This window comes from Chlamydotis macqueenii, chromosome 1 (assembly GCF_036417535.1).
Source record: "Chlamydotis macqueenii isolate bChlMac1 chromosome 1, bChlMac1.mat, whole genome shotgun sequence".
Taxonomy (NCBI): domain Eukaryota; kingdom Metazoa; phylum Chordata; class Aves; order Otidiformes; family Otididae; genus Chlamydotis; species Chlamydotis macqueenii.
The window spans coordinates 197,378,309-197,522,487 of NC_141556.1; the positions used below are offsets into that span (position 1 = coordinate 197,378,309).

Genomic DNA, 144,179 nt, shown 5'->3' on the forward strand with positions numbered 1-144,179 from the left:
AGCTGAGAGCCGTGCAGGCAGACCGCTTGTGCTGTTACGCGAGGAAGAGACTCACAATGTGGTTTCTGGCCAAGGTGAGTCTTTGGGACAGCAGCATGTAACATTTGCACTCCTGCACACCACAGAAAAAAGCATGCTGGCTATTTCTGAATGGTCACAAGCCCACAGCACGAAGGTCCTGGGTAGCACTGTCACCTTGTCTTTTGTTTAGGTTGATAGCTAGGGAGCATCTCCCCTACAGAGAAGAACAGGCAGGATCTGCCCAGCTTTCTGAAAAGCCTCCTGGGGAGCAGCTGATACGTGTGTCCCATCAGCTCAATCCACCGTAATAATTTCTGTGGGGTGCTGGCTTTGATCGCAGTTTCTTTTTACTCATGGTTTTTGAATCTGTTCAAGTTTTTCAATCCATAAATGCAACTTTCAGTCGGGAGTCTGGATGCTGCGCTAAGGATGCGTGCTCAAAGTTGAACTGAACTATTGCAGCACTCATTGGCTAGAGGGACTGATATTCTTTACTATGTTTGGTATCATTTCACTGTTTAAAATTACATAGGTGTCTGCTACAGCTATTAGGTGATGTGTCCTTGGAGACACTGAAGACTAAACCAGGTACACCAGCAAGCTGTATACTGCAGAAGTAATCATGCTGTGGAAGGGGACAGGAGACCACCTAGCAGATTTCCTCCCACGAGGTCACTGTGCTCTCTCCCTGAAAGTTTCATTACAGCTCAGACAAACCTGCAGGAAAGGACCCTCACTCTGCTGCCGCTCGTGGCGGTTTCAGTGGGTGTAGGGTTTTGCTTGTCCTCTTTGAGAGCTGTTCTGGATTCAGTCTGGACCTCCACTTCTTTGCCCGACTTCCGTCACAGGTCCTGACCTCCATGCCGTCCTCCAAGCACTTTCCTTTTCAATATCCCTGTTTTGGTGAGGAGTTAACGTCATTTGAGAGGTGGGAACACAGATCCTGTATCATTTGTTCAAGACACTGAAAAATCTCTCATGGAGTAGGGAACTGTTGTAGTTCAGCCCCGATCGGACCAGACTACGCAGTCTCTCTCTCACTCCCCCCACACTCCAAGAGAATAGGGAGAGAAAATATAAGGAAAAACGGCTCAGGGTTTGAGATAAGGACAGGGAGAAATCCTTAAAGTTACCGTCATGGGCAAAACAGACTCGACTTGGGGAAAACTATTCATTTATTACTACAAACAGCAGGATAATGAGACAGAGAACAAGATAACCTCCATCCACCCCTCCCTCTTCCCAAGCTTAACATTATCTCTACTACCTTCCCCCCCCGAGCGGCACAGGGGGGAAGAGGGAATGGGGGTTGCAGTCAGTTCATCATATGTCGTTTTATGCTGCTGCTTCATGGTCGGGGGAAGAACTCCTCACATTCCTCCCCTGCTCCATTGTGGGGTCCCTCCCACGGGCCACAGTCCTTTGTGGAACTGCTCCGGCGTGGGTGATCTCTTCCACGGAGTTCAGTCTCTCCAGAACAGCTGTCCCAGCGGGCCCTCCACGGGCCACAGCTGCCTTCAGGCATCCACCTCCCCCGGTGCGGGGTCCTTCACGGGCTCCAAGTGGATCTCTGCTCCTCCGTGGACCTCCATGGGCTGCAGGGGGACAACCTGCTCCACCATGGTCGTCACCACAGGCTGCAGGGGAATCTTGGCCAGGAGCCGCATTACTCCTCCCCCTCCTTCTGAACTGACCTTGGTGTCTGCAGCCGTTCCTCACAACAGGCTGGTAGGTGTCTCTCAGGATCTTTTTTACATCTCATTCACTTCTCATCTCCTCTCCACTTCTTGCAGCCGGGCTGGACCGAGTCGGGCCCAGTCGGCTGCCTGGCGAGAGGCCAGAGGGTGAGGCCTGCAAGGCCCATGAGGCCTGCGCCTCCCCCTCTGCGCCTCTGCCCCCGCTCAGCTTCTTCACATCTTCTCTTCTCTCTCTTTTTTTTCTATTTTCCCATTCTTAAATACGTTATCGCAGAGGCGTTATCACGAGACATTCTGCTACCAATCGGCTCGGCCTTGGCCAGCAGTGGGTCCGCCCTAGGCCTGGCCAAGTCCCCTGAACAAAGGGGAGCGACTTCTAGCAGTTTCCTACAGAAGCTACCACCTTAGGCCCCCCCTACTAAACAAAACCACAACAGGAACTGAGTGCAGGTAAATCCTGAATCATTGGACCCTTCTTCTCGTAGCTTTGGGTCAGTGCTCAGCAATGAGACTTCTGCAAACTCAGTGGGAAAAGGCATTAGCCATGGGCTTCACTGAAGTCACTAGGAGCCTTATTTAAGATTTCAGTGGAACCATGGCCTTATCCAGCAAGATCAGTAATAACCAGTACCTCTGCACGTAACGGATCCTAAAGCATGGTTAGACATATCATCTACAGTTATTGCACCATTTTCTTAATTTTTGTTGGATTTCTAAGGCACAACTGGATTTGTGAAAATAAATTCCAACACGGTCTCTACACTGGACGGTACAATGTGGGGTGGCACTGCTGATCCTGCAGCATATCCGTGTAACCTAGTTAACCTTATAACGTATCTCTCCAATTACGTCACATGCCATGCCAGAACCCTGTCTTACTGTTCCACCTCAAAAACATTGCTGTTTCGTTACCAGGATGTTGAATGATCAAATAAATTCGACAGATAGCAGATAGTCTTTTTGACAGATGCAAAACTAGTTGCATGTGTCCTCTCTCCACAAAGTGTGGCTCATCTTACAAATAAAAAAGTAAGTAGATTATTTTTATCCCACATTTTTAAAAATCCTTGTAATCTTTCCTACCCTGAACTGCTAAACTATAAGGTACAATGAACAGAAAATTTAATTTGGGGAGCAGAGGGCATGAGCTGCTCCCCTGGTGCTGGACTGAGCCCCGGTGGTTTTCAGGACAGCTTTCCTGGTTGTTCTTTCATGCATGTTTTGAGCTGTAAATTCTGATTTGGTGATTGTATGCTGGAAAGTTTCAGCCTGAGCCCTGAAGATACTGCACCAAAAATCTTTTCTTCTCTCTGATTTTCAAAATTGATGTCATCCGGATCCCTCCTAATTAATCTGATCACTTGTGCTGTGCTACTGCTTTCGCAGTTATGCCTATAACCGCTATTAAAAGTGTGATGAATCATTTGTCTTTTCCTGGAAATGTACTTGAATCTTCCGCAGAATTGTCTCCAGTCCATCTTCTCCCTTCCTGTCCAAAAACCAGCATATGCCTCTGCTGTGCTCCCTGGCTGGAAAGCGTTACTGAGTTCAGGACTGAGCTTCTCTGAGCATAAATTCTCAGAGCTGTTATAACAAGATGTTCTTTTGAAAAATAATAATTTCCCCCACTTCCTCTGAAAAGACATGCAGTGATAACAGGAGAAATGCGAGCTCCTTGCTCAGGGTGTTTGTCCTGCAGGAGCATTTCAGCAAGGCGGACTGAGGGCCCATTGCAGCAGGTATTGCATAAGCACGGCGCAGATGGTCCTAATCCAAAGTGCTTACAAGCTAATTGCCATGTCTCTGTACTCATTAGCGTGCGGGCACTTTTCCCAGTCCATGGTGCAGGGCTGTATGTACGTCTGGCCAGCCGATACAGCTAATCACACTGGTACGTCTCCGCTCTGCTTTCTCATTGCAACCGCTAGCGATGCTGGCCTCAAGCCGCCAAGCTCCAGACTTGTCATCATAGCCTCTCCATCATCCCAGGGACGCCTCCCACACAGGGACCTGTGAAGCCACCACACAGAGCTTCTCCACCCCTAACTTCTGCCATGATATTCTTCAAACCGATCTTCCTGGGCCCACGGAGGCAGGTGGCCACAAGGATGGACTCTGCTGCGCTTGTTTGAGCCTGTTATCAACAGCAAGAGACACTTCAGGATTTTAACCTCAACTTAAAGTTAAGTCCTAACACTCTAATGGCATGCAGACTAGCCAGGGAAATGGTGTCTCCTGTTACTGCCCCTAAAGACATGCAGGTTACTGTAAGCAGTGGTAGCAGTAGATAATAAATGAGCATGTGTTTACCTAAAAGGCCAGTTCTTTGCTCATTTGAGAAGGCGAATAGTTTCTCAAGACTCACTTTTCCTCCTTTTGTGGCTTCCTCCTGCTATGAGGTCTGCCTTGTTTATCTCTTGGTTTTTTTCATACTTCTAATTTACTTTCTCTGAAAAATATCTGCAAGTAGTTAAACGGTGCTAATATATCTCCACCAAGGGATGCTGTAAAGTTTTTAAATGGTGATTGGGTGTTTGGCAGGCAGAAGGCAAATTGCTCTGTCTTTCCATGATCTCACACATAACATAAGGGTGAACAAGGGATTTTTCTGAACTGCAAAGTCCCAGTGCTGCTGTCATTCGGGAAATGCTGGAGCCATACGTTGAACAGCTCCTATTTTTATTGGAAATATTTCACTACGGTAAAAAAAAAGGTTGAAAACCAGAATGCCATCCAGTTTCTCTGCCATAGAGGAGGTATTCTCCAGGTCAGGGTTGGGCAGCCCTGGAGGATGCTACGGTTGGAGAAGTTTGCACTGCTGTGCTGGGTGGATGAAATTCACCCCTAAACACAGGGTTTAGTTAGGATACAATCAGCACCGAGGTCTTGTATTTTCCCTTTTTACTGAGCTGTGTTCCACCCTGCCAGGACAGAAGATATCATTCTTCAGTGTCTTCATTTTGGTAATTTAAGAAAAAAAAATCCCATTAATAATACATATAATACATATAAATAAATAACCTCTCTGTGTTGCACGGACCAGAGAGATACTGCCACACAGATGTCCTTGCTGTCACCTGTGCTACTGAGCATCACACACACTCAAGCATCCCCAGGATCAATAAACAGGAAGATGCGATACATGGCAGTCTTTCACACGCTTTCTGGTTTTAGCTGCTTCTATGCAGAGTGATTTCTCTTCCTTTTTAACCTGCACTGAAATACACTACAAGGAGTGGGGGCTGAGTGGCTGTATTTCAGCGGTTGCGGCTGGAATAGCTTTATGTTGATGCTGTGTGTGTGTTCACATTAATCATAATGACACATAAGACTCCTTCCAATGAAGAATCACATCCAGATTAGTCCCATGCATACAAAGCCACAGGAATTACTCATTGTGCATAGAGTTAAACATGCACATATCTGTGCAGAAGCTGGACTTTGGCTGGTGCGTTGCAGTGGCAAGCTGCATGGTGATGCTGAAACAGCGCATCCTGTTCCTCTGCAGGCCCCGATGGAGCTCCTCTGATGTGGTTTTGCTGGACAGACAGCAGCCTGCTCCAAGAGCCTCGGCACGGGTTTCACATCCAGCATCACGTGAGTGACAGCCCAGCCCGGTTGCTCTTCCACCGGAGAGGGTTGCATCCCAGGGAGTGCAAAGCCAACGGAGAGCTTTCTATTGCCAAAGCCAATGCAGAGCTTCCTACTGCTTCCAAAAAGCCCTGTCTTGGGAGCACACCCAGTAGCCAATTTGCTACAGGTTTATTATCCTCACGGAGTTACACCTGCTTCCCCAGTTTCTGAGCTGGAGCTGTACGGAGGAGCAGCCTGGGCTGCTGAGAAACCTTTGCTTGCTGCAGAGGGGAGAGGGTGAGAAGGGGGAACATCAGATCAGATGTTAATTCCTGAGCTCTGCCTAAAAGTGATTTCTCAGAAGGAGGGGAAAAGAAGAACTTGTTTTGTCTCTTCTTTTTTTTTTTTTTTTTTTTTGAAATGTAATCTGGTACATAATGTTCCACGTTACCAGCATCTCATATTGTCTGTTGCTTCATCCACTCTAAATATCATCTCTTTCTGCAGTCTGGCTTGACATATTCCTCTTAGACTATCTCATTTTGCTGTGTACAAATGCATCTGTGGCTTTACTCAAAATTGCACAGGAAATATAATTAACATTGGTTATTCAAGTCAGAGCAACCAGAAACTAAAGTTTTTCTTTTGAGTATAAACACCAATTTCCCCATGAGTACCTTTGGTACTAGAAATCCCATTTATTCAAGTTAAATATTAAATGTGGGTCACGATTCATTAAAAAACATTCTCAGCTTTCAGTGCATGGCTATTCCTATAGAAGTCTAGTGAAATACATTAAGATATGCCAAAACCCTGTTGAAAGCATCCACAATTTGGACCTAAGTGCCTTTTGTGCCTTTCCTACTTGAGTCTGAAGTAAGGAAATGTAGATCACAGCTTTTAGCTGTGAAAATCGGTTGCTGCATAGATACCTTTAGCAGGCAGGGGACAGAAAGCCTTGAAAGACTGGATGCACAGTTGCAGTGGACAGCAGCTATAGTAGTCCCACGCCACACAGTCTGTAGTATCACCGGCACATACTGCCAAACCCCACGCTGCAGTGTTTCCAAGGAGATACTACATCACTCTGGTGTCTTGTAGGAGTTTGAAACCTGCTCCATCTGACTTGTTATTTAATATTTCCATTAATAGAGCTTTCTGGTCAAACTTCCCTCAGGTCAGAGACCAATAACTACCTTTGCACATGGGTGAGAGTTTTGGTGTGTACATGTTAAAGGATGCCAAAAAACCTGGCAGAAAGTGGAGGAGAGCTTCAAAATGCTTCGAGGGTAGAGAGGCAACTTGTAGCGAGAGTCTTGAGCCAACTCCTTGGTTTTGCGAAGGGCAGGAATGAGAGCAGTGACAGTCAGAAAAATCAGGGGAAAGAATTGTTATCCAAGAACTTGTGTTAAAAATGTGTTATCCAAGAACTTGTGTCCGTGAAATGTGGAAATGTTTTGTGAAGGCAGCCTCATACATTTTAGAGGGAAAATGGATAAAAGGTGGACTTTGGCTGTATGAAATTCAGTTTTTTCTTTCTCAACGGTGACATCACATTGAATAGTGATGAGCACAGAATACACAAGGTACTTGCCCAGGGCAGGTGAGAGAAGCAAACTCCTCTCCTGAACCCATGGGAGAAAGACAAGAGAGCAGCAGCACTCACCTTCACGTGCTGAGGTGCTCATTCATTTTCCTGCCTGTCCTCATCCTCACATCCAATGTGATGGTGTTGATAACAGTTTCACTAGTAAGGCAGTAATGAAATCCTTACTTTGGCCTGGATTTTGACCACAAACCCCTATAAAATACCCATGAACACTCAGAGCTCCTCCTATCCATTGTTACATTACCCCTCTAGGGATCAGTCTGGCACACAAGAGGTAATTAGCTAAATTTGCAGCCAGAGACATTTAATTTTAAAACTTCCTAATTATAAGGATAATTAAAGATTTTTTTTTTAAGACAAGGTCAGAGAAACATCCGTCGAGGCCGGTCTGGATGTCTTACAGCCTGCTTTCACGCCTTCTGGCTCAGTCGGATGGCTGCAGCTGGCCCAGCTCTGGATGCAGTGCTCTGCCCCACCAGCTGTGCTGTGTGAGGCTTTGTCTGACGGGGAAGGTGGGAGGCTTTCCAGGTGCAAGAACATTAAAAGCAAATATAATCTCACATTGTAAAAGACAGAGCCGAACCTCTTCTCACCCATGCCTAAACCACTGGCATGCCACCCCACTGATTTTAATTTTACCTTACTTCATGCTGGAAAGCAGGACTGGGTCATGGATGATGATTGCAGAACTCGACCGCCTCTAGAAAAGTCTTTGGGCTGCACACTTGTGTCTTCCAGCCTCGCGAGAGGCTCTCATGTGAATTACTATCGTGCTCCAATGAGCAATGTAGGTCATACCTGATAAATTTGCTCACTGGATTAGTGGACCAGGGGGAACCGGTAGGCACGGTTCATCCAGCTGTCAGGGGTGCACTTAATACCGCACTGCACGACAGATTGATTTGCAAGGTCAGAAAGCATGGCATAGAATAGGCAGAAAAATACCAAAAGAGATTTTAAATGGCTTAAGGGCAGAGAAAAGGCAATGTCATTAATGGGGAAAATTTTAAGCGCGTTATCTTTATTATTGGACTCCTTTTTTTTTCTCACAGTCCCCTTGAGGGAGGTGCTGGAAAAATAATGAAGGGGGAGAATGGTCTCACCTGGGCAGATGGCAAAGGATGCAAACACAGAGCTAAGGTGCCTTCATGCAGCTCCTCTCTGTGCTAAGCACCAGTTTACATCAGATACTGATTTGACCCAGAAAGCAGAAGTTTATGAGCAGAGGAGTCAATCTCCTTCTGCGGGATCCTGGGGTCCTGCTTGCACACAGGGAGCCATGGAAGAACAGAGGTTTTCCCCTTCACTCTCTTATCTTCTTCCTGGGCTTCCGTGCTGTTTGAAAAAGGTATATAAGCCCTCGGTTTCAATTCACCCAATAAATAATTCTTTCTTCCATCAATGTCCAAGGGCTTGCCTTTTCCACCTGCATGGCCAGGCCAGGCAGCGCTGAAGTGCAGAGCAGTTAGGGAAGACCCTACAGAAGGAGCCTGCAAGCTCCAACTCCCATTCTTTGTAAATGTCTTTGAAAAATTGGTTATCATCTGTCACTTTGAACATACCAAGGCTGTAGCCCTCTTTGAGGAGTTCTGAGACCTTGGCTCGAGAAAAAACACAGGCAAAAATGTGAAAATGTAGGTTCCCCGCGGTGCCATCTTGCCTCATTACTACCTTTCCTGACACCACCTTCAAATAAACTTCTGCATGAAATGATTAGGAGGCCTAACGTGGCTGAGACAGCATTGCTTTTGGAAACTTAGGCTTTTTTTTTTTTTTTTCCTGCTTCTTCCTGGCTTTTAGATTTAACACATTTTCTTTTTTTCAGCTATACACTAAGTAACATCAAACTGTAATGAGAGAGAATAATTTTAAAAAATAACTTAAACCAGCCAAGAGTTATAAAAATAACAAATCCTGTGGGTAGCATCCAAAAGACTTTCTATCATGCTGACTGATTAGAAGGCTCATTTAATTGTCTGTATGCAAATTTTGTGTCACCAATTCCTGACATTCAGAAATCTTGAGAATTTAAAATTAACAGGTTCACATCACTTTTTTTTTTTTTTTTTTTTGCCTTTTGGCTCATTTTGGGACCTGCAGGCTCCTTTGTTTCAATGTAAGAATTTTCTTTTTCTGAAAAGTTGAGGAAAAGAAACTTCTTTAGTTCTTAAAAGCAAGCTGAGATTTGCTCATGTTCACTGGGTTTCAAGAACTGTGGTCTTAAAATATTGCAAGTGTTGGGCATGCCACACAGGCTATAAGGAACTGTAGGAGTAATTTGTTTTCAAAATAAAGAAAACACTTAGATTTCATTTTCAAAACCTCCCTTTGTCAGTATTAACACATTTTCACCAGGAACTGGACTGACTGGCTGCTGTTGGGCTCTCATTTGGCCAGTGGTGTAGACAGCCTGGCAGGAAAAACAGGCCACATAGCATGATTTTTTAAGGGCTGCATCCTGGAGGTTTTAAAATCTTGATTTCACAGTCTCCTGAAATACCTGGAAAGGGTCTCATTGCCCTTCCTTAATTCAGGGATGCCCATCACTGCTTGTCAAACACACTGGGAAAGTGGCCCATTTCTTTACAAAAGACTTTTAGGTACTCAAAGGGCATTGCTGCTTCCATCCCTGTCCATGTCTCCTGTGAGCATTACCTGCAAGCTTGGGCCAGACTCTCCAGGCTGCCAGCCAGATGGGTTCCCTGGGGAGAATGACCTGAGACACGCGGTGCCACAGCGTGGGAGCTGGACCCCATCACAGCCTTCCCGATAGAGACGCGCGAGTTCCCGGGGCAGAGCTCTGTGTGGCTGTTGTCTTTGGGGTAAGGGATATCAGGGGCACTGGTGCTGCAGCACACATTTCTGGAGACTGGATCTGCCCATGTTTCTGCTAACTGCAACCGATATCTCAGGTACTGAGCAGAACTGGGAGCCAACTAGTTTACCTCCCCATTTTTTCCCTCGTAGCTGAAGACAGGTGTGTTAGCCCGTGGTGAAGAGTGGTTTCCAGAAGCAGTCCCAGTAGCAGTTAAATTGTCCATAGCCAAACTTTCTTTAAAAGTTCATCATCCCGATTTCAGAGGGTTTACCTAAGGCAGGGTCCCTCTTGACCAGACAGGCAGTGTCTGAAAGCTCGAGAGCTACATAAAAGTGATGGAAGAGGGACAGAGCTGCGTTATCAGCCCTGGTACCAAACATGGCCCTGGCCACAACTGAGTTGTGTGTATACCAGCATTGTTTAAAAACTGCGCTCAGGCCAGTATCCCCTCGATTGCGAGCAGCCAGACGGACATTATAAATCAGTTGGAAAACCCTGGGCCAAATTCCACGCTCAGTCTGATTCAAACAGCTCCATTTAATGTCACAAATGGGATTTGTGCAAATGGAGCCGAGAGCAGAATTTGGCCTTTCATGTTTGTTTAGATTAAGAAATTTGGACAGCAAAAGCCTGCTTATATTCTGGCTAGCAGGCTGGGTATTACAGCACTCCTATAGTGGGAAGCCCAGACAGATGGTTACATGAATCACAGTGAGGCAGGTCTGATTATCTTGATATTTTCCATGTGATGAAGTGGAGGGACGTGGTGCCATATGGTGGAACACAGCTGAAGGACCCTTGGCAGCTGGGCAGGATGTGAGTGCTCTCCAAGACAAGTGGTAGAGTGCAGCTCCAGTGATGAGAGGGACGGATGAGGAAGGGTTGGCTTTCTGGGACAGACAGAGATGCTGAGCCACAGGAGCAGGAGCGCCCTGATGGGAGGATGGGAGAATAAAACGGGACAGGTTGGTCAGGTCCCCCAGTGCAAAAGCACCTCAGAATGCAGGGAAACAGGGAGGTCGAAGGTAAATGTGTGAGGATGAAGAAAGACAGAGGAAAGAGGTTTTGCATGGAGGAGGATGGAAGCCAGCAGCTTCTGTGGGGCTGAGTTTCTACAGAAAGTGCAAAGGGAACAGGAAAGGGGTGCTGCCAATAGGGAACACGTCTGCTTTCTGTTTCCAAAGGCTGTTGTTGTTTTGCTGGACCTCACACTTGTTTCTTACATGCAACCTTGGAATAGAAACAGCCTACGGTTTGCCACTCCATCTTATCTTGAGGGCTGCAGAAAAAAGGAACTTACATAAAAGGAGTGGATTTCCACAGATGTCTAAGAGCTATTTTTCAAAGTGAACTTGTGCACAGAGATCATTTAGAGCCACTTCGCTTTTGTAACCTGTTGGCTAGGGTTGCTACTCCGAGGCTTTCCATTTTGTGTGTGGCAAATCTATTTGCAGAATATCACAGTTCTTGAAAAAGATGCTACCTAAAAGCAAGGAAATTTACTTTTCTAAGGTAATCAAAGGGTAAAGTGGATTTATTCTTTTGAACCCAAAGGACAATTGCTCTCCAGCAGACAGTGCCCAGGGCCAGCAGTGCACCAGGGCAGTGGATGCCGATCGTGTGGAGAGCATCAAAAAGATGCCACAGTGCTGCAGGACCCACCAGAAGTAGCTCTGTCTTCACATCAGCAGTGAATCCAGAGCACAGCACTAGAAACCACATTCAGCAGTTTAAAAAGATTTTAGCAGCAACTCCTTAGTTAACCAAGGGAGTAAGGGGCTGGTCTCCATGTGCTGTGTGCCCAAGAGGGGTGGTGGGGGCATGCGGTGCAGAGAGATGGGCAGTGCTGCATCACAGCTTGACCAGCATTTGCCAGAGAGGATGGATTGGGGTTTGGTTTTTTGTTTTTTTTTTTTTTGCAGGGGCTGGCAGGAAAATCTCACATGTTTAAATTGAGGAAGTGTTGTAGATGTTGTTTGGGTCTGGTCAGGGAAATGAGGAATGAGTTTTCTTTTGTTTGGGTTCTGTGGTTTGCTTGCTGAAGCCTATGGCTGGCTGTATATTTAGCAGACCTCAAAAATAAGGTTAGATACATCAGTGAGCAAGTGGAAAAGTACTGGGGAGAAAGCATGCAAGGGCTGTTGGAGCGATATCATGCGGGCTGGCTGGACCACAGAGCTGGGGCAGCGAAGCTCATGCCCCATGGTGCTGGGTCTGGCAAGGGACACAAACCCCACGGGATGGAGCATGCAATCCGCGGTGATGCTGTGTCAGTGGCTTTCCACCATGGGGACCACAGTGCTGGGGCTGCTGGCAGCCAGCCCAGCCTGGCAGGGCAAACTGGAGCAGCAGCATTGGAAACCACTTTAAGGGGCAATGTATCAATAACTTGAGCTGTAAGGAAACAGCAGAGTAGCTAACTCTAGCTGGAAGTAACTGGGACAAACAGCTTCAGACAAGGTGCCTAACTGTACACAGTCATGTGTAATCTGCCATGCAGGTAGCCGCGTGGATTTATTACCATTAACTGATGTTCAGCAGCACAATTCCAGAGGGAAGTCATAATTTTCACCTTTTTTTTATAATTGTAAGACTCTGTAAAGTCTGCTGGGAGTAAACGTGCAGTCAGTGCAGTGACAATTTTTAATATTTTCAGAGTGGAGTTATATGTTGCTGTTTCATTCTAAGAACAGGAGAGGACTGCACCTTATTGCTGTAAAATCATTACCCCATAAAAGAGCTGATTGCCTTCTGTGTGCTGAAGAAACAGCAAGTGTCTCTTTTTTTGCCGTTAGAAGATCAGATGGACAGATTGCACAACAGAGGAACTGGGTCCTTTGCATGGAGAAATAGCTGCATGCAGTAAGCGTGATGGACTTCTGAGCCAGCAGACGGCTTCGTCAAGAAATATAGAAATATGGGGTACATCTGCAGGGACGTAAAAGTGCCAGCACCTGGCTAACCTCTTTCCAGGGGTAATTAAAAAGACAGGCTCAAGAGAAGGGAACTGGTGAGGAGCAACCTTGTTATGGTCCTGAGGTGTGGATCATGTCATGGCACACGGTGTGAAAGGTAGGAATGATTAACTGTGGTTGTCAAAAAAAGAGCAGGATTTAGAGTGAGAAAAGGGAATTGATACCAGATTTAGTGTCTGAGGCACTTCATAGAATAACTCTGGCAATTTGTTAGCCAGATCATCATGTGATTTCTTACTTAGAGAGGAAATGTTAATCTCTGCTCAACATGCCAACGTGGGGATGGATGTTAGTGGAGACAAGAAAAAGGACTGGTTTGCCTCACCTGGCCTCCTTCTGCAAATGTCTTCACTCTTGGTAGTTTATAACTTCCATCTTCTCCACATAATTCAGAAATATCTCCAGAAATACCCATAATTCAGAGGCCAAGCCACAAAATCATGTGCCGACAGTGACCCAGCACACAGTAGAGCCGGGAAGCAGTGGCCAGTTCTCTGCTGCTGCCATCGCCAGCAAGATGCAGCGAGAGGCAGAGGTCTTCTCCCAAGTCTCCTCTAAGCTCTGGGGACAGGCCTTCAAGGGATTTTGACACACTCCCAGCCGATGGGGTCTTCGTGCAAACCAGCTGCCTGGATGGGCTATGCAAAGCTGAGCTTCCCGGCTGGAAGCAAAGACCACGTGTTTGGCTCCTGCTGCAGCTGCCCATGGCTCAGTCGAGCAGGAGGAACATGTGAGGGCTTGCCATGAGAGCGGGCTGGGAGATCTGCTGCCCTCGCAGGCGGCCAGAGCCTTCGGCTCAAAACCGGAGCAGGCGGTGGGAAGGAAAGTAATAAAACCATCTAGGCAGGTATCTGTGCACACAAGGGGCTGAGGAAGGTGCAGAGCCAGAAACGGACATGAGCAAACCTTCCAGGACATGCACAAGAGACTTTGTGCCTTTGACTTATCCTAAAGGGGACTTTCCCGTTATGTCACTGCGAAACAAAATACGTTGTTACTGTTTTGAGGTGATCAAGGTAAAAATTTGTCGATCTGCCACTGTAATGATCCCAAAACCCTGAGCTGGTATAGCATGATACTGAATTTTGACAGATGAAGAGAGGCAAGACGAGAAATGCACGAACACACTGCGCTGAGGAGCACTCACACCTGGAAAGGACAACGGAAGTGGTTCCGTCTTTTCTCATGGTGGAAAGTGGGAAGCGGGAAGCTCACTACAGACAAGCACAGGCAGAGACATCACTTGCAATCAGCTTACCCATGGATGACAACAACCATAAAGACCTGGAAAATATGTATTTCTTTAGTCTTGCACACAAATATTGTTGATTTTCTTTTCTGTATTTGCATATTCATGCACTCTCCTTTCTTTCACAATTTCAGCACATAGGAAAGAAACACTCCCCCCAAATTAGGCCCCACTGTCAAAACTCTTTGTTTTTACATAAGAAGCTAGACAGTCAATAATACAATAATAATCATCTTCTCAAAGCCATTTTAAGCAGCAGAAAGCTTATGGAAGGGGGCTGAATTTGCTTTTTTTTTTGTTTGAGACACAGTCTTGTCTAATAAAAGCGAGTTTCTAGAGGACCAGTTTTATAGAAATATGTTTTGGTTGTTACCTTGTGAGATTATTTCCCCCAACAGCTGTCACGGAGCCAGGAAGGGGCTGACCCACAGCAGCCTTTGTCTGGGCTGGTCCTGCAGGTCTCTGGGGATGGTGACCACAGCGTTGCTGGGAAGAGTGCAAAGTGACAATTAAGAGTCCTGTCTATTGCGACACTTCTGTGATACTTTACCAGAATACTGATGTTTTGGTTCTTTCTGAAGATTGGCCAAGACAAGTCATCAGAAGGTGCATGGATTTTTGCAACTTCTACCTGCACAGCTGAATTTTGTGAATTAAACTGTATTTTAGCAAGTTTCTTAACTAAAGTGGTCTTCAGAATCCAAAACATTTTAAACTTTGGCCTGCTTGGGCTGGTTATTTTTTGTTTTTAATAAGGGGCTTAGTAAGACAGATTTCCCTCAGACTTGAGCCTGATTCTCCCCAATTATTTTCCCTTCCCTGGACATCATCTCTTCATTTTCAGCTGGGTACCGCTGTTCCCCGTTCTTCTGCTTCTGACTGTACCGCTGTGAGCTGAACTCCTTTATCTGAGTGTTACAATTTCAGAACAGAAAACAGTTTTGAGATAATTTAATGGCTGACTCAGCAGTTTTCCCCAGGATAACTTAATTTAGGGACAGGATCTGAATTCCCCATCCTTGAGGTACTGAAAATTCACAACCCTCTCAGAGGTGGCTCACTTCACGTCTCAGCAAAGCCCGAAGTCTGCCCATAATGGCACGTGGGATGGTGACTTGTAGGAAATTCAGTCTCTCTGCAAGTACAGGTGACTCAGTTGAGAATATTTCTGGGCCAAACTTACAAAAGTGATGAATTGCAGACAACTGCTGTCCTTGCCTGCAGGATGACTGGCGTAAAATATTGGTTTAGCATGGACTTGTCTGGAGTGAAAATCCCACAATGAGAAGAAACAAACTGTTTCTGTCTCGATGTTTGGTGTGACTATTGCTGTGGTGCTGTACAGCAGCGGCTCTCGCCTCTCCTTGCCAGGTGGATGCCACAAACTCTAAATCGAGTAACATGCCTGACATCTTGGCTACTATAGTACCAGATCAAAAGATTTATATCTTGCTCAACATGAAGTAGTTACAGCTTGTCTCTGATGAGGAAAAAGTCACAAGTGGAATTTTATGTCATTAAAAATATTTCTTTCTCCTTAAATCAAACCCTGTTCATTATGGGGATTTAATTCAACCTATCTCCTGTCCTTACCACCAGCCACTCAGAGATACCTACTCAGCTTTCAGCTTGTAAAATAAACCTCTCTAGCAAGTCCCACCAGTGTTTTCATGTTATCAAGGCAAAAATAGAGACTCTATTTGAAGAATTCAACTTCAGACATATCAGAAATATGAGCCACCCCCTTCCAAACAACCAGTTCATTTTTGCATTACATACTGAATATACATCTTTCATCTCCTCAATCAAACATGCTTGTAAGATTTCCAAGGACAAAACATGTATACGTATATACACCCCCTGAGGCTCATAGACATGTGAAACTCTAATGTATTTACTCATCCCTGTCAGTTCTCTATTATGTATATATGAGTTGATTTCCAAGTCCACTCTCCTTGCAGTCAGTAGTAAACTATGCAGTACACCCAAAGTGATAAAAAATTCTGCAGAGGGAAAATTATTGAGTGGAAATCATATACTTAAACCCCAGAAAACTCCATGCTTATGCAGTCTGCATTTTCAGAAATTTATATACACCTAAAACAGGGTCAGAGGGGTATAAAGGTTAAGGTCGGAAATATAATTGATGAATTTGGACTAGGCTTTTCTGATTTGTCAACATGCAAAGGTTTCCTGATTGTCACTCTTTTTCTCCTTGCTGGCAATCTGTGATAACAATTTAAAAAATTGAAGTAAATAGAAAAGCTGAAAGAAACCAGGGCAGCAAATCTCTCCCAAATCTTCCCCCCTGCCCAAGCACTGTGTTTACAAATTGGCGAAGACTTGGTTTACTGATTAAAAGCTATGGCTCTCCGCTAAATTGTGGTAAGCTGCGGCATGGTGGTAAACCACAGCTCTGCGTATAGAAAGCTCTTGAAACCATTACTGCGTTGGCATTGCTCGTGCATTTTACAAGTATTAGGTCTGTGATGCAAGTTATGAGGGAAATCTTTTAGATTTGAGAAAGTAATAAACATCTGGGGGAAAGGATGACCTTCTCATGGAGAATTAATGATAAAATAAACAAACAACAGCCTAAATCACATGGAAAAATAACATAGCTCCCTTGCATATGTGCTCTGCACTATAGGACATGTGTAAATGTATAAAAAATTATTGGTTGTGTATGAAACAAATGTGCCCCCTCCCTTCTCTCCACATTAATGCAACATTAAGATTGAAAATATAATCATGAAACATCAAGAGGGCAGCGGAATTATGTGCAATAAGCCACATGTGTTTCTAAATAAAAGATCTTGCCAGACAGTCTTGATTACCTTTTATGATGGAGTTTTACCATTGCTGGAGAAAGGCAATGACGTAAAGGAAATATTCTGGGATTTTAGTAAAGCAAATGATAGGGTATCTCACACCAAAGAACAATAATCAAAATTAGCCTGGAAATGAACATTGTCACATGGATTTAAAACTGGCTGGAGAGCTACAAACAAAGTGCTATGAAGGATAACAAAACATCTAGCAGAGAAGCCTCATGAGGGACCAGGGAGACCGGCCTTTGATTCATTCTTACAGAAAAACTGGGTCTAACAGCCAAGACCGGGGATAGCCAACCTGCAGATTGGGGCAATATACTGCCCAGAATGAAGTATTTGGCCTACAGCCTCCTTTCTGCTGCCAGCTATCCTCAAAGTCCCCCAGGCACAGGCAGGACGTGAGCACCACTGAGAACAAATGACTAATGCTAGCAGCTATTCAGAAAGATGAACAAACAATGAATTGGGATGAAACAAGGGAAAATACGCTTTTTTATGCCTGGGAAAATATTATTCACTGTAGGTAACTGTAGAAAGCAAAGAGGAGGAAGAGATTATGCAAAAAGAAAACTTTAACTTTGAAATCAAGTAAAAGCAAAACTCGGAGGTTTCTGGATACCACCATCCCTGTCATCCCTCATGCAGGGCAGCTAAGACATGAATGACTTCATATCAGCCACAATTATTCTACTGAGCTGCACTTCATTTCTTATTTCATATTTATCACTGCCTGTGACATTTTCTAGACTACAGTGAGAATATGAGCTCTTACTCCAATAACCCCTTGGCACCACTCAGAAATGAACACTGCTACTTTAGTGGTCAATATGAAAATGTGGACTGTAGCTGATATAATGCTATAGTCTCAGATCTGTAAATGTATAATGCCTTACAAAGTGAGCTAAGTGCCTTTTGATCCAAGAAAGCTCCTGGTTGGAATCATTCTTACTCGACAACTACAACAACCAGTAGACAAAATTATACCCACCCCACATTGATCAATATATAGACCAGAAAGAAAATCAGTTTTATGATGGAAATCCTTCCATTATGTCATTTAGGTATTAATTTAGCAGCAGGATACTGTTATTCCTTAACATGGCATTTATTTTACTGCCACACTTTATTATATTTAAAGCTGTGAGTAAAAGAAGTAGTTTTTGGTAATCAGCCCCCTCTGATTGCTAGACTTTTGGTGCAACTCTCTGGAAGAGTAAATCATTGTTATCGCCATTGCTATGCACATAATTCATTAGTTTATGCTCATATGGCAATTCCATATCAATACATATATATGCCAATTAAGCAAGAAAGCAATCAAAGCCACAGCCTGGCAAGTCAAGCTCACCTTCGTTCCTACAGTCGGTAAGACATGGAGGTTAAAGAAATGCCTTTTTGGGTTGGGCTAGGCAGCAGATGAAGGCATAACTGAAGACACTTGTCCCCCTCACTGAGTGCAGTTTGGTCTATAGTGAGGAGTGACTGCTCTGAGACCCAGGGTGGCCACCTCAAATTAGAGGGGATGGATGCAAGGTGAGATGGGGATGGGGCATGCTGGCATTGTGAGGTGGCTGGGGATGAGACACCACCAGCAGCTCTCTGTTCTCAGAGGGTTTGAAACGGGGGAGAGACAGGCACAGGCTGCAATACTCCGGCATATCTTGGTTATTCAGTAGGTTAACAAGTCTGCAAGTGACCTTGCTGGATGGTGAGGAGCTGGGGTTTAAGAAATGGGCTTTTATGTCACAGCTTGAAGAGCTGACATTAATCCTTCAGGTCAAGACTTGCAACGCACAGGAGCAGCTCCTATGCCCTGCAAACCACCACATCACCTAGCAAAGCACCTGTCAAATTTCCCTGCAAAGGCCTGCAAGGCCTCAGCAGGGCTTTGCATCTGCAGTCCAGCCTCCTCCCGCTCACCCAGCACTGGAAAGGGGTCTCAAACGAAAGGCATCTTTCATGTGAGGTAAGGAGCCTCTCGCGCCGCTGGAGTGGTCCGAGGGTTTGGCAGCAGATGGGAAGCAGCACGGCTGCTGTGTTTTGGGACCCGTGCGGTGGAGCAGCCAGGGCTCTGGAATTTGCAGCGTAAACTATTCACGAGATGCGATGGGGGATTTTTATTATCCTGCCAATAGAAACTTTAGAACTGAAGAGAACGGGAAAGATCTTGCACTGATGTAATTAAGAGGGTTCCCACTGATAACACTGGAGGTATGCAACCATACCTCAACCCCCTTTCTGGCGCCCGTTCCTTCTCAAACATAGTGTTACCCTAGAGTCTTCGTTAGCATCAGATTGTGAACCCTTGTTAAATAAATCTGATTTATGAGCATCTCGTGCATGAATGCAGTGGTGAAGGTTTCCTGGACCATTTTTAACCAGTTTGCATTCAGGTGGAGGAGAAGGAAAGGCAAGCTAGGAAAGGCCTGGGCTGCTGAGGACCCCGTGTATGAAATAAGCTTTGTCTGGCAGATTTTTACTTTTCCTCATTGATTCAGTGAGGTAACTGTAAAATTATGGCATCCAAATAATATTGTAAAGCATTAAATAAAGCACAAGGCCAGAATATACTGTCAAATAAGTGGATAATGTGACTTCAGTGTCAGCTCAACCTTTTGAAACCAGCAGAAATGTTCTGAGGACATAAAAAATATGTGCCATTATGTCATACACTAAAGCACTAAAAATCCTGCAAAACCTAGTCTGTACATTCCTATGTATTTTAATTTCAGTTCCTTGAAATGGATTTTTTGCTACCTTGGTTACTGAAATTGGCCTGGTGAGCACATGACTTGGCCAAAACCCATAATTCACTCTTTTTTCTTGACAGGCCTCTCAGGATCAACAGTTTCCACTGACCTGTAAGTCTTCGAGCCAACAGCAAACCTCTTTAGTGAAGAATTAAGCCGTGAACCTTGAATGGCAGCAGAATCAACATGATAGTCCTGTGATTACTATTTCAGGTTTCTTTTTAATAAATGCACAGGCTGACACTAATTTTAGCCTGTTTTGTTTTTCTTTTTAATTTTTGTGGCTGAGTACATATCCCTACAGCCAACTATGTTTTGACACTGCAAACACATAAGATGTGAAGCTGGTAAGCTTGCATGTTGTCCCAAGAAGATGGTACCAGGGCATCTAACAGCAATTATCTATGCTATATTTTTTATTTCTCCTCAGGCCTGCCATTAGCTTATATCCCAGTTACATTAAAATAATTGTAAGGTGTTCTTTTATTCAGCTTGTGTGCAAAGTATTGTAATGTGTGGTAACGCTATATTGCTGATGCTATACTTTATGGTGACCAGCTATCCAACCCCATGCCTGAGAGACCTCCAGAGAGAAAGCCTCCCTGAGAATGCAATTGTCTAAGTGCAAGATTTAAAAGCATCTGGGAAAAAAAGAAATGTTCCTTTAAGAAAAAAGCATGACTTTCGGTGAAGCCATTTGAACATGCCTCACATTAATTAGGGTTTTTTCCACACTCCACCCTTGTAACAGTTATAATTAATGCGTACACAATATTTATGTTGCTATTTTTAGGTTGAGGGAAGATCCAGTTCCTTTGCCAAGCTGCCGCTGCTCCCTGCTCACCAGGGTGGGCAGGCAAAGCAGCACGGAGATGTCCTGTCCTCCCTGACCAGGCCATCGACCCTCTGCGTGCCCACAACCATCTCTGTGACAGCAACCCAGCAACGCCCACGCTGCTGACAAGAACACTCAGGACTCTGCCTGCGAGGCCCCTGCAGCCTCCTTGTCCTCTCTTGCTGCACGTGGATTTCTTGACTCAGCAGCACTGGGGCTGCCAGCTCTGCATCGCCTCTGCCCCCACATCTCCCTCCCACCCCTTCTCTCGCTTCAGGTCCTCTCCTGCTGCTCCTCTGCCCAAAATGCTGAGCATTTATGGCAGTGAACATTTTCACTCTTCCAGCATCCTGAAGGAATTTTTTTTTCCAAACAGGTTAACTTTTTTTTTCCCAGATTTTTTTTTTCCCTGCTTTGTGATCTAAAAAAGTTTAATTTTTAACAAACTTTACAAAACAGTTTTTGTTTTGAAGGATCTGGGAGTTATTGAACCTAAAATAGTTCAAGCCCTAAGATAATTCAAACAACTATCCTACAGCTTAGGTTGCCATCCAAATGTATGCACTTCAGTAGTGATCACCTTTCTGTTCATTTAAAAGCAATAACCATTTAGCTTTGCTCAATAACCCGGGCCTATATCCTGCTGATTCATGAGAAGTGCTGGGTCACAGCTTTCATATTAAGAAATAACTGTGACAGGAATATCTGCTGGAATCTTATCTAAACGTACACTATCCAAATATTTTAATAGCTTTATGTATATTTTCTGGCTTCAACAGTTATAATGACACTTAGGAAACGTGAAACTACTGCATTTTTCCTTGCTAAATGGCTTTCTGCATCATGGGGAATAACAAATGTTTTTGTAAAATATTAAGGATGGACCGCCAACCTCCCCATACCCCTCCTCATGGCTACCTTTATTCAGTTAATAAAAAGCCAGAGAAACATTTGTTTTGGAGGTGGAGTGTGAAAGGAAGAGAAACATGTGCACATCACCCTTGCAAACAAAATGTATCCTGCTTTGGAAATTGTGATTTAGAAAGGAAATGTACTGAATGGGAAGAATTCAGAGAACAAGACTGATCGGAGGACCAGGAATCATCAACTGCAAGGAAAAAGCTAAAGGATTTGGTATTGTTTAGTCTAGAAAAGAGGATTGTTGGGACATAGTGTCCAAATATGTAGAAGGTAGCTCTAAGGAGGAAGGAATAAACTCTTTTCATATCCCCCGGGCTTAGGACAAGTTGTCATAGGCTTAACTGAGGAAGAGGCAGTTTCAGTCAGGCATCAGGGAAAATAGCTCCCAATTGTGGGGATAATGCAGAGACAGGCTCATGAGGGAGGCTGCACATCCTCATCACTGCTCATTTTAAAGAACAAATTATCCAGGAGGCCTTAAGGAAAGACAGAGGTAATGTTGCTTGATGACGAGGTTAGGTGATCTTCTGAAGTCCTTCCTAGATCTGCTTCTTACAACTAGGATGCTGGAGTCAGGAACAGCTTGGATATGCTACCAAACCATCTCTTAAAATGTTGGGATGCTGGAAGTAGCACTTGAGAGGTAGAGGGGTGGTGGTGGGAGCCTAGCAGGGACCGCGGGCACTCCTCTGCCCAGTTCTTGCTAGCTGTCCCTTTCCAGCAATTAAATCCTCTTGCAAAAAGTCAAACTCCATTTGGAGGTCGACATTTTTCATTGTCTGCATCAGCCAGAAGATCCAGGAATTTCAGCCCTCATATAACAGACCATTTAATCTGTAAACAGCTAGCCGTGCGGTTGGAGGCTGAGACAGCCAGGAGAGCCAAGTCCTTGCTCGATGGAGTGCAGTGAAGTTTGGGCTTCCACCTTGGCTTACAGAAGCTGAAGATATGTACATCAGGTTATATTGAGTAATTCAATACTGTGTGCAAGAAAAATAGAGCTGTTTTCTCTCAGAGTCCCAGTCAGCGGGAGGACGTCTAGCTCATTTTTTATTCATCTGAGTCAGTTTTGAAAGCATCCCACTCTTGCACTGAAAAATTTTGCAGTGTGTTATGAAAGGACAACTAAAAATCTTGCCCATAATTTTTTTTAATGTCTGTCATTCACAGTTTGACAGCCCCACAAGTTGTTAGGAAGAGAAAGTTCTGTATGGTGAATGGAAAATAGTAAATCCAGGGAGGGATCAGAAGTGCAATACAATCCATCAGTGTGTTAAAAACACAAACTGACAAAAAATATGGCCCTCTGGGTTCTTAAACACACTCACAGTAAAAACTGTCTAGGTTGTGAACTAGAGACAGACAAAGCGCCTGAAATGAATCCAGAGTGAAGATGATAATATGATAACTTTATGGATGAGTGCATGTTACACTCCAAAGGGTCTCCTGTTCATGGGACCTTCCTTCGTGTTTCCTAAAGAGCCAATGTCAACAGTCCACTTTCTGCTTGCAATAAATTTAAGTCCCATCAGCCACAAAACAAAGATGCTCTATTCTTAACACAACCCAAATAACTTCCCATTCTGGTTACTATAAAAGTTCCCGTTATGAATGCATAATTCTCACTGGGCACGTATATGCCAACCTGACTCATGTTACCTAATTCATCACTCTGTGCCTCAACCCACTGAAATGGGAATTCGGCTGTCTACGTGGCCAGTGCTTTGTGGAGCTCCAGGGACCCTGTCAGTAACACCTGGCTATACCACAAAAAATAGTACAGGTTATTTATGATCTGTATGCTGATAAGCATACTTCTCAACCATAATTTTGGGAGAAGCATTTGAAAACACCCCCTCATCAAATTTTAGGTGATAGAATGTCTTTTCTCAATAATATATTGATGAATAGAAACCGATCCTGGTGCTGAGCATCGCTGAGAGTGCTGTGGACTGTGGGTTTTCCAGGAGTCAAGTAGCATGATGGGTACAGTGACAGCCAAGAAAGTTCAAGCTTGTATGGAAGAGATGTATGTCCTGCATACATCTGAACACTTAGGTGGCATTTCCTAAAGTCAGCTTCCCTTCTCTTAATGGCACCTGCATTTTGTACTCAGGGTTTCATTGCAGATTCAGTTCTGTGTATTTCCGTCACTACCCACCTAGCTAAGAGCAAAGTTAAAACAGCTCCAGGTTCAAGTGCTCAGATTTAGTTCAGAAATATTGCTCACAAAAGGAAGAGATTAGGCCTTATCTTAAATGAAATGCTATCCTTTAATGTCTAAGACTTAGCTTCTATGCGAAGTCTCTCATGGATGAATATCCAGTTACTGACTTTCAACTTTGCCTCACAATTTGCAATTGAAAGGTTGAACTCTGGAGAAACCAAAAATAAACAATCTTATGAGCGTATTAATGTGACCAAAAGAAATAATGCATAAGAATTGGAAGTAAGACATAGGAAAAAACAGGGAAAATGTGAATGGCAGGAAAATCCGAATGTCACTCGCTTACGGGCGGTGTTGATATCAGGCCATACGCATGCTGCAGTGCTTATGCCAGCCATATTTGCTCACAAGAATCGCACTGGTTTAACTGCAGTGACTATAAAATCAAGTTTAATTAAAACAGAGCAATGTTTGCATGCAGGAAGCACGCAGCCGTTCAAAGGCAAACTTCCTTTTGATGTGCTGGACTGAATTTCACACAGCATATGTAATAAGGCCAGAAGGGATATTAAGAATCGGTAGGGTCGTTGGTAGGTCCCTCTGTAAGGCTGGGTCGTGATAGCCTTTCCTCATATCTGGGCAGCAGAGGTGGCCGTGGGAGGATGGCTGCAAACCTAACACAGTACTAAGGGCTCTCCACAGAGCATTGTGGGAAGGGAAATACATGCACACAGCGGTGATACGATGCGGAGCACCCAACGCTCAGACTTGCACTGTCTCCATCTCTACAGCTGACTTGTCAACTGGGGTCTGCATTCAATGTGCGTACTTGTTCCTGCTGCTGGAAACACGCCACGTGCTGCAAGCTCAGAGTCTGCATTCACACGGGTCCACCCTGTATTTCTGGGATAGACAGAGTGGGTAGTTCTTTGTTTATTTGACAGACTTTGGCAAAACTACCCAAGCAAGGTGTTTCTCAGCACTTACGGAGTCTCTGAGGCAGAGCATCTGGCACAGCAGGCCCTCCAAACTTCAGAGCATGGGAAGGGACAGAGTGGAGTATTTCCTGTTAATGTGAACCTGTCTGCACAAAGCATTAATAACTGCTGTGCCCTGAATCCCAGGATGCTCATGAATTCCACTTAGCAACTACTCACACAGTGTTTAACAATTTTATTAGCAAGCTGCTATCAAAACAAAAGGGCAGGGCTTGGTACCTGTGCTTTCTTCTGCCCCAGCCCTCCAGGACCACAGAGCATGGGGGACGCTCTCAGCTTACCCCAACCTTTTTGGCGAGGAGCAGCAGCAAATACTGTGCAGATGAGCAATGAAGGACTCACACTCTAGGGTAAATACCTGCTGCTAGAGCTCCTGCGCTGAATTCCACCATCCATTCCATCCATCCTGTTCTCCTTCTCCAACCTTTCCTTTCAGCGCAGCTTTTCTCCATCTGAGTAGCTCCAGTCTGTTCAGGATACGGCCCTATTTTTAGCTGCTCACAATGCACGAGCAGCATGAGATTCTAGGTATTGGCTTATTAAAACAGAAAGTCATTGCATCAGATCTCATTGAAATACAACTGCCTCTGGAGTTTTCAGTTCGGATCTACTGCATGGCTTTAATTGCACGAAACACTTTCAAGGTTCATAAAATTAGTGTTCAGGAAAATATATTCTTTTGGGGCAGGTTTAGTAGAATCACATTTATTTAGTGCAAGTTAAGTACAGCTCACTCATTTCTAGCCTCACACAGTTCATTGGATATCATGATTTTCTTGGAAGGGAATGTCTGCTAGTGCTAATGTGTTTGGAAAGCTCATAAAAGCTGGAGGTAGCTGCAGCCTGTGTATCTTAACATTTGTAACAGTTCACTGTGGGTTTCCCTAATGTGGCAGATTTACAGGGGTCGTGTTTCCATCTGGATGGCTTTGCCCGTGAAAAATTCTCCTGTGTCTTGTGCACAAATGTGATTTTCCTACAACACCCATATATTTCTCTGTCCCAATTCCCCGTCTGTCTCCCCAGTATTTTTCTTCACACAACATTGTGGCCAAGGCAACAGGAAGAAAATCTTTCTGTGAACATGCATGTTATTTTCTGAGCCTTGTACATCTTTTTTTAGGGCCAGGCTCAAGCAGGATTTTAGCTGGTGTTGATGATAGCTGGTGCAGCTTAAGGATGGTTTGCTGCAATTCTACGCCTCAGCTTTTCCTTGTTCAGCCTGACAAGGGTCAGAAATACTGAGGCTGATGTCAAAACCCAGATAGGGTTGGTGGTGTGAGAGGAAGCAAAGAGACTCCCAGCAGGCAACCCGTGGGCTGGCCGATGTCAAAGCATGCACTGCGGGGTGGCAGGGACCAGGGTGGTCTGGGCAGCAGCAGCCCCATCCCTGTGGCTGGTTTCACACCAGCCTACGCGGGAGTTTCTGCATCCAGTGTTTTTCTTCCATTGGGAATCTCTGCACAGAGATGGGTAATGGTCAGGCAGAGGCAGCACTGGGGATGCTGAAGCTGTGATCGCATCCTGGCCCCAGTCTCCATCATGACACCAATTTTCAAGGGCCTCTCAAAATCCAAACTAAAATCAATAAACAAGGTCCTGATCTGCCAGAAAGAAACTGTTGGTTAAGCTCTGAGCAGTCCTTTGGGAAAACCTCTTTTTCCTGTTTCCAGGTTTTGGCAGTTCTTAGTGGGTTTGTTTGTTTATTTTTACCCTTTGAGATTAATCACTTTAAAGCACAGGACCTGCTTGCTGCCAGCTCCACCCCAGAGGTCTTTTTACAGCCAAGGTGCTCCAGGCTGCTTGTACATCACTGTTGTACCCTGTGTGCTCCCTCTGTGCCTCCATCCTTTGTGCTACAGTGAGGGGATGCGAGGCACTTCTGCCAGCTCAGGTCTCTGGCACTAAACCTCCGGTCCACTTTCCTGACAGAGCAGATTAAGGAAAGGTATGGGAAAGCCAGCACCAGGAAAGAACTGCAGCTAACAAAAACTTGGTGGCTGCATGTTTGCATACGGAAACATATTTATGCTGCACTTCTCCGATCTTGCTTGCTAAATGGCAAGATTTTAATCTATTTTTCTTGGTGAGTAGGTGAAAGAGTCAGTATTCAATGAAGAGTGTAGGAAATGTGCTCATGGTAGGAGATAAAAGAACACCTCTAAGCATGTGTGAGCATTTTGGAAAGCTTATGTAACATTTCCTTTGCAAAACAAACATATACTTACAGCCCCTTTTCCAAAATGCCGCCAAGAATATCATCACTTGCAAATGTTTCTGGGGAGCAGATTGCTAGAATCCTAAATATACTCCAGGCTTTGAATAGACATTTCATACCATTTCCTTTCCACCCTGATAAATCTTTTCTTAGCCCTCTCACAGAAGCTCGGAGACCTGCCTGGGGATGGCATCCCAGTGGGTTGGGTGCTGCGCAGGAGTAATTGGAGACTTGCCTCCTGATGGGCGCCGTGCCAGTGGAAGCCTGCGACCTCTGCTTTTTCTCCACTTGCCGCTAACCCCTCGCAGGACCGGCACCGTGGTAGAAGGAGAGGAAACAGGGACACAACGAAGAGGATGGGAGCGGATGGATGGGAGAACCTGCGAGAGCACCAAGACAAGGTCTGCACAGCATGCGGGGATGGGTGCTCGCCGCCCAGCCTGATGCAAAGTTTGCGCCAAGGTCCAGAGGTGCAAAAAGTAGCTGACATCATGATTTTCAGAGACTCATGCTTTAAAAATTCAGAAGGTTTCTTTATACGCAGGTTTGCCTTAGTGACGTATGGCCATCTGTCTGTAAATTAGTTGCAGATACCAAGAATGCATCATTTCAAGGGTTTTACACTTCAGCTGAAAGACCTTACAAATTCAATGAGGAGGAATCAGTGCAACTCACAACACGTAAATTTACACAATACGTACAAACCTCTGCCCTAACCATCCATTTTTCTTTCCCAAGGATATTAGTGGCAGCCTGGTGGACTTTCTGAGATTGGACACACAGGCACGGTGTTATCCAAGAGCTATCTCCTTGTGGTCATAGATGTCCACGGCTTTTGTTTTTTAATTGCTTAGGCATACGCTAGGGAGGAAAAGATAAGTCGGATCCAGAAAACCCCAGTGCTTCTGCCTGAGGAGGGAGAAGCACTCAGACTGTGTACCAGGCTTTAATATTTCATCTTCCCTTTACTTACAGTTACCTGATTTCATTGACTTGCAGAAATGAGGGTGCAAGCAAAGGGCAGGTGCCCACATCAATCTCAACAAAGAGATCACTGAAGCATTATCACATGGCCATGCTGGGCCTAAATAACCTGTCCAGGTGGCTACATAACATGGAACCAAATTCATTGTTTACTGCTATTTCAGTTGTGTATGGCAAGAACAGCCGCCACCAAGTTACAGAAGCAGCACATACATTTCTGCTTCCAGGAGGAGAACCAGTCTGGGTTCTCCAGATGAAAAGCAACCTTGTTAAAGCTGGATCAATTCCCAATCCATCTCCTCACAGGGATGTAGAAACTCTTCTTCTAGCAGAAGAAAAGTGGTAGATATTAAAAGCTGCACGAGATGGCAGGATCTCTCTTTTGTGTTTTGCGAACAACCTTGGAGAAAACACATGTAGTACCTCTTTCAGCTGGAAAGGGTGGAGATAAAATTATCCCTCACAAAATGTAGAAAAGATTGGAAAGAAACTCCTGGGCAATCAAGAGTAGGCCCATGCTGTGGAAGGCACCATATTTAATGGTGTACAAACACAACAGCCGTATAATCGCCGCTGTTCACGGAGCTACACCCTTGGCTCCTGGCTGGTGGGGCTCCTCCACAACCTCCTTTTCTCCAGATCAGCACGCTGCCTTCCCTCCTCCAGCTGATATTTATTTGCAGCCTTCTTACACCCCTTTGTTCCCCAGCCAACGCCATCCATCAGTCGAACTAGTGGTTCCTCCTCCTTAGTGTTCACGGCCTTCTGGAGCACAGTGGCATCCCCTCAGCTCCCCTTGGGCCAGGACCCCCTACACCTGTACCTGCACCCGCACCCAACGCTTCCAGTGGAGAAGCCCATGTCTCGCCTTGACCCGCCTTCTGTGGGGAGGCGGGGGGTTAATTCCGGGGCAGTGCAGCCCCCAACCCCGCCCTGTGACCACGCAAGGCCCCCGGGGCCCGCAGCTCCCCCCGCACCGCCTCCACCTGGGGTCCCGCTGAGCCCTGCCCCCCTTCCTGCCTCGCACCGTCCGCGCACGCGCAGGGCCAGGCTGCGCGCCCCCTCCCCAGCTCCCGCCGACCCCCGCCGGCGGCGCATGCGCGCCACCTGCCTCCCTCCCCCCCGCCTGCTTCCACAACCCTGTCTCCACGGAAAGGGGCGCGAACCTGCGCGCGGGGGGGCGTGGTCTTGTGAGGGGCGTGTCCTACGGAGGCGTGTCCGGGGGGAGTGGCGCGGCTCGGCGCGCCCTGTCCATGGTGCGGGCGGCGGCGGGACCGGTGTCCCCGCGGCGGGAGGGCGGCGGCGCGGGGCTGCATGGACGTGATGTCCCCGCAACAGGAGCACCTCGGCCCGAGCCGCTCGTCCTCGGTGAGCGGCGAGAGCAGGGGCTTCGCCGCCGCCGACAGCAAGAAGGTGAGGCCGCCCCACGGGAGACCCCGCGGGAAAGCGCCCCATCGCCCCCGCCCCGGTGCCGCAGCACCCCCCGTGCGGTCAGCGCGTCCCCACCAGGCTCTCCACGGCCCCATCGCCCCGGGTCCCGCGCAGCCGTGACCGCGGGGGAGCCGTCGGGGGGAGCCGGGGCTGGGGCTGTCCGTGGGAATGGCTTGCGGCACGGGTGCCCTGGGGAAGCTGGGGGTGCGGCGGTGCCCGGTGGGGCTGGGGGGGCTCAGCCGGGTGGATAACCCCGAGGACCTACGGGGGAGTTCCTGCGTGGGTGTCCCGGGAGGCTGCAGCCTGGCTGAGGAGCGCGGCTGCAGAGCTGTCCCGGGGGGCTGGGGACGGTGGTGGTCGGTGGAGCCAGGGGGCTTTGCTGCGTGGATTTCCCGGTGAGCTGGGGCTGAGGGGGGCGTTGGTGCGTGGATGTGCTGGGGAGACCCAAGGGGAGGCTGTGCTAGATGGGTACCTGGAGGTTTTGTTGGGTGGGTGTCAGTGAGGGCTGGGGGGACGTTTGCAGGATGATTATCCAGGGGAGCTGAGGGGGATCCGCTGCTTGTGTGTTTTGGGGAGCGAGGGAGGGGTTTGCTAGAGCTGAGGGGGCTTTGCTGGCTGCTCTCTCACGTACTTTGTGCAAGAGAAATGTAAGAGCAGCTTCTCAAAGAAGCGCCTTGCGCTCCCTAAGTGTATCACAATTGATAGCAGAAGAGCGTCATCCCGTCTTCAAAACTGGTTGTAAAATCTGTTTGATGTCTCAAATTGCTTTTCAGCATCTGAGATGATCAAGTGCAAAATGCTCACTTCTGCGTACAGACGAGTACTCGTTTCTGCCTTTTCCTTTGCTGTAACGGGCAAGCTGTAATAACCACATTCTTCCCACTGTGTAAAACAGGATTTCTTTTTTTTTTTTTCTCCTTGATTTAGCAAGTGCTGTAGTGTTTTTCTACCCAAAGTAGAGCTGTTACCTTCCTGCCTTACCGATTTTGCCTCACAATGACATTTATACGTATGCACTGCCTCATCTTTAGAGGTGCACAATGCTACTGATTGCCAAACAGGCTGGCAGGATTAGAATGACTGGCTAGGTTACGGTGTCCTTTACTAAATCTGTCCACCTGGTGACATGAATTTAGGATGTGTGGTAGCAGAGGCTGAGCTTGTGTCCAGTCCTGCTGCTGAGTGGTGGCTGGGGCTTTGCTGGCCATGGCAGAGAGGTGCAGAGAGGCGTCCTGGTCCCTCTCCTCCTGCGGAAGCCTCTCTTCAGCTTGGGGAGCAATGCTTTTCATTTCCATGGGATACGTCCATGTGTGCTGTGTCCCACCAAGGCACGCAGCACTCCAGCCTGACTGCAGCCTTGGGGACCTCTTCTCATGGCAGCTGCCGCCAATGGTGAAATGGTTGCCTGGAGAGTGTTTGGCTAAGGTTTCTACCACACATTGCTGCAGTTAACACCTGATCGGTTTATGAACAGGGAAGTGCAATACACCTACACAAAGTGGTGGAGTACCTTCTGCTGCCTTGCTGGACAAAGTGATCTCCAAGTACTGCGATCTGATTTGACATGGCTAAATGTGCGGCTTTGATTTTTCTTCTATCATTTCTTTTATTTGTGCTGAAGACAGAGTACCCTGTACCTCCCAACCTGGCAGAGCCCTGATGCCAGGCACCTGTGTGAAATGAGAAGGGATGCTCCAGTACTGTGAAGATGAACATGTTTTTCTTACAAGTTCTGCTTCGTGATTCAGCATTCTGAGGACAAATATTAATGGCAGCACTTGTGTCTCCTGTTCCTCCTCCAAAGAGCCCACAGTCGAAGGAACGCAGACCTTGTTTTTGCCAGTGATGACAAGGGAGCAGGGATATTACTTTTTACGGATCTTGGCAGCCCTATTGGAATTCCTCAGCGTGGAGGCACATGCAATGGGGGTACAGATGGAAATGCTCATGTGGAGAAGCAGCTTGAGACCCTGGCTGGGCCGTGCAGCATATGGCAGCTTTGCGCACCATGCACAGCCAACACAGGCAGCCACCAACATCCAGCCAACCGCTCAGCTGCTCGTTCGTGGTCGCGGTGCTCCCTTGAGACGACTAGCACGCTATCTCTTTGTGTCTGTCTGGGGAAGAAGATTCCTACCTTTATGCTTGTGCAGCAGCGGGCTAGCCCTAATTTTGCCTGAAGCTGGATCTCAGTCACAGTATGAATATTCTTTTACTATTTGGGTCCTATGGACTCTATATCTAGCTCTGTTTTGTCTTCCACTCAGTGTCAAAGCATCATATTTTTTTACAATGCAGAAAGTCTTTCTTACTACTGGGGAGATTACACGGCTTGTATTGGTTACGTACAGTTAAATGGAAGAATGTGTTGGCAAGAAATCAATTTTGATGCTGGTGACACAGCATGTCAAGTTGAATATTTTTGTTGCAAATATGTATTTAACACTTACTATTTTACTTTCTGGCACAAATACCCCCGAATATGGGATGCTAAGTGACCACTGAACTTTTCTTCCTTTTTATTATTGTGACTATACCTTTTTCAAATTAAGTTTATGTAGCCAAGATTTGCTGCTTTGTTCTGTGTTTGTCTGAACTCCTACTTCATCTTCCACTTGGCTGAAGGATCACATGCTTGATTACATCATAGGACCAAGAGACAGAAATTGTCTAGGACTTGTATTGATGTATTTTGTGTGACCATTTAAACCATTTTCCTGGAAATATTTCCTTTCATTTTCTTGACATGCAAAGTGGTTTGAACTGCTCACCTACCTCACAGGCACTGAGAGGTTCTCTCTGTTAATGTTTACAAGGCGTTGAAGACACCCTGCTAAAAGGTGACATTGAAGTGTCGTGTTTTAGTTAATGCTTTGGGAAAATTCTGGACCAGATTCCCTCCTTTCCTGGACTTACCGGAGTCACTGGACTATGTGCGGTTGACCTACAGAGAAGTTTTGTACTGACTGTTTAGTTTAGTAACCAATACCAGTAAATTGATGCAACTCTGAAGTGGACTGAAGTAACATGAGTAAGAATGGTTATACTGATAGAGCTTATTTCTACAAATTTATCAAAACAAACTATGCAGCAGAGATGTCTTTTATGCCAGTGTAACTGTGTCAGCAGTAGCAGTCATTTAACTGTATTTATAAGTTCCTGGTGTTCCACTTCTCTCTTCTCAGGGAGGCTAGATTCCAACCAGCCCTGAATATTTCACACAAGACAATATTTGGTAACACAAGGAGTCACTCTTAGGATTTTTTTGCTGCCTCCTTGAAGATTTCAAGTAACCACTTACGATGTTTTGGAGGGTCAGCAATTTTTAATGTTTACTCATACAACATGTGCAAAAGTTAACTATTTTGCAGACTAAGCAAAATAGTATTTATGGTTTGAGAGTTGAAGTATGATATCCCATCACCAGAAAACTGTGTTTCTTTCTGATTCTCATCAGCAAAAGTTTACTGGTGGGGAAAGCAGAGTTATAGTGTTCCCCAACAGTGTACTAAATGGATAAAATTCAAGCAAATTAACAGCATTAGAAGAGTAAAGGTAGTCATACATAATGTCCATCCCTTTGCTTGTCTTATTCTGCAAAGATGAATCAAGTCTGTATTTGCCATTATATTCGATGATACCTTCATCTCATGCCCTCATATATATATATTATTTTTTTCTTCCTAGAAGTCTCTATCCTGTTTACTGTGATCCTGGCTGAGGATCTGTTGGGTTGCTTCCCAAATCACACCTGGTAGTGCTGGGTATCTTGTCTGTCCAGAAACACTTCTGGCACTGTTCAGTGAAGTGATGGACAATTCCTGTCATCTTGCAGACAATTTTATCTCTGATGAGGACTGAAAAAGCCCCTATTTTAATGAAATCATCCATATAGTTGGTCCTTAGGTTCAAATCACCTTGGTGGGCTGCTTTATGATAGCTTACTGCTGTGATGTGCCTCCTGATGCTGTTTAAATTACCAACTAGCATTAGCTGTCCTTCCTCTGTCCATGAGAGAACTGAAAATTATGCATGAAACAATGTGTTCTAGTTCTTGAGTTACCTGGTCTTGGGGATTTTTTGCTCCCTCATAGTGGCAGTAGAAAAGAGAAGCACTTGGCAGGTCGTGTGGGATCTAATACCCAAGAACTGCATATATCAAATTATTGCCTGTTTACTTAATGCTGCTTGAAGTATCCGTGTGGAGGCGGGTCGAGGGGGAATCTCCTCTCTCTGTAAACTGCTCCTGAGAAAGCCTTGCTGTACAGAAACCAGGGCAGACTTGTGTCCATGTGTTAACCTTCCTGCTTTGTGTCAGGCTTGAAAGGAAACTTTGGGTTTCAGCAAAACTGCCACAACGAGAGTAGCTGGTCTGAACACTGTGGCACAGCGCAGCTGACTGTGGGACCCATAGGCAGAATATTCGATGCTCCCCTCCTCCACAGTTGTAGTAATCTTCCACATTGCCGTCTTTCTATGTAGATGGGCAAGATCTTTTGGACATATCTATATCAGTGCTTCCAAAGATTTGTATCCTTTGGGACATAGTTGGTAGAACATTTTTTGCTCTTAGTTTCTTTCATCCATTTTTCCCTCTGATCTGAGATGGCCTTTAGTCTCCGTCTTTGCTATGCTCTCTAGCAGCTGCTGTTCCATGACGACGTGCTTTTTGCTTCCACTGTGTCGATAGCTCTTTTCTCTTGTGCCCCTACAATTGTTTTCTCCTCGCTTATCCATCCAAAAATGGCTTGCTTTTTAGGGAGGTCCTTGTAAGTAAAAGTATTCTGCCAGCATAAACAGAAGCACATAGTTTTGTCACCTGCTCTGCCTTTATGGTAAATGGGCTCTCCGTGGGACCTAGACATCTCTGCTGCCTGAGCCAGCAGTTCAAACGCAGTCACCTTCCCACCCTTTTTATAAGGGCTTGAGAATGTTATAGGTCAGTATGGGGCCATTTCTTGCTCTACCAAAGCATAAGAGATTCTTGTAACTTCTGCTATATTTAAACAACCCTACACTGTAAGTCTAACAAATACTGGATTATAGTATGTAGGAAAAAATTATTTAATGCCTCTCATAAGTGACCTGATGAAAGAGTGATGCCCAGTTGTCCTGGAAAATTAACTGCTAGGTGCTGAGCATTGTTTTGATTTTTTGATTGTTGGGCAGTTAGTTTAACTTTGCCTTACAGTTTCTGGTAAAGATTTGTGTTCTGTGTGTTGGTTCATGTCTAGCTAAGCCAGAAATGCGTGCCACAGATATGTTTTGTTGCTCAGACAACAAGAGCAGAGTTTGCATGGGTAAAATCCCTCATGGTTATTAACTTAGATACTTTTAAAGAGTAGGCTTTGTTAAAATCAGACTTCCTTTTATTAGAAAAACAAAGCAGTGAGAGGGAGAGCTTAGCCACTTGAGTGCAATCCTCAGCTCAAGTTATTGGCATATCTGAGGGTTGTCCCTGTCACCCAGTTAAATGACCCAGGCAGATGTCCCAGCCTTGACCCACTTCTGGAGCCAGCCTGTAAATCAGGAGCCTGAAATCCTTTCATGTCTGGAGAGGCTTTCACAAGGGTGTCTGAACATTGCTGAGGGGGCATTTCTGCTGCCTTCACCTGTCAGTCAGGAACTGAGTACATTTTTCAACTATTTTGTGTATGAATCTCTTAAATAGACATCAGGTAATATCATTTTCTCATCCTTAGCTCAGACTATAGGTTACTGAGCTCACGAATTTGTCTGTTCCCTGTCCTTCGCTCAGATAGCAAGAAGAGGATTGAGCTGATTAACTTAATTTTCTTATTCACCTTAGTTTTCCTTTCCAGTGGAGGAAAACAGCACTTCTAGGAGAAGATGCACTGAGTGCTAAATGTGTCTTTTTCTCTCTGCTGACTATAAAAGGAGCACAAGGCAAACAGCTCAGGTGCGCGAGTCAGAGGCTTGGTGAGAGGAATCCTCCTGCACGTGTCTGAGCATCATTTGGGTCAGGCACCATAACCTGGCAGCATGGGCAGTGTGCTCCCAGGGATTCACAGCACATGGCCCCTGCCTTAGCCTGCCTGCTCCCACCTCCTACAGCTTTGCAGTAGCTGCAGCGGAGCGTCTGCATATTGAATAGATTTTCACTTCTCTAGATACTTGTGAAATATTATAAACACTGTATATATGCTACCTAAGTTATTTGTCATCACAAAATAAATAGTATCATTATTTTTTTCAAGCATTCTTTATTTAATTCATGCTTTGCCATTCTCTTTCTAAACTTGATGTAATTAAGTGATATACACAAAGTACAAGAAAGCGCTTTATCTTCAGTTCCAATTTTTTTGAGGGCGTCACGCAGATGCCGCTGTATGGTACCTTTTCCACAGAATGGGAAATAATATCCTAACTCGGCAATATCAATTTACATAAATTTCATGTAATACCATTACCCGCTTCAACTGTGAGGCAAAATTAATTGAATACTGGCAGTCAGGAATAGATTTTTCCTCCAGCTGATGACTTGTGAGATACTTGTGAAAGTTTTCCTGTAATCCTGTAATCTTGTAGGGGTTTTGATTCCTGAGGAGAGAGAGCACATTTTCAGCAATGGTTTGCAAGGTTACTGTCCTCAGCATGGCGGGCAGATCTGCTCGTAAACCACCTACGATCATAATTTACAAAACAGTGTTTCAGAGTGTAGGTCTGATCATTATCTGGGGTAAATTCATTCTTTTGAAATCTATAGTCCTATATCTGCTTATACCAGATGAGAAACTGGCCAAATACTACCACCAGTCCAACAACTGAAAAAGCAAAACTTTTTGTTTCTGTTAAAAAAGCGGTCAAGACAACCGCCACCAGAAATGCAGAAAGTATGAAGTTAAACCTGAATTGGAGGGGAGGGGGGCAGGAACCCAAGCTTTTTAATTGTGAGGAAGGCAAAAATAGCTCTGACTGATACAAGATTATCATCTTTGCATCTGGAACACTGTAAACATTCATTATGGATACTGATTTTATGATACATTTCACATGGGTGTGACTCAGCCAGCAAGTATGAGGATTTCTGTCTTTGTTGACCTTTCTAATATTTACATGAAAAAAATTGGGAGGTTATGATGTGGGATACATGTTGAGAAATGCTTCTCTGTGTCCCACGCTTAGATAATTGGTCATTGCATCTCCTTTTGCTCCCAAACATCTGCTCTCACTACAGCTGTCCAGGATCTATCTCCTCTTCTCCACATCGTCAGGGTGACATCCCTGTGCATGTAAATGCAGTGAAACTGAGGAGAGCAAGCATCTGGGTCCAGCTTAGCCAACGATGAATTTATCCCCTTCCTCCTCAAAGTAAATCAATTCAAGTTGTCATGATGGTCACTTATTTTCTCTTCCGAAACTCTATAAGCAGCAAAATAAAAACAAACCCCCTTTCTGTTTGTAGTCAATGTCTCTGTGTAATGTTTTTATTTGCATACAGCTGAGCTGACTCCCTTCACTTTTGCTGTGAAAATTTTCCTTTTCCAAATCTCTATCAGTGATCTTTTTATGTTTTAAGGGTGGGGTTTTTTTTTGTTAAGCTTTGCTGTGTTAAGAGGTTACCTGGAGAGGCTGTGGAATCTCATCCTTGGAGATAACGCAGACCTGGACCAGAGGTGGCCTGGAGCGGCCTGCTCGAGTGGGCCCTGCTCTCTGCAGGTCCAGAGAAGCTGGACCACAGCCCGCCTGGGATCCCCTCCAACCTGAAATACTCTGTGACTCTCTGCCAGTCATTTGAGCTCTCATTAAACTTGCTGTAGTCCTAACCTTTACCTTGGTCCTCAGATATTTAAGTCAAGACTAGAATCTCATTGCCACAGGCACTATGCAAGCACTGCTAACCCAAGCATGAAAAAAAAATTGCCATAATTGACAGACATTTTGAAATGCTGCATTTTTTTTCCAGTGGCTTCCTTTTCAGACCTGAGAAGTGAAAGGAATTAAGATCTCTTTGAAAACATAACCAAACCTCCACTGCACTTACAGGAGCTGAGATGCTCTAGTTTTAACCACCCCCTGAAAGCCACCTGCCCAAAAATCCAACTTGCAGTAAATTTCCAATTGGGAGTAGTTGCTTTATATAAATGCCTAAAATGTGCTGGTTGTGTGAAATCTGTGGCTTGTCTTCCGTAAGATGTTATCCTACATTGTTACCCAGGTCTCTTTTTGTCTTCGTACTTGTAGATACGCTACTTTTTAAACTGCTAACAGCTTTTTGGATTTGCTAGCAGTAAGACAAGCTGATTTTATTCACTAGAAGCAAAGTATTTATTTTTCTTCTCAAAACTAGCAAAAATGGTCATCTATTTTGTTAGCAATCTATTAAGTTATTATCCAGTTATAGCCCAATCGAAGACAGCTAAATGTTCCCAGGCTTAATGTATTGATCTTGAGAAGATTATTTTTTGATAAAAGAAAGAGGGAAAAGGGGACAATTTTTAAAGGTGAATGAAAATTACACAGTTGAATTTGTAACAATTGCCACACAGTAGCTGTAACTGATTATCTGACAAAACAAACAAGTGTGCTCTACATGAATAAAAGGAGGACCAAAAAGATAACACAATAACAAATGCACTGCAGTGAGTAAAAGAAATGCACTTGTCAAAAGCCAGCAAACCAGGTAGTACTGTAGCGTTTCGTTTCTCCAAGGGGAGCATGCTGTGCACCTGCCCAAACAAAATGTGTGCCACATCCAGCACATACATTGGCAGAAGAATCAGTTGTTCCCTAACGTATTTGTTCCTGGTAGTCAGTGGTTATTTTTGTTAAGAAGGAAGAAAGTCAAGCTTTGCAATGAGCTGGGAACAGAGATTTCATGGCTGTCAGGTTCACCTGCTTGTGGGCTCACGGCCGTTACCAGGCTGGTGTAAGGGACCGCTCCAGCACTGGATGCTTTCCTGTCAGGGTCTCAAGGAAGAGTTCATCCACAGTCCTTTGGTTCACCAGTTTATTCTGAAAAAATATTTGAGCTAAATGAGGTAACAACCGCCCTTCTGGCGCAGGGTCAGTGAGAAGAGAGGTCGTGCACCTCGGCAGCAGGCTGTGCAACCAGTTCAAGGGAGCAGCTCCCAAGGACTTAATACTAGAGCAGCTCCCGAGCAGCCAGGACTCCGTAGTCCTGCTGCTGGCTGCAGGAGGGAGAGGATACAGTGGGGAATACAATTGTGCACAGGGAAATCTGTATTTTTTCTCCTGTGGGTGCTTTTGGAAATTTCTACCTCTGGAGAAAACAGTGTTGTTTATTTGCTCAGTGTTTTTATTGTACTATTCAACTTCACTCAATGGGAATTCCTGTTCCCTTGATAGCTAATGACATTTTTATCTCTTCCTATGCTTTGCCTTTTTTTTTCTGCTGCATTCTCTGTCTTTGAGTGTCTCCTTTTTCCTCTTCCCTTCCTAGTTCTGTGCTAAGAACTGCCCTGCCCCTCACTGTCCTATTTTGTCCCATGCATAATCAAGAATGAAAAAAAATGTCATTATTGACTGCTGAGAGACAAAGCATAATGCTCCAGCTAGATTAGTGGGGAAGGAAAATGCCCTCATTTCTAAAGATTTGGGAAAAAGAAAGGTAGCCCAGTGTAGCACGTAAAGTTAGGTGGGTAGAATCCAAACCTTAATTTATGGTAAATGTCAGACCTGACACAGAAATGTATCAAGCATTTGAAATTTGAACCACCATCTGTTATTTGATAAATTTCAAGGACAATAGATCGTTAAGGGACAAAAAGTGGTTGAGCTCTAGGTGTTTACTTCATGTGTGCAGTGCACCTCAGGTATCTGTGTATAGGCAGTAATTATCAGCTTTTCTTTATCACTGGCTTTCTGGTCATGCTCCTGTTTTTCTCAGTATGTGATGTTTTACAACCATTTCCCCCTCTCCAGGGTTGCTGATGGCAGTAACTCAGCCCATTTTCCATGGCCTGAAACTGGAGTCTGGCTGTGACAGCTCTGTATACATGCAGTTATTGTTCCAAATCTCACCTATGATTTAATTTTGTTTCTCTTTCCAATCAGAAAATGAAGAGTTTGGCTCAAAGACGCCAGTCTGCACCATCTTTGATCTTTGTCAAAGCACTTAACAGATCTCGATCGGTCTCAAGGTGAGTCAATGGGTTTTGCTGGCTGTACTGTTTTGCAGTTTCTCAGCCCAAAACTTCAAATGTTTTTTAGCTATTGTCCACACCAGCTGGTCAGCCACAGTCCAGCTGCTCAGTAGCTGCACAACTATAAAGCCTGCTGAAAGATGCGATCGACCCAGCTCGGACGCCGGCTGATCTCCTAGAGGAGGTTTCCCCAGTGAAGCCACACTAAGCTGTTTATAGCCAGTTGGGCAAGCAGAGCTGCTCCCCAGTTTGCAACTGGGCATGCAACACTTGGGCTGCTCAGTTCTAATTAATTTGTAGCTGGCTGTGATTGACGGCTGGGGAGATGGCGTGGGCAGAAGAAGATGAATATTTCCTACTTTCTACCGTGTACACTTAGGCAGTGCCAGGTGTAACTCAGAAGTGGTTGTTGTGGGATTGTACAGTTTAACTTGAGCTAACTTTCTGTCATGGACTGGTGCATGGTACAGGCTCTCTGAGGCTCTAGAAGTGCCTACTGGTTTAGGACAATGCTGTGTGACAGGATCTGATGGTGACAGCCTTCTCCTGTCCAGCATTAGCAGCTTGTGGGGCTGTGTATGTGGGTGTGCGTGGCTGTGAAGCATTCAGCATTTTTTTGTCTTCTTCTTCTGCCAGAATCAGCCATTCCTCCTTCCTCCCTACCCCAACGTAAAGCTACCATAGAAATGGGGATTTCTATGAAGCTAGTCCACTGTCCAGCCCCAGCCCTGACCTGCTGTTTGAACCACGCTGCATAGATAACTTTTGTCTTCCTGCACTACAGTTCATTAGACTTTAAGCTTACAAAACATAAGTGTTTATTGAGAAGCAAGCCATCTGGTAGGCTGTTAATGCTTCCAGCTGCGTAGAGCTCTTTACGAAGAAACATTATTGAGGGAAATTAAAGTATGTCTTTGTAAGGAATATTTTTTCCTTCTCTGTGGTGTGTTAAGTAATCAGTATGTGAGCTTTGGAAAGCTTTTTGTGTTTGATCTAACTAATACCTGGTTTCATATTTGTCATCATGGAGAATTCCACAGTATTTCAGAAACCCGTGAAAGTATCCTGTGAAAACATCAGAGTTGCAAAATAGGAAAGGAAAATGAGTTGAAACTACTTTCAGGTCTTTTTGCTGGCTGTGACATGAAAGAGGGAAGTTAGAAATGAATTCCTAAAGGCGTTTGCACCTTTTTGTGTAGTCTAGGGGCCTAAGCCTGGAACTGAGAGCCAGCAACATGTGTTCTGGTTCTGTCTATAAAATTTCTTCTGTGGCCTCTCTCTGAATTTGTTTCCAGGTCTTTAAAATAAGATGAATAGGTATTTTATAAACCCTTCACGAGAATACTGAAATTGTTTAGATTGTCTGTACTACCATATTTATTCTTCATTTATTATTATTTCTTCGTTGTGTTTGTAGCTATTTTCAAAATTTTGATGCCACCTTTTGGGCATAGATGACACGTTCGTAACTGAGGTTGTGAAACTAGAGACAGACTTACTGTGGGGAGCAGCAATAACTGGAGAGTGCAGGGGACAAGAGGTGGGATCTCTCAGCCCTTAGACTTAAGGGTTTCCTGCAGTTTATACATTTACGTCTCCGTAACGTCTTCCCTTCAAGCTGCCTTAAGACTTGCTCCTTGATACTAAGAGAATGAACTATATTCAATGCTTATATTTCAGTCTTCTGTCAACTGCCTGATGGAGTTCAGACATTAACATTTTTCTTCGATTCCACTTTTGTTTCTTTGTTTGTTTATTTTGTTGTCTGCTCCATAAGTATCAGAAATTGGACATAGATGGAGAGACACTGAGTGGGATAATACTTAGCATGTACATTTTCACCTAAGAATTTTACGCTTTCTTAAGTGTAAATATGTCTTGCTTGTATAGCGCGGATTGGAATTATTTCCAGATTTAATGTTTGGAAGAATTTTTTGGTAAGGTGCGTTGGCAGAAATTTTGTGCTGGAGAGGACTAAAGAGGGGAAAGTGTTGCCCAGTTCGGCAGTAACGGCAATGCTTTGCCTACCCGACGGACCCTACTGCTTTCACCACTGATGAATCCGGCCTCAGTCATGTCTGTCCTCTGCCTGTGGCAGGCAACAATTTAGTGACCTCACTGAAGTCTGTGGCTGTAGTGAGAGGTTTTGGATGAAGTCTGAGGACCCTGGAGACAGAGCAGGTGATTTTGTAGCTTCACAGTCTATCAGTTAGAGAGTAACACTTTGGATTGTGTTTATTATTGTTCATAGGAGCAGTAATTCTCACCTGTGCCTGACTTCCTTGTTTGGCTGTGCAAAACACATTCCTCTTCATCACCAAACTGATGGATGAGTTTTAACTTTCCACTCAGTTTGTTGTGTAAATGCTTAACTCTTGTGAAGTGTTTTCTCTTAAGGCGAGCTGAAGAGCAACAAAATGACTTCTCATGTTTTCTAATCTCCTCCAAATGTTTTATCTCAGACCTGTCTCAGCTCTTAGTTCCCCTTCTTGTAGACACAGCCAGCCTGCAAAATCCATTATTCTCCTCTGGCAGTAAACCTTAATACTAGAACTCCATAACACTTACTTGTTAATGGTTGATTAATGACTTGTAGATAATAAAGCTCCTCTCTGAAGTTAGAAAACATCTGTGAGGGATTTATATGAATACTCTCACCTCAGCAGCTGGCTCACCTCAGTATTTGTTGAAATTAATGAACAAGTGCAAAGTTTAAAAGGGCAGGAAATACTTAGAAGCACAAGTCAGTTCATATTTTTATACCACTTTATATGTCAGGTGCCCTTGATTTATATACAGGGCACTTTCATAAAATGTGGTGGCACTCACTTTGGGGCATTTTAAAGTTTGTTAATGTGACATCTGGAGATGGCTATTTAGCATTGTCGTGGTTTTGTTTAGTAGGGGGGGGCCTAAGGTGGTAGCTTCTGTAGGAAACTGCTAGAAGTCGCTCCCCTTTGTTCAGGGGACTTGGCCAGGCCTAGGGCGGACCCACTGCTGGCCAAGGCCGAGCCGATTGGTAGCAGAATGTCTCGTGATAACGCCTCTGCAATAACGTATTTAAGAATGGGAAAACAGAATTCAGATTATTAAGGTTTTCTAATAGTAGTGATGTTGTTGCTGTGATGGCCTGAGCATGTAACTGAAGTGAGATGATTTAGCTGGAAAAAGCAGACGCTTGTTTGTGCCATTGTCCTCTTCTTCTGTCCTGAAAAAGAAGCAGATCTGAAAGTTTTGTATGCTTAAAAGCTTGTCTTTTTTTTTTCTCTGGCTATATCATTTGGTTTAATGGAAGTTAAGCCTTTGTTACAAATCTTGCCTTGCCATGTCAGTCATATAAACAGAATTTCAGGATATTTGACCTACAGAAGAATTCTGGGATGGGTGTATGGCACGGTGGTGCACAGATGTGCAACCATGCTGTAATCCCTGCCTCACTCGACTGTAACTGCAGACAGTAGAGGAACATAGTAAACAGTACAGATACTGTGGTGGAATTTGGGCCCATACTTCCAAGAGATGAAATTATGCAGAGTATTCAATGCCTCCTGTTCTTACTTCTCTTCCTAGTGTCTGTACAGTTTCTCTTTCCTCACAGAATAGTGATGAACAGGCATGTAAGGACTCTTTCACATCATCAGATGTCCTCTTTGGAAGTACTTTGAGCAAAGTTATTCTAGAAATACATTGGAAAAATAAGCTTTTGATATTTTTCTTGGCTGATACTCAGATGGAGGAAAAATAAGTTCAGTTGTTAACTCCATTAATGTGTATGAAATCAGAAAAGGATTCAGGTTAGTTATATTTGGGCCTGGACCTGTTCTGCACTTGTAATTCTCCTCTTACTTTTTCTTGATGTCCTGAAAACTGTACAACTTACTTAATGATATAGTTCAGTGCAACATGAATTATGGGTTTGAAACAGAAATGTCTGGGGCCTGTGTTTAAGCATGAAGTCCTGTCATCTCAAAATAATTCATATAGAATAATAAAACTTGTTTCAAGCCGAATTGAATTGTGATTCATGGTCGACATGCTGGAGGGAAGGGGTGTCATCCAGAGGAACCTTGACAGGCTGGAGAAGTGAGCCCATGCAAACCTCATCAAGTTCAACCAGGTCAAGTGCAAGGTCCTGCACGTGGGCCAGGGCAATCCCAAGCACAAAATCAGGCTGGGTGGAGAATGGATTGAGAGCAGCCCTGAGGAGAAGGACTTGGGAGTGCTGGTCTATGAGAAACTCAACATGAGCCAGCAATGTGCGCTTGCAGCCCAGAAGGCCAACCGCATCCTGGGCTGCATTAAAAGAAATATCAGGTCAAAGGAGGTGATTTTGCCCCTCTACTCTGTTCTGGTGAGACCCCACCTGCAGTACTGCATCCAGCTCTGGAGCCCCCAACGTAAGAATGGCATGGGCCTGTTGGAGCGAGTCCGGAGGAGATCATCCACAAAGATGATCAGCGGGCTGGAGCACCTCTCCTATGAGGACAGGCTGAGAGAGTTGGGGCTGTTCAGCCTGGAGGAGGCTCCCGGGAGATCTTATAGTGGCCTTCCAATGCCTAAAGGGGGCCTACAGGGAGGCTGGAGAGGGACTTTCGATGAGGGCCTGATAGGACAAGGGGACATCATTGTGATAGGACAAGGGGTAATGGCTTTAAACTGGAAGAGGATAGGTTTAGATTAGACATAAGTAAGAAACTCTTTACTGTGAGGGTGGTGAGGCACTGGAACAGGTTGCCCAGAGAAGTGGTGGATGCCACATCCCTGAAAGTGCGGAAGGCCAGGTTGGATGGGGCTTTGAGCAACCTCATGTAGTGGAAGGTGTCCCTACCCATGGCAGGAGGGTTGGAACTAGATGATCTTTAAGGTCCTTTCCAACCCAAACCATTCTATGATTCTATGAAATTTTCAGCCTTTGTTCTGCTGTCTCTCAAAACAATTTTCACCTGTAACAAAGCCCAAGTTACCAAGTTTCTGCTCTGCATTGGCACACTTCTGCTCACATCTTGTATGCTTCACAAGGACAGCCAGATTCTGTGCTACAGTCTCTGGCAGCTTCCCTTTTCCTAATGCATGCCTCACCAGATCTTTGAAAGGGATATTTTTGCATGGTGAAACTTATTAATATAATTTCAGAATTTCTGAGTCTGCATGACTATTTAGAGATATGTATCTCTACACACTAAAGGTGTTAAAATATTGGTAATTAAACTACTCTTTATTACAGTGTGAAGTGTGTTTATGATGTTATTTTGGTGTAAGCTAGAGGCAGAAGCTGTTTTTAAAAAATTAAGTGTAATTTTTAAAAGGTTTTATGAACAAATCTTTAAAGAAGCTGAAAAGGAAGTACTAAACAGCCACCCCCACGCAATTTTATTATTTGGCTTTTAAGATTGAAGAAATTAAAGGTAAAAACTGAGGATTTCACAAGTTTCCAAGGCGTTTTTTCACCTTCTGTATGTGGAAGCAGTGTTGTGCCATTCACGGAGAGGCTGCTCTTCCTTCTCCCAATGCACAGTAAGTGATTCTGGCATGTTATCTTCCAGGGCTCCTGTGCCAAATGCTAAATATCCCAGATAACGAAGATCATATGTGTAATCTAGTAATACATTCCACTTGGCGCTAGTCAAATACAGAGTGTTCCCAAAGTCTTGGACATTGTGTTTTCAGGGTTTTAGTCAGAAGATATGTGGATGATCCAAGCTATGTGACTAGATGAAGACAAAAATAGAGACTTTTAATAAATGTAAATTGCCAGAAGGCCTTAACTGTCTCTTTTTCACAGGGAAGATGAGTATTTGGTGTTTCAGGCAAATCCAGTTGCGGGGAGGAAGGGAATAAAAGTTCATTGCAAGTAACTAACTTGCTAAGTAGGCATTTCGATTGTAATAATTTTGCTCATTCTTCACTGGTTTCCATGGTAGCAAATAATTTCGCCTAGCAAAATAATCTCCACAAGGCGCATTTGGGTAGTGAGGCTCAGCACCTCGGTACAGTACAGGGGCATCGAGCAGGAGCGCCTGCCACCCTGTCGTGCTCCACAGCCATTTTATTTACTGGCTGTTGCAGGAGGAGACCTTTATGGGCACAGATGCCGCAGGCTGTCCCCTTGGCTGTCATGGTGTAGGTGGGTGTTGCTCTCATGCAGCCCCCAGGGGACCATAACAGCTTTTCTTGGTTTGCAGGGCAGGAACAGCACCCACTTGGCTGAGGCCACCCTGCTGCCAGGGTGTCTGTCCCTATCAGTCACCACAGCAAAACCTGTCATGCAGAGGAGTGGGACCCTTGGCCAGGGTCACCACAGCCTGGCTGATTGATGGTGCCATTGCTGGTGGCACATGGGGCATGGCCCAGGGCCACTCTGCCAAAGGGCACGGCCCTGGGATGGTGTGAGACCGATGATGCCTTGTGGCTGAACCTGAGGGGCTTTGAGAGACAAAGACTGCCATGTTGTGTGTGTGCCCATTTATCTGTGTGCCCATTTCTGTGTGTGCCTTACATGAGCGATCAGTGGGGGGTTTTGCCTCCGAAGCAGTTACACACTACCAGCAGTGGTGGCACTGGGGACGGGAGGTAGCATGGCCAGATACTGTCCCAGCCTCCTTCCATTTCACATGTGAGTGTCGCAGTTTGAGTGGGAGGGGGTTTCCTTGAAGGCTGCAAAAGGGACATGAGGGGAGAGGATAATGGGGTAACAAATCACTCTGAAACTGGTGCCGCGGGCAGCAGGGGAAGATTTACAGTGTTCGAGGCAGAAGTGGCTGTCAGGCCAAGGCCCTCCCTGGGGGTTACTCCCTGGTGCAGCCCTGCCACCCCATGGCTCGTCAGAGGCCGACTCAGGTGGCGGGGGGCTGGGTGGCTAACACTGCGCATGCACACATACAACTGAAACAACATTTCTAAAGCCTCCTCCCCATGCCCTTGGCCACCCAAATGGTGTGGTCACAAGAGATGAGGGCTCTTAAACGCCTCTGTTCACCCTTAGGGAGAGGCATGCCATGGAAGGGAGCCCTTGCAAGGCAGTCTTTCTGAAGCCTCAGGGCTCGTGGTTTTTTTGGGAAGCACAAGGGCTGTCACTATTGTCAGACTGGTTCCCCCAGGTGCGAATCGAAGTGGCAGCAACCCAGGGGCTGCTCTGTGTCCTCTGCTCCTCATCTTACAGCCCTTTGTCTGAGAGACTCCGATATGCTCAAGAATACGGAAGAGCCATTTTATGAAAGAAAGGAAGAAAAAGGGCAAAATCCCACAAAGTAGTGTGTCGCATTGTGAGGGACTAAGTACAGGCACTGCTCATTTTATCTTAACTTGTGATATTTCATAGCTTTTTCCATAAAGCTCCAGCTCCAGGAGTCATGTGGTTATAAAAATCACAGTTTCATTAGAAATCAAGTTTCTAGTCATCAAGACGGAGGGAAAATCCTGTTCCTAAAGACTCAAACAACAAAGCAGATGAAAAGTTATTTGCTTCTGGGTTTAATTTTTAGTTTTAATTCAGCCTCAAAACTTCTGATTTTTCTGAGATTTTCCATTTTACGAAAAGTTATGATGTTTTAACATTTTATGGTTAATCTGAATGGGCAGAAATCTCTGTACGAGAACTTCCCCAGATTTCTCCCCTCAGTGTGTCATATTTCTCTGTGTATGGAAAGGACACATGAAAAATAGTGATTTTTTTAAAAAAAAAACCCACTATTTTGTATCAAATTGCTCTTCCTTTTTAATGCAATTGCATATAATTAGAATAACTTGATATTGTACAAGTTGTCATTTTTATAGTATTTCTAATTCATGCTTGATTTAAGCTAATTATGACACTGGAGTATTGTTCCCTTAAACCATGTACTTGAATGCAAAAGTTATTTTTACATAGTAATAGCTGGGGATAAAATTTTATTAACTGTTAACAAGGAACAAAGTGAACTTTCTGAGGCCTCAAATGGCCTTTTAACTCAGAGATTGGCATTCCTATCCCTCCCCCCGCTGTGTTTTTTCTGTTTTGTTTTGTATGTGAGCATGTGTGTGTATGTGTGCATATATTTGTTTTTGATAAAACCCATCAGTTCTTCATTTATGACATACAAACTGGCTTATAGTGATGTTTGTACATCTGGAGATCAAAATGAGCTGCGGCTTTTGGAGATGTGCTGCCTTTTTTATTAAAGAAAAAGAACTAGAGGTAAAAAGAAGGAAGGCTTGGAAGCAGGGTTTTGGAAGGATTGGAGTTTAAATGAGGGATTAATTTTACAATAAATGACTAATAGTTTAACACTAGTGCTTTAAGCTGATTCCCCTTTGGATATAGTTGTGACAGTTTTAAGACAAGACAGCGAGGGGCACCGGGATGAGCATAGGACTCTGCTTGTCCAGATGTCTCACTGTCCACATGTGCTTTTGGCCACGGCCCATTTTGGGGGCTTTTTGGATTAGGCCTTGAGGTCTGGCAAAATGCAGCTGTTGTCCAGCCATTGTATATCCCTGATTTTAGACAATAAAATCTCTGCCAAACGACAGTCTGGCCAAGCACTTTGGGCAGCAGCATACCTGAGGAAATCACAGATCGACTCACTCAGACTGCTTTGCGATCATTTATCTTGTGTAAACAAGCAGAAAACCTCTAACGATGTGCAGGGTGATGTGCAGCCTCTGGTGCTCTCACCTCTGACAAGGGCCAGCATTAAATATGCATTGAACTCTCCTCCTGGCTGATATAGCATCACGTCTCCTAGTCCAGTTTCTTCCTCGTGGTCACAAAACTGCTGGTGAGGAGTTTTTAATCACACCATGGGAGTAACAGTCTGTCTTTAGATTTCTTCTGTGTCTTAAGTGTTTGAGTACCAGGGGCTAGATCCAATAAAGGATAATAAGGCTCAAGGGCAAGACGTGGGAGTAATTTAGATACCTGAATCTAAAATCATGACTTTAAAAAAATATAATCTCAGTGATTACCTGATCTCCCAAACAACTGGAGTTGTGCTTTTGCACATCCCAGCATGGCATGACTGTTGGCAGCACTGGACATGTCTGTGTCAAAGAACTAAACACTGCTTTGTGAGAAGCTCTCTTGTCTACAGATCCTGTTTAATCTGTCCAGGCAAGAGCAAGGCCCTCACAAAAGCAGCTGGAAATGTTGCTGTCTTTTAAACCTCTGGCCTAGTCCACTTTTCTGGAGTGTTTTTTAATAATTGTTTAGGGCAATAGTTTACGAATATGCAGTATCAGGCTTGAAGTGGGCAGAAGTCTGGCTCATCAGGTATTCTGGCAGGGAGAGACCATGGTCTCTGTTGCAACCAAGGTTTGTGCCATCAAGCAAGCTTAGTGTAAGCTATGCTAGGCTTTTCTAGCCTGCTTCTTAGGCAGGTCCCCACAGACCTCCACTGCTCCTTGTGAAACTGCTGGCCTTCAAGTCACTGTGCTCTCAGTGGATCACCCAGGTTCAGCTCTCTGCCTCTTTAGGCAATTCATGTCCTTCCCAAAAGAGTGATGTAACTACTAAAGGAGTGGGTAGTGAGAGTGAGTGGAGACTTTTCTTCTCCATCCTGCAGTTGAAGGTGGGCCGCTATGCAGAAAGACATGTGATGTTCCTGGGACCAAAATTCTTGTGTTCTTAGGAGCAAGCCTGGCTCTGTAGATGAATGGTAAAAGCATTTACCTGGGAGGGGAAAAGGCCTATGTCTGTTCCCAGGATTATTTTTGCATATCACCCACTGACACATGCGTGTTAAGCCTGTCCTGTCCCCTATCTGAAAGTGGTAGTAAGTACTGAGATGAGTGTGCTTGTTTGGATCCTTGTGCGCTCTATAGGGAGCCTGTGCACTGAACGCAGGCTGCTTTCACTGGGAGTAGGTATCTCCGTACATCTCTGTGCATCCTAGGTCTTCACAGCAGCATTATACAGAAAATGCAGAAAAGAATGGTAAAGACCTTCACCTGAATGAATAAGCAGAGCTGAGGTGTTTTCATCCACCATCCTCTCTGCATTTTGTTCTGGTAGTAAAACTGTATCCAATATCTTACAAGGCATCTGATTTGTTAGAGCTCCTCTGGAAACACATTGGGTTGCTGAGCTCCTCACCAAGGAACCTCACACTCAGTCCCCTCAGTTTTGCTGTCCAAGAGCAGGACAGGTTTCCTGGTGGGTGGTGTGCCAAGTGTGACATGCATTTCTACAAGCAGGTCACTAATCAGACATGGGCAAGCTCTTCTGGTGTATCAAAGGCTCAAGTAAACATAGGGAAAAACGTCATCATGAGAAAGGCTCTTGTGTTTCCCCGTTCTCCAGGCTGCCGTTCGTTGCAGGTAACCGGCCTGCGCCCGCTTCTCCCTTACGTAAAGTAATTGCGATCATGTGCAGGGATGTGGGAAATCCTCTAACAGCTTTTTTTCTCCCACTCAGGTCACTGGTGGAATAGAAACCTCTAGCTAATCTGCTGGAGTAGCTATGTGAAAAACTCATTGAATATGTAGGCCGTTAGTTATAGGAGAGCAAACAGGTGCTTGTGGCTGCAACTAATTTGTCTGCTGGCTGTTCGTAAGGAATCTGGGTCATTACACTTGCAATAGCTGGCAGCAGCAGGCATATCAAGTAATCTCTTCACTGTAATAGGATAATTCCTGTGCTGTAGTACTAGTATCAAAATATGGTTTAAAGCCCTTGAGGCAAACCAAAGCCAGATTTGTTCCTGTTACAGCTGGGACAGGTGCAGCGAAGTGACAATCCCACCTTCTGTGTGGCACTCGTATCGGTCATCCCTCATAGGGAAACGATCCTTAAAAACTTAAGCCAGTATGAGAGCTGGGCAGATTCTCCCTTCACATCTGCAGTGGAGCTTTCTGGAGTTCACCCCATTGTGTCCTGCAGTTGTGGGGATATAGGCAAGGCCAGGCAGCGGCGGCTTCAATGAGAGCTGCAGCTTGCGGGAGGATAAAGCGTGGTGAAGGGGCTTATCTTTTAAAGGCAGTGCTTGGAGCTATTTATAGGTCACTTTGTATGTGATTACTTTGTTTATAATCAGAAAGTTTTCTCCTGAAAAAAATGGCAATCAGGGAACAGCAGCTGGTGAATTTCAGATTTGCTTTACCTGGCCACATATTTGAAGTCCTGCACTGTTTTGAATGCATTTGTTTTTCTTAAAGCTCCTTGTTGCCTGACTGCAGAGTCTACCCAGGTGTTATGAGCTGAGGAAGGGAAGAGCCTAGCTGAATTCCTTCTTGAAGAATGGGAAAATCAGAGGCTACAGGGGAACGACTGTTCAGCAATAAGACTTTGAGAGACCATGAGCAGCCCCCCTGGTATTACTCAATAATTGTGTGAGGTGACTGACAAGCAATAAACCTAGGCAGTCACCGAGAGAATGCTGTTTCCCTGTTAAAAGGACACGGTCACACAAGTGCCTTGTTCTTGCCCATCTACAGCCTACGTAACACGTAGCTGCAGACAACAGGGTAGGCAGATACTCACACATGGGCTCACTGACAGCCATGCGTGATGTTCCAGAGGGGATTTCTAAAGATGCCCACACCAATCTTTTCTCATGTGCACCTCAGCTTGAAATAACCTGTTTCTGCAGAGGTCTGCAGCATGTCCTGGCTTTTTTTGGTAGCCCAGAATTCCTGGCTATTACATGACCAACGCTGAACTCTTTTAATACAGCTTGCAAGAAGATGTTTGAAACACTGTTTTGGAAGATAAGTTAGTTTTGTCCGTGAGGTAACTCAAAATCAATGGAATTAAGCAAGGTTTTTAAATGTCCCAGTTGTGATTAAGTGGGATTAAATGTCTCAACAGTGATTACTGCTTCCCCCCCAAAAATAAGGTAGGACAGAAACCTTATCCCTTCAGGCTACTGACATAATACTGGATCCTCCTAGGGGGACACTGGTGAAACTGAGATCCCAGAGTGCTCTCTTGTGTGCCTCCTTGGAATGGGTAGGAAGGAGCTGGGGTGAAAGTGGCAAAGGTAGCCTGTGCCTCCAGACTTCTTGTACACCATGAGAAGCTCCACAAGGCCGAGACAACCATGATGCAGATCTACAGTGCTGGAGTGTTAAGTTTTGGCCTTTTTTTTTGCATTTTGCTCTTCCTGTTTTCTCCCTCTGCTTCCCTCGTCACTTTTATTTGTGACTTTTTTCATCTGAACAACAAAAATCTTTGTCTAGGTAGACAATACCTGAAATAGCATTTCCCTGGTGCAACTGAAATGGTAGAGCAACTCAAGGTGGTGGTGCTAGGTCACTCAGTAAAAATGAGTGGGAACTGCAGTGGGGAACAGAGGATCGATTCTTCCAAAGGCCAAAAAAGGTTTTATTGACTTCTGCACATAAATATGTCCTGCCCCAAGCCTCTACCTTGCTCAGGGGAACTTGGATCAAAACCCCTTGAACTTGTTGATTGCTAGCAGAGCTGTATGGCAGGATTGGAGGACACCCACACTGCAACAGCTTTTCAGTAGGATTTAAATAACTTGCACTGAAGTATTTTCTCATGGAAATAGGCAAAATATGACTGAAACGTGTGGTGCTAATTTATACCAATAGAGAATTTTGCCCTTGTGCTAAATTTTCAGAGTAAACACCTTGCAGCTGTTTTTTTAAATAAAACAAAAAACCTTGGAAGCAAACCAAACCACAAGCCTGTTTCCTGTCTCCATCCACCATGCTGTAGTACATATTTGCTCTGCAGAGAATATTGTCCTTTTGGCGATGTAGATATTACTTAAGTGCAGCTTGTTTTCAGTTAAGCTGCCAAGCTTCCATCCTGAAATGTGTGAGGATTTTTTTTTTAATGATGCATTTTACCCTACAGCTATGTGGTATTTTACTGCAAGCCTTAATCGTTTACTGATTTTTGGAAGACTACAGAAAAATAATACAGTTACGTGCCTCGACACCTTGAACATTTAGGGTAAACCATGTTATTCATCATAATATTTTTTTATTACTTTTAATAAGATTTTGACATCATGCAAAGATCATTTCAGATAATTACAACACAATCTTTAGAATCGTAGAATAATTTAAGTTGGAATATTTTCTCAATGTATTTTGAATTAAAATGTGTACACTGAGTTTTAGAAGCAGGAGACTGAGTGGTACCTGATTTCCTTAAATATATGTGGTAGCTCTGATTTCTGCCCTAAAATGTAAATTTATCTATTTATCTGAGCAAAACTTTCTCCCAGTCTCTATTAATATTAATCTTCCTTCTGTTGTCCAGGCTTGTGCTTGCCTTGCCTGTGCTGGAGAGGGGGTTGCAGTGCATTTTGATCCGAAAGCTCTTTGACCCTCTTGGGACTCCCTGCTTTGTCTCGGGTGCAGTGTTTGCTGCTGCAGCTTACGGAGGTCCAGCCGCTTGCGCGGGTAGAGTGAGGACAGCCCTGTGCTGGAGGCTGGGAACTGGGGCCGAAGGCTTCCTGTGAGAGCTACAGGCGCAGTCTGTAAAGGTAAACACGAGGGAGAGAGGTGACTGCCTCGGATCTCTTCAAATACATTACTCATAAAAAAGAAGTTTCAACCAGTAAAGCACACCTACAAAGTAGGAGCAAGCATTTTAATACTCAGTAACTAATGCTCTTTGAAAAACCGAGCAGATCTCACTTGTTTCATTGTACTGTACGCAATGGTGATGGCCTAGGGGACTTTAATGGAGTGCTGCAGAAAATAGACTTGCTATTTCTGGAATGCTGCACTGTTTTCAGAAAGTGCTGCTTCAACTGTATAAGATCAACCATAGATAACAACAAGCAAACATGCCCAGCATCCTCAGAAAGAAGCTCCTTTAGCATAGCAGGGATCAAGTTGACAGCAGATTTTCAGAAATGGGTTGGCAGCCCATGTGATTAAGAGAGTTTTATGCTTGCCTATCCAAGTCCCTTCTATAAATAGCCAGCATAAGATTACAACAGCGTGCTAACTTTGTGTCGGCCCGTATCTTAACTGCCACTTTCCTGGAAAACACTCCTACCCTCCAGGCTGATACTTTTTGTGCTTACTTTCACCCTCCAGGTATAATTATTATTTATTAAAATAAAATATAATATAAACTTAGATGAAATGCATATTCTGAATCATGAGTAGTTGAAGTGGAAAGATCCTGAGCACGTGGGTGACTCGCCGAGGGCGCTGGTCTTAGCAAGAAGGCAGTGACAGTGGGAACTAGTTAGCACCTTTAAGAATGCCGAGGATTTTTTAAAAGATATATTCTGCCTGTCTAAATAGGGCTCTAAGCTGCAGATTGCTCCGTGTGGGTGAGCCTTGTCTGCATGGAGCCTTGTTCATGGCGAAAGGAGCGGCGAGTGCTCAGCGCTGAAGCCAGCAGATCTTCGGGTGGCCATGCCAAGCAGGTCATGGGGACAGCAGTAGTGGGCTGAGTGTGTCATGGGAACCGGGCCTGGCTGTTGGCATCCCTGTTTTCAGCTCCTTACTCTGTCTATAAATGGTTTGTGAGTTTGTGCCAAGCCAGAAGCCATGTCACAAGGACATCTCCAGCTAGATAGCATTAATGTGCAGAACCGTGTAGTATCTCCCAGTTTCTGCCCCTTTCCATCTACAGCTGGTCTGGCAAATGATCAGGTACCTACATGGGACTTTGCTTGTTCCACAGCTGTTCTTCAAAGACAAAGTCTCTGGCTGATAAATTTCGGAAGTAGATTTGCTGTGTGTAAAGCAGTTGTAGCCTCCTTCCTCTCCCCAGCCTTTCTAGCATGGGAAGTCACTTTTCAAGCCATGTGCTTTAATGAGCTTCAGCATGATAGAGGCTAAATTCATCAGCAGCATGAACAGGACCATCCCTGTTGTCTTGTGTTCAGTTCCAAGCTTGGGCATTTGGTTTCAGTGCACAAGAAAAGCTTTTCTTTCACTTCATTTTTCACTCTTCTAGCATACAGAACATGATGGTCTGTTACCATGATTTTGTCAAGTTGGCTAGGATACGGTACAAGCTATGTCCAAACTATCGTTTAGGATGAAATTAGATAGGTGTTGAAGTTCTGAAATATTAATATTGCACTTGAGTGCACTATAAGCAGCCCTGCAAGGCAGATCAGTACTCACTGCTGTGTTACAGGTTTGGGGTTTTTTTCCCACCTTATCTCAGGAGAGACTTGGAGCTCTTGCACACCAAATTTGAGCTCTTTTCTTTTGGTTGGTTAAAGAATTGTTCTAAATAGCTTATTAAGTTAATTATCTTGAATGCAAAATACCCTCTAGCCACACGATATGGGTAATATGTCTTATGTGTTAAAGGATTTGCAGCAGTAAACCATCTTAGCTTCCAAGCTGCAGTTAGCAGGGCCTGCCTCATTAGCAAAAGTAGGAAGCAAGCATCTATTAAGCTGCTACTGAAGTTCCTTCTCACAGGAATTTTTAGGAGCTTAAGAGTCTGAGTAGGAGGCACAGGAAAAAAAAAGTGCAAATACTGTTACCTTATTTCCAATATAAGCTCTATTAAGAAAATTAAGGAACTTAACTTCTATATCAGACTTGCTTTTGAGAATATCTCTGCTGGCCACAAATCACATGATGTCCCTAACTGATAAATCCATTTTGGCAAAAATCTGTAATGTGTGCGGGGCTGCAGACGTTTCTTACTGTGCAGTTAGCTGCTGTTTTCACTAGCCTTGAAAGGAGGTGAAGAGCTCGTACTTCTCTCAGTGGGTTGCTCTCGCCCGATGATGTGACTCAGTGATGGCAAGGTAAATGCTTTACTGAGAGATGCTGAAGTTGAAAATTCATTGGCATTATTTTTCCTAAAAGGTAAAGTATTGGTTCCTTGGAGCCGTCCAAAAGTGGCCTTTGAGATACACAAAATAAGTCTATTGTCTCTGAACACCATGAGGAGAGTTGGCGTGTGCTCTGCTTTGGTGGTCTCTCTAGCCTGTAGCCAAAACAAGGTTAGGTTTAAGCCGCAAACTGCAAGCTTTATGTGTGTAGGCACAAAACTGGAAAGAGCTTCTGGTCCTTACCTGGATTTCAGCACTGGCATAAGCATGCAGTATTTTTGCTTATGGTACCTATGTGTGAAATGAGTATAGGCTAAGTTATGCACTGTGAGAGGAATTTGGAAAGGTATTACATATGTGGGTTTGACAGACCAAGCTCAGCCTCTCATATGGCTGGGCTGACTCAGATTTCAGCCTTTTGAATAGCTGCCATTTTACTGCTTTGCTAATGAAAAGGTGCATTTCCCACCTACCTCTTGAGAAGGACTTCAGAGGTTAAGGAGCAAAATGATATTTTATTTCAATAGGTATCAGTCATGCAGAGAGCACTGGTGCTGCATCATAAGAGGAAATTGACTTCTGTGGCTGCAGAGATATCATCAGCGGAGAGAAGTTCTGGGAGAGAACAATAACCAAAACAACAGCCTGAGATATAGGATGGAGCATGAGCAGTCTCACTGTGAGAAGGATGTCCTACAGCTGAGATACCTGCAATAGCTCATTCCATTTTAGGTACCTTGGAACAGATTGTTCCCAGAGGCATCTTATAGCTCAGTATAAGTCATAGGTAGGCTGAAGTCACCATCAACTGAAATCAAGGGAAAGCTTCCCATTGGCATAAATGACATTTGGATCATGAATTTAGTAATCACTTTACATGGACTGTTAAATTCTTCTTTGGAAAGTATTATTTCTTTAAGTGTTTTCTCTACAAATAGAGAATAAAGCTGACATCTCTATCTCCATCACCAAGAATAAATATTTTGGGGGTCATGCCATTCAGGTATCAGTTTTACTGAGAAACCCCAAGGAAGCTCTGCAGGAGGAAGAAGAAGTATTTTTTGTGCTTTTGTGGTTTCTGGTAAATATAGGATTGATGAAGTGAGCAGTGATGTGTTTGCTTTCACACTGAATGCAACAGGAACGTGTTTTTCAGTGTTTGGCTGACTACTTTGAATTTCAGCTTCATAGATTACACCTACAAAATTGAAGACTTCTTTTAAATCACTGTATCTTTTGAATAGCCACAAAATGCCTATTTTGATTAATTTGAAAAATAATAGGTGTAAAAATTCAGGTTTTGGAAATGTCAGGAGAAAAATCTTCAATTATCTTTCTGCTAATTTCAGCTAGTACAGTGATTTTAGTGATTTTAGTCTTTTCCTGAATAACTCAAGAATATATCCGTAGATATCCTCAAATTACAGAATTTACTCCTTGATTAAAACCACACATGGAAATTTCAGACCCCAAAAATGGTACTTTTAGTAAGAAATGTCCACTTGAGACTAGAGAGTTACCATGGCAAAGTCATCTAAACCTCAGTATCAGCCTTGCTTCTACACAAAGTGGGACATGACTGACCGCTGACTCTGCAGGATATCCCCATCTTTCAGGAATCAGTTCACAGTTCCGTTTTAACAAACCGGGATGATGGCTTTTTTTTTCTGCCAAACTGGAAAGATATTACTTTGTGGGGTTTTTACATGTGTTAATCATAGAATGACTTTTAGGAGAACACAGGGAAACCAGAGAAGGCCTTGCATCACCGACTTTTACTTTTAAAATTATATCAGAAATCATGTCAGCTTAAGTACTGAGTTTTGCATAATTTTATTAAAAGGAATTTTCAGAGAATCAGTATTTGAGTTCTTAGCACTTTTTCAAAATTAAACCCATTTAATGGCCAGGAAAACTGGTGAGCCATTAAAAACTGAACTCCGAAAATATCTCCCTTACATAAATCCTTACACCTGAGGGTATAGCTGATCTGCATTTTCTTCAATGTAACAAAACTTGGATTTCATTCATGTCTTGTAACAATGGAACATTAATTGAGAGGATCAAAAGCATGCTTTCCAAAGTATATTTTTGTCACTGCTGGTGAATTTCCTGCATGTTCCTTTGTCCTGGGGCTTTAGAAGGTTCTGATTGAATTAATGGCTTTGATTTTTTTTCCACTTTGTTTCAAGGGAAGAAAGTATTTTCACTGTTTTTTTTTTTTTTAATAAGGCTTATCAGGTAAACTCTATTAAAGCATGTGGGAGTGCTTATTAGAGTTCAGATGATAGATACACTTGAAAGGCACTGGATCAAAAGTCAGATTTTGTTAAAATAACTGATATATGTTATTTCATTTTCTTGTTCTAAAACCAAGTTAGATTTGCTTGACCCTGCTGGCATTAAGAAACCTGCTACACCTCCATTTGCGAAGGTGTGGCGAAGGTTTTGCTTAGTTTAGTTTGGGAGGTTCCTGAGCTTACAAATCAGGATGCAGAAAATGTACAAGGAATTGTCAAATAGAGTTGCCTGTACGGAGACACAAGAGTCTGAACCTACAGGACAGTCAGTGGCGGCAGACACTTCAGTATGATTTCAATCAGGTAAAGAAAGACAAGTTTAAGACACAGTTTAAGACAAATTAAGTTGAGGAATGATTTTAAAAACCCAAGCTCCCAGCCAGAAAGGGGAAACCAAGGCCAAACAGGGTTCTCCCCAGCAGACAGAGATCCTCACCAGCTCCTTACAGACCAGTGAAAGTGTGTCCTGCTAATGTAGGCCAATCTCAGAGCTTATCCTTTCTCTCCCAGCTGTCAGGATTTCCTAAATAATTTCCCGAGTAATCCAACCACAGGCATCAAGGAGAAGAGGGCTGGGAATCAGCCAGGGTCTAGGAGAGGTGCAGGAAGGTTTATGACCTTCTGTGAAGGTTTTATCTGCTTTTTCTTGTTTTCTTTCGTATGTCTCACAGTTGTTTTGTGACTTTCACTGTGTAAGGTCCATTTCCTCTCCCAGCAAAGTTGTTAGGTGTTTATCATCCACTCCAGTGGGACCACAACTAAACTATAATCATAAAGCTGCTCACTTCAACTTTTCCTTGCCATGGTGATCCTGCCAAGTTTTAGCTTAATTGTTCTCTTTTTTTAGCAAGAAAAAAAAAGTAAATACATTTGAATAAAAATTGAACTGAGTAGTTCAACCAAGGGAAGTGGCTCATTTGGAGGCACCTCTAGGGAAAGAAAATAATTGAAAAGTTACATTTAAAAACAATGAGTAAAGATGCTGATGGCTCCTGGTTCTAACCCAGAAATTCATTATTTAAGGTCCACCAGGGTGTAGGAGACCTAGGTTGAGTTTTCTCACCTCTCTGGGAGAATTTGAAGCCATGTCCTTCACTTTCCAAGGGAGAGCCTGACCTGCAACTAGCTTCTAGAGAGCCCTAAAGAAGGAGTGTCCTCCCCTCAGACCTTCATATTCATTCAGTTTGGCTCCATATAAATAGACATTTGTTAGGGCAAGGCTCAGAAACTAGGGATATCCTGTTTGGGTGAGTGAGCTGACCATTGTGCTAGAGAAGCTCTCATTTCTGCTTCAATAACTATTCAACTACTTTATGCCATGCAGGACACTTAGATCAGGAGGGGTTTAGGGAATCACATCTCCACCATCAGTAACCTTGAACTGCAGCCTACTCAATACCTCCTTAGAAAAGAGCAGTGTCTTTTAGCAAGGCCTGTTGTGACAGGACGAGGGGTAATGGTTTTAAAATAGAGGGAGGTAGATTCAGACTTGATATTAGGAAAAAATTTTTTACAATGAGGATGGTGGAACACTGGAACAGGTTGCCCAGAGAGGAGGTAGATGCCCCATCCCTGGAAACATTCACGGCCAGGTTGGATGAGGCTCTGAGCAACCTGATCTCATTGGAGAAGTCCCTGCTCCTTGCAGGGGGGTTGGACTAGATGACCTTGAAAGGTCCTTTCCTACCGTAACCATTCTGTGATTTTATGATTCCAGGAGGGAATCTGATCTGCCCCACATAGACCTGGGTTTGGATTATCCAGCAGCCCCTACGCAGCACAGCCACAGAGCAGTAAAGCTGTGCTCCTGTCACACCACCAAACCCTGCAACAGGAGCTTACCTGAATGCTTGTGGGTCATGTGCTGGGAGAGGCTGAGCATCCTCTTCTCATGTTGCATCTAGTGCATGGTCTGACTCTAGCAAAACTGCTTATGTTTATCTTTGGTTCTGAATAATTTCTGTAAATAGCTCTTAATCCCAAATATGAGTCCTCTTCTCACCAAGGCAGGTGTGCAGTTATCTCTTCGTCATGCATACATCTCCTCTCTCTTTATGGAGTACCTACAGAAGGTGCAGTATTTTCACCAGTCCTTCAATACAGAGGGATACAAATACAAATAGACAAAATGGAGAGTGCCATATTTAAATTATTGTCCTTTGCTAAATGCTATCCATGTGCTTCGGCTGTATAAGACTCAGCGAGGACAGTCCCTAACAAATGTTGTGTCAGAATTGGACTGTGAATTATCTTCATTTTCCCTCTCACCTTTCACCGAAATGTGGTCAAATGAATTGCCTTTTGGCAGCAGGTGTGGGAAATCGCTGTTAGGTTCTCACTTATGGGCAATTGGCTGATTTGCTTTCCTTTATTCCCTTTATTTCCTTTTGTAGGGAAGGCTGCTTCTCCCCCATCAGTCCGGAGGCATGTCCCCTTGTGCAGTCTTTCATGTGCCACAACCGAACGTTCATCCTGGACGGCCACGTGCAGCTGAAGACAGGTCTGCAAACCCAGGAGCGACACCTTTTCCTCTTCACAGACCTTCTGGTTGTTGCCAAGTCGAAGTGAGTATGGGACCTCAGGCACTGCTCCTAGAGCAGCCCTTTTTCTCAGCAGACCGTAACATGGATTTCCATAATGCTTTTTTAGTAGCAAGTCTTCCCTAAATCATAAGGAATGTTTTTGTTTGGTCAATGAATGTTGGATGCCTGATCTCTTTGAGCACTTTGGAAAACCCCATGGGCATAGATAAATTCTAGGACGCAACATTTTAAAGAAGTATCAGATGTTCTTGAATATATTGCTTGCATTGTACCGCCTTCCACACTTTAGGAGTGCAGTGTCATGGAAAAGACTCATTGGTGCTCGACTGTGTCTGTTGTGGTGCTTTCAACTGACTGTTGTGTTTTAGACAGGTCATCTTCAGTGCTTTGGGATGTGTGTAACATGGGTGGCTATGTCACAGAGGGTCTACAGATATTAACACTTACTTTGAAGCTGCTTTGATAACACACCAGCAATGAGCACCAGTATAAAAATAGAGATTGCAGGCGGCATCACAGTGTCCATCTCTGTGGGTTGTGCTGTGCCAGGAGGAGTGTGGGGAAGGGGAAGGAGAAAGGAAGTGATGCTGGGCAGTCTGGGTAGCATTCATGTGTAATCAGGCTTGCTGCTGAGGTCTGATTATTCACTCTACCATTCACAATTAAATCAGATATACAAGCTGTGTCTAGGATGCCAGCTTTGTGCAGCATTTGTGGTTTAAGGCAATTTTAGAGGGTGCTTTCACTTGTTGTTATGGGTTATGGAGAAATAAGAATAAAAAATTGTGATGCAGCTTCATTCTCTGTTAGGCACTGTGTTTGTGGTTTTACAGGGTGGGTAATCTTGATGTGAATCCTGGACTTTTGCAGTGTGTCTTTTCACTTAAGCAATTGTTTCAGAGACTGCTGGGAAAAGCCAGAATAAATCTGTGTTTTCTGTAGAAATCTGAGCTGTGTCCGTTTGAATCACACATCGTAAATGTAACCCCCCCAGCTGAACTCCTTCACTTGATGTAGTGTGACAACACAGAGGATATTTTACCCAAAACATGTTCCACTACGGGTGGGTGGTGAACATAAGGATATTTAGGGGAAATCTTGCTATTTTACCAGCAGTAGCAGTAATAGCAGTGTTACTGTATTTATGTGTGTTTGTGTCACTTAATTTAAGCTTTCAAATGTTAAACATTTACAACTTACCTAGGCTTCTTGGCTTCTTTTAGAATGATAGAATCACAGAATAGTTTGGGTTGGAAGGGACCTTTAAAGGCTATCTAGTCCAACCCCCCTGCAAGAAACAGGGACGTCTCCAATGAGATCAGGTTGCTCAGAGCCTCATCCAACACGGCCTTGAATGTTTCCAGGGATGGGCCATCTACCTCCTCTCTGGGCAACCTGTTCCAGTGTTTCACCACCCTCATTTTAAAAATGTTTTTCCTTATATCAAGTCTGAATCTCCTTCCTTGTATTTTAAAACCATTACCCCTTGTCGTATCACAATAGGCCCTGCTAAAGAGTTTCTCCCATGACTTATAGTCACTGAGAGAAAACTAGCACCTTCCTGCAGCAAACTCATCTGACCCTGAAAGAATGCTGAAGGTGGGTGGGAGGAATCACGCTCTCGGGGTTCTCTCACTCAGTCCTCTGGCTATTCAGTGGGCATAGCCTTACTAGCTTAGGTATAAGCTCCTAAATTGTAGAAGACAAAAGTCAGGTGGGATGAATCCCTCCCTCCCTGGTCAGCATGCTGAGCAGAAGCAAAATTACAACCCCAGGCTGAGCTGCTGCGTGTTGCTGCAGATTTGGCTGGGTCCCAGTGGAACTATTTGCTTGGTAAAGCACTGCTCTGTGTAACCACTCCAAAATCTGGTCCCCATGCTCTTAAGCATTTGATTTAGTGTGGTGAAGCATCTGTGATGTTTGAAGAAGGTGGAACAGAACAAATTGTGCTTCTGCATGTGAAAAAGGGGGAAGGGGATCAAGTCTTTGCTAGAAATGGTAAAAATAATATTTTGAGTGAAATTACTTCATGTATTTTAAAGAACTAATTGGGATGTTCTCTCTAAAGCTGCCCTGCCAGCAATTAAAGCATCAGAGCTGTCACTAATGAATACTCGTAAAAATCAGCAATTTTAAAGATATCTCACACCAAAATACCATTCCTGATTCTTAGGGGGAAAACCAGATTGCTATGCAGCTGTGACTATTGATTGTTACTGACTTTTTAATAGCTGATGCAGGGTCAAGACAGCAGGTCACCAGGATGGAATTAGTGATACAGTTGAATCAGAGTCAACTTCAGAATTATTCCTTGTGAAGGTGCTAAAAATTTGTAGTGCTCTTTCATGTTAAGTAGTTTTTCACCTTGGGACATATGAACACCTAAGGTATCTTAGGTACAGCCCAGTGCTGTATTTGTGTCAGCTCAGCTGCAGGTAGCCGGTCACTGTACAAAGGGAGCTCACGTATAATTAGACTTCATATGATCAGCAAATGGGTAGAAGTTTTTCTTAAAGAGAGCAACAAGTATCCTGTGTCCTCTGAGCTTGCTGAGTAAACTCCTGTACAGCACTGCGCTCCTGCTTAAAGGCAGTGAATTAGCATTGATTCCATGGAAATTTGTGGAGGGTGAGTCCTGTCTACAGCTGGTCTGTGTATGACTTTGGAGAGGTGCCTGTACGTTAATTTTCTGCTACTTTCTAATAATTTTTGAAATGTAGTCTGTCACCTTTTCAGATCATGCATTAGCCCAGCTTATAAAAAATAAGAATAATACTGTCATGCTGTGCTTCTCTCTCTGCTGCCCCACCTTTTACTGCCTCCATGTGAGGAGTAAGCCATAAATTGATTGAGACAGTTTTTCTCACTAAGCCAATATTAAGTATGTAAAATTTTATACTGTTTTCTGTATATTGATTAGATTTCTTACAGAGAGCATGTGTTTTAATTTGGTAAATATTTCAAGGATCTGTCAGATCAATGATCGAGGTTTCTTACCTAGCTTTTTGTGTGGGAGGCACAGAGAAATGGCTTCCTCTTTCTCCTTTGCAATACATACATGCATGTTTACACAGACATTTTAAGGTTATTTTCCCAACATGACTGGATGTAGAAATTGATGGTTGAACACATACATAGAATTACGGTAGCAATCTCATAGTAGATCCATTAATGCTTTTGTCAGAGGGTCCTATTAAGGAGATTAGCAAATCTAGTGAGAAGTTAATCTTCCATCTGTTAACGGCTGCAAGGTGTCCAGTTGCCACTTACAGAAAGCAAAAGGAACTGAGTTTACTCTGCAGAGGTGATAGAATTTGGGGTGCATCAGTATTTACACTGTTGATGTTCATGATTTTTCTGTTGATTTAAGTGGATTCTGGATCTGCCTGATATTTAGTGTAACACTTGTAAGAGGGCTTACTTCCTTAAAATATTAATAAAATATTTGTTAGATTGTTACTCTTTCAATTTTTCACATGTTCAGTCATGCTGCTTCCTTAGTCAGCAATGATGGATTTGTTTCTGGAGGTAATGCTTTGGCACTTCAGAAGAAGACCCCCATTTCACAAACGCTGAGAACCCATGGGTTGCATACAGGACATGGCAGATAGAGATAAAATTATACTTCAGGCCCTTTAGATGTTAATGGAAGCTACTGTTTCAGCGCCTCTGGAAACCAGGCCACTTGAATACTGATAATAGCTGAGAGCTGTGCCTAGGCATGGCAAATGGGGTAAGAATATACATCAGGCATGATTGGAGAACATCTTTGTGCTTCTGCCAACACCCTGCTGACACCCGCTACTGGCACTGTAGGGGTCTGGCTTTATGAACTGTAAATGTTAAAAAAGTGAAATAGCATCTAGAGAGTTCACTGTACTGGGGAATGGGAAAAAGAAATTGAGGAGAAAGGGAGGGTCAACAGATTGATTCAGTGGAGTCAGACCAGGCATCCATTTATTAACATCTATATTAGAATTCACAGCTGTATTTTTTTTGTAAATCTACATTTTCACAGTTCATTCTATGGTCAGTTACAGTTATTTCTGTATTCTTGACAGATCTTACTTGTTGCATCACAAACTGATTCGTTGACGAGCATATTGAAATATTCTCTTGTACTTTAGGTTTCTATTTGATGGGGCAACAAAATGCAATAGAGAGGTGAAATGTACTAGGAAATACCATGGTATAGTTTAAAAAATACATGAACTTGAGATTATATTTTACAGTATTTTATGGCAATCTAGTTAAGTGAACCTTTTTGCCAGGTGGGATATGCACTGATGGTCCTTTATTGCCCACCACTGTGAATGCTGCTGGGTTATTAGTGTTGTTCTACCCCACTACACCTGTTAGCACAAAGTCAGCAGGAAACCTCAGACAAGTCAGGGTATTGCAGGTTCATCTATGTCCTCTTTAAAGCCGCAAGGTTCAAGTACTTTCACGTTTCAGACCGCATTAGTTCAGAGTGTCCTAAATCAAATACCTTGTAAACAGACTAATCTCAGCAAAGGTAGTCCATGTGTATCAGAGCTCTAAGAAACTGCTTACCTGGCGTATTTATTTATAGAGCACTAATCGCCAGGGTGCCTGGCACTGTCCCCACCTGCATTTCCAACAGTGATGAGCTGATGTGCTCTTGCTTGCAGTCCTTTGATTAGAAGGGCAAACCGTTTTCCCATTTTCAGGGAGGGGGCCACTTTTCCTCCAGCCTTTCCCTGCTGGCCCAGGAGAGCCATAGCTCAGGTAATTCAGTCTGCAACACCTCGAGTGCAAACCTGTCTTGAAGCAAGGGGCTGTTGCATTGCTACAGAACTGGACTGACTTTGTGAGATTTTACTTGTTTCTCACATAGCATCAGTGCCCATCGATCCTACAAAGGAAGGAGATTTACTGTGAGAAATTAAGTGGAAGAAAGGAGTTGAAATAAAAAAAAAAGTTAAAGTCTGTAAATTTGACCCTTACTGTACTCTAATGTTTAGTAGGATAAAATAAGCAATCCAACTATACTGTAAACTCCTCAATGGCATTAAAGTCACTGAAAGGAGAGTCCAACAGAAATGGCAATCTTTGCCTCATGGTGAGATTTGGAGCTCTAGACATGGGCAGAAGTTTTCCCCCAAGAAGGGAGATTCCCAGGGATGCCACAAGCAACCGATTTATCCCACATACAGGATATCTGTTGAGCCCATTTAGATGAGAAATTGACATATTTTTATATGCAAGCCAAATAAAACATTGTTTTCTATAACTAAAGCAGAAGCGCTTCTTCCATCAGCTCCAATGCAAGTTTCACATGTGCCTGAAGGAAGAAGAACCTCTGAGTTCTTTTACCTGCCTTGCTATGTTTTCATGTGTGTGACATACCTATGAATTTCTGCCAGCAGGTCGCACTCTCATTTCAAACTAAAGTGCCAAGCACGTCTCTGTGAGATGTGGACAGCATTTTGTACAGAAGAAGTCTGTGAAGGCAGCACAGACCCAGAAAGGTCCTTTGTTTTGGGCTGGCCCACCACAAACTGTGTGGCAAATTTCAGGTAAGAATTGAGATATGTTTTATTTACTAAGTTGCTGAAATGCTTTTAGGTTGATGGGTGACAAGACTACCATGGATTCATTCAGCATCAGTGAATGTGGGAAGTAGGAACTTACTGATTCTGAAACCCATTCCCTCTGCTGCTGTGAGGAAGTCACCCTCCATGCCTCATTTTCTGTCTGTTTGCAAATATTGCCGTGAAACTTGCTTATCACTTAAAAATTTGAGAAAATATGTGATTTGGCAAAGCACTCTCTGTGCTGCAAACCTGATCAGTGGAAATTATCTTCCTTTTTTTTTAATAGTTTGACAAACACCTTGGCTAATTAATAAAATAAACTACACACAGTAAAGAGTCAAGCTAATGAAAGGATCAAAGAGACCCTTGTAGGACACTTTTAAACAGAACAGCTTCTATTGGAAGTAGCAAGAAACATACAGTGAAATACTGACCTTGTCCTGTTTCTCTTTTTAGTTTAATTGTGCCAGAAAAAAAAAGTCAAAATTCCTCTTGAAGCAGAGTCTCTGAATTTTAATAGAGATAAAGATTTTTGCTCTGTCTTTGCAGCATTGACTGTAGGACACATAAGCACTGTAGAGATAATTTCAGTGATTAGGCTAATTTTAGTCTCAGCAGGAGGGCTCTGTCATCACTTTGGATAAGAGAGGGCACTGTCCCCCTGAAATCCCGGCTGCTTAGCCACAGTAATTTGGCTGGGCCTTGGAAAATGCATTTTCCTCTTTACCAACAGAGAGCAAAAGCTGACGCATGCAGCTTAATTTGTATGTCACATTGTCTGTAACCAAAGAGAATGCTGTGCACAAACTGCTCTCTGTTGACCTGATTGAACTGTTTATGTTTTTTTCACTTAATAGTCCTGAAACAAAGCTGAAATTTTCTATCGATTTTCAATTGAACTCTTGCCAATAAACATGAGCTCTGATCTGGAGACAGTACATGATCTTTTATCGCTATCAGGAAGTAGTTGGATAGGAAAGCAATAGCTTCAATCAAAACAGAGTCAGAGATTTTGTAGAAGTGAAATTATTTTGTATCTGGAGGTACACTGGAAAATCTAAAATGCCATGCGTGAGTCCGTAGATGCATATCTGACAGAATTGAAGTAGCCAAAGCAGAGTCACATTTTTAATCTTTAATCTTTTTAATTCCCCTCACAGCATCATTCAGTAGATTCGTAGTTCCCTAAATGCCTGCTCTGAAAATCTGAAGAACTTGATTTGCAGAAGCAGCAGTGGGAATAGCGGTTACTCCATCTGGGACAGGATTTAAATCAGGAAAGTTGAAGCAAAATTAGGTTAGATTCCTTGCACTATCCTATTATTAGCTACATTTAACTGGACGGTTTTGTATCCTTGAAAGTGTGTAAATGAGATAAGCCTTACAATGACCAAAGTTAAATCCTACTAAGTACAATAGGACCTTTTTTCATTGTGGCTTATGTGTACTTTATAATGTGGTGATAAACCAAGTAATAAATAAGAAGAGAATTAGAATAGTGGAAGTGGAAAGAACCCTATATACCTGAGGAAATACCTTTAAACTTCTGAATTAAGCTCTTATTTTAAAGTGCCCTCCTCTTCTATTTGGACATTAGATTAAGAACTGAACCCATTTCCTTCTGAATTCACTGGTAAAGCTTTAACAGCTGCGGTGAAACCTGGTAACTGGGGCTTTTGGTCTCCATGGCAGGCTTTTCAGTTGATTTTGCAAGGAAACAGATTTTTCGTTCAAATCTGGAAAAACCTTTTAGTTTTTGTAGGTATTTATCTAAATGGCCACCAAGAAGCAGCCCTTTCCACTGTGGTTTGTATAAGGGCTATTTTCGTATTAGAATTATGTCTGATTTGTCCCTGTTTTTCTATAATTCTTGCAGGTCGGCAGAACAAAAGGAAACATGGCTATCTTTTTTGCAAAGGTACTTTATTATGCAGTCTTTGAAGACACTGAAAAGAGTCCCAGTCATCTAGACCAGTGGTTCCCAAGCTGTGGTACCTATGCCATCATGATAGCATAAGCTCTTTCAAAGTTATATTAAGAAAAAAAAAAAACATCTCATGTCTTCTCCCTGCAGGAGATGATTTATGCTGTTTGTGCGATGATCACTAAGCAAGGAGGGAAACTCTCTCCCTGTGCCTGAACATGGCTCAGGATAAAACTGGAGCAATTCCTGTCATACATGGTCCCTTCCCTATCCAGTTGTAGGAGCCTCTGCCACCATTGCAGTAGTTGAGCTTGGGGCTCTTTCCATGGTGATGGCATCTAAGCAAGCCCAGCTCAGGAACCTCTGCTCTAACCTAGCTGCTGCTCATGGCTGGCTGTATTTTGGTCTTACAAAATGGACCCCAAGCCTCAGGGTTTGGTGGGAGGGTTTGTGTAAATAGAGCTCTTATTTCAGTCAGTGTTTGGACAGAAAACACTGTGGTGGTTTTGTTTTCTGGTCACCTAGGTCTGCTGGTTGAGGTTTGTGTCTTTATCTGATTCTTCCAAGTTCCTAGGGTTGTTTAAATCATCCTTGCTGGGGATGATTTCTAATTCACTCTTCTGTTCAGTCCTTTGAACTGTTCCATACAATGGAATGTAACTGATTCCAGTAGCAGCCTGTAGTGCAGACTGAGGCATCACAGTGATGGGTAGTTTTAGCTTGATTTTTAAAATCAAATTTCTCTGCTGCTAAGAGTGATTTCTACAATGAACTTTAGTACAACAGAGCCTTACTGTGGGCCACTGTCAGCATCCCTTCCAGATACTGCTGGATGCTTTCTTGTCCTCAGAGATCTTTCTACTGCAGTACATCTGCAAACAATCTGCTTCTTATCCAGTTACTGCTTGATTGCTATTTGAATCTCCATCTTGCTATTTATCTTTACAATATTAAAAATTTACTTCTCTTGTACTTGTTTTGCCAGTCGAATAAGAGAAGAGAAGGAAAAAGACTATCCTAAAAGCATTCCTCTGAAGATAATTGCAAAGGACGTGGGAACTTGTGCATATGTAAGTGCTCTTGAGCTAAATGAGGGTCTAAATCCACATCACCTATGAGTACTCATCACCTTTGGATATTGGGAGGGTTCCTTTGGATTGCAGCCTCCTTTAAGAATCCAGCCCCCTTTAAAAGACTCAGCATATGCAGCCCTAAAATGTTTGTTTCCTGTATTTAATACATTACTTCCTTTTTAAAGATTGTGTGCTTGGTAAGAAATACTAGTTCTGGCACACAAACTAAAGACTGTACAGTGTGAGGTCCCAAGAAACACCTCCAGCGGAACTTATGCATATGCGTCTTTGGAAATACCAGTACAATGTACCCTTTTTTTTGCTTGTAGAACTGATCTAAACCCACAGCTGCCTTCATTCAAGTCTGCAAAGTTGCAATGTGTTTTGTTGTTTATAATGATGGTAAGTCAGTAAAGCTGTGTATATGAGCACCCTGAAGTTGCCTTAAGCATGTTTTTCATCAACTAACTGATGTTGGTGAATTTATAGGCACAAGGTAAATTGGCAAAGAAGGGTCATCCACAGGGTGATTTGCACATTTTTAACTAAGTAATTTTTAACCCATTTAAACTAAATTATTGTATGTAGCTAGTACCCTGGGAATACCCTAGCATTCAGTAATAATCCATTCATTCTTCCTCTGCTTCTCATACATTTGTCCTTTCTTTCTAACTGTGCTTTTAAAATCTATTTTTCATGCTCAGAAGCCTAAAGAGCATTTGCAAGGACACGATGAATTTTTACAGAAGTTAGACTTCATTGGAGGTCTTTGCCCAACAGTGAATCTCCTCTTAGAATTCTGTATTTGCATAGACATAAGCATAAAGGAGATTGCCTTTTTTCAGAAAATCATTATTAAGGTAAATTATGTTAGTTAGAATTGCCAGATTGCTGAGACAAATGTTAATAAACAATAACAATAACCATGATAGTTCAAATGCAGGACTGCAGATCAAGGTGTTCTCAGGTGTAAATGTTTATAAATCATACATGCAGTCAGGTGTTGCACTCTTATACCAGTTTTTTTTTAAAATCTCTTTTCTCTTTAGCTATAATTAGCTCATGTGCCAAATATAGTTTCCTATAACAGTCCTAGAAATGACACACTGTGGTCTAGCTATTAACAGTAATAAAACAGTGGAGGAGCAGATGGAAACTTTGTGATGCAAATAGTTCTTATGGCACTGTGATCCCTGTGCTAGAGCAGCTGGAGATGCCCAAGAATTATTTCATTTTTGGAGGGTAGGGAAGGATGAACACAAAACACAAACCATTTTATTATATTCTAGCCAAGAGCAAAACTTATGCAAATGTGCTGACCTACTCCTGAGAGCCAGATGTCATTGCTTCAGGCAAATGTTAAATTTTTTATGGTATGAGCATTCAGATATGCCCTGAAGCAAGATATACAGTATTCTCACTACTTTCCTTTGTTTGCCATGGCAGCTTGTTATCGTCAAAGACTTACACAAATGTACAGCTCAGATCTTTTCTAAATGCAAAATGTCAGGGATTTGTTTCCTGAACATCCTATGGCCAGTATAATTTGATATTCTACACAGGGTAGAAGGATATAGCAAAGTGTCTTTGGACTGGCAGTGAACATTTACATCCTGGCTCTGCCACCTTCCCTTCTTTGGGCCATTGGATACGCCTGGGCAGTTGCAGCGGGCATGCATTTGTTCTGCCAGGGCTTTAGGCTGGCCGTGAACCAGCTGCAATCCAAAAACTGTGTAGTCTTGTTAGCGGAGCCAAACTAGCATCCCTTTAAAGATAGCTTAGGAACTTGTGCCTGATATGTGGGAGCTGCCTGTCGGCTTGGAAGTGAGGCCAAAGTGGGTGTGATGGTGCAAGCAAAAACCACTCTGGACGTGCTCTCCCCACTTGATTTTGCCTCTGTAAGGTGATGGCAGCGGTGCTGCCACATCCCGACGGGGCTGAGGATGGAGGCATTAATCCTGGTGTGTTTGAAATGCACTGCCCTGCATGAGAGCAGCCCACGGTGCCGAGGTACAGAGCATTGCCCAGCTGTGCGGGAGTGATACTGGTGCCAGGCAGCAGGTGCTGAAGTCTCACTGAGGAAAGACTGTCATGTGGAAAGCAGCACTTCCTCCGACATGAAGCTCAGCACTTCATGCTGGTCGCTGTAGCTGTTTAGAAAGTGATATTTCTGCTGATCTATGCTTTTCCATGCTGCTGATCAGCACATTCTGGAGGATGCTTGAGAGTAGCAGTTTAACTGGATAAAAGATTACCAAGAGGAAATGCTTCTGGTACTAAGCCAAATCTAGCTTTGAGAAGTCTATGCAGAATATGGCAAAGGATATAGAGATGAGCAGCCTGTATACTGTATGTTCTTACCAGGGAGATCTTCAATAGAAAAAGACAGAAATTAACAGTCGATATGAGAACCTGTTATTTCACTGAAAAACCTCACTGAAATGTTTCATTTTTCAAAGGAAACTTGCATACTTTTAAATTAATCAAACCATTTCATTTCCCTTTCCTAAAGTGTAGTTAGTGACTGTGTCTTCTTGCATATTTTAATATGGAGGTGTTGTCCCAATAATCATGGCACTCTCCTATCTGATGGAGCTGTTGGGGAAGTGGGGAGCAAATATAGGAAGTATGTGACAAAGCAGAGGAATCAAACCTTGGTCTCAAATAGCTGGATCTTTGCCTTTGTAGTATAACTTATTTATCAAGCAAAGTTTTAGGAGGGTACTCTCAATTTTTCCAGCAATGGATTATCCAGAGCTGTTGCGCTTCAGATACTTTTTGCAAATCCAAATTTTTAATGCCACTTTCCCCTCTCCTTTTTTTCTATTCACAGTCAAAAACCCTAAGTGTAACCAATGTTGATACAGCAAATGATGTAATTCTGATGGCCCTGCAGCAGCTGGGAATTAATGTAAGTTCTTGCGCCAGTTTTAATGAGTCTTTTTGTAGTCACTTTTAATAATCAAATCTTCTCTTGCACTTTTTCCAAGTTTTAGGATATGAGCATTAATTAAATCCTTTATCATAGCAATTCAGTGTTGTTGAAATGAAGCAGAAGTGCCTCATTAATATATAGACCTCCAGAGATAATCAAGTGACTTAGAAGTTTTGAATAAATCTCTCATCCCCCCATGTTTAAAGTTGCTTTTAAATCTATTCTACTGATGCCTAAGAGGAGGTATCTTGACACAAGAAGCGAGAGCTTGATACAGCTCCCTTTGCATACTTTAGCGTGAACATGAAACCTACTGACTTGCTTGTTAGTTGGTTTCAAAATGTGCAAACATGTGTGATCAGCTGTGTCCCCAGATTACAAGACCAAGTACTGCTCTCAAGTGTCCAAATCAGACACTCTAAATATCCATGGACCGTTAGTGTTATGTGAGATATGAATGTAACTGAGTGAGTGCACAGAATCTGAATGCACCTAATTTAAGCAGTGTCCTGAAACTGTTTTGGAAAGACTTTTACAAGATTTACGATAATGCAGGGTATCGCACCAAGTAGATGCAGCGATTCCTAGTAAATTAAGTATGAAGTTCAACAAGGCCAAGCAAAAGGTCCTGCATACGGGTTGGGGCAGTCCCAGGCACAAATACAGGCTGGGCGGAAAATGGATTCAGAGCAGCCCTGAGGAGAAGGACTTGGGAGTGATGGTGGATGAGAAGCTCAACACGAGCTGGCAATGTGCACTTGCAGCCCAGAAAGCCAACCGCATCCTGGGCTGCATCAAAAGAAGCGTGGCCAGCAGGTTGAGGGAGGTGATTCTGCCCCTCTACTCTGCTCTGGTGAGACCCCACCTGGAGTACTGCATCCAGCTCTGGAGCCCCCAACATCAGAAGGACATGGACTTGTTGGAGCAAGTTTAGAGGAGGGCCACAAAGATGATCAGAGGGGTGGAGCACCTCTCCTATGAGGACAGGCTGAGAGAGTCGGGGCTGTTCAGCCTCGAGAAGAGAGGGCTCTGGGGAGACCTTATAGCAGTCTTCCAGTACCTAAAGGGGGCCTACAGGAAAGATGGGGAGAAACTCTTTAGCAGAGCCTGTTGCAATAGGACAGCGGGTAATGGTTTTAAAAGAGGGAGGTAGATTCAGACTAGATATGAGGAAGAAACTCTTTACTGTGAGGGTGGTGAGGCACTGAAACAGGTTGCCCAGAGAGGAGGAAGATGCCCCGTCCCTGGAAACATTCAAGGCCAGATTGGCTGGGGCTCTGAGCAGCCTGATCTGGTTGGAGACATCCCTGTTTCTTGCAGGGAGGTTGGACTAGATGACCTTTAAAGGTCCCTTCCAACCCTAACCATTCTATGATTCTATGATTCTAAGTACTGCCTCAACTGTCTCCCTTTGCTCTAAGCCAGACACAGTAGTGCCTCAGATGTAGTAATAAGTCAGTGCCAGGGACAAGAATTCTGGCTCCCTTATTCACTTTCTCTCTCATTATTTCACAATGTGGGTCCAGCCAACACCATGGTCACAGAAGCTCCTGGATGACAGCTTGTTAACTGGCTTGTCAGTCTGCTGTTTGCGTAACAAGATTTTTTAAAAGTCTTATTCTTGATGTGTATGTTGATCTTATTGCATGGAATCTGACAAGTATTTCCTTACCACAGCCCAGAGTGTGAAGAGTCACATATGACCAAAATGCCATTCTTGTGCTTCCCTGGGGCTTCTGGAGACCCTCAGCAAAAATTGGATTAACCTCAGAATTTACCTTCCCTAGCATTCATTATCCCTAATTTATACAGGCTTTTAATGCATCCAGGGGTCTCTTCTGCTCGCTTGGTATTTCCCAGGCACAGCAATTTCTGTCTAGCCATCTTGTTAAGGCTCACACATCCCATTTACACCAGGGCTGGGGCTCTGGCGTGAGCTCAGGATCCAGCGATCTGTCCAATTAAAGGCTCTGGAGTTGATGAAGGGACTGCAAGGTGAACAGGATAAGATGTGAGTTACAATTAGGGTTTTAATTGCAGATTGTCTCCCCTAGTCTGCACAAAAAAATCAAGAGACTATGCTATATTACAACTGCAAGTCCTTGTTATGATGTGCTTCATTTTTACCCATTTTATGGGTGTCATTTGCACTTCTTCATTTCGTTACAGAATAACCAGGAAAATGGTAGTATTTTAAGACAATATTTTGTTTGAGATGAGCAGGAGGAGTAGCTGGTTAGGTTTCAGCTTTGTGTTCTTTTGTATGTATCACAATCAACCCTTTCCTTCTCATTACATTTTAATTTCGAGTGAAAAAAGAATGAAAACCATCTGAAAGATGTAAAATCTTGCCTGCGGAATTATTTGCCCAAGTAATATACCACATTTTTTTGCTGCATCTTTGTAGCATAAAGCCTTTTTCATTAGAGGCGTGTCATAAGATTAGCAATAAAATCAAACAAGATAAATAAATTAAGCTATAGCCTGTGTATCAGTCAAACATCCAACCCCCTTGAAGGGTTATTCTGACTGCGAGGAAGCTTTTCTTTATGTGCTGTCTTGAGGTTTTTTATTTATGTCCAGAGAGAACCACTTGAAAGGAGCTCTATGACTTTTCAATGGCAATTATAAAAACTACATTTCACATGTTGTGTGATTAATGGGGCTATTACTTTGGCTGAGTTCACTCTGGTTTAACACATCAGGGTTTTTCCCTCAGTGGTTTCTCTGGTAAAATGACAACTAGTTCGTGCAAAATGGCATTGATCATCTGTTCCAAATTACCCAGTGGGGCAGAAAGAAAGGCCTCGGGTTTCCCAGCTCCGTAAGTACACTTGCTGATTTTTCTGGGACAGTCACATTTATACTGACAAATGGCCTCATAAAGCCCATAAAGGACAACGTTTGCAATTGAGAAATGAGCAGTCTACCTCCTGAAACTGTGCCTGCTAGCTCTTCCCCTTCCCCTGCTTCCCCTTCACAGCAACAAACCCTTTCATATATATATTTAAAAGGAAAAGTAAATACCCTTTCTTGTGCTCCTCAGCTGTATTTATTTGCTCCTGGCTGCTTGCCCTGAGGCATCAGAGATGTCTCCAAAGTCTATTTATTTTCCTTCTGCCCCCTGCTAGCTAACTTAACAGCAGTGCTAATGTGGGCCAGAAAGCTCTGTCAGTCAGAGAGCAAACTGTGAAGGCTTTATTGGGTGTATCAGCATTGCACCGGCTGCGTGCAGCAAGTAGGCAGAGTCTCAAGAGCTCTGAGGATGCTGGGTGAATGTCCAGATAATGCAGGGTAGTAGGCAATTCTATTTAAAAGGAGGTAGGATTTCATTTTAGAGCTAAATAAATACTGCCATGTGATATTAATCACCTTTTGTAGCCAGAAAACTTTGAGACTTTAATTATCCTGATTTAGCATTGTCCCTGAAAAGGGATTTAAGGTATAATAGATCACTACAGTGTATTTATCCACTTGCTATTACCTTTTGTCCTGAGAGTGGTTTATATTAAATGTCATTCTTTTTATCTCTATTGTCTCACCGTTATATCTGAAATAATGTATTGTTCTTCAGTTAAGCTGCAACGTTGACTTGTATATTTATGCTAAAGGCAATACTTAGAATTTTCTTTCAAATCAGTGGTTTTACGCAGCTTTTCCCAAAGATGTTCACATTCTCCAGTACCCTGGAAATTGTCTCCTTTGATGTAAATTTATCCTCTCCACTGTAAATTTTAAAAGAGGGCTCAGCAGTCCTAAAGCACCATCCAGCACTCCCAAGCCCTCTGCTCAAAATGGCTGCAGAAAAGGGCCGACGGCAGCCCTGTGAGGAGATTTTGGGGCAACCTCAAGTGCCAGGAGCTCCTTGGGTGCCATCCTCACCTTGGCAACATCAGTGCAGGCTCAGGTCTCAGGCAAAGGTGCTCCTGTCCTGCTCTCCAGCGCAGGGCATGGATGCTGTCGGCTGGCGAGCCTGAGCTCCTCCAGCTTGCAGGGGATGTGGAGGAGCTGGGGAGATGGAGGAGCAGAGGTCTCAGGTGTGAGACTGGGGCTGCCTGTGTGCCAGAGGACGTCCCGGAGGATGCAGTTACCCTGGTACTCAGGACAGAGCTGGAGGGTCACCTTAGCTCACATGAACTGTGCGCTGTCTGCCAGTCGCTCTGCAGCAGGTCTCCGCTTCATGCTGTTTATCCGTAATCCCAGGGATCAGACCTAACTCTCCTCAGGGCTGGGTGCTGCTCAGCACTGGCAGGGAGAAGTGGGCCACAGAGTCGCTGGGGACAGGAGCAGCACCCAGGGCTGGAGATCCCCTCCGTGCTGGGGGCTCCCTCATTTCCAGGCTCCTGGGAGTGGGGAAGTGTGCGGGCTGGGGACCGACTCAGCCATGTGGCATGAGGGGCTGGCATGGCCAATGTCTTGGTCTGGCCTCAGAAGCCTCCTGAGTCCCGGCAGTCTGTGACCTCCATCCTTCTGCTTCCAGGAGCAGTGAAAGAACTGGGGCAAATCTTCCCCTTTTCCTTCAGAAACAACAGGATCCAGCCCCTCTCACTGCTCAGAGCTGGATCCCAGTCACACAAACCATATTGCACATGACAGACACAATTCAGAAGCTTTGCTGCTGGCAAATTTGGGCACTGCAAAAGTAAAGGAGGTTTCTTTGACCCCACTGGCAAGGTGCAGATTGTATAATAATACAATAATAATAATTATATATAATAAATATATATTTATACACACACAAACCTGTTCTTAATGGCTTGCAAACTTATTCTTAATTTTGTTTTTAAAGGGCTCTGAAAAAGACTACAAGCTGTGGGTGATTTCAGGAAGAGAAGATGCTCCTTATCCTCTTATTGGTAAGCTCTTGACGTGGTTTTGTTTTTCAACATTCACTCAGTTTTTAGTGCTGAAGGAAGCAAGAAATACAGAGAAGACTGAAATGCCGTTTCCTCTTTTGATTTGTTTTGTTTTTCCCATTTTTTTCTCTTTACTTCCCTGTCACGCAAGTGTGCCTATTCAGGGAGCTAGTCAGATGCTGATCCTTTATTTTGAAGAGCGGTTGTCTGCTTCTGTCACTAAGAGGTTGAAAAAGTTCATTTATTTCTGCCCCAGTTTTGCTGCCTAAGCCTCAGTCTTTCTACAGAGTCACCTCCTCTCCTGGAGCCAGTCCAGCTTTACCATATTTCTTCCTACAGTTCCATAGCATTGCTTACTCCCCTCCTCAGCAAAACTCAGCAGAGTTCTGAGAAATGTTCTGTTCTTCCACAACTCAAGTTAAATGATTCAAGAGGTCCTTTCCAATTCTGTATTTCTTTTGCTGGCTGACAGCTTCCCTCTGCTTAGGAGCAAATTACTGCTTATTTGCTTTCCAAAATGCTTTTCGAAAGATTTCCTCCCCAGGAATCAACCCAAAGCTCAGAAGTGATTGGATGGAGTGATTTGATTTTGGCCCACGATTCACTGAGAACAAATCCTTTCCTGTTAGTAAGAACCTTTTCCTGTAGAAGGCCAGCATTACTTGTGCTATATGAGTTCACAGATGATTAGAACAAGAAAAAATTGTGGATTTTCTGTTTTCTTCCTGCAAATCTAACTCTAGTGTATCTTAGCGTTCCTTCTTAAAGCAGCCTTAGGTACAAATGCTTTGCTGGAGTCAGACAACATTAATATTTATAAAATATCTAACTTGTGCACCTTATAGACAGTGCAAAGTGCTTTGTCTTTAAAACATACCAGACTTTGTCTTTCCAACTATTATGTGTAGCTTCTTCAGATAAAATCACAGCCATCGTTTTGAATATAGAAACAGAGAATTCAGAAATGGGAAAGGCTTTTCTAACTGACTAATTCTCTCACTGCACGTTCAGGTTACAATCTTTGGAAAAGAAGAATCTGACATTAAACTGATGCTGTTCTTGGTATTTATGCAAAGGTTTATCAGATAAGACCAGCTTTTATCATAGGTAGACATCAGAAGCAGAGTTTCAACTGTGCTTTGTCTTCACGCTACCCCTAATCTGAAATAATGTCTTTTCCACTACCAATGTTCAAGTCTAAGTGCCAGTTAACTAAAGCCTCCTAACATTGCACCCATATTTAATAAATTTCAACTGCCAGCTCTTCAGACAGGTCCAGAAAATACCTCTCTGGTGGCATTTTTGAAAGCTTCTGCAGAAATGAATTGCCTCTTTGTAGTCCCCATAGATGCTGGTTAATGCCACGCGTAGCTCATTTGCATTAGCCCTGTGATTAACGTTTCCTTCCTGTTTCAGCCTCAGACAGGAACCATAATTGTGTCTCGTTTGACTGAGTTGATGGCTGTTGCACTTAATATGGAGAGGGAGGGAAGATCACTTTTGCACTGGATTTTTCAGCTTTGCATGCTTGGCAAAAATTTGACAGATGACTGCTCCCAAAATCTGATTTCTTGCCAGAATGATATGAGCAAACAGTACCTACACTTTCCATGTCACAAATAAAGCAGTAGAAAGGATGAACACTGAATTCAGAAAGAGCAATTTGTATTTTTTTCTGATGGGCTTTTATGTGATACAGCTGTAATAGGTCTGATTTTGCTTTTACATCTGTTTAACTGCACGAAACACAGTAACTCTGTATCTTCCCATGTGTGATTTATGCATATGTAAATATGCAGAAAAGCATAAATTCTGAGATTACTGAGAGAGAAAGTGCTGCAGGCCAGCATGCAAAATCTGCTTTTCCTCCAAGGCCGATCCTTTGTTTTGAAGAGCAATTGTCTGCTTGTGTCACTAAGATTTTGCAAGTCTCCGGCCAATCCAACACAAATTATTATGATTTCTCTTTGAACAGGACATGAATATCCCTTTGGAATTAAAATGAGCCACATCCGCGACGCTATGCCCCATGGATCAAAGCACTGTGCCTGCCCCAGGCAGCTTCAGGGGTCCTTCTTGACGGAGCAGCTGCCCCAGGAGCTGCAGTGCCAGTTTGTGCTGAAGCCAAGCCGCCTGGCTGTGTGCCAGCAGCTGAACGGTACGTCGCCCCGCTCGCCCCGGCCCCATTCACCCACAGCCCAGCTACCTCCCACCTCCCTGGCTCTGCTATAGAAAGCAAACGTGCCGGGATGTGCGGAGGGGAGGGTGGTGGGAAGCGAAGAGGAGCGCACAGATGTACCTTCCAGCTGCACGGGGAATTTTGCAAGGTAGCTCTCCCTGATTTGAGCATGCTGTTGTATGTGTGTCATCTTTGTAAGGTACATTTTGACAAGCTGCCTGTCAAATGATTGTTCTAAAACCAGCAAAAGAAAGACAAGATCTCTCCCCTGCAATTTTTTCTAAGTCTATTAGCTGAGCTGCTCTCTGCAGCCCTTGCTGTGCTCTCTAGCAAGGCAGAGTGATTTTACGGTTCAGGAGTCAAGGCTTGACTTTGGCACAGAATTCCAGTGTAACGTTTGGCAGCATGCTTTATCTCAACAAGGTGCTTAGGAATGCACCTGCCTCACTGGGACCCTCACGTGGCAGAGCCTTGGGATGTAGTTGAGTATCTTTGTGAAAGGAGCGAATACAAGTTCTTTATTTCAGTACTCTGAGTGAAATGAAGACAGTAATATTTTCTTCTGCCTTTGGCCTTGATGGTGCAAAAAATACGTGTACCTGCTCTCCATTTTGTACTCTGCTGTCAATGACGCGATGACTACTCACTGCTCATGAGTAAAACTGTCGAGGAGAGGCATTAGTCTAAAAACTCTGTAGGGCAAGGACACATCCCATGGTGCATTTTTGTTGTGCTTAATACACTGGCATACTCAGCTCGGTTAGAAACTCTGCCCTACCTCACCATTAATGACCATATCATAATAAAAACACTGTTATCCTGTGCACTCCCCAACAGCTAAGATCTCCCACAATATATGAATATAATCCATTTGTAATGTTTTTAGAAATTAAATATAGTGAGGCTGTACTAGTGTCTGTTACAAATTATTCCAGAAAATGATTGCATTTTATATAAATTAATTTCCTTTCCACACTCCTTCATCCCCCTTTTCCCAGTAATTTCTATCATATATATTACTTCATGGCATATTTGAAGAGTGAGGCAATCTAGCAAAGGGGTGTAATTAGGTTTACAGGCCCCACTTGGCAGCTGACGTTGACTGGCAAGAGAAAATAGAAATGCAAATCAGGCCTGCGAAGTTCCAGTGCAGATGTGTTGTCAGCGGTGCTGTGCAAGCTGCAGGAGGGGAGGCGAGGCTGGCTTCAGGGCAGCAGGAGCCTGGGGCAGCCCACAAGTCGTGCACAGGGACTGGGCTACGTGGGAGAGTCCTTTAGTCCATTCACCTTTCCTACTTTTATCAGACAAAACCTTTTGAGGTGATGGATAGGTCTGGCTGCTTGCAAACCAGATTATCCTGCATACAGCATTGTTCGTTGTGTTCTTCCCACCTCCTTCTCACTTATTTCGATTTTGGAAAATGGCGAAGGGTACCTGTGTGCAAGCTGAGGCTATGATCTGGCTTTGGGTTCGTCTTCAGATCTTCAGGCCAAAATCTGCGGTGTTATTAGGTAACACTAGGCACACCACCACATACAGGGCAAAATTACAGGGAGTGGAGTCTGCACCCCCACATTTCACTGCCACACGTGCTGGGCCACCCTCCCTCCCAAGGGGGAGAGTGAAAGCCATCCCAAACTACGACAAGAGAGAACCTACTTGCTGCTCATGAAGTGATTGGTATTCTAGTGGCACATTTCGTTGTGGTAGGAATTACCTGAGCAATGAGATTCTTCTGTTTATTTTCCCTTAAAATGAGATAAAATCAGAAACTTGGAAACAGAGTTTGAGGAGAGTTTGCACAAAAGCTCTCGATTGGTGTTTGTAGCTGTCTCATTCTAACTCTAGTGAAGATGTGTCATGTACAGTTGGAAAGCTCAGGAAAAAAAAAAAAAAGTTTTTAACCAAATGTTACCCTGGCAAAGAGCAAACATCTGTGTGGCCAAACAGCTCCTGTACCAGCCAGCCACCTGTCCTCCTTCTCCTCCCACCTCTTTGTGATAGCCTGCCCTGCAGCGTGCCAGTTCCTGTGACACCGATACCCCTGTGCTGGACATGCTGGCCCTTCTGGAGGCAGCAAGGGGTAGGTGCCCAGTTGTACCAGCATGCACCATGGTTAGGCAGCATTGTAGGTGCTGACAGGCAGACATGACTGACAACTGGCCATAATGTCAGATAAGTAGCGGTGTGAACACCAGCTGGGGTGGTGTACTTGCATCAGCTGTCCTGGCAGGATGGTTAAAAAAAGTACAGAAGAATTCACTGAGTGGAAGAACTGGAGTGTTTCTGTTGCCTCTCCTGCAGCCTTTCGGTACGTAACAGGAATGGCCACCTACCAGTTAAACACAGTTGTTAAGTAATGCCCCTGAGCACGTCTGAAAAGTATTTTAAGTACTGATTTGCTGAAAGTTTAACTTGAAAGAACTGACTGCTGTCAGTGCCTAGTCTGTAGTCCAAATTATTATTTAATCGTCTGTTAAGAGAAAGCAAAATTTCAACAAGTTGGTCTCGAAACAGAAAGGTCTTTGAAAACTGACAGTTAGGGGTTTGATCAGAAGGGATGGTACATTGTTAAATAGATCTGAGGTTTTATTTAGAAGTTTCTGATTACTTTGCAAGAAGAGGAAGTGCCACTTGCATGGCTAGGACACTACCTATGAATAGAAATTCCCTGCATGTAAAATATGAGCAGAATAGATGGCTGCTGTGAGCTCTGAGCAAGAACTGCAACCAAAGCAGTATTGCTTTCTTTTTCTGATTCTGGCCTAGAATAATCCACCAGAGCAAGGCTCTGATGCTTTTGTCTGGGAGTACTTCTGCAGAGGAATAGTTGGCATCTGTCTTGGCTGAGAGGAGGCTGGGCTTCTGTCGTAATTCAGCCCCGATGAGGACCGGACTACGCAGTCTCTCTCTCACTCCCCCCACCTTCCGAGAGAACAGGGAGAGAAAATATAAGGAAAAACGGCTCGAGGTTTGGGATAAGGACAGGGAGAAATCCTTAAAGTTACCGTCACGGGCAAAACAGACTCGACTTGGGGAAAACTATTCATTTATTATTACAAACAGCAGGATAATGAGACAGAGAACAAGATAACCTCCATCCACCCCTCCCTCTTCCCAAGCTTAACATTATCTCTACTACCTTCCCCTCCCAAGCGGCGCAGGGGGGAAGAGGGAATGGGGGTTGCGATCAGTTCATCATACGTTGTTTCACGCCGCTGCTTCATGGTCGGGGGAAGAACTCCTCACATTCCTCCCCTGCTCCATCGTGGGGTCCCTTCCACGGGCAACAGTCCTTCGTGGAACTGCTCCGGCGTGGGTCATCTCTTCCACGGGTGCAGTCCCTCTAGAACAGCTGTCCCAGCGGGCCCTCCACGGGCCACAGCCTCCTTCAGGCATCCACCTCCCCTGGTACGGGGTCCTTCACAGGCTCCAAGTGGATCTCTGCTCCTCCGTGGACCTCCATGGGCTGCAGGGGGACAACCTGCTCCACCATGGTCGTCACCACAGGCTGCAGGGGAATCTTGGCCAGGAGCCGCGTTACTCCTCCCCCTCACTTCTGAACTGACCTTGGCGTCTGCAGCCGTTCCTCACAACAGGCTGGTAGATGTCTCTCAGGATCTCTTTTACATCTTATTCACTTCACTTCTCATCTCCTCTCCACTTCTTGTAGCCGGGCTGGACCGAGTCGGGCCCAGTCGGCTGCCTGGCGAGAGGCCAGAGGATGAGGCCTGCAAGGCCCATGCGGCCTGCGCCTTCCCCTCTGCGCCTCTGCCCCCGCTCAGCTTCTTCACATCTTCTCTTCTCTCATTTTTTTTCTGTTTTCCCCTTCTTAAATATGTTATTGCAGAGGCGTTATCACAGAACATTCTGCTACCAATCGGCTCGGCCGTGGCCAGCAGCAGGTCTGCCCTAGGCCCGGCCGAGTCCACTGAACAAAGGGGAGCGACTTCTAGCAGTTTCCTACAGAAGCTACTGCCTTAGGCCCCCCCTCACTAACAAAACCACGACAGCTTCTCTTAGTGTTGTAACTTAGCACAGGTTCAAGAAAAGAAAGTGTAATTCTGCTCTTTACCTTAAGAATTGTCTTAGAAAAGGGGATATGAAAAGGATGAGTTTTCCTGTTGTTCGGTGAATGCTTGTTTTGTAAGTGACATAGCATTTCGTTGCCGTACATCAGTTGTTGGTTACTGCCCTGGTATGTTGAAGAACACTGATTAAGATTTTTCCTGTCCCAGCAGAGAGCTGCAGTTAATCACAATTATCTCTTGCTCACATTGTCAATCTGGGCCGTGGCTTTTAACACTGGAGCAAACAGTGAGAGACAAAGAAAAGTTCCTAGTTTTAAGACCCATTTTTTCCACTTCTGCTATTCCTTGTTCTGCAAAATAGCATTTCTTCTTAATTTTTACTTCCACTGAGATCTACAGGGTTGCCAGAAAAAAAACACCAATATGCGTTTGCCATTGTGTAATAGAACTCCAAGTGAAGCAAACCGTATTCATGCCCTAATGTCCAGCTCATCTGAAAGAAAAATTGCTGTTTTGAAAGTTATGGGTTGGTTATGTTCTCCCAAAACATGATGTGTCAAGTAAAGCCTTAGACACTGCCAAACTTATATTTTATGAAGCCTTGGACTGCTTAAAATGTATATCCTCCTTATTATTTTTTATTAAAAGAATTTTTTTATCAAGCTTTCACATTCATATGTTCACATTTTGAGTTAAACTGTAACTTTTCATCCTGTAAGCCTCTAATGAAAAGACTTCCACCCATTCCCAAAGGGAGCATGGTCTAGAATGGAATGACATATAACAAAAATCACTATTTTGGGCTGAAAAACAAATGTAGTAAAGTACAGGAGAGAAAAATATGTTATTATACCACAGTCCTTACTTCTGCAAGCCTTGCTTCAGCCCTCTGCCCTCCATAACAGCAGAAAGCAAGAACTGGCTAATAGAAAAGTGTACAGGGTAGGTAAGCTGTTAAATCAAAGCTGACTGGCTTTGAAAATATCTAGAAAAGGAAAAATAGATCAGAGTAAGTTTTTTTCCGTTTAACACTTTCATCATAAACAGTCTCAGGCCATCCTTAACAGTAGCCCATGCTGTTAAGAAACATTTACACTGGCTGATGTTAAGAACGGTCGTTTGAAAAAAACCTTTTTTGTATCCTAGTACCAGTATTTCCTTCTCTATGCAGTGCAAGTAAGAGCTTCCATTAGTGATACTCTTTAGATATCTCACAAAATACATTAAAATTAGTCTATTCTATTATATTCCAAAGGAAGACAAACGGAGCCTGTCAGTGTGTTAGCAGCATGCTGAAATGCCATCTGGAAGGCATTGATTAAAGGGCAGGCATCAACCCTGCGCCATGGTCAGCAAATTCTTGGAGCGAGGGCACTAATGATAACCTTGCTTTGTGGAGAAGAGAGCAAAGGAGGTGACTTTTCCTGGTCTGAAAACATCTCCCTCCATTTGTTCATTCTCTGGTGTTACTTGTGGAGAGAGTGGGTGCTCTCCCACATTGCCAGGGGAACTAGGATACCTCCAGACAGCAAGCCAAGGTGAGGGCAGTGGTGTTTATGTACTATTTTTTTTCCCAAAGAAGATCTGTGGTTTTGCACCTGTGGATGGGAAGTGAGTTATTTAGCACAGTCCAGCTCCATGTAACGTCAGCAGGCTGAGGTTTGCCATCCTGCACTTAGCAGTGCGTGCTGACACTGTGGTCCAGCAGCGTAGTGCAGATCCTGGCGATCCTCTTAAGAGCTTGGGTCAGGCAGCACATTCTCCACACGCACACACACACAAGCGCAGGTATGTGCATGGTGGATTAGGCTGCGCCGAATGCCAAGGAGTTGGTTGAGTTCATGACATTTTTTCCTTTGAAACCATAGCAACTACCACAAAACAAATACTGGAATTAGAATTGAAATGCGTTTCTTCTAATAAACACCTTTCTCTTTTCCCAGACCTAAGCCAAAAGTCATTTAAGAGGAAAAGATCTATCATAAATTGGGCTTTTTGGCGTGGCCCAGGCACCCACTTGGACAATGCACCCCTCTCCTCAACATCTGCTGCTCCTGGGAAGCTGTTTGGACTCTTGCTAACAGCCATCTGTGAGGATGACAACCTGCCCAAACCCCTTTTGGTGAGTCCTAGGCTCAGGGCTGGCTCTTGCAGTGGTGGAATTTCTGTGTGTAGTGAATGAGAACATGAGGACACTTTGTAAACAGGACATTGAAATTACCCAGGCAGAGAAACCAGAAGGAAACCTCATTTGTGGTTCTCAGCAAGAACTTTGGTTTGTAACATATGCTGTGGTCAGGCCTGGTTAATACCAAACAGCTTGAGAAATGTATGTGATCGTTCTGCTGCTCTGGGCTGTTTCTTCTTTATAGCCCATGCTATAAGGCTGGTTCCCTAATCCTCACTTACGCAGTGTAAATAAATGCCACGTTCATAGATACTTTTTAAACTACTCCCGTCTGTGCAATATCCCCAGCTCCTCAAATGTGCATCTACTGTCCCGTGTAGCCAGCCCACACTTGCGTACAAACACTACCTGCCCTTAAGAGGATGGTTTCAGAGCCGTTCTCAGAGGCATCCCAGGACAGGTAAGCGCTCTTGCGCTTTGCAGCACCACTGCACAAATGGGTGGGGAGGTGGAGTCTGCAGCAGCGCCTCAGAATCTTTGCATCCTGTCTTGAGGGAGCACTAGTGCTGTAGGTGCTCCCAAAACCAGTCCAGGAATATGAAAAAGGTTGTTCTAGAGCCCTTTCCTAGGCGTAATTAAGGCAGATGTGTGGCATTTTTGGTCAGGATTGAGGACTGCCCTGTTGTTGATGCAGCAGTTGAAAGAGAGCGGGAGTGAGCCCCGCAGGATTGGGCCCCTGACAGCCCGACTCTTGGCTGGAACAACTTGCCAGAACCCCACTGAGGTCAGTGGGGTTACTTCAGTTTACAGGAAGAGATGGTTTTTCTCCTAAGCTTGTGCTTGATGTGCTGCTTTATCACTGCCTGAATAGTGAATCATACCAGGAGTTTCCAGGTCGTTTTTAGTGTGGGTTTATTATTTTCTTTTGAGGAAGAAATGTTCATTTTTATCATTTAGTTTATTTAAATAAGCCCTTCAGAGATGGACCCTGTAAGAACCTGGTCCTTGCTTCTTTCTGTTTTGAGCCAATGATGTATTTCAGAAATTTCTCCAAAACATAAAAATTAGTAGATTTTTATCTGAAAAAAAACCCAAAGGTACTAAACATAGAGTTGCAGCTTCGTAGACTTTGCGCTTTGAATCTTAAACACTGTGTTTATGCCACAAAATATAACTTACTTTTTATTTCATGCAGCATCTCTGGAGAATGGAATATTGTGTCTGAGGGACTGTGTGGGATTTACCTGCAAGAGAAGGAAAATATCAGGCATGAATGCTGCAGGCTTGTTTGATATCTCTGCTTCAGAGCTTCAAACTTGCTTTCACAGCCAAAGGGCTCAGCCACTGCCACACTGAATTGTCTTGCACTGTTAGCTTCATTTGTGTAATTTTGTCTAGGTTTACTACCTTGAGAGGGCTTTCCAGTTTTATCTTGTGGATATTTTATCCAAAATATATTTTCAAAGCACTTGTTCATTTGCTAAGATCCTGCGCTGTGGGACTCAGCCTGTTTTGTCAGCAGAGCTCTAAATCCCTGCAAAGAAGATGGAAATGCTGACAGGAGCCCTGCTGCCATTAAGGTGCTCCTCCAAAGTGTCTGCACTTACATGAATGCTTGGCTTTCAACTTCTGCAAGAGCGAGAAAGAAATGTTAAAGAAGAAAAGTTAAAATAATAGTTTCCATTAGACTTATTTGCATTGCTGTGTGTCAGGAATACCTACCTTACAGCCCAGAGTAGGGAAGTCCCAAAATCCCACTGCTTAGCCATTACTGGTACAGTAACTGGGTTTAATGATGACAGAGTCTCCCCCAGAGTTGCTTCTCTTGCCATTTCTTAAGATAACTTGGTCCTCAGACCACTGTATGCATGCATGTAACCCCAGAGACTGTCTGCACGTGTTTTCCCCTTGGAAAAGACAAACATGACAAATTCCACATCGCTTAGAGCAGGCCTGGGGAGAGGTGACCAGCATGTCTAAGAGACGACCTGCAGGAGACTGCAGAGAATTAAGCAGCTGGAAAATATCATGTACATATTACCTCAGGAGAGGTCTCTGATTTCAGCATTTCCTTTTCTGCTCTTTTTCCTCTTATTTAGCAGAAAAACATCAGGCCCTCCTGTTATTTTAAAAGCTAGGCAGGAATCTGCTTGTTTTCCCTTTCCTTGTAAATATCTCATGCAGTGAGCTGCCCACCTGTTTACTCCTTTGCAGCCTCACTGACTTCAGAGGAGCCGTAAGCCAAGCTTTAGCCCCTTCTGGGTGACCTCTTAGGCGGAAGCAGCTTGCCCCAGAGGTGGTCCTGCTAACAGCCCTCTCCTTCTCCCATACCACAGGGCTTATATATTCGAATGACCTGGCCAAAACCTGCACAGGTCCTGGAGGACCATGCAGGAGGTTAGTGCTCAGCGGTGGCAGCACAGTATTTCTGAGGAGATGTTTTCCAAAATTAGTGCCCCAGATCACAGCTTTTCTGTGCAGTTCGGCGTGGCTTGGAGGGTAAGCCTTTAGTTGTGTTTGATTTGTGAGCTTTTTTAGGACTCAGAGGTTTTCCCCTGTGGCAAAAGTGGCGAAACTACATTTTAACAGTACTAGACAATAAAATATATTTCTGAGAAAGCCTCTCTGCCTTTTAATTTTGTTTAGGACATGCTTTCCCTCCTTTACCAAGAGGGCCCTTCCACCGAGGGTATTTTCAGACGCTCTGGAAGTGCAAAAACCTGCAAAGAGCTCAAGGAGAAGCTTGATTCCGGTGCTGAAGTGGACCTAGCCTGTGAATCCATATTTGTGACAGCATCTTTGTTTAAGGTATGTGAAGAACGTTCCTTTCCCCCTTTTTGAGTGAGAGCAGCACAGATCCTGGGCACAAACAAGTAGGACTTTTTCCCAGGGACAGGCACAGAAAGGACTTGGTGGACTAAACTAAGAAGAATGGGTTGGCCCATTAAAATAATGAGGATATCTAAATCTGAATTAGGATGGGGGAGAAGACAAGCCAGCTTGTTTTGCTGCTGGCTTTCGTGAGGACTCAGTTACAACCTGGTCCTGTAACTTTCTTTACCTCTGCGTAAAGTCAATGAAATACTAGAAAGGCAGGTTTGCAGACTTATTTCCTTACTTGTTAGTAATACTCTACACTATAGACCCTTGCAATTATATAGTGTTGCCCAAAATATTTGGATTAATTTTCCCATGGATTATAATTTCTTACAGACTTTCATGTTAAAAACAATGTTGCTTGTGCAAAAAGCATCCCATGCCACCTTCAGTAAATTTTCAGCTACAAGGAGAAACAGCATATTTCTTTTATGTTTTGTGTAGTTTATGTGAAGTTTTTGCTTAAAAGAAATAGTATTCTCAAGCAAACACTGCTTCGGTGGAACATTTTTATTGCAGAAAGCCATTTCTCTTGCTACAATGTGAGAGGTTTTAATGGGTGAAACTTAGACAACTATTTTCCTGCTAGTGGTTTAGGATGTGCATTTAGGGCAGGACAGCTGCACCATGCAAAGTGCATACTCATCCATGATAACAGTTTCACCAAGGGGCAGTTGCTTAGGGTTTATAACAGTGAAGAGACACCACATAAAAGCAAATGTGTTATAAATGTGTTAATTCATGTGCATCATAGCTTCCCTTACCGTAGCTTGTTTGGGAAACTAGGATTTGGGCTGTTTCCCAAGTTGCAACAGTTTGTTCATCGGTGGTTGAGGTATAGGAAACAGGAGCAGCAGGACTATCCATGACTAGTGTAAGTAAGTACTCCGTTACTAAAAGGAGTTAATAGGGGTAGGAGTGCCTTGGAGTGCTTAAGGTCTGGTGGTGTTGGAGTTTGTCAGCTAGGGAGAAGAAATGGGAACTACAGATGAAGTTAAGTGATAAGTAAAGACAGACATTATGTAGCGTCAAAATAACCGGTCCCACTGCAGATTTTTTAGTTCAGCAAGAGAAGATGAAGCATCCAAATACCTCTATTTTGACAAGAAGGGGTGAGGAAAGGACAGGAAAATATTCACTTTAAGCATAATCCAAAGTACTTCTTTATCTCGGCTGATTTTCTGCTGGTTTTAGTTGCTATGTGGAACAAGACGCTTGTCAGCTAGTGCTGTCCCACTGATATATCCTCTTGTATCTACATTTCTTATTCCTGCTCCTTCCTGTGCTCCAGAACAGCTGTTCATGTGCTTTATTGTTCTTTTCTCTTGATAAGGATTTTCTTCGCAACATCCCAGGCAGCATTTTGTCATCCCAGCTCTGTGATAAGTGGGTTTCTGTGATGGATCAAGGAAATAATGAAGAGAAGATAAAAAACATCCAAAGGTAGTTACTTATATTCTCTGTATTCTTTTCCTATAAATTTATATCTCAAAATGCAGAATACAAAATATTCAACTTACAATTAATTTTTTTTTAAATAGATGCTAAAAATGTCTTTGTATATGAGAGAGCATTCAAACTTACATATATACTTAAGCAATTGTCTGTATGGGACAATTATTTTACTCTCTTTTGTCTTGCTTTTCTGCCTTTTGTGAATATCAGTAAAAAAAAACACAGTAACCTTTCACTTAAAAAATATTTATGTTATTTATAAATACGCTGTCCAAGACCTGGATTTCTGCCTGATACCAAACCCAAAATCATCCAGAAGGAACTTCAGGGCCCTGGGCAAAAGGATAGGTGAAGTCAGTTCCTCGTATACTCCCCTTCATTCATGTCAAATTTTAGTGACCATTTTGAAGTCAAGATAGAATTGTGGATGAAATACAGCACAGTGACAAGGGAAGCCTCCATACCTGCAGGTGATACAAAACAGAAAGTGGACAAAGTTTATGTCATGGGAAACAGAGCTCTGTACACTGGCTGACTCACACATACTTACATACATAGATACTTAGGGCAGCTAGATGGCATGGAGAGACAACTGAACTCTTTGGTTAAGTGAACAGTGAATTATCAGGCAACTTCGGCGAAACTCAGACATTGTACTTGGTTCATTAGTTTGACAGAGTGTAATTTTACTTATGTGTTAAGGTGTTTTCTGTCCTCCCAGAAAACTGTTCAGAGATGTGTCAGCGAGGGAAAGCAGCTGAGCAACAAAACCTCTTTGACACACTCCCTACTTTAATTCATGGATCATATTACCCTGCTTCTGTATTTTCATTTTATCTTGACTTGTGTGTATCTATGGAAAATGTTATCTTCAAGGTTTTTATTTTGTCCAGTCACTAATTTGAAGAATTACATTTGTGTGTGTTTTCAGGTTAATAGAGCAGCTTCCCAGAGCTAATGTTGTTCTCTTACGTTACATCTTTGGCGTACTGCATGGTATAGAAATGCGATCTGAGGAGAACCAGATGAATGCATTTAATCTGGCTATCTGCATTGCACCCAGCCTGCTCTGGCCTCCTGTTTCCTCCACTCCTGATATAGAAAGTGAATTTACAAAAAAGGTAAGAAACACTGCAATGTAGTAAAAAAACAAACAAACCTTCATCCTGTTCAACCAGGCTGTTGGTTATGTGAAAACAGTCAATGCCTCTTCATATTAAGACTTGTCCTCTTATCAGGGCTCCAAAAACATTCATCAATCCATTCTCATAATTTGCCTGGAAGAAGAGAACAGAGATGATAAAGCAACACCCTATGTATTAGCAAAGTGCTTCTGTTACCAGAAAGATCTCTGGTTGTGGTGGCTTTGGAACAGGATAGAGTAGAAATGGAAAAGATGTATACAAAGATGTATACTGGGACATTTTAGCTGGGCCTGGATGTTTTCATCAGGCCCAGGAGATCAGCAGAGGAGTTCCTGGCAGTCGGGGGGACATATCACAGTTTGCTCCTGTTCCTCATCTGGATGGTGAACTTGCCCTGAGTGAAATAGTGGAAGATTTGACAGGACATCTTTCTCCCATTGCTTTGTTGCAGATTTCTAGTCTGGTACAGTTCCTCACTGAGAATTGCTGCAGGATTTTTGGAGAGGAAATTACCTCCCTCTTTGGAGAAATACTGATGACGTGCAAGAGAGAGAACGGCTCAGGTAATACAGATGATGTTTTGATCCTGTCAGACAGCTAAAGTCAGCCAGGCAAAAGATCAGTATATTCCATGGAAAAATGCTGTTCCTCTTCATGTGGTGTTCCCAGACACTGCTCTTCTCTTTCCTTTACCCAAAGTATTGGTGATAATCACTGATTCAACTTATCATAGACAAAAAGCTCTCCCAAAGAATCACTTGCTCCTGTTACATTCATCTGAGCCACTATGTTAAAAAGGGAGTGGGGATGGGAAACAAAGAAAAAGAAAGGAAAAAATCTGGAGAAGGTTTCATCTCAGGTCTAGAATTTTTGCCCCAGCCTATTTTTTCCCAGAATATCAGGAAGTCAGTGATCAGCAGTGATTATAATGCAGCTATCACACTGTTGTATTAGGGTTCAAAGCATCTATTCTTCATTGTCAAAAGAGAGAGATCTCCAGGACATGCAGATTTTGCTCCTACTACAGAAAGATCATGGAGCTGGGGACTGAAAATGTCTGGCAAGCTAGTTGGCAGAGCATTCCAGAATGTCATTAATGCTCTTTTTCTCTCCAGCCTTGTGAGAGTGTTGATTTTGACTGGAGTTTTGGGTCTCTTCTTAAAATATTTCTAAAGCAGTGTTTCTGTAAAATAAGTTTTGGCACAGCTGGCCTATACTGAAAGTGGAAATTAGCCTTGCTTTGGCATGCCAGACTGACTCAGCGTGGCCATCCCAAACTCCTCATGCTCAACCTCCAGTGAAATTTGGTGGAATCTAGTGAAGTGCAGTGAAATTTCACCAGCCCTATCCCCAAGAGTGGAAGCACATGGGATCTGCTTTGCTAGGATGTACTGGGTCTGAAGGCTCAGACCCACGATAGGTTATGGCAGCTGAACAAGTTTTCAGGCACGCGCTGAGGCACGGTGACTGCCCATGCATGAACTCTGTCTGCTGCAAATGTGAGATAAGTCAGCTTAGCGTAGCCCGGAGCAAAATGGATTTAATGTAATTCCAATTATCGCATATATGGAACAGGGCACAGGTGTGCGCTGCTCAGTGGAAATGAGATGACTGTTTAAACTGAGACTAGAACTGTCTTCATAGTGCTGCTCTTAAATATATTGTAATTTCTGGGAGACCATAAAAGTATGAAGAATGCCTTGTTTTCTTCATTGGTCTACAAGAAGGAAAGAAAGGTTAAATTATGTTTACAGTACTCAATAATGAAAAGAAACATTCAATAAATTACTGAGGTAATATTCTGTATGTAAATTATTGCGTACAGCTGGATTACCTCCTACTAAAGTTCCCCACTTAAAAAAGAAAACCCAAAACAAGAAAAACCCCTCACCCTTATTTGTGCCATTATCCTGTGCTTCTTGACTGAACTGGAACTTAGCACAGTTTTTCCATTTCAAAATTGGATAGTAATTTTTTCTGAAGCTATTGGCATTTATGCTTGAAGAATCTTTAAAGGTCGAGTGCTCATGAAAGTAAAGGATACTTGCCAAAAAAAAAAGAAAAGTGGCTACTTGTCAGCAGGGTGGTTTGGTTCAGTCACTGATGTGTTAACACTTGGTTTGTCCTTGCAGACGCTGCCTCCCTCCATCTGAATGACTCTTCCTATGACAGCCTGGAAAACGAGGCAAACGATGAAGCTGACTCCTCTTCCAGCGACTGGATTAAGAACCGAGATCAGGATAACAGGAGCAGGGAGTCTGTCTTCACTCTGAGCGATGGTGATTCGGAGCAGACGGAGGTGGATGAAATCCAAAGTAAAACCAAATCGAAACAATTGACAATTTCTGTTGACGTACACCATAAGTTTTCATCACAAGAAAACTCGGAGAACGAGTCTCTCTGCTCCAATGCACTGAGCTTCTCTTCAGCAGCTACCTCAGGCGCTCTCAAAACCTTGAGGAGACACAGGCGCTCCTCAGAGCCAGCGATTGGCCTCCTCGCCACCAGCTTCACCCGCATTGGTGATGGTCGTGAGAAGGCAACACGTAAAGCCAGCTGTGATGTTGTCCTGTCTCACGAAGATGAAGACTATCTCCGTCAGCTTCGGTCACTGCAGATGGAGGGGCAAAAGCTTATCAATCAGAGCTTGATTATAGGCATTAACGTTGGTAAGAGTGACACCACCAACCAAAATGTTGAAAAGAAAGACTTGTCCCATTGCCTCCTTCCTCCAATGCCAGAGGGATTAAATATTTGCTCAGGATTTAGCTCTTCTAGTCTGTCTTCTCCTGGGACGTCTCCATCTGTGTCGTCAATGAGCTCTCTGGACAGTGCTTTCTCTCAGTTTTCAGACCAATCTGTGTTTACCCCAACTGAAACCTCCTCCCCTTTCGATAGCACTTTTCACTCACTAAAGAAACACGAAGACACTGCCGCTGAAGCGGCTGATGACTATTTGGTTACACCCACCAAGGTGCCACCATCTCCACAACCTACCGACCCTTTGGCTGAGGGGGGCTTGGTAGAGCCCAATAGCAGGCCAGCGCCCCTGAAACCTACTGACAAAGTCGATGGCTATTTGATTAAGCCTGACTTTCAGCCGTTACCTCTGAAAGTCACAGGAAGAGACAGACTTCATGATCCAAGATCAAAAAGGAGGTCCAGAAGAGCATTACAACAATCCATAGTTTGAAGAGACTGACCAAAGCTTTTTTGTGGAGGAATCTTAACACTTAAAATAAACACCATAAAGAAAATGCCTTTGGTGTTAATGTGTGTTCATTTTAAGCTGAATATCCTGGTTGTTCAAATTTAATTAAGCAGTCCTCGGATTCACAGGTTTTCTTTTTTTGGGAAACTGTCTGTGTAACTTTCCCACGTAAAGCTTTGCAAGAACTTTGAAAAAATAATAAAAATTGCTAAAAAGCAAGCAAACAGAAATCTTCCCAAAATCTGGAAGGGTCCCAGGTGGTAACTGAGAGAAGCGCCCTGTTGTCTGAGCCTGCCAGGGCAGCAGGGTGCCTGCTGGGCCTCTCCCCTTCACCACTCGTGTGTTGAGCCTTGCGGATGTGAGTCCCAGTCCTTTGTGGTTTTGATGTAGCGTGCAAAGTCAGCATAGATTCCATGACTGTGGTATTATACTGCTGTTCTGAAATGATAGGTATTACCTTCCCTGTCCTCCAAGGAGTAAGTGTATTGTTTTCCGTATGTTTATAAGGTGTGTTCGATAGGTGTAGTTATTTCTTTCACGCTGCAAAAGAAAGAAAAAATAAGCTCAAAAATATGTAAAGAGAAACGCTGAAGCTTGTAACTAACACCTTGCAGCTCTGTGTGTTTCATTTATTGTGCTTCATTGGCTGTTCTGTTCGTGTTTAAGTTGTGAATAGTTTCTTAACATTGCTGTAAATGGCATTATGTATTATTGCAAGCAGAACACATGTAATTTTATTATGCAGCATCTAAAACATCATATAATATATTAAAAGTAATGCATTATCTAAATGCTTTGAGTTTGTATAATATATCCTGATAAATTTTGCTATTATATATGTTCTGAAAAAAATGTGTATTTTTGTACTTGCAAAAAAACTGCTGCTAATTTTACGAGTTCTGTTTTGTTGTTACAGCACTGGTATTGATGTGTATGCATTCAATGCTATATATTAAATATTATTTGTTATGTCATAAATTCAGTTTATATTCTGTGTAATTTTTTTTATTTTACGTGTCAGTTCTGCAAGCTATTGCTGAAGCAAAAGTGCCAGTGATGCCACTGCAAATCTTGTGTGACAAGGACTGCAGCATTTTTCCTCCTCTTTGGGTGGCATGTTTCATACTGTGTGTCATCATCGTGTTAACTTTTGTGAATTTTATAATAGTCACACAAGGTCCTACCCTTTTGCTCTCCATCTAGAAAGAGGAGGGTGTTTTCAGCTAATGGGATGAAGTTAATATGGAGGTGGGGATACGGTTAATATGGAGGTGCAGAGAGATCTTTTCAGGTAATAGATATTCAGACTGGGAGCAAGGAAAGGAGAGGAGCAAGACACCAGATGAGAGCAAGATTAATTCTTTAGTATTAGCAGGGCTATAGAGAAGGCAAGAAGGAATGGCAGGGCTCAACTAAACATATCTGGGCGTGTGTGCATGCGTGCAGTGCTTCTGAAGTTGCGTTGATTCATTCATTAGCTTCCCATTTTCAAAAGCTCTCCTCCATTCCAGTTAATACTGGCCAGTACTGGAATTTCAGACCCTATTCTGCCTAACTACATTCTGGTAAAGGTGCTTATGCTCCCAAGTCACTAGACATTTCTGAAAAATGTAAACAGTGTCTAGAGCACTAAGCCGTTTCCAAATATTATCAGCATAAAAGGTTTTTAGCTCTGCATCAGACAGAGTGGACACTCTCCAGCAGATTTGGAGGGCTTGATGTGTGTTAACAAAGTTGGAAATACCATAACTTGAAAATACCGAATCGGAGGGTTATTGTTTTGGGCTCTAATCCTGCAAATGTTGTATCCGTAAGCAGAGCTGCGTTTGTGAGACCCAGGTAATGCAATAAACCATGCAGCACTTCTTAGAACTCTACCAGCATGCACAATTGTGTGCAGGCTCAAAGACTTCACTGCAATTTGTTCTTTCTCATATTTTTTTGTATTCAGCTATTTTAATAAAAATTATAATATGCAGAATCTGATCCATAATAGTCACTTCCCAAAGGTAAAATCCTTTGTAAGTATTTTGAGGCCTGTCATCTGATAGCCCTGCAGACGCACCTCCTTTAAAACAAAACAACAAAAAAAGAGAGCTATTTTGAAATAAAACAGCTATTCTGCATTTCTTTTTGAAACAGTAAAAAGCATATTGCTGCGCTGCCAAGATTACATCAAGTAGCAAATGCTGATTCATTGCAACAATAATAAAGCTTTAGAAAAACCTCTAGTCTCCCCAATATAAATGTTCTGGCCTACAGATGATATCTTCCAGCAAGTCGTTTATCACTGCTGGTCTGAAGTAAAAGTGTATCCAAGAGTGCTCCGATGTGAAACAAATCATGTGTCTGCTTTCGAGGTGTAGCTGATGCTCGGGTGCCTTCAGCTTTAAACATGCAGTGAACAGGCTGGATGTAGACCCCGTACCATTTAAAACACACTCCTGTCTCGCAAGACGTGCACCCCGCTGCTGCATGAGGCGTGTTCTGTGACAACTGCAAAAAAAAGAGTGCTAATGGAGAAGATCCATTTGCAGCTCCTCGCTGAAGGAATTAAGTGCTGTTAAGATCCAGAATGAACTAGACTGAACCTTTTCAGGGTGTCAGACGTGACCGAAGGCTGCAGTAAGCAGCAGCTTTAGGTCTGCTGTTAGGAGCCAACATGCGGTGGAGGGTGGATGCTTTGGAGGAAGTGCCCGAGTTTTAGGGACAAATGGTAGGTGCGATGTTTCCAAAATGTTTTCTTCTTTCCTGGCGTAGCAAAATAATATAATAGAAAATGACCAACTAAGGGGAGAAATTATGACAATGGCTCCTTGTGCACTGCTGTCAAGTGCACAAAATGAAGCAAACTGACAAATTACTTCTCTCGCATGGATTTTCTGTCCCACAAGGGTTCATGATCTCGTCGGTTTATGATGGTCATCATCCTACCTCTGTTTCACAAACACTAACCACCAGTCCTTTCAGGTGATTTCAGAGATTAACATAATGTAAATTGAGAGCAATTTGTTCTCAACCTGCATTCAAAGTTTTAACATCTTTTTTTAGCCCTGGTAAAGAGTTTATGTGCCTGAAATGTCATGGTTTGGGTTTTGGATTGTTGGTTGGTTTTTTTTTTTGGTGGGCTTTTCCAGTTCTCTCCATCAGTCTCACAAATGCTATTGCTTCATCCCTGCCAGTTTTATCTCTCCAGCACAGCCCAATTCAGGAAGTGGGAAGACATGTCCCATCTATTTTCCGCTTAAACTAGTTTGTAGAGTTCAAGCAAAATAGATTATAGGCCCTAGGGCTGAAGCATGACCTTTAAACTGAAAGCGTCCCTCTCTCCATGCCTCCAGATCACCAGATTTCTGTTAACACCTGCTGGTCCAGCTCCTTTATTGTTCTCGGGACATAGGTGGCTCCAGGACCTGATAATTGACATCTCTTTTCCAGCTCCACTCCTGATCTGCTGTATGACATTCGGCACTTATTTGCCTCCTCCGTTCCATGTTTTGCACCATTGGCCTTTTCTCATAATTCTGGTTTACTGGGAGGGGCTGGTGGTCACTGGTGTCCACACCAGCACAGGGTGGGGTGCTGTGTGTGTGGGACCTGGGCAATAGTACTGTTGGACGAGGAGCAGGGTGAAACCCGTTGACATACCTGAGTTTGGTATGACTGTGGTCACCTCTGTGTTAGATAGGGAACTTGCTAACCAAGTTGCTTGGTAGCACGGAGCTGTTATTTAACTTTCTACCACATCCACCCATTTAACTGACCTTATTCAGTGATGCAAAGTCCAGGAGGGTGGTGGTGAGAAGTTACCTCTTGAAAAAAGAGAGAACTGCAGATTCTGACTTTTTCACTTTCATCCATACATAACCAGACATGACAGAGATTGGGAGACTAGGAGGTGGCCAATGTTTTTGGGAACCATGCACACATGTGCACTCACACATAAGTGTACATGGGAAAGCTACCCTGACCCAGGCACACAGACCTTCTTCACGTGCCTTGCAGGCTGACCTGTGCATCTATAGCATTTCCAAGGCAACCTCACTGAGCCGGACCTATCAACCTCATTTTCATCTATAAAAACACGGGAATGTGGGATAATTAATACTGGAAGAGTCCTCACAAGTTCTGTGGTCTAGCTTCCTGACACAGGCTTGCACGGCTGTGTAGCTCATGTCTGGAAGAAGGACAGCAATACTCCAGCCATTCACTGCTATTCATCATGGCTGGAGAAATTTAGCAAAAGGTAGCTGGCTCAGAGAATTAAATAAAATCTTTTGAAACAGATGATCATGATGAGTCTTTAAAGAGCCCAGAAAACGTTTAAGAAAATAGCAAAAGCTCTAGTCTTGAACTCAATCTTCAGGTTATCCCAATAACCTTTTATATTGGGAGCAGAGACTATGATACATGTTTGCCCTCAGTACTTAACATCTCCTCGTATCTTGGATCCAAAATACTGAATAGGTGTAAGGAGCCTCAGTGACACCACTGGACAATCTTGTGCACTCACAGCTTTTTGAGGAGTCATCTAAAGGAGGACCCCAGGCACCGGCCACGCTGGGGGGTTTTCCCTTGCCAGGGGCTGATGCAGGGAGAGGCTGGGCGAGCCGCCATGTTAGGCCTCATCTTTGGCGTTTGTGCAAGGCCACTTCCCCTTGGAAGAGTCCTTTGCTCCTGCCAAGTGTAAGAGGTGGTGGAGCGTGCTGCCTGCCGGCTAAGCGGAGCCCTACATAAACATCAAGGGAAGCGAGCCAGCTCGCTCATTCACAGAAACGCTTGCCTGATTTCGCTGACTCTCAAGATTAGTTACCAGCGTCTCTGGGTTGAGGCCGCTGTCAAGCTAAACTAGTTGACCTACTAGTGTCCAAAGGGGAAGACTCTTTGGTTAAAGGTGTTGAATATTTCTGTTAGGACATGGTTGCACACAGAGCCTAAAGGTTTTGGGCATCACTTGTGTTTTATAAATATGAATAATGCACTCTCTAATGATTTTTCCTTGATACTAGGTTTGCTCCACTCCTTATTTTGCCTGGGTTTCATAGTGGCTTCACTGCAAATGTCAGCAGTTCCTTGAGGACAAGTTCTCCAGTAGCTGCTGCCAGTTGCATTAAGTTAATTATTTCAGAATTTAGCAACTCAGTGACCCTGTGTAGAGGAGGTGTTCTCAGTACAGAAATTATTTCTCTGCAGTTGACTCTCTTGTCACATACTATTTCCATCAACCTGCTACAAAACTGCTCTCAGACGCAGCTGTAATTCTGATGTGACCATTGAAGGCAAGGCTGTCCTCTTCCACCTCTGCCTTCTCCTCCTCCTAGGTGTGGAGAGTGTCCACAGGGTTTCTTGCTGTGCCGGGGGCCAGGATGGGCAGGGGGTGGCGGGTGGTCTGCCAGCCAGGGAGGGAAAGGACAGGGCCATGCTGCCAGGGATCAGAGGGCAAGGGCAAGTGCGGGATCCCAGGCACCCCACCTGCACCCCGGAAGCCCCAACCCTCTCCCTTGGACCATCGGAAGAAAGAGGTCAGCCCATGGTCCTTGGGTGAGCCCCACCAAACCGTTAGTGGGGCCATCTCATCCCCAGAAGGCCCTGCAGACTGGCGGGGGTCAGGGCCTGCAGGGACTGAGGGTCTTAGGGGGCTGCAGGGGAAAAGCATTTGGGGATGTTGTACAGCTTCTTATGAGGTGTTTTAAGGGGGCTGTGGGAATGTGCAAGACTCATGGGATGTTATGGGTAAGGATTAAAGGAAGGAAACAAAGTGGACTGGGGAGGAACCAGTGGGAGAAAACAGAGGCTAAAGGGGATAAAAGGAGCTGGTTCTGAGTGATACCTGGCTGGTTGATTTGCTCGTCTGACCAAACCATGCACCCAATCACGACAGCCAATCCTGCAGTCTTACTAAATATTCTTATATATTAAGAAGGATAATTATAATTACAACTAATAATAATTACTCTTACATTCTTTCAATTGACTTTCTGTGCAGGGACACCCTTTGTTCTGAGCCCATGTGAGAGACCCCCAGCAACCTTCACGCCAGGTGAGTGGGCAGCAGCACAAGAGCTGAGTGCTGGCCCCTGGAGTGGGACCACGAACCTCAGAGGCTGGCAGGTGCTGGTGCCAGCACCTGGGGAAACTGGGGCTGGAGGCCAGCTCTGGGGCCGGCTGAGTGGCTAATGCTGGCTACCGGAGAGACCCATTTTCCATGTGTGGGTACATATTTCACTAGCGGACATCAATCCTGATCAGCCGGAGAGGAGCAGTACCTGCTGCCCGTGCTGTTCACGTGTGTGTGAGCGCTGTGTGTGTGCAGCTACCTTATGAAGTATTCAGCAAACAGCTTTGAACAAGAAGGTCTTTTTCAAATGTCAAGTGCCCAAGGGACATCTTGCACAAAAGATGTGGTGTAAAATGTATTGAAAGGACTTGGGGTGGGGGGGCAGAGAGATGATCCCCCCACATCCTGTTGGAGCCACCAAAGGGTCAGTCGCCATTTGCTACAGGGAGCAGCTCATGTGGACCCCCAGCCTCACAGCAGGCAATAGCAGCTTTGTTAATGCAACCAGCCTACTTAGAAATGTTTTGCCTGAACAAACCGATTTTATCTGAAACACCACCGAAGGCACCAAGATGACCCATTCCCCTAGCAAAGCTGGGGCATTGACTTGGTGGGAGTGGTAGGAAGGAGACAGGTCTGCAGTCAGATGCTTTATTGGCACATCTGCTTGGGAAAGGGATGTCTGACACCACCATCCCATGTCCACAAGTGCCTTTGACTTGAGGAACCTGAGGTGACCAAGGAAGTTCATGACCTAAGTCACCTTTTCAAGCAGGACTTCATCTCCATGGATCAGAGCAATGAGAACGGGTGGAAGATGCTCTTCTCTGCTCAAGTCCATCTGAATACTTTCATGGCATTGCTATCCCTCTACTAAATACCCAAATACTTGCAGAAATGTGCAGCATCTGAATGACGTACTTTTCATGTAGAGATAGCACAGACAGTTTGGAGGATCAACTTCAGCAGAGTGCCTGGACTTGGGCTTAGCTTAAATGAATAAAGAGCTTCAGAGAAGTCAAATAAGATTGTTCATTTTCTGAAATTCCTTACCAGGCTGGAGCCCACGTGCCTATTTTCTAAATAAATTAGAAACCATACCAGATGTTCCCACGTTGCTGGAAAATTTGCTTCCTATCAAATTTCTATTTACAATTTAAATTTCTATTACAGAGATCTATCTATTATTTTATAAAGTAAAGACTTTGAAAATATTTTTTCATTGTGTAAGAACTAAGAAGAAGTATTCAGTACTTATGAGTCCTGTCTAGATGCGAAAAAAAAACTTGAAGAATTTGTCCAATAAAATGTTTGGCAAAGCCAAAGTCTGAATTTTTCACATTTTTTCAGCTTGGGATATGAGTTTACGGTATAGTTGTCTGAGGTGTCTAAATTCAACAGCACAGTAATTGGTTTACTACACAGAAACTCGAAGCTCCAACTTTGCCAATAATTTTTAGTGTGTAAATTATTCACTTTTCTCACCTTCAAAAAGGCGATAAAAGCCACAACTCTGCAAATGGGTCTCTGTGAACAAAACCCCAGCCCTGCCTCCCGGTCAGAAGACCCACACAACGTGGGTGCAGACCAAGTCCCTTTGTAAAATGGGTTGTTAGTCCAGACCCATCACTCCAAGGTATTTATAGGCTTAATACAGTCCCCATATGAATTCACATAGCTTTCTGTTAGGAATGCATAGGCTTTCATCTCATAAAGGGATGGATGCTCTCAAATCTGATTTTCCTCCATGGCTGGTGCAGAATCAGACCCTGGAACCTATTTATTTTTAAATAAATGCATTTGATAGGGGTTTATTGCAATGGTAAGTATGGCAGTGCTGCGAGATGAGCGGGCTGTGTGCAGGGCCGAAAGATGCCCGTGGTCAGGGCATGGATTAGGGTATAAAAATGCTCTGTGTGCCCATGAGGTGCGAAGATGCTGAGGCCATGCAACAGGGCAGGGTGATGGCAAGCTCTGGAGAAGTGGCTGCGGTGCCCCATGGAAGTCCTGGAACAGCACGGGCACCGCAGAGAAGAGGAGGAGGTGAGATCAGCTGCTGAGCTCCCAAATGCAGGGAATAGCACCTCTTTACTTCCCATGTTTGGGTCCCTAGCTGGGATGTGAAATACCTCCCCAGGAGAGAGAAGGAAAGGACAGCCCTCCAGAGCAGGACAGAGACACCTGAAGCACCTAAATTCAGCAGGCACAGGCTCCCTCCAAGGAGCTTCAAGGCCACTTTCTCCTCTCCATGCCTACAGAGGGAACGCAGGCAGTACCTATAGGAGGAATAATTCATTAATCTCCCCAAACCATGAATAAAGAATATGCTAATCCATAGGAGGGACTAAATCCCACCCTTGGAGGGAGAACCTGTCTCGTGGCATGTGGATCATCTACCTTGTAGAAGACAGTGTCCATCCCACCTGGAATCATCAGTTACTAGTGGTGTAAAACACCAGCTCCTGATGCTTCTTGTATTTCCAGTGACAAAGTGGCTCTGATATCACACTTGTCACCTTCACTGGAAGAGCTCACAGTCCTTTTGTTGTTACAAGCACCCTGGTGGTTTTGTTTCTGCCACTCTCTCATCCATTGATCTTCTACCCTGGGTGGCACTGGAATAACTCAGCTCCACATCGTGGCTGCATGTCCCAGACCCAGCAGGTTGGGGTTCGTTTCCAGCAGGCAAGTCCATGGGGAGAAGCACAGTCATTTTACTGTGGATTTCTATCCACCTGCAAGTCAACATGAAAATGAAGGTACTTCACATCCTACAGGGGTGTAAAGCAAAGGGAATTCAGGGATGAATCGCGTTCAGGACGCTCATTCCCAGGATGGGGAAACACGCCTTTCACCATCATTCAAAAAACCTGTAGATGTGGCACTTCAGGACATGGTTTAGTGGACATGGTGGTGTTAGGCTGATGGTTGGACTTGGCGATCTTGGAGGTCTTTTCCAACCTTAAAGATTCTATGATTCTATGATGTCCTCAGCACCACGTCCCCGCTGGACCACAGCCAAGGTGGGGATGCTCTCCTCACTCAGCACTTGGAGGCCGTTCAGGCAAACACCCAATGAACCCAAGATAACACATCAGGTTTGAGGCAGGAGGCTGGATTACTTTGATTTATTTTCCTCTTAGCAAATGTGGTTACAAAATAGGTCAGCCCAAATGTTACGGATTCAGCTTGTTCCCTTACTGATGCTTGATTTCAGCTTTTTTTTTTTTACATGGGTGTTATTGATTACAAGGAACTGACAGAAACATCCACCTAAGATTTCTTTTTCTGTTAGCCTAGCTATTTCCAAAGGAAAAAAAAATGCATAGAATGATCTTTTTAAACAGAAAAACAAGCCCTTCTTACAAAGGTGACTTTATTCTTTGGAAGAAATAAACAGACAAAACAACAGAAAAACAGCAAGCAAAAGTTTTGTGGTAAAAGCTTGGAAAATTCATAATTTCCAATCATGCATCCATTTACCATGAGACTTAAACTAGACGTTTAGTGACATATTGCCCTGTTCCCAGTGTTTTGTCTGTGGGCCAGGGAATTTCCATGTCCAGCCCAGCTCTAACTTCCCCTGCAGGGGTTTGTCCTGGAGAGGCTCCCAGTGGCCACCACATCTGGGTGGTTCCTTGCTTATGAACACATCATAAATACTGACAAAACTGATGCTTTTGACAAAATTGCCCGGAGCAGCAACCTCTTTCCAGAGGTGGGAAGGTGAGTACAGGGCTGTCCCATGTGCCTGCTTGGTGATGGGACCGTCTGTGAAGGAAGAATCACGCTGCAGCATCGGGGCTGGAGCTAGCGCTGGCTCTGTCTCCCTTCTTCCTACTTGGGGGCAAACATAGGAGAGGGGGACCAGCTACGGTGGCCTTTGCATCCTTGCACAGGTTACATCTGGACATTTCTGTGTAGATTAATCAGGCTAAAAGCTTTTTGGGTTCTTGTCAGCTTTTGGCATCTCGAACCTGCTGGTAGCAATGAGTTCACTGCTGAGCTCTGCCCACCTGAAGAAGGCACCTTGGGGCTTTGTTTGAAACCTGCCACCCACACCAAAGTGCTGATGAAGGGCTGCTGACATCACAATCAAAGTGTCCCCAGGCCCAAGGCATCCAAGAAGCCCTGGGATCCAGCTGGGGCCATTAGCGCAAACCTGTCGCGCTCTTCCCGCCCCCCCCCAACACGTGCACACACACTCTTACAATTAGTGAACTGCGCAACGAGCCCTGCGCTGTGGGTCCATCACCCAAATTGTTGAAGAGACACTGCTGGCTACAGAAAAGGGCATCAAAGAAAGCAGGCTGGGCTCGCAAACAGCACAAGAGGAGGACTGTGTTCTTCAGATAATTTATTTGCAATGAATAATTCAGCTAGCCTTTGCTGTGAAGCTGAATTAAAGCCAGAGCATTAAGCACAGTGAGATCTCCAAATACAGGGCACTATTCACTCCTAGCACAAAGGGATATTATTTACTATCATGAATTAACTTCCACACAAAGCCACAGCCGTTTCTTTAGGTTCTCAGCAAGAGTAAGAGAAGGTGAGCACAGAGCTGCTATGACTTCCTTTTGGTTTTCTCTCTGTTTTTCTCTCTCTGCAGACACACACGGGCTGCAAGCTGAGCTTGGCTCACCACTGCATTTTTGGCCACACCGTCCCTGTGCTGGAGTGCAGGCAGGTCCCTTGTTACAGCCACCACGAAACCCACCACCCCCTCACCCCTCACAACTGGGCTGTGCCGGGGGGTCCTGCCCCATGCCGCTGCGGTGCCGGGCTGGGACAGTGATGGCTGTGGGGTAGCACCCAGGCCTCCCAGTACTGATGCAAAAAGCTGGTAGATGGTATCAACTGGCATTCCCTGAGCGTGCGCAGCTGCAAGGATTCAGGTGGCTCTGACTAAGGCCTAAGGAGGCAGAGATGAGTTTGCCTTTGGGAAATGGGTTAACGGCCTGGATGCTCCATCTACCTAGGCAGCAAGAGCATTTTTTTTAGCATTTAATGAGCTTGTGTGCTAATTAGTTCTCTGAAGTCTCTCATTTGAAATACCAAGCTGTAGGATAACCAGAAATGCAAATTCCTGGCAGTATCAGCAATTATCATCACCACTGCAGTAGTCACTAGAGAGCAGCTCTTTGCAAGCTGAAAGGGAGATACGAGGCTTGTGGGGGTTTGTTACGGAGCTTGTCTTCAGCGGTTTCATTGTGCTCTTTGCAGGTGATGTTGCAGATCACAAAAATTGCTGGGTGGAGATTTTTGGACAAAATATTTTCTGTTGGAAGACAAGGGTTTAAGTTACATTGAAACATTTCATAAATACACGTCAACTTTGCTTAATTGTTTCCATTCAAAAAGTACTGAAGCCTTGTTCCCTTCATCCATGAAAGTCCACATTTTTCTTCTGACATTTTAGATGAAAAAAGCAAAATGAAATTCTACATCAGATCTTGCTTCATTTTATGACATACTTCTAGAAAAGTCAATAAAAAACACCAGAAATTCAGTATCTTAGGATGAATTCAATGTTGCATCTGTTTCCATGTGATTTTCTTCAGCTTCTCTGTTTGTTGAGAAACCTCCATGGCTTTGCAGCCTGAGCGATCTGCTGGGGGCAGGATGTGGGGTGGCTGAGGGGGGAATGGAGCCTCAGCAGTCACCGAGTGCTGCACCAGCCAGCCTGGCCTGAGTCCGGAGATATACCTCTGATAAAGGGCAGAACAGAGCGATGTAAAGTGTCATTTTTAATTTAAGAAATATCTGGCTAAGATATAGTTGGAGAAAAAGGCCTGGGTCTCTTCCCTGAGTCCAAGATGGTCAGCTGTGATCCAGCCCTGGATGTCCTACAGCCTCTCGTGTCTGAACATCATCAGCCTCATGTCTTATTATCACTCCAGTGTCATCAGATCATTTTGAATGTAGGTTTTCTTGTTGGGATTCACTTCAAGATTTAATTTCATGTGTCTACACATGCGACAGGCGTCCCAGCACCCACTAGAGTCAGTACAGTCTATAGAGTGTAGACAGCAACTTGGTCAATGACTAATGGCATGGAGAGGGGTTTGGCAAATGACCTGCATTGCCCAAATGTCAGTTGTCTGGAGTGTCCAAGGACAGTGGATTCATCTGCACAGGACCAGCAGATGCCATACAGGAGGTGCAGGGTCCCTCACCCCCTCGGACAGTATCTGGAGACCAAACAGTTTCTGCTGTCTCCAACATGGCACCGCTGACCATATTGACTGGATCCCCAGCAGCCACTGTGGGAGCTCTGGACGTAGCTGTGGATACACCCCTAAACCTTGGTGGGCACCCAAATGGCCCGCACTCAGCCTGAGTCTCAGCCTGCCATCCCTTTTGCCTTAGTGTTGCCTGCAAAAACAGCTTCTCAGCTGCAACTTCCAAACGGTCTGCAGATGCAGAGGTGAGAGGGAAAGGACAGACCCCCATGAGCCCCTTCCAGTGCAGCCAGCCACAGGGCCTCTCATCAGCTGGTGACTGCTCCCCAAACACAGCTGCTTGTCTATCCCATATTTCCCTTGCTTGCAGTAAGCATGCCGTGCTGCTTGGCATCAGAAGTCGCGATATAGAGTATCTGCTGCCTCGTCCTCCTCCTTTTAGCTACATGACTCTCAAGAGTAAGAAATGAAGGAGGAGGCCAAAGAGCCAGACAGGAAGCATTTTTTACAATTGATTTTTCTTAGTCAAATAATATTGTTTTTCAAATTTCTGTCTATGTTTGAATCATGCCAAGTTTGAGCAGGAGAAGGAAAGACTTCCAGCCAGCACATGGGTGCATGTGGGGCAGGAGAGCTCAGTGGGGCTCAGTCAGGGACAGCTGCTCTGCTCCCGAAACCATTGTTACTCTGCCTCTCACAGATGTTATGGAGAACTTTTCACCACAACAGTGGCTCAGGTTTTATTAATTATTTCTGTCTAGTCAAATGAACTCTTCCTCCTTACTTAGGCCATTGAGAAAATGCTTCAACAATGACCATTAATCTGCACCCTCATCAGCCAGTGATGCACCAAACAGTGTCTAACGGGGCAAGAAGAGTGAGAATCTCTCTGCATCAGAGAAATTAGCTCAGACAAGAAGAGTGAAGCAGGCTGATCTCACAATGCTCTAACCCACAAAGGTCAGAGGTCTCCATTCCACAGTTTGCTTAATGAATAATTATCGGAGGAGTCGTTCTCATTAACCGTGAGGGACAGATCACCACAGCCCAGCTCAGGATGGGGGATGGCTCATCTCACACTGAGCAAACCCATGCACTGCACTTGTGGTTATCTCCTGGAGCGGTCTTCAAGCCCCTGCGTTGTTCCTGTGACCCCATGGGCTCCCAGCAGGTTCCTGCTCCAGAGCAAGCAGCGTGCCGAGCACAAGGTCCCACCTCAACCCAGTAGGATGGGCTGGGGTACAGGGCATCCATCCCAGCCATGCCACGCATCCCACAGAGCATGGAGCCTCATGGGAATGATGCCCATGGCCCTGACTTGTGAGCTGGCAGCAGGCAAATCTCCCTTGCAGCTGAAGGAGCTGCATGACTGGATCCAGTTCATGTTTTTCTCTAAATCAATATTTACTTTAAAGCAGTTTGTTACACAGCTTTGGACTCCAGCATGGCAGGACAAAAGAGAACACTACACCTTACATGTTGTGAGGGCCATGCTCAGACATCAGTGTGGGGAAATAATGATGTTGCCTCTTAATGCTCCTTCTTGAGATGATGCACTGCTTTTCTATTTCAGAGCTCCTTTGCTTAAGATGCTGTCAAAGGCTGTCAGGAAAGACACTGACACTGCAAGCTTTACTCGACAGCTCCCCACCCAGGATGATGTGCTGTCTGGGGAAGGGGAAGGGGTAAGGGGAAGGGGAAGAGAAGGGGAAAGAGGAAGGGAAAGGGGAAGGGAGGAAGGGGAAGGGAAAGGGAAAGGAAGAGCTGACACCATAGCTGGCGTGGTGCTGCTGTGCCAGAGGAAAGAGCCAGCAGTGAAGGTACAGCCGCTTATTCCTCTGCCAGTCTTTGCAACTGCTGAAAGTCTAGTTTTCTGAAGGAAGATAATTCCAGGGAAAGGCTCCCTCTCTCCTATAACTAACGATATCGATCCAATTTATTTACGTTTCTCAGATCCTTCCCTCCAGAAAAACCATGCTGGCTTCCAGCTGGAGAGTTAACTGAGCGAATCTCTGACTTTGCCTCTCTCTGCTGCAGTCTAACAAAAAACTGAGCTGCCATTCTTCCAGCCTCATTAGGCCAAGAGCACGTTTCACCCTCTTGGGGTGGCCATGGGACTCTCTGTAGCCTGAATGATTTCTGTGCTCACTAATGCCTGGGGAAGCAGCTCAGGGGTTCAGGGGCAGGGTGCAAGCAAGGAGTGTGGGTGCCCCTGTCCAAGCTCTGCTGATTTTATGGGTGTCAGACTTTCTTAACCCCTCAGTCACTGTCTGTAGGTCAGAGGTAATGCTCACTCGTTTAGCGGAGAGGTCTTTTCTAACATGACTCTATACGGACTAGACATTTACAAAAGGGAAAAGTCCTCACTGACGATGGTTGTGTGTGGGACAAGAGAACAGACCAGAGACTAATGGGAGGAGAATCCGTGGCTCAGTACGAGAGGTCTGTGGTAACTGAGAACCTACAAACTGCAACACAAACCAGCCAAAGTTGCTGAAGGCACCACGCATTGGAGACCTAATGAGGACTGTGGGATAACATGTGCGTCTGTAATTTCCACATTTTTCAGACCATCCAGTCACGGACATTTCAGATTTTCTTCCGAGTCACCTGCATTCTTTTTACTGAAAATCCTGCCTAAGCAAGGGCTGTGAACCAGGGGCCTGCCATCCATCAGAGCCTCAGGGGCCTCGGTGTGGAGATAGGACATTCATGACTATCCAGGAACGGGCCTTTATGACACAGGAGAGACACAGTCCTCAGTGATTGCTCACAACTCCATAACCATTACGTATTTTGCTGAGGACAATCCCATAGGCAGTCCCAAATTAGAGCTAGTTATGGCCTTAATGTGTAACCAGTAAACATGCAAAAATGTATCCACCAGAGAAAAAAAAATAGTCTTATTGCAGGGAGTTTCCAAATACAGCTGTTTCTTTCTTCTCACTGCAGAACCAGGTCATTTGTATGCAGATTTGGCATATACCTTACGCCTATTTGTGCCTGAATTTTAGGCTACTAACTGACGAAGGAGATGACACAGGTAGGATTTCAGTCATCTGAGAATTACTGGGAGATTGGTGCTAGGTTCTTCTACAGCTGAAGGATCATTCAGAGGTGCCTTCTCCTGAGGCACCTGAGCTGTTCTTCGTGGTGAAATGAGTGCCTGCTTCTCCACTCTCAAAAAAAACGAAGCCTTGGCCACTGATTTAGTCCCACCTTATGACTGCCAGGCAGATGGAGGCACTTCAAAAGGTACCTCCAAGTACAACCAAGTGGTACCATGACACCAAAGCTCCCACACAGTCAGTGAGAACTCGGTTTCCTGAGTCTAATCCAGGCCACATGAAGTTATTCTCTCTATTGCTCTCTGTTCACCATACATCGAGCTCAGATGCCTTAAGAGAGCAATTTAGACCAGGTGCATTAGGTGCTACCCCTTCTTACTCACCTTGCAGGCAAAAAATAGCCAAACACCTCTTTGGAGTTCACTCTTCCTACCCATTAAGGAAAACAGCTGACTTCTGTTTAAAAGGTCAGAGCCTTTTTCAGAGTTACAGGCAACCCCTCAGACTACTATCTACTACTACCTCTGTTCTACTGTCTGGTGTGCACCGAAGGGCAGTCACAAACCCTCTAGACATGACCTAGGTGTGCTGGGGTGAAGTAGGAGGGGTTTTGTGCATTGCGCATCCCAGAGGCTGCCTAAACCCAGAAGCCCCTTTGCCAGGAGCACTGCAGCCCACACCTTGGCAGCAGCAGCCACCACCAACCACTTAAACTCTGCTTCGAGCTACTGAGGTGGCTACCATGTGCACAGATGCCCTTTGAAGCCCTCAAGCTGCCTGGGGGTGACTGTCCTGTAGAGATAAGAGCAAGGTGTGGGTGAGTGGGTGGGGAGCTTCTCAAGGAGAAACCTGTCACGGAGCAAGGGTCAGGTTTTCTCGTATTCATCCTTCCTGGCCCCATGCAAGAGCTCCATTGCCCCACTGAGTTTCTGAAACAGGGAACAAGCTGCGATTTTTAAGAGTAACTAACTGCCTACAGGAGCTATTAATTCTATTTTTATCCTTCCCTGTACCAAAAGCTTTCCAATAATATCCTCACCACTCATCTGCATTACCCACTAAATATGTCTAAATAACACAGTTGCTGTATTGCCCTTTTTGTTCCCTGCTTGCTGCTTGATGTTTCACCCAATAAACAAATACCACATTTCTGTTTCCAACTCTATCATATTTATATGCTCTCGCGACACCTTCCAAAGACCATTCCCCAAGACAGAAAGAGTCTCTGTTGTAAAAGGAATTGTCCTAACCTGGAAAATAAGAAACCAGCACACACACACTGACCTCACAAATCAATTGAGAAGGCACATTGTACATAACAAGAGATTATAGGTCATTTTGGGTGGAGCTTCAAATTCCATTTGAACAACAAAGATTAAGCAGAGAGGATGTATTAAGGCACCTGGTTACATAGTCCCTGATAAAGCTGGGATTAGTAAATATTTTGAGCACAGAAACCCATCAAATATAAGATGTAAAACCACTCTAAATCTCACCCAGGCACAACAGACCCCCAGGGAGCAGAAAAATCTGTTATGAAGTACTAGGTTGTACCTAGAAGCTGACTATCGCCCTCTGTCAATGCCCCCCACTAAAAAAATTAAGAAAAAAAAATAGGCTGTCACCAGAGATTGTGGGGAGAGGAATGAACTGTAAAAGCTCCTGAGATCATCCCTCATCTTGCATTGCCTCTACGGACTTTGCCGGACAGGTGTTGAAAGGACATATGTACCATACCTTACATAGGTGCCTTAGTGGTCACAAGGCCAGCAGGAAGACCTCACACCATCCCTGCATGGCGGCCTGCCATGATGGACAGGGCAAGGCAGGGCAGTGCAGGCAGGGAGATGTTACACACACCTGAGAGCAGACGTGTACAGTATCAAACTCTCCACATGCAGACAACTAAAACAGCCCAAGATTCCCAAATTGAGAGGTTGAGTCAACCCTTTGGTGGCAAACAGATGTAGTTGCAGCAATGCGGCTGTAGCCATGGAGTAGGCAGCCTCTGGGATCCAGCAGAGAAGTTCCTTGCCTATAATGAAGATGAATCATGGAAAAAATCCTTGGATGTAGACCCAGGGGTGATTAAAAATATATCTAATCCTCCCACTCTAATTTCCTTAATTTCCCAAGACAAATTATATTATCTGCCTATTTATCTTCATGCAGATTGACAGGAAAACAGGAAGACCCACCTTCCCACTCAAGATCATAGGTTTTCTCTTCCTTCTGGGCATATCTTGAAAAATGTTGGATAATGACAACCTAGATGAAAGATCATACCTGAAACAACTTTTCTTAGAACTACCTTTTCACCCACAACCTCTCTGGCCCTCCAGGCACATCCCACCCCTTCCAATCTCATCACCAGAAGCAAGATACCTCTTGGCCAGTAAACACCAAATGGAGACAGATCTTGCCAATGCATGTACAAAACCAGCCGATACAGCTCCACAATGATAGAAACACCAAAAACAGTGGGTGATAGTCATGCTCAATCCAAATGCTTTCGTGGAAATTATTTGGGTGAAAATTAAATGACTGTTAGTCACCAAAACTGACTAACTGGGAGGGCTGATAAAGACACAGAATTATCCAGTTATCGACAAGAGATGTGCTTTCACAGCACTCTACTTCTGTCTCTTGGCTTCTGATATCATAGAATCCATGAACACAGCTAATTTTTCAACTGGGTGGTCCTCTAATGAGTATTATTTCTCCTTCTTGGTCTCGATCTCTAAAAAGGTTTTTCAGAAATTTTTCTTTTGCTAGGACACAAGTTTTGCCTCCTAATGCAACATGTCCCTGTGGTGGCCACTCAGCTCATATCAGGTAGGACACATTGTCGCACCAGAAGCTCTGTTCTAAGAATAACCCTTGAACCAACTCTTCAGCTGAATCCTTGCTCCTGGGAACCATGTTAAAAGAAAACCAAAACCAAACAAACAAACCAACCCAGCAACAAAGCCACTTACATAGCCCAAAATACTTCAAGTTTACCAGCCATCTGGGGACAAAATTACTGACTATGGTTTAGGGTAAATTTTAGATTTATTGGCACCCTGTCTCCTTATGAACAAACACCATTGAGAAACAGCAATCTGATACACGGTCAGGTGTCGCTGGACTGTTTCTCTACGAATTGCCTGAACGCCAACTGACTTTCACTGGTAGACTTCAGACCAACAGCTCTTTTCTTTAAACCTGTTCTTACTGTTTTCATCTCAAATACTTTCTACCGCTTAACTGTTCAAGCCGTCTTATATCCAGCCCCTTCCAGTCTGTGGGTACCAACAAGTCCCTGTGGTGGCTCATGTCCTCAAGGGCACTGGAGACACTGTCCAATGTGTTGCTAAGTGTCTCTGTTACCCAAGGGTTGTCCATGGCTGCCTACTATGGACTCACAACTACTCTGTCCCAGATCTCCAGCCCCAACAAACTCTTGGCCAGGAAGATTTGATCTAGAATGCAACTTCTTTTTGTTTTACTTGTTATACTTCTTGTTTTTTTTAATGAAATTCAATTTGAATTTCAAATTGAGAAAATATCACATGTGGGCAATAGTCCTGGTGTCATACTCAATTTTAAAAAGTGTTAATGACAATTGTTTTATAACAATAAACTTTTCCTGAAACCAGGAATTATTCAACAGATTAAACCAATTAAGTCTGTGAAAACACACCAAATTTCAATGCAATCAATTTCCTTGGAAAAAAAAATCTGGACAGTTCTGCAGTAAAGTTATTGGATACACTAGAAATTGTATGCAATAAACCTCTCAGATGCACAACGTTATGCAGTTGCCTAATCAAGTATGCGGAGGGCTGGAGTAGGTGACCTCTGAAGGCCCCTTCCAACCGAAACCGTTCTCCGATTGTGTGACTCCCCAGCCAAATGTCCTGGGTTTACAGCCCCATGTCTGTCATTTTGGAAAACTATGTAATGTTAGAAAATATCTTTCAGAGCCTGTGCTACTGAGAGACTTACAGACAATTTCAGGAAATGTCAGATTTGGAAAATGTTAGAACAATCTTATCAGAATTAAATGGTATCACGTGCAAACCAACAGAATTTATTTTCTGCCTAAGCCTTTCAAATGAACATTTTTCACTGTATAAAGAGCAACACAAAAAGAAAAATATTCAAATTTCACACTTTTTTTTCCCCCAAGAAAATAAAAAATTATTTAATTCAGGAGTTTATTTCACATTTTCCATGGCAAAATAAAAGTGGTAACTGTGAAAATACTGTAGCCTGAAATTCAGTTTGGAGGTCAAAAAGCTCCCAGCCAGAACCTCAAGAAGCTATCAGCAATGAGGATGTTTTTTCAAGAGCACTAACATCAAGGCTATGAAATCAGAAAGAGAGCACATTGACATTACAGATGGCATCAGAGCCATGGATAACCTGGGACAAAACGGAGAAGCAGGCTCGAGATTTCTGCTACTTCATCTCTTCAGAAGTAATTATGATTTTTTTTTTTCAAGGAGGCTGTCAAAGTTAATAGCAAAAGAAGAGAGCGCCATGCCCGGCAGAGACAGAGTAGAGAGGACACAGCACCAGATGAAGCAGTTCAGACATGAGGTTTCTCAGTAGCCACTCATTAAATTGTCTCTTGCTGTACGCTCAGCCACCCAAGGCATCTTCAGCACTTTGCAGGAGGAGCTTTGGCAAAAGCCACGCAGCAGAAACCTGAGGTTTTCTGGCATTGCAATGGCTCTGAGAATATGTATGCTCCCAAAATTCATTTTGGCTGCCCCTCTACAGCCCTGTGCACCAAGCCGAGGTCAAGCCCTGAGTTATCCCTACAGCTCCCGGGGACTGAAGAGGAACCACAGCCAGCACGGAAAGATGAGGATGCGGTTCTGGAGCTAAGACCTGCTCCTGTGCCCATTCCCTGATTCCTCTTCCAGTTCCTAGAGGAGCTTTTATTTACCCCACTGGGATGCCAGACATCATGTTACTTGGAAGTAACAGCTGAAGAAGAGAGACAGCTGAGAGACAGCTGAAGAATTTCACAATTATTGAAACAAGCGGAGTTTGCGTTTAATACAAATACTGACCTGCAGGAAGGAAATTTTTGCAGGGTACCCCATGTCTCTCTAACAAAAAAGACCCCACAATAAACAGGACAGAGACTGAGCAGAAGGAAACCCAGCCCAGAGGTACCCACCGCGCGACTGGAAGCTGTGGCATCTGGGTGAGGAGCTGCAGGCAATGGGGCAGGAGGGAAACGGCCGATAAAGCAGGGGCTCTCCAGCAGGAGCAGCACAGGAGGGGAAAGAGGAGAGGGCTGGGAGCTCAGCGCAGGCTCCAGTGGGGCCTAGCGAGGTGGTTTATTTTTCTATACAAATATTCAGCATGCTCTGGAAAAAATATTGCTGTTTTCACTTCTGAAATAGTACTGTGACTGGTGTCAGATGTAATTGTTTCAACGTTTTTGCTAAACCAAAACATACCGGTCTGTTTGTTTTGGAGAGGTGGGGAGCAAGTGGCAAGGATCGGCTGAAGGCTCTTTTTCTTTCTTCCCGCTGGATTTGGGTCAACTGTTTACAGATTCAGACCTGCTGTCAGAGCAGCATCCACCCAAATTTGCTTCCAGGAACGAGCTCCTTAAATAACACAGGTCTCATTCCAGGCTTAAAGGTGGCCACAAGTTTTCCGCTATGGGACATTCCCGTGTGTTCTGAATGCACTCCAGATTTGAAGGAGGTAAAAAAGCCCTGTCATGCCAGTAAAAAACATCTCACGGCAGAAACCATGAGCTGCTGACTGCATCTGCGCCGTGTGATACAGCGAGGGGCTGTTGTACTTGCACCGATTGTACAGCGGCTCAAGCTCACCTCAGGCTCTGAGCTGGAATTCGTTTTTCACTCGCTGGCAAAAAGATTTGAGGAAATTATTTTGCCAGAGAGTAAGAATTTCTGGCACCTGACCCTCAGAGGAAAGTTAACGTTACAAAATTCCCGGGATCTAGAGCCATTACAGAGGCGTTTCAGCTGCAAGGAAGCAGAAATGGATTAAATGTATTATTTATGGTGAAGGCAGTGCTTTATGGCAAACCAGGAGCAACCCAGTGCTGGGCAGTTGGCAGCACTGATTAACCGGTTATATAAGCAATGAAATAGCATAGCAAATAGCCTGCAGTTACTCTGTATTTTTATTCTAAGAATTAACTCCCATTCTCTGGTAATTGGTTCTCCCCCTTCATCTCTGTGGGCTGCTGTAAAGGTCTCTGATGTCTTGTGCCTCCTTTAGGCATTTTTACCTCTGAAAATAAGCACTATAACAGGCAAACCAGAAGCTGAACCTTTCTCATCCTTCTTATCCAGAGACAAACACTTAATAAAATGCAGAAGTGGTAAAGAATAAAGACTAACAATGAGGTCTTTAATTAAGGTCATTTTTAATGTGAAGCTCGCATTCAGTGCTCAAACACAGGCTGTTTGAGTTGGAAATCCCACATTTTCTGTATCCATCACTCAGCAGAGGGAAGTCCCAGTCTCCTGAGCTTCCTGCCGAGACAACGCACACCCTCGGGGCGGCTCTGCTCTGCTTCCCCAGACCTTTGCCTCAGAGGCTCCTGTGCTGCCCTTCTCCTGGAAGGACAGCCACAGAAGGGCAGGAAACCTCAAGGCAAAGGACATCGATTGTTTGGTTTTTTTTCTCTCCATGCCAGGACTGAATGTGTTTTTCCCGATTTTCTGATGAAAATCCAATGCCAGTGATGATCATAACAACTCATTAGGCTGGAAGAAAAAGAAAAAAAAAAAAGTGCTGAAATCTGAAGCAGAAACTCCTGCTCTGGCCCTCCCCTGCTGTGCTCCCTTCTGACCATCACCAGTCCCCTGGAACTGAACCGCAGCCTGAACGAGCCTCCCGGTCACTCTGCGCTACCATACGCTTTGTCTCTGTGACACCATTTGTTTTCTTTTACACAGCTATTTTCATCTGTCGTTAAACATTCCTCCAAGATGAGACCTCCCACCTTTATCCCCAGCCAAAACGAGTGGCTGGCTCCCTGGGTGGTGTATGTCTGCCTCCCTCCTGGGTCCAGGAGGCTGCAGCTGCATCACTGTGATCTTGTGTCCGCTCACTCGCTCTCTTTCCCATTCCCCCCTCCAGTCAGAGTTTTCAAGGAAGGCAATGTCCTTCTTCTTCCAAACCATTACTAGTAAAGCCTGCTAGCATTCACTAGACCAGAAGCTAGGGCTGGCTTACCTATGCAAAGCAGGGCTGTTATCTGAGAAGGATAAAACAAAAATGAGCTGCTAACCCACCTCTGAACCTGCTCAGATGCACTTGGATGGAGTAAGAACCTCCAATTTGGCTGGATATGTGTTTGATCCAAAACTGGATCCTTAAGGAGAGCCATTTTTGATCAAACACAGCCTGAAGGAGAAATGTCACCTGTGGACTGCCATTCCCTTCAGTGAGACATCACAGACCTCTCCAAAGCCAGAGATTTCAGCCCATCAGCTGCCAGCGGGAAGAAAACCAATGCAGCCGTAGCTGCAACCCGGGTACAGCTGTTGACAAGCACCTGCAAATTTCTCTGGAGTATCCGGAAGCACGGGTACCTGGAGCAATGGCAGTCTGTCCTGATCCAGCAATCGCTCTTTTCCACTGTCACAGCTGTGGACATCCAAGCCGGCTCCGTAGTAACAACCTCCATCCAAAGCAGCAGGCGAGCTGGGCTCACATGCGCTGCTGCACTGTTCCCGCTCCCAAACTTTAATCCCAAATAGTGCTGTGCTGCAGGGATTTACCACCTGGGGTCAGCACTAGCTGAGAGAATCTCAGACCATATCCTGTTGTCTAGGCCAGATGTGCTCTAAAAAAAAGCCAGAAAGGGGAAGGCAAAAGCTCCACTGTACCCGCGCGGAGGTGAGGAAGGTTGTACCAAGTCTGTTCAAAACCCGCTTTACCCTTTCTCATCTCTAGCAGGTGCCAGGGATGCATCCCACGGCCTGCTTGGGAAATAAGGCGATGTGCTACGGAAGGAGTTAGGCACAGGAGTGACGCTGACCAGACCGAGATAACACTGCTCGTGGAAGCACGCGGGCAGTTAGACAGTGCTCAAAATAACGGGCTGAGGTCAAGGGAGCTTCCAGAACTGTGGAGGGAGACCCCAGAGATATTCCTGGCTTTGCCCCAGTTGCAAGTGCTAAATCATTGCTGGCCAGAAATTATTTTTAACAAGACCTTTTTGAATTTGGACTGGTTCACATTAAAAAAAAACAACCCAGAAAATGAAACAACTTCATATAAAATGATGAGTAGGTTAGAAAGTAAACCTCAGGACTGCTTTTAAGGCCTGTTGTTTTACATATGGATCACGATGCTTTGATGCTCTCCTGACAGCACAACGGGGAAAGAAGAGCACCAAGGCGCTGCAGCCCTCAGCAGCACGTGGATCTACACGACCACCCACAGAGGCTACAACCCCCGCAGATGCAGGGAATCCCCGTTCCCCTTTCATACCTTTTCAGACCATTTCAGGAGAGATCATTGAGTCACCTACAGCAGCTACAGCCTCTTCCTAACATTTTTTTACTGATAGTTCAGTGACTCAGCTTAAACATCTCTTCTCCATTTACTTTTATTTTCCTCACAAGGAATGAGGATTTTTTGGCTACCTTATCTTCGTTGTGCCCTCGAGAGGACAATGTAGTATAGTCAGGTTCTAGGGAACCTTCTCCATACCCACACCAGCGAGCAGGGGAGGTACTGCCACTTTCACTGCAGTTTTTTTGGACATGGCCTTTTCAACCTGCCTCCAACAAGGATGTGACTGAAGGTTGGGCATACTTGTCTTACATCTTGTTAAACTCTGCAGCCAAAGTCTGAGAACTTCAGATTTAGGAGTTTTTCCTGACCAAGAAGTAACAAACTGCCTAGAGAATGTGCCTTTCCCTCTCTCCCCTGTAACACTTTGCAGTCCAGATGATGGAAACCTCCCCTGGCAGGACAAGATGCAGGGACGCTGGAGTGTGAGGCACCTCCTTTCCTCCCCTTCAGACATCGCATCCAACACTAACAAGTACAGCACTGACAAAGTCAATGCTGATTTTCTCCTCAGTTTTCAGGGTAGAGAGGTAGGAGAGACCTACTGACTCCATGTTTTAACAGAGAAAGAAAACTGCTTTAGAAAATTAGTTACCTGTAGTCTTTCTTTGGCCAAGGAACTAAGCAAAAACCTATTTAACACGTTCTGATGCTTGTGTGTCATTGCACAATAATTTGTACTTACACTTGAATGTGCATCATTAAGTTCCATTTTACACAAAGAAATACATTCAATGACTTGGAGAAAAAGGAAAGAAAAAAAATACTAAGTGTGTCAGAAAGTGGTATAAAATAAGATTTATTTGCAAATCATCTTGATAATAAGGGAACAAGTATCTCCGAGCTGTGCATTTTGAGGATTACATGTCAGTTCCTCCGCCTTCTGAGGTTTCCATTTGCATGCAATACAAGATGCCTCTGGAATTCAAAGTTAGTTTCGAAGTGTCCTTTTTTGCCTTGCTGTGCTAAAGAATTCCTTCCACAGCCACATTATAGGAGAGTCAAAGTCTTGGTAAAGAGAAGCTGTCACAGGAAACGCACAATGAAACAACCTTGGCTCAGACAGAAAACTGTTGCATGAGAGCTGTTTCACATTTGTTCAACACAGTGTTAAGCACTTCAAGATTCCCAAAAGAAGGGCCTGGTGCTGTAAGTAAAAAACAAATACAAACACCAGCCAGAACAAAAAGCCAAGAAAACTCCAAAACCCAACTAACACCAACATCTAGCCCTACAGCTATACGGAAGCCTCAAATTTCTTTCCTATGTAAGAATGCACAGTACATCTGGTTACAACCTGAGTTCACTCACTTGGAAGCTAAAGAGGCTGTGTCTCATCTGAAAAATAAAAGCTCAAGATTTAATAATTACTGTATACAAATAAACTCAGGACAAAGGCAATATAAAGTGAGAACTGATTTACCTTAGTGCCTGGTTATGGGATGGTAACCTCTAAATTAAGGTTAGAGTCACAGCAGTTGAAGAGGAAGACAGCAGATATCTTCAGAGTATTTCTTCAATTTATTTCCCTCCCTCTCCCTGACCTCACTCTCCACATCTTTCAAAAAGACAGGAGATTTCAATTTGAAGTTGTATTTTGAATTACATGAGACAGGAAGTTTATTTTGAAAACCCTATATGACTAAATTATCTGAGCAGATCACATTAAGCGTACCTTGTTCTAGCGGAAAGTCCAAAAGGAACACCATGAAACAAAGAAATAGTTACTCAGAGGAAATCAAGGCATCTGAACTAGATCTATTTTCAATACAGTTCTAGAAAATATTTATTTTTATAACAAAGGGGGACTTCTTTTTTTTCCTTTATGAAGTTCAAGATCATCCCAATATTTGCACTGGAAAAATATTTTTTTTTCCTCTCCCATAACTATAACAACACAAAATGTCTAGATGTCACTGTCATCAGTTCAAATAAGGCATTAATGAATGCATTAGACCATTCAACCAAACAGGTTATATACATAAAAAAGCCCAAAACATTAAAATAACCTTATAACAGTAACAACTATTATATTAGTGACAGCCATTTAAGTACTTAGGCAACTAACACTGGAGAGAATAATAAAGAGTCTTGGAGACATTATTTTATTTTGGTCTACTTTAGAAAGACTAAAACAAGATGCAACTGAACGCTTATCATCATCAGTCCACACACGCAATCCCATCATGGAGGTCTCCCTTCTGGGGAACGTAGTTCATCTTCACGGAATAAATATAATTGATCATTTCACATCAACCATTATTGAAAAGATTTTGGGAGCAAGGTGCAGAATCCAGGATCCTCTTCAAGCCAAATGCCCCAGCTAACCTCAGACTGCCTCCTGAACATGCTCAAAACCAAAACAGTAAGAGATAAAGACTTCAGAACCAATCTTACATTAACAAAAATTGCCCTCTTCAATCCCAACTCAGCCATCTTCAGAGAACGGCAAGAATTTACATTTACCTCCAGTGGTTAAACTCTCCCATTAGACAACTCCAGGGCTTTACTCTTCCAAGCCAAGTGTATCCCTGTATTTGTGGTGTAGTCAAATGTAAATACAGCTAAACTGAGGTTTATTGACTTCTATTTGGGCAAGAGACACACTGCAGCAATTAAGCTGCAGATGCCATTGTTCTGCATCAGCCCCCAGATTTCATGGTTTTAACAGTATTTTTGCAAGACAAAATTTGCCGTATGTCATTAAGATTCCAAAGCTTGGAAAATCCTTGGAAAATCCCTACACTGAAAATCCACTATTTGCTGAGGAAATATCATATTTTCTGGGAAAGTGAATTAGCTCTGAGCACACCATCTTTAATGACAACACTTTTCTTTTTTTCAAGAAGACCCCATGCAGTCTTACAAGTTTTGTTCTCTAACGTATCCAGGTCTGAAACCTAGAAATGCCCAGGGGTTTCCAGAAGTCTTGTAGAAGTGATCCCATTTTCAGATGTCATTAAAGGTCTTGGCAGAATAACTTTATACGAAATCTGTAATACACTTCCTAACTTTTATAATCCAATGATCAGTTATAAGAAGTATTATTGCATTATAAGCGTAAAAATATAGGAGGTTCTATAAAGAAAATTAAAATAGCATTAATCTAATATTGATAGTAATACAAAATAACTCACAATTATGTAAGTTTCCATATTTAATTACACATTTAAAAATAAGTTATAAAAATAATTAAGTTTCTTTAAAACTCCTAAGGTATTTTCTTCTAGGAGTTTTTACTGATATCTACTGATTGTCTAGCATCAGCCACAGCTTCTGGTACTCGAACAGTCATATTATCCATCCATTTCTTCAAGCAGATTTGGCAGCCTAAACGTGATCTGTAGGGAAATACAACATTGTTGTTAGTTCTAGTCAATCATATATCTAACAGCATTTACTCCTTTAGACTCCAACATTCAGTCATCCCAAATACATAATCATCTAGAAACAGCCACCCTTGTGGCTTAATCAAAACCAGTAGTGAAGCGCATGTGCCAATGCAAAGATCTAAGTGGCAACAGTCACGGTTTACATTAAGTAACAGGGTTCAGTACATTAGGAAGTTGTACACCAAGTACTTTCTACTTGCTGAGGCTACATATAATAAGCGTGGCTCTTCCATTTTCAGTATTTCAGTCAAGTGCAGGGAACAACACTTATTCTCCCAAGGAACATCTGGCATCTCTGATGAGATGAAGGCAATGAATCTGAATGAAAGCCTCAGAAAAAGCATAGCCTAACCCATTTGGGCTTGAAGACAGCCCAACAGTTTTCAAACTAAACAATTCAAGAATGGGTCATTAAGCCAGAAAGGTAAGAGTGAAAGGACAAAAAACACAGTAAGGAGAAGGATAAAATACTCATGGCACCTGAGGAGATGCAATCCTTCATTTTTCTACCTATCACTCAGCATGAAAAAAAATCTTGTATGTGAGCAATTAAAATCAAAATATTTAATACCACCACAAAATTCTGCAGACACCACAAGCCACTTCTATTGCTGGGATATCTTTAATTCAATGTCCATGCCTTGGTACTTAAGTACAGAATACTTTAACATCAACAAGGGTAGGCAATGTTGCGTAGCACCAGTTGAATAATTTACCCAGCCTAGGATAGGCAGGCAGAGATATTATAAAAACAGTGCTACACTGACATCTATACAGAACTCTTTCAAGCATGCAGTGATCAACTGTTGCTAAAGCTCCCAATTCAGTACTATACCCGAAAGTAACACTCCTACATAAGTGACTGTATACATCAACTACAAATTACTGGAATGTATGTATAAATACATATATTACCAGAAAATTTCACCTAATGAATATGCATCTGCAAGAACAGCTTTAGAAATGAAATCTATTAGAGAGATGCGATTTCTGGTATTTATACGTAGCATTGCCTGTAAGGCTTGATTTGACTGAAGTGCCTCTTTTTCACTAAAAATCAAAGTTAATTGTGTATGTACTCTGTGGTGTGGCAATGGATTCACTTCACGTGAAATAACACTGCCCTTTGTTTTAAGCCTGCTATACAGCAGTACAAAAAAAAACCTAGGAAGCACTAAACAAGCTGTGAGAAACAAATCACCTTCTCTTATGCAAATTCTTCACAGCATTTACAATTTTATAGGTATTTAACCAGATTCCCCTAGCCTTTAAAGTACTTGAACCCCCCAAAAAAGATGATTTGGTCAATTCCTGCATGAAAGCCACTCCCCCTTTAACCACTTCTACAGGCCTTCCCCTTATTTTATCTCATTCTACATAAATGAGAAAAAAAAACAACAAAACAGGAAGTCAGAGTTTCAGCATATCTTTCTACTTGCGCATCCCCATTTTTCTCATTTTAATGGTATTTTCTGTTTTTCTACTTGTTGCTACATAATACTGCCAATGTTCCATTTACTTTTTTTTTATCTTCACCTTTTAAACTCAAATTTCATTCCCTATCACTCAATGGCACAAGACCCTTGTGCATGTCTTCATTGGCAGTTTTCAATTTTACCAGACTGAGCAACATAGCACTATCCACAAACCTTACTCTTCACTCTCTTTTCCTAAGTCTTTCACAAATACACTCCCTACATAAAACCTAGCACTGATAACTTTCAAGTCACACCATCAATCACATACTCTTAGCAGACATCCAAATAGTTCTACCTTGTTAAAAGACTTTTTTTTTAACCAATTACTTATCCTTTACAGGGCCTTTGCTCTTAGCCCATTGCAACTCGAAAGTCAGTAAAGGATTTCTGGACCCAAGTAAACTATAAGAACTCTCAGATCTTTCTTCATGCTCAGTGACTCATTTGAAAAACTCCCATATATGTTACTTCCCTCTACAAAAGCTCTGTTGAATTCTTTCCTTACGAGTATTTAGTAGAAACTATAAAAAAGCAACAGCGCATACAGACATGATTAACGTGTCCAGTATGGACGCAGACCCATTGTTCTCCAGCTCCAATGATCTCATTTTAGAAGTTGGGTTGCTACCTTCCATTCCTTTGATGTGGAAGCAGTTTTAAACCAACTAATTAAGCCTCACAGACAGTAGTTCAGAGATGTCATACTGAATTCTCGTAGAACTCCTGGGTGAATGTTATCTAGTCCTTACCATTTGTTCCTACTCATTTCACTTATTTGCTGCAATACCACTTCTATGGACACATCAGTTTGAGACAGATACTCCAAGAAGCCCTCTGCAAAGAAACCTTCCAGTGCATGGACATCCTGTAACACTTCTAGAGACAACAATGCAAAAGAAACTTTGCTGTTATTTTATCTTTTTATATTTTAAGTGCACCTTCTACATCATCCATTGGCTCACCATGTATACAAGTTTACTGCTTCTGATAGGTTAGAAACAAAAGTATCTTTCTACCTTTTAGCAAACTATTTCTCAGATTATTTTTTTCTTCAATATTCTTTTTAAACATTTAGTTTGCCAGGGTTTGTGTTCCCCCATGTTACTACTTTTAATAAACTCTACTACTCTGCACTTATTCAAAACAATTTTGAACACCTTTCTAATTTCTCATTTAAAAAAAATTAACCTTTACGGCAGCTGCTAGCTGAAACTTCCCTAAATCCAGAGAGTCACTGACAAGGAAAAGCTTTTATCCTTATACTTATGACACAGCAGCGCAATGCATCTCCATTACACAAGTTTATATCAGTACAGAAAAGCAGGTAATTGGTTTGGCCCAGAACCTAAAAGCTCATAGGGGAATTATGGCAGATAGTAAGAATGAAGTAAACTCATGCTTATGTTTTTTTCAAAATTGCATATGTTTTTTTGGGAGATAGGAAAAAGGACAAAACAAAAAAGCTGAAAGTCATAGCTTGACTTTTTTGCCTTTACGATCTCCCAGAAAAGTTAAGATGTGGCTGAAGCAAGAAAAAGTGTACCCTCATGCAGAAACAATTAGTATAGGATCCCAATTACTAGTATAAGGGGATAAATGAGTTAATTCAGAGTGCTCTTTTGCAGAGACATTAAAAAAAGATGAGGAGAAACTCTTCAGTAGGGCCTGTTGTGACAGGACTAGGGGGAAGAGTTTCAAGATAGAGGGAGGCAGATTTAGATTAGATATTAGGAAATTTTTTTTATGATTAAGGTGGTGGAACACTGGAACAGGTTGCCCAGACAAGTGGTGGATGCCCCATCCCTGGAAACATTCAAGGCCGGGTTGGATGAGGCTCTAAGCAACCTGATCTGGTTGGAGACGTCCCTGTTTCTTGCAGGGAGGTTGGACCAGATGACCTTTAAAGGTCCCTTCCAACTCTAACCATTCTATGATTCTATACAGACAGGCCAGGTATAAAGCCCTCTGACATCACTGGAAAGATTCTCAAAAACTTCAACAAGCAGTTCCATTGAAGCACGAAGGAAAGGGCTTATGAAACCTTGCAAGGCACAGCTGCCCACTGTCTATGCAGGTATGTTCTATGATACAGACTATGCGTACACCAGCAAGCAGTGCAGCCTACTAGGAATGGAGTCTGTGCTGAGGACACGACACCCTAATTACAAGGCATGTGGTGGTGAGGGAGATGTAGAGCAGAGGGTTACTTTAAACTACCACGAGTCTAATTCTATGCACTGAAGCACCCATTAGCAGTTAGAGCACACTTTGGGATCCATTTCACCCAAACAGACTTTGGCTTGTGGGCTCTAAAAGCACTCTGACATGAGTTAATGCATGACAAGCAGGGACATTGCCACGTGTGACACTGTTTACCCTAGAGGAGGCTTGGGAAGGGGATCTTATCCATGGACATAAATACCAGAGAGACTGTGAAGTCTCCATCCTTGGAGATATTCAAAATCCATCTGGACCTGGTCCTGGGCATCGGCTCTAGGTGGCCCCACTTGAGCAGAGGGTTGGACCAGATGACCTCAAGAGGTCCCTTCCAATCTCAACCCTTCTGTGAAAAGATGATCTGACTGAAACTAAAACACCAATATAAACACATTCATAAAATACATTAACTAGCTACAGACTAACAGAGACAGAAAACAGAAAGGAAAGGAAACAAGAACAAGAAAATTCACACACATGATAGCAGCAGCAAAGTTTTTGTTGAAAGAACTGGGGTTTTGATCATACTTCAGTATCTCACTCTTCTGCATCAGACATCTGAGGAGCAAGTACTGGCAAGTGCCACTCTTCAGTATACCAAAACAGTACTGATATCTTTTTAATATTATTTCAGTTAAATAATATTTAAACTTGGCAGTCTCATTTGTGTAACAATCTAGCTGTTCATTAAAAGCTGATTCAGGCATTCTAAGAATACTGGACTGTCCCATCTGCAAACCTTTCTTTCTATTCTTTGATGCAGTGAAGTGTTATGTTGCCTTACGTTTCTGTAAGGCCATATGCCAGGTCCAGCATGTCCATCTCTTCATCAGTAACTGCATCTAGTTTCTCAAATATGTGGTCTTCAAAGATTAAATGACAAGTTGAACAGGCTAGCGTTCCTTCACATGCACCTAAAGAAAAAAAAAAGACAAAAAAAATCAAGATTACAGAAAATTCACGTTTCAAATTACAGCAGAATTTCAGAAGAAATCCTTCCAACAAGTGTTTCTCTCGTACAAGAAACATCTCTGTTGATTAGCAAAATTAATGTTTCATGTACTCCCACATGCATATACCTACTCTGCATTCAACTATGTCAATAGTATTTCTACAGTTCTGACAACATTAAGATTTACTTGAATGCTGTAGCTAGTTAAAATAGTTAACTAATTCCCTTTCTACCATTTAAAGATGTTTTCTACTACAAGAATGCAAAAGCAGACAACACTGTCAATCAATACTACCAAATTTATTTCCAAAGTTGATCCTTCTATCCCTCTCTTTCCCATGGTTTTGAGAAGGTTTGCTCAGATTCAGGTTGGGGCACACAACCCCCCACTCTGATTTAAATTGATAAAAGAGAAGCAGGTAAGACATTAAGCAATTTTAATCTATTTACTCATTTCCAGGGAAAGCAGAACCAATAGTATTGCGACTACATCACCTTTGTACTCATGGGGAAACAAAGGGGAACAAGGCTGGATGTATAACCACTATGAGAAAAAACAGTGGGAGTCATCAGCAGAGCACAAGAACCACACAGAAAGCACCATGCTGTTACCTGTAGTAACAGTACCAAGAGCACATATTCAAAGAGAGCACATTTCAAGCATGTACAGATGCATGTAAAAAAGTAGAGTTTAAACAAAGCGTTAAATAACATAAAACTTCATGTATCAGCAGTTTCAGTGTTTTAATGCTGGGGGAGGTAAGGGAAGAATGAACACTGACCAGTCTATAGAAGGTCTCTCTACAACTGTAAAGCTAGTAGTAGCAAATAAATTGAGTGCAACTGAATCACTGAATCACAACAGTTTTCTAAGTCTTTACACAGACATTTCTATTATTATTACTGTACATGGGATGCCCCCTAGCGATAGAAGTAATTAGGCAAGATTTACATTTTGCATTTTTTTCCCTCACTACTTTTTTTCTACACACAGAACATGCATCGTGCTAGGGGAGAGTAAGTAATGCAGTGTAAGTAATGCAAAAAGGTTTAATTAGAAAAATGTTATTGAAATGGGACTAGCATATGTTATAATTAAAGATTGTTACAGTATCTCCAATTTTTAGTTTGGCTTCAGTTTATTGACAGTATTATCTTTTTTTTTCTCCACTTTATGATAATGCTTTAACATGGTTGATATTTACACAGGTTGAGAGAATATTTACCGTAGAATACAAGCAGACCAGCCATAAGCCTATACGACACATTTAAAAAGTGAGACAAAGCCGGTTATCCCAACACATTACAGATTTTTAAGAGACAATTCTTCTTCCATGCAACTCTAGACATGAGTTGTCTCAGATATGTTCGAGATTTTAAATCTTATCAAAGATTCAGTAGGCTACTACTAGCCTACTTATTTTTTTCCCCTAATTGTTCCATGCTCTGCATTCACTCATGCTAACTGTACTTTTGCTTCCTGCTTTCATTTGTACTATTAATTCTTAAGCCCATGTTCACGTCTGTCCTGAGATACTTCATTGCCATTACCAAATGCCACTGCTTTGCATGGGCAGAATCTTACAACTTCAATAGAACTATGTAAAGTGCAAAAGTTTGAAGGAATAGGGAGGCATTATAACTTCTTCTTATCTTGATTTTAAACAGATCTTTGTACAGAGTTAGATTTTTCACTAGGGAATTGGTCTCCTTTACCTCAGTCCTTTAACAAGAATTAAACTTTTTGCTCTTCCCTGCTAACTGATGTGGATTTGGTTGTTTCTTTCACTTCACACGCAAATACGACAGCGACTTGTGCTACAAAAAAAAATTATAATAAACTGAGACATTGGGCAATACAGAAGTAACTAGACACTGTCAGAAATACACCAGTTTTGTGTTGCTTCCAGAACCTTTCAGCTCAGAAGAGTCTGCAGGTGGCATCTTTCAGATTCCACCTTGATAGAACTCTGTCCACATTCCCCTCCTTTAACATTCAAGCAATGCTCACTCCAAATATTTTTATGGAACTTGACCCAAAATATTCTATGCACCTGCAAGAATAAAAAAAAAAATAGGAAGAAAATCCAAATAAAGCAAGCTAGGTTTTATAAATAAATTCATAAATAAATACACATTCAGTCAGACTCTATGATCTTAAGGTTTTTTTCCAACCCAAATGATTCTATAAATCTTTATGAACAAACTTGTAGTAGAACATAATTTCTAGATACTGAATACAATATTCAGTGAATCTACTTACCAAAACCATCTATGTCTAGATTATTGTCAACAACAACATCCAGCAGTGAATCCCCAGGTTTTCCTTTGGCTGTTAGTTTGTCACCATCACGATTTACAAAATGAACAGTTATTTTATCTTCTGAGCTGAAAAAGAGATGTATGTAATGCAATTAAAGAAAGAATTCTAGACTGTTTTAGATCTTTAAAATCAATTGAATACTACTATAACAGTAACCACTGTCAACTCTAAGAGCACAGAAAACTAAGTTACTGGTTTTTAAAATCTGTAACAGGTACAAGAATTTAGTACTGTACATTGAACAAAAACTCATGAAAAATAAGAAAAGAAAACTTGGTTTGTGTTTTCTCACTAGAAGCTATATAGGATACTGACGTTTCGCCTTTCACCGAAGAAAGTCAGAGCTATTTTACTGTAGGCACAATATTTGTATTTTTATCAAATAAAAGAGCTTACTTTAAATAATGCTTCTCTTCACATCTTTCTGCAGACTCTTGCTTTGGATTTAGGAAGTTTTATTTGTTCTTACCATTATAATTTAGGACAAATTTTAAATTTCCCCATTTCTGCTTAGCACTTAAGATATTTAACTAGTTCCAAAATTTAGTTCTCCTCTCCTCCCAAAAATGAAAATACTCCCAAAGCATTCTGCTTTTTTTTGAACAGATTCTCTTAGTATTTCATCTTGTAAATATTAATTCCAGTGAAGTTCAAAGTTTTGACATTGGCTTCAAAGAAAGATGGTTTTGTATTTTCCTGCTTTGCTTTTCAGATAATTGTGTTTACTTAAGAAAAAAAATTTTCTTACAGTCTGTATAAAATTTTCTTAAGACTAAAGCTTTTAATATGGAGAAAAATAGAGGGTTTTTGGATTCTCTATTATGCCATTTCACATGCAAATTAAAGTTTTTAATATACTAACAAATAAAATACATTTTGTTTGGTTCTAACTAGACTGTTTTCTTTCCTACAGCAAGTCAGCAAAACAAGAGAAACTTGTTGGACGGACAGTGAAGAAATCTGCCAAGAGATGAGAGATACAAATAGAACAACTGAAAGCTAATGCCAAAATCTATGTTTCAATGTGAAGTCCACGCTTAAGTACAGCATGCTTAATACTACCTTGAATCTTTTTAGTAACTGTGAGCCTTGAATAACTATCACATGGAAAGCATACAAGCTTGAAAATCCTTACACCTGAAAATCTCTACCCTGTAGCGCTGAATATTAAAGCAAAAATTTGAAAGTGGCCATAATTAAACATCAGTAAACAGATTATTTTTGGAACTAGCTGTAAAAGAAAATGTGTTTTTAGTAAAGTCCTAGCTTGTTTTGAAAAACAACAAATGTTTGTTGCTCTAGACAACTGTAAGCTCAGTTGGCAGCAGTACCCGCCATGATTCATTATGATGTCATGTTCAATTCTCATCGTACCATTCCTCAGTCCATTCTTCAGGAGGCAGCCACAAGCTGCTATTAACTATAAATTCATTCCAAAATTATAATCAATAATGAAGCATTGACCTCGCTGATCTGCAGAATGCAGCAGAAGCATGCACTATAATAAAATTCAGTAATCTTTAATTACATTTTGTAAAGATGTGTCTTTATGTTCCACAGTCACCTGTGATATCAAAGGACCACTTTCAGCAAACCCTTCTGCGGGGATTTCAGTTACCACTCCGCTCTTCTTTCTGCTCTCTGCTGTGCTAACACCCACAGCAATACCAAGGAAACAAGCACCCACTTTGCAGATATATTAGTACAAAATTCACCACCCTCACTGGTAGTATAAGACTGATGGGATTAGATTGCATCTGGAAAGGTATAGATTCGCATTCTGAAAGCCAAACTAAACCACTGACACTAATTTTCAACTGCTTCAAAAAGCCCTTCTGGAGCTCATCAAAATACACTCTCATTTACTGAAATATTTCTGTCAACACAACAAACACAACCCTGATAGGAGACACAATGCAAGAGGTACCTACGGGCATCCTTTGCCCAAGGTATAGACATGGCAAGTACTAAATTTTGTTCAATATCCAAAGCATACTTTTTCCTCTGTTACAGGATGAGGTGATCAAGAGTAACATGGACCAAACAGCAAGATGGCTGTCCATTAGATCACTGGAACCTTTGTAAAAGACGAAAACTGGGACAGAGATACTTAAAACACACGTGAAACTGTCTTCACCTGTGATTACACTGTAATCTGGCATAACATTACAGTGTCACAAGAAAAACAGTCCTGCCCTCTCTCCTTTGTTCCTTTCATCTCCAGTGCTCACATGGTCACGCAGCAAATTGGGTCTGGAAACAAAACGGGCTGAAACCCAGCCTTCACAGATTAATGGCCACGTGAATGTCAGAACTGGTACACAATCAGATCTGCCCCTTACATGAAACGTACACCTGTTCAAAACAGTTGTGTTACTGCAATTTCATGATGCAATTACACAATCTAACCTTCATGATTAGCTTAAACCAATCTCTTCCTCATATAAAAACATAGTTTTGGGAGATTTCCACTCCAAATTGCCCTGCCATCATCCTTACACCATTACTACCACAAGTCAACTCATTTTGCCAATCTGGCTGAAAAATCAACCATAAAAACAAAGTAGTCCCAGCTGAACCAGAAAGCAAAACTGACAGAAGTGCAACTGCCCACAACAAAAATGAGGAAATAGGAGTTGGATCCCCTTTCTGGTAGGAATCATCTTACATTATTTTCATCCAGTTGTGGAACTGCACTGTGGCTGTGCATGCCTAACCAGCGTGGCATGCAGCAAACAGACAAACCAAAGTATCACCACTAAGTCACTAACTGCCATTAAAGATTGCTACAGTAACTAACGGGATCTAATCCATTCTGGTTGATAACTGAAACTAAATTTTATTTATTGGTAATAAAGGTAGAGACAGCCTTCTTAAGTCTTCCAGTAGGATCTGTTTTTCTGCTATTGCCATCTTTACCACTTTTCACATAGCCAAAATGTTTAATTAAAATAAATAAATAAATAAAAATCACTGAGGCTTTCTTCTGCCTGAGCCGTGAAAATACTTTTGTAAGTGCATGTACTGCACTTACTGCAGTAAGTACACTGCAATAACCAGACTAGTCAGACATTCAAAACACACACTGTGCAGATCTTTTCAGTCACTGGGAGATACCATTTAAAAAATATATATATAATTACACCTGCATGAAATAATATTTAGGCTTTATAAATTTCAAGTAACATGGCTTTTGTCTACTCAGACATTGCTTTTGTGAAGGAAAAAAAAAAAAACTCCACACACCACCATACTACGAACTAATTACAGGCAATTAATGCATGTGCCAGGTCTATGCAAGTATAAGTAGCCCCAGGATTACCAGGAAGAACAAAACATACTTTGGGCAATCTGCATGAAGGATAAATATCCCCGTTCATGCTCAGATGAACACTTTTCACCAGATGCAAAATACAATTAATTTCTTCATATGGTGGCCACAGTACTATGAAGTTTATTATCACGCTTCCTTAGCATACCCTAAACTAAGCATACTGCAACTGCACAGAAGAGCATCAGAGAAATAAGTGCTGTTCATTGTCCCTCCCATGCAAAAAAAAAGAATAAGCACTGCAAGAATCCTGATAGCTACCTCTTTGGCCTTAAAAGTAGTATCCTTTTGAATCTTCAGCTATTACTTCCAACTTAAAAATCACCTCTTGCATTCCTCTGAACAAAACATAAAGATAATAATGTTGGCCCTGCCATGCAGTTATCTCCAGACCTTTTATTAAATGGTAAATGTAATGGCCTAATTGTCTGAAGAGTTTCATGATTGAAACTATTATACAGGCCTCAATTAAAATATGGAAGTTATGAATTTGAAATAATCTTTAAAGCATGTAGTAATTACGTTGTGCACCAAAAATACTGCACAGCTATCTAAACTGGTATAAAAGAATTCCAAGACAACTACTGCTCACCATGAAATGAAAAGTGGGGATAATGGATAAAAATGGAGCAAGAGAAAGAACAAAATGGAAATGAAAACATAACACCTGATGCTTCACCAAAACCCTTGGGAAAATATACTCACAAGAATCACCTCAGTTGAGGATTTATATAGCTAGGTCTTCATCCTCTAGACACAAATACAGCTCATTTTACATGGACAAACAGCGATGTATCTTTTTGCTGGAGTGACACTGACTGACTATATAAAGTAGAGGAACTGGGTCTCCAATAGTGATGTCCAGAAACAGTAGGACTAGAGAAAATAACTTGCACATAAATGGAGAAAACACTAATATATGGAAAAAACAAGGATTTTCTTTTCCTCCCAAGTCATTCAGCCAGGTTATGACATGGAGTATATAGACAATACATTTGAAATACTTGCCTGTGTGAGCTTTTTCCTGGTATGCTTGCGCAATGAATGTGAATAAACTGCAATCTGTATTCAGTATGTTTGTGAAAGACCTGGTGGATTACAGGTCTTACATTACTATTAGGTAATGCAATGTTTTCCCTTCTTAGTATTCTTTTTCCTCCCATTTTTACCCTGTTAAATAACATTTAGTAACTTAAAAAAAAAAAAATCAAGAACACTTTGAAAAAAAAAGTGTTTGATTTTTTTTTTTTAATTAAAAACTGCTAATCAGGGATCTCTCACTCAGGGCACTCACTCAGTGGAGACATTTTTAAGACACTGAGCAGAGTCACTCAAATAAGAGATCTAAACTAGCAACTTACTTATCTCATACAGAAGCCCTAGACTGAAAAGATAGTCTCTCCATATCAAAAGTATCTGCTGGAACAAAGTAAAACAGCACATACAGGAGAGTTTAAATGCAAACTATTGGATCAGCTTTGATAGTGAGAGCACTACCCAACCCTATGGAAACAGACTAGGCTACACCACCGATGTTGGTAGCTGATTGTGGGCCCCGTTGCAAGTCAAAGAAACTTCTATGGCAACCAAGCAAACCAGGCTCTTAAAACTTCTGTATTTTAAATACTGAAAGTTAACTGTAGGCTCTGACCTATCTTTGAAAATACAAGCTACAAGCCAGAAGGCCATGTACAACCACAGTCTTTGACTATACGTACTAAGTTGCAAATCTATAGTTGTGGGCTGTGGAATATTAAATATCTACAGAGGTAAAGCATTTCGAAAGACCTACTCATACTGGTGAGGAGAGGCCCTGCACACTTAGATACACGAGTGCACTTCAATAAAGAAAAACTATACCAAAGGCAGAAGAGATGTTCAGTATCAAGCTCTGTCTGCTCTGCTGTACTGTTACCACAAGCCTTTCATAAAAACAACCAACCAACCAAACAAAAAAAAAAAAGGCAAGCACTGAATGAAAAAGCAACACTGAAAAGGTCACAACCTTTTAGAAGACTAGCTCGAACAGTGTAGCTTTCCACAACGTTATCAGCTCTGTCAGCAGGGTTCCAGATCACACAGGCCCTGTGGCTCAACCCAGGGGTCCCTCCCGGGAACAGCCCCCGTCACAGCCTTGCGGGACACAGCTCAGCCCGCTCCCCGAGTCGACACCCCGGGGGTAGGCGGGGGGGAAAGGTGCCCCCGCAGAACGTTTCAGTGCCACCGCCGGCGGGATGGCGAGAGCCGCCGCGCAGCGCGGCCCTGAGCTGGGGGCAGGCAGGCTGCCGGGACCCGCCCGCAGCGGGACAGGGACAGCGGCAGGGCCGGCACAGCGCGGCACCGCGGGCCGGGGGAAGGTCACGCAGCGCCAGCCCGGCTCGGCCGCCCCCGCCCGGGCTACAGCCGGCCGTTGGCCCCGGGTGCCCTCAGCGCCGAGGCCCGGGCAGCGGCACGGGGCTGCCGCGCCGGGAAGGCGGCCACCGCCTCCAGGAGCCCGCCGGGCGCCTCACGCCTCCGGCTCCCTTACCTGAGCGCCGCCCGGGCTGAGAGGCTGAACGGCCGGGCCGCCCTCACGGCAGCGCTGCCACAGCTCGGCCTCGTCCCGGCTGCCGATGAGGCAGAGAAAAGCCAGCGGCGGGAGGAAGCAGCGGCAGCGGCCCGGAGGAGCCGGGCCGGCCCCAGGGCAGCCATGGCGGCAGCGGCAGGACGGAAGCGGGCAACCTCCGCGCCGGCACCGGGGAAGAGGCGGGGGCAAAGTCCCGCCGGCTACGCCTCTGCCGCCAGCTACGGCGATTCTCGCAGCCGTCTACGTAGCGCGGTTTCCGCCCCCTTTTGGCGGCGGCGAGAGGTGACCGCGCGACCGGTAGAGCTGGGTTACGCAAAATGCGCAGCGATGCGCTGAGAGAAGAGGCCGGGCCTTACGGAAAAGGCGCAGGCAGGGCGCTGCTGGCGCGTGGGGCTGCGTTCGCCCTGGTTTCACTCCGCGCCGTAGGCCGGTGAAAGCTCTCCGGTTCCCAAATCCCAGCCTCCCCGGGAAGGTGGTCCCGTGGAGCCCGACGTGCCCTGCCCTCCTGCCCGGCTGGGCCTGTGAGGGATTTCTTGTCACGGCTGGGGCCCAGGCGAGGGCTCAGCGCTGCCCACCCGGCGGTGTCCCCGGCAGAGGCTGTGGCCGTGATGCCCGAGGAGTTGTCGCTACATCGTAAACGCCATGTTCCGGGAGGCCGGCACTGTGAGGAACCGGACTCCTTGGCCCCAGGCAGGGCAAGAAGCAGGACCCCAGGGCAGTGGAGCTGGAAGCCTGGGGGTCTCAGCCGCCTGCCGGGCTGGCCAGGCAGGACCACCGAGAAATTCCCAGTTTCTCGTTACTGTTTATAGCAGAAGATCAGCTGCTAAAACCCAGGCATCAGCAAAGGGACAGCAATGCTATCAGAGGTTTTAACAGGAGGTGACCGCGCATGGTGAATGACTCAAATATCAGTACCTGCAATAGGAAATGGTGAGATTTCCTGAGCAATTACAGACTGCACATGTAGGCTTAATTTGGCGCTCTGCAATGTACAGATTGCTCTGCAAATTTTGATTAGATGGCGATGTAGATCCCCTTCACCCTACCACACCCAAACTGGAGAGCACCCTTACACAGGTTGCTGCTCTGTAACACAGGCAGAATAGCTTTCAGTGCTTCAGATTACTAGCAAAATAATTGTATTTGTTCAAATATACTGTTTGTAGAGTAATATTTTTAAAACACAACTGAAATCAATATACTCAATATGTTTATTGAATCATAAATACAGTTAACATATGAATGTATCATAGAGCAGTCACTGAAATAAATACTCTGAGGGCAAGATCCTCAGCTAGTATACTGGTATCCCCTCACCAATGGTGAGCTCGTTTTCATTTAGGTTTCACTCTTTTGCAACACAAGAGAATATGGCCACAAATAGTACAGTTTATTTCAATGGTGTCTCTACAGCATAGAGCCATATATATGCATACTCGTAAGGCAGTATATAGCTAAATACATACAGCTTTATGTGGACTTCTTCTATTTTAAAGCCAAAAGAGCACATCAGATAATCCCTTCTGACTTTAACCAGAAGGCTGCTTGTCATAAATTAATGGTTAATGAGGGAAATACATCTGAAAGGGAACCTCTGGACCTTCTAATAATAAACTTCTGCTGTCACATGCAGCTCAAGTAACTAAATATAGAAGTATTTATCCATTTCTTTAAGTTTTCTTGCTGTTATTAACTGCACTGAAAAATAGTCCCAAAATTCCACTCCTTGGAAGAGCAGAAGGCCCGATTATTTATTCATTTTGAATTTTTTGTTGTTGTTGTTTAATTCTTAGTATAGGATTATTTACACTGATTTATCTTTGGCCAGCATTGCCCATGAGTTTAAATAGTTTTTGTTCTTTGTGATGTTCACACATCATTTGTGGTATCCCCTCCAGCCCTTTTATTTTATCCTCTGTTGTTACTAGTCTGCTTTCATAATACAGGAAACTCTTACTACTCTCTTTATTATCCCACTGAGTCATTTGTGCATATGTTAGTTTGAATTCACCCTTGTTAAACATAGGTGACCAGTTAGTACATTCACTTCAGGTCTTGTAAAGTGTCTGACAGAAATGTGTGGCCCTGATACATCGTAGGATTGTATTTGATTTTTTTCATGTACACATCAAAGTAGTAGCCTCAAATCATTTTGTGAGCAGTTAATAACCCACATGTCCCTTGTTGCTTCTCATTAAGGAAGCCATCGCTAACAGCAAGAGTTCTTGGTTCCCCCAAACTGAACACAGTAAGCTCTTTGAACTTTGCTTTGATCTACTTCTATGTGGGATTTTAATTCATGCAACATTTTCATGAATCAGGCCATTTCCATGAACCAACTTTACCCCGACGCTGGACGTGTTCCATAGCTCTGTTCCAGCCCTCAGGCTGCCATGGCCCTGAGCACGTTACCCTTTTGCAGAAGTTTAGTTGGCAGAGTCCAAGGTCAGCTCCTTCACTGATAAGAGCAGTTGTGAAAAAAGCTAGTAGTGAGGGCCTGCCTCCCCTTTCCCTTGAGAGCCCCTTTTAAGCTGAGGCTTCGCACTGCCCCTTGCCTGTGCCACAGTGCAGCCGCGCAGCAGCTCTTTGCACCATCTCACATCGCTGCGAGTGTGGTCCTGACCCGGACTCGCTGACTTGCCACCCTGGCTTGGCCTCGGTCATGCCTTGTCACTGTAGCTGTGCTGGGTGACCACTGGACTGTGTCTGACCCTGATCACTGGCTCCCAGCCCAATCTTGACCCTAGCTTGCCACTCTGCATCCTGGCTTCTTGTTGGTGAGGTGACTGCTTTCACCTGCCTTGGTATTGCACTTCGCTCCCAGCACACTTCTTGTTGCAGAGCAGCCAGCTCTTGCTGCCCCCCCGCCCCATCCCCAAACACAGAACTTTCGTAATTCCCTCATGATTTCTGTGTAATGTACACTTTTGGGTGGGCAAGCTTGAAGAAAATGGTGGGGCAAATTAGGTCAGGACACCTCGATGAAATAAGAGTAGCAGAGTGAAATAAAAGAGAAATATTTCAAACAGTGTGTACCTAATATCTTTCTGAATCTCGCCTTGGTTGTGTGCATGTTTTTGTTGCTTGTCTCCATGGCAAGCAACTAATGGTTCATTCAAATGGTAAACACTTTGTGAGAGGTGCTTCGTCTTTCCTATGTATGTAGGTTCTTGCATGTTGAGCAACAGATGTAATACAACCTTTTTTTTTCATAATTATGGCCTTCAGTGCTTTCTATTCTTTAAGTTTATATTTGTAAGGGGCCAACAAACCACTAGATGGCAAACAATTTCAGCAAGATAGTGTACAAGTATTTACATGATCTTCTGTCCTTAGCTTCATCATTGAGGCCATGGAGTGTAGTCCCATGGCAATTTATAGAAATCTGGGGTGAAGCTGATATGGTCCTGCTCCTCCCTGCCTCTCCCTCCCTTTTGCTTTTCTAGTGTTCATGAGTCAGCTGTGGAGTGGATTTACAGAGGTGGTCTATGCAAAAACTAACCTAGGGAAAAAAAAAAAGTTAAAAAAAAAAAAAAGGAAAAAGAAGGAAGGAAGTGATTTCCAGCCATTTCTGGATCTCAAGGAGATCCAGAAAAACCATCCAGAAAAAGGAAAGGATTCATGGTCCATATGGAGCTATCCTTTTCTGATCGTTTCCTCTTCACCAGCATAGGAGCAGAACCATCTCATCCAAAGTTTCTTATCTAAGGTAGCATGATTTGTGGCATCTTAGGATTCCCCACTCTGGTTTTTGGCATGACTCTCTCAGTTCAGTCCTCTGGCTACAGTTTCTTTTTGATTAAAAGAGTGCAACTAAACCCCCACACAAGAAGACAGGAGAGTAGTGGGCCACATTATTTTATCTTGGCAGCTTTCATGTGGCTCGGGTCAGGAGTGGTCATGTGAGCTGCTGACACAGAACATTTTCTACATGTTTGTTCCTCCAAACTATGACATCGCTTCAACTGATTTTCTAATTCTGAGACTCTGTAAATGACCAAAGTCTTCCTCTCCACCTGCCTCTGACAGTTCAGTAATACACGCCTTGATCCAATTTTAAGCAAACTTAAATAAAATGTAGTCATTGATCCAACCAATCAGAAACTGGTGGAGATTCAGTCCATAGCTGAGCGAGTGGAACACACAGGCGGGGCACTTCATTGTTACCTTCAACTCAGGAGCATAAGACTTGAGAGCAGTGAGGTCTGAAGTAACCGTCGCTCGACAGAAGGCAGGAATGTGAAGGAGAGGTCATGGACTAGTGAAGGATTAATGGGTAGGTAAAATGCTCGTGGGTTGATTGTTTTTATTTTGGGAATTAAAAGTGGTTAGTAAGCCTTTCTGTAGAAAGCAGGTAATCTGAGTACCACCAAAGTGTGTGTGTAGCTGCTAAGTGATTCTGCAGCTAAAGGGAGATTTGGGAACTTTGGAACTTTGTTGGTGAGGATCTGGTAACTGCAGTGCAGCAGGGCAGCAGAGTGTTTTGTTTGCAATTGCTTTATCTTTGCTGGTGTCACTATAGCACTTGACATACAGTGGGAAACAGATAGAAAGGTTTGGAGTTTTGTCATTCAGAGAGGTGGAGCTCTGGGGATAAGCCAGAGCCTCGTGTTATCCATTCAGAGAGGAAAGCTGAGGAGGTGGGTCAATCTTATGACAGGAAGCTGAATTACTGCTGTGGAATTCTGCTAAACTGTAAATAATTTATTGCTTCAAAGCCATGGTTCTGTGGTAGAAAAGAGACTGCAAAATCTGTGTGAAGATTTGCATTTCTAAGTAGGGTATTTTAAAGTTAGTTGTCTGAAAGTCTTGATACTCTTTAATAGAAAGATGTGTGAGTTTTTCTACAGGAAAACTTTTCATACTTTTCTGAATTCCTTAAATTCTTCTACTTCATGTTATGCAGTTCATAGCAACAGCTCCTTCCTATGATAAGTTGAAAAAGTGCATGGACAGTTTAATGTGGAATTTTCAAAACAAAGCAGAATTTGTCATCACTGAATTAGAGCCAAATTTCCATTGTGATTATTTGTCTCCGTCAATAGGGAATCTTAAAATGTGTTCAAGATACAGCTGTACAAAGTCATGAAAGGAAAATCCACTGCAGGCTATTAAATACAAAACCACCGTGTCCAGCTCAAGTCTTCGATCTGCAAGTTTTTGGAACATGGGAAGGTATTCTGAGGAAGTCACTGCTTGCTCCATTCTCACATACTTTCCCAGGTGTCAGCTTTCACAGTCGCTGGAGACAAAATACTGGGCTTGAGGAACCTTTGGTCTAACATAAAATGAACTCTTTTTTTTTTCCTCTAACTCCTTCCTAATTTCCTAATTTTCATGCATCTAATAACACCTTGAAACTGAAGTTGTGAAGTTCTTACTGGAGGAGAGGAGTTGAGGACCAAAATCCACCATACCTTCCCTAGTGAATTCAAGCTAAGGAAATCTTTTTCATTACTACCAGTAATGAAACTCCTGATCAGGATGGTAATTAGAGTTTCTAATGAAATAAAAAAGCCACTTTCCAGCTGCACAAGATTCATATTGGCCATGAATTACAGCCTGATACCCACTCCTGTTGCCTAGTGGTGTCCACTTCTCTTCTCTGGATAATGCTGTTATGAATTATCCGTAACACATTTTTACTCTCTTTCCAGGAGTCTGTACAGTTGTTTGGTAAGAACATATGGAACAAAGTGTAAGCAAAATCTCTCCATTAAATAAGGATGTTGATTGCTGTAGATGCTGTAAGTCCTGTTGTCTTGTCAGTAGCAAGTGGATGAGTGATGTATGAGGTCCTGCATGCTGGTCTTTACTACCTGTGAAAAATATATCTTTGTATAGCCTGCTAGGAAGGAATACATTTACTTTTAGTGGTGGCCTATTGGTTTGTAATGAGAGGCAACTCAATTACACATGAGAAAGGCTTTAGTATGAGATTCTTAGAGAAAGCGTAATACACAAAGGTGGTGTTCTAAGGCAGGAGGTTTGTATGTCCAGCAGGAGGCACAGCAAGCTAGGGCTCCATCTTGCTCACAGCACTGAGTGTGCTGCACGTACCAGCAGTGAAGGGAGGCAGAAGTTTTAACCAGATTTTTACATCCAGAAGTAGGAAATTGAGAGATTTCTAGAGTAAAATGAACATGTGGAGAACTGGCAAGAAGCTGAAGTAATAAAATGCGTATATGTCAAAATGTTCTCTGGTCAAAAGCTATTATTTAAAATAAATTTTGTTGCTGTTTTTCACAGTCATTGGAAGTCATAATTGATATGACTGAAAATAGAAAAGCTATTCAGTATATAAAGCAATACTGGGGCTCAGCTTCTTAAGGTATACATCAGCAGTTGTGTAAGAGGCCAAATTAAATACCCCATGTACATGTGGAGAAGGATGACGTTTTGATGCTGCAAATATTTATGCATGTGAATGATCATATCTGTTATATCTTAAAAATATAAAAGAGATTATAAAACCAGCCAGAGATTTACCAATAAGTACTTGCACATTTGGGCCTCCATGGGAATCCAGGTTGTAATAAGCTTATCAGTTATGCTTCTCCTCCAACAGTGTAACCGGAGTTAGAAACAATGATTCTTCTCTCTGACACCCTAGGAGCACATATATCACATCCGGAATGTGAACAGTGGCGTTTCCAAAGCTGCTAGATTTTGTAAGTTTTAAAGTATTGTAATCAAAGTCTTCTTTTCTGTCTTTTCAAAATCAGGTAATTAGCTAGAAATTGAAAATTTAAAACCAAGCAAAAAGATCTCTTCCCAGGCTTGAAGAGAAACCTGAAGAGCATGGAAAGAAAGCAAAGAGAACCCCAAACAATTATTAAAGCCTCATGAGGGTTTTTTTTTTTAATGCCAGTCTCATGACTTTTTGGGAACTGATTTATTGAAAGCCTTGGTTTGGCAATTCTGTGCTTGGCTAGCTAGGGCTTGACCCAAGTCCCCTTTTTTTCTTGGCAGCACTTGAAACAGTTGAGATGTAGCCTATGCTCCTTCGTAATCCAAGATTGCTGTGTGCAGTCAAGAACCCTTAAGTATGGGAAATGAACAAACTGACCCAAAGCTGTGGGGCTCTGCAGGCGGTGTGGGCTGTGGGGCTGAGTTCAGGAAGCAAGGGCTTGCTCTGCTTCCCTGGGACCTGCTTCTACGTGGGTTTACTGCAGCTGACACACTCTTGATTGGTGTAGAAATTTTGTTTTACTTTTAAATTGCGCTGGTTTAACTGGCAATAATCCAACTGCTGGAAACTCAGTTCTGTAGAGGGAACTCGTCTGACATTTCCCGTTCCTCAGCATTCACACGAGCTGCTGCGGCACACCAAATAGACACAGTGTGCAGCCATCTCCTGCAGCAGGTCACGTCCTGCTGGAACAGCGCAGCAGCAGTGCCAGGCATTTTCTTGACCGTTCAGCAATCTCAGCAGTAAGGCAGCAATAAAACAATGCTTCCAATGTATTGCACTGGCTTTGCCTGTCAGCTCTTATTTCAAGGCAGAGCACTCTGCTGGCATATATATATTGTATAGTAGGTTTCTCTTGCACCGCTCTTAGGGCTCTTAGCCAAACTGCTGGCACAAGGCTGGAGCTAGTAACCCGTAGCAGTACCACTGTCGTTCCAAACTGCTGAGGTAGCACTCTACCCTATTACTTTTTTATTCAGTTCTGTTTTGTATGCAGAAACAAGGGTAACAGAATCGTGCAGCTCTCCAGTCCTAAAACAGGCCAAATGCTTTGTTTTAAACTGGCACAGCTATGAAGTTAGCGGAGTCCTGCTACATTACACCAGCACAGAGCCATCATGATGCAGAGGCCTGTGCAAAGGCAAATAAATTAATGTTTAGCTCCAGTGTTTATGCTCTATGTGATTAAGCACGACAGTTCTTTTAGTAGCCTTAAAAGTGAATGTCTTTTAATGTTTTCTTGTAACATCTTGGTCTCACTGACTTGACTGCAGGTGGGATTTCAGGACTGGTGTTTTTTGCACTTGATAGCTTTTATCTGTAGACTAGTGGAAGGTGGAAGAAACTTGAACTATTCAGTTATATAATGGAGAAGCAAATGCTTTTCCAGAAATTACTATCTGTATATCGTGGGAGGGTGAGGGTGTGTGGGCTGTTCCCTGAGCCAGCATTGTTGCAGTCATTGCAGACCTGCCTGTGTCTCTGCCATTTACTAGCTGGGGCACCCAATTAATTAGACTGAATTTGTTTCCTTTTGTATCTGCCCATCCCGGGTTAATAGTTTAGAGGCTGTGTATGAAAGACTGAAGTCCCTGGCACTGCAAACATATGAATAGTTTTATTGAAAAGACTAGTCTCACTGCATAAAAGACGCAAGATGTTATCACACAACAGCTAAAGCAAAATTACTTGGATTTTTACATCTTTGTTATTACAAAACACTTAAATTTTACTGAAGCAAAAATACTTCAATTCAAATACAAGGTCACAAAGTTCAATGCTTTTATTTGAGTGTGTTATGTTTCAATAGAAGTACAACAGAAGTGATAACAGCACCCCCCTATACACCAGAGCACAACCTGTGTCAAGGTGTGCCTGTCCCTCATGCAGATGACAGCCTCTCCAGCAGCCTGTGTGACAGCTGCAGGAATGCTCACACACAGCCCATGGGCAGCCTGTCTCCATACCAATGCAGTGTGGTGCCCAAAACTGAGCCATACTTACTGTGAATCAGCCTCTGTGGTGTGGTTGCTTGCTCTCAGATCCCCATGCTCTAGCAGGTGGCTTGACATTGCACAGCTGGGTTTATGCCTGACAGAGTGCATCTATTCTAGAGGAAGAGTATGAAGCATCCCTTAAAGGGCAGCTGAGATACACCCACTCAGAACAAATATGAAACCAGAACTACCCACATCCTTCTCTGCAGTTTCCGTGTCTCAAGTGCATCTTCCTTTGCTTCATAAGAAAAAAAAATCTCGGGAAAATCTTGTGTTCTCTTCACAGGTTTTTGCTAGAGCTCTGACGTCTTGTGTAAAGAAGTATAATGGTCCCAGCTTAATTTAGGGTAAACAGTATATTGTAATCCATCTTTGCTTGTTTTGCTGAATTATCTTTCTTGTCCCACAGATTAGTTAGTGGCTTTGCCTACTGTATAGGAAAAATACCAGTCCACTGGTTTAGATTTCACTGAATCTGCAAAAATTTAGATCGCCAGTTCTACAAACCAAAATGCATATTAACAGTTCTTTGACTAAAATGATCAGGACTACTAATGAGAATCATAGGTCTTGTGAGACTAAATTTACTCTTACTGCAATAGAATGTAGTGAGCCTTTGAGTAATAGACTATGTCAGGTCCTACACAAATATTTTTGTAACTCATTTCTGAATATATTAAGATAGAGATTAGCAGGTTGAGTATCTTAAACTGGTGAAGAAAAATGTTAGCAATTGAAAAGCTCTTCCAGAGATTTTGAAAATGTGATAAGAAGCAAATGACATCTGGTTACCCTGACATCTTGAAGAAGGCCTGAACCTTACATCTAGAGTTGGTCTGAAGGCTCTTATCTTGATTAAGTAAGTTCAGCAATTCTCACATGGCAAGGTGAAGAAGCAAACACAGAACACGCCTACATCTCAGTGCAGGTGACAATGCAGCTGCTGGTTGTACTCACAATATCAGGATTAAAAGCCCCTATGCGGATTTTGGGTGTATCTTCATTTCGCTTGTAAAACCACCTTAACAAAACAGCCTCCCTTGCTGTATTTTCCAGGATGTGGTTATCATAAAACTACTAATGAAAAAGACACGTAAGCAAAAATGTTGTATTCTGCTCTGCTACCTTTAGCAGTAGTAGTGTGACTATGCTACTATGGACTAATCAGCAGGGTACAGTAAAAGCTGGATTCTCTTCTTCCATACAGAGTTGTATAGTGGGACTGCTGCCATCAGATTTTGTGTATGTGGGAGAATGAATATCAAAACAAGCCTTTGCAAAGACAATGAACTTCAAAGAATCTTGGGTGGAACTGTGACAAACCCTTCCATAGAGAACACGGATCCGCTTTTAAGGATCTTAATAGTTGGCCATTGCATTTTAAGTTAGAAATTTTAATTGCTAAGCAGAGCTATAAACAGGATTCTAACTCACCGTTTTCATGGTCTGTTGCATTTGCAAACAAGGTTTTCTGAACTCCAATAGTTGTACAATAACACCTGGATCTCTGGATAAATGCATTTCCCAAAAGCCTAAGTTGCCTAGAAGAACTGACTTCCTACAAAAATGAAGGATTTATGAACAGTTGTGTAATATGTATTTCTTACATTCTCCTAAAGGGAACTAAAAATTGACGTTTCAGAAAGAGGGAGTTTGGAGCAATTACTTGCTCTTAGGTAGTGTCTTTGAAACTCTGCTTTACAGAATTAAACCTTAGAGATTCCTTCCTCTGTTTTTCCTCAAGGCATATATAGTTTGATCACTGACATGCTCTCTCTGTGGGCTAAACCCAGTTTCATTTCTAAGAAAGTGTTGAGCTCACTGGAGCATATAAGTTGCCATACTGCATTATGTTCATTTAGCCTGGTTCTGTATCTCTAATTGTTGTAAATTCCCAATGCTTCTGAGAAGATGCAAAACCAAAACAAACCCAAACATATTTTCGACAGAATTAGGATGATTGAGACTTCATCCTAATCACTAACTTGTTTAAATGTTGTGTTTCAAGCTGGTTTTTTTCCTTTTAATTCCCCTTATGTAAATAACAAGAATATCCAGAAATACAGTAATTCAGGACAAGATAATATTGCTCTCCCTATTAGACTATTGCTGCGTGTTTTGACTTCAATAACATCCTGGAGCAGTGAGTTTCACAGTCTATTTTGTTCTTTGATGAAAAGACAGCACTTGGTTTCAAATATATAAGTTGTCAGCTACA

At 43.4% G+C, this 144,179-nt stretch overlaps 2 protein-coding genes across 4 annotated transcripts; one reads left to right on the forward strand and one right to left on the reverse strand.

Annotated features, from left to right (window-relative positions):
* Positions 1 to 28,899: 28,899 nt before the first annotated feature.
* Positions 28,900 to 94,122, forward strand: ARHGAP20 (Rho GTPase activating protein 20). Of its 3 annotated transcripts, none has more exons than XM_086742403.1 (15): positions 28,900 to 29,062; positions 39,119 to 39,204; positions 59,614 to 59,784; positions 65,151 to 65,303; positions 67,198 to 67,239; positions 68,231 to 68,315; positions 71,152 to 71,229; positions 76,043 to 76,109; positions 78,085 to 78,267; positions 84,263 to 84,441; positions 87,094 to 87,255; positions 88,658 to 88,767; positions 89,711 to 89,900; positions 90,376 to 90,487; positions 92,057 to 94,122. In XM_086742403.1, exons 1-15 carry the CDS (start codon positions 28,964 to 28,966, stop codon positions 93,115 to 93,117), a joined length of 2,778 nt encoding a protein of 925 aa, XP_086598529.1. In that variant the 5' UTR covers positions 28,900 to 28,963; the 3' UTR covers positions 93,118 to 94,122. The 3 variants fall into 3 exon arrangements, with proteins under 3 accessions (XP_086598529.1, XP_086598537.1, XP_086598544.1); XM_086742411.1 differs by having other exon boundaries at positions 65,154 to 65,303; XM_086742418.1 differs by lacking the exon at positions 39,119 to 39,204 and having other exon boundaries at positions 28,961 to 29,062.
* A 23,675-nt stretch (positions 94,123 to 117,797) lies between these two features.
* Positions 117,798 to 133,463, reverse strand: FDX1 (ferredoxin 1). Its single transcript, XM_086739549.1, has 4 exons — positions 133,235 to 133,463; positions 127,317 to 127,441; positions 124,886 to 125,015; positions 117,798 to 120,355 (listed from the first exon to the last, which is right to left on the reverse strand). Exons 1-4 carry the CDS (start codon positions 133,396 to 133,398, stop codon positions 120,241 to 120,243), a joined length of 534 nt encoding a protein of 177 aa, XP_086595675.1. The 5' UTR covers positions 133,399 to 133,463; the 3' UTR covers positions 117,798 to 120,240.
* Positions 133,464 to 144,179: the final 10,716 nt, after the last annotated feature.

Coding starts and splice junctions, on each gene's coding strand:
- FDX1 (XM_086739549.1), bottom strand. CDS start 133,398: ATGGCTGCCCTGGGGCCGGCCCGGCTCCTCCGGGCCGCTGCCGCTGCT. Junction 127,442..133,234: donor TCAGCCCGGGCGGCGCTCAG/GTAAGGGAGCCG, acceptor TCTCTTTTTCAG/CTCAGAAGATAAAATAACTG. Junction 120,356..124,885: donor GCATATGGCCTTACAGAAAC/GTAAGGCAACAT, acceptor ATTTCCCTACAG/ATCACGTTTAGGCTGCCAAA.
- ARHGAP20 (XM_086742403.1), top strand. CDS start 28,964: ATGGACGTGATGTCCCCGCAACAGGAGCACCTCGGCCCGAGCCGCTCG. Junction 39,205..59,613: donor AGATCTCGATCGGTCTCAAG/GTGAGTCAATGG, acceptor TTCCTTTTGTAG/GGAAGGCTGCTTCTCCCCCA. Junction 67,240..68,230: donor TGGCTATCTTTTTTGCAAAG/GTACTTTATTAT, acceptor TTGTTTTGCCAG/TCGAATAAGAGAAGAGAAGG.